The sequence below is a fragment of the Ctenocephalides felis genome, unplaced genomic scaffold (assembly GCF_003426905.1).
Source record: "Ctenocephalides felis isolate EL2017-DRISC unplaced genomic scaffold, ASM342690v1 CF-g0.4_SCAFFOLD_01886, whole genome shotgun sequence".
NCBI classification, from domain to species: Eukaryota; Metazoa; Arthropoda; class Insecta; order Siphonaptera; family Pulicidae; genus Ctenocephalides; species Ctenocephalides felis.
The window spans coordinates 131,885,706-131,997,885 of record NW_020538040.1 but is presented as its reverse complement, the minus strand read 5'-3'; the positions used below and the strand labels follow the sequence as shown (position 1 = coordinate 131,997,885).

The 112,180-nt window shown below is 29.3% G+C and overlaps 2 protein-coding genes and 1 non-coding gene across 3 annotated transcripts; 2 read left to right on the top strand and 1 right to left on the bottom strand.

Moving 5' to 3' along the window:
- The first annotated feature begins 12,072 nt into the window (after positions 1-12,072).
- Positions 12,073-76,325, top strand: LOC113375914 (leucine-rich repeats and immunoglobulin-like domains protein 1). Its single transcript, XM_026615853.1, has 7 exons — positions 12,073-12,541; positions 47,251-47,322; positions 50,308-50,451; positions 57,424-57,495; positions 57,742-57,813; positions 69,211-69,279; positions 76,184-76,325. Exons 1-7 carry the CDS (start codon positions 12,270-12,272, stop codon positions 76,323-76,325), a joined length of 843 nt encoding a protein of 280 aa, XP_026471638.1. The 5' UTR covers positions 12,073-12,269.
- A 15,616-nt stretch (positions 76,326-91,941) lies between these two features.
- Positions 91,942-105,122, top strand: LOC113376856 (lutropin-choriogonadotropic hormone receptor-like). Its single transcript, XM_026616931.1, has 12 exons — positions 91,942-92,001; positions 92,545-92,688; positions 92,754-92,825; positions 93,265-93,391; positions 93,454-93,622; positions 93,870-94,049; positions 94,163-95,404; positions 99,453-99,524; positions 100,229-100,334; positions 100,439-100,599; positions 104,852-104,946; positions 105,012-105,122. Exons 2-12 carry the CDS (start codon positions 92,597-92,599, stop codon positions 105,099-105,101), a joined length of 2,406 nt encoding a protein of 801 aa, XP_026472716.1. The 5' UTR covers positions 91,942-92,001; positions 92,545-92,596; the 3' UTR covers positions 105,102-105,122.
- LOC113378900 lies at positions 102,285-102,391 on the bottom strand. Its single transcript, XR_003367247.1, has one exon. It is a non-coding gene; the product is annotated as a U6 spliceosomal RNA (small nuclear RNA).
- Positions 105,123-112,180: the final 7,058 nt, after the last annotated feature.

Genomic DNA, 112,180 nt, shown 5'->3' with positions numbered 1-112,180 from the left:
CACAAAAAATACGAACAATATCTTTAGTCAGTTTTTATTTATTTTATTATGATTAGGCTTTCTAATATATAAGAAAAATTATTATGTTTATAAAAGTAAATATTAAATATTAATGAAAGAAACACTTGGAAGTACATTTATATATATATGTAAAAAATCACTTTTTAATTCATAATCCTATCACATATGTTATTTAATAATTTGGTATTCGGCCGAATAGTATAAAAGGTGCCAAATTTTTCAAATATGAAACCGTAGCCGTATAGTCGTTGCAAGCCTGGGCATAAAAATTGAGTATACATCAATTTATACTTATTTATCTATGGTATACATGTAGTACGTTAGCAGTATAACAACTGTGAATAGTAATTAGTAATTACTAATTACATTAATGCGAAGGAGTTTAGGCGCTAAAAATTTGCCGAATATTTGGTATTCGGTCTCTGGAGCATGCCGAATATTCGGTATTCGGCATTTTGCCGAATATACTATTTGTTGCAAGTTTAGTATTTATATATATATATATATATATATATATATATATATATATATATATATACTGAATACCAAATATTTGACAAACACTGCGTCCCAATAGGCGGATGTAGGCTGTATTTTAGCACCAAAACTTGTATATTTCTGTGGTTGTATCGCGACAGTTCAAGTAATCTTAATCCTTACTTAATTTTTGACCCCGCCTTACGAGCGACTCGAGTTTTTTGAGATACGAGCCACCAAAGAAACGGCTCGTTTTTTTCGTCGTACGAGTAAAATTCGAGATACGAACCGCCAAAGGAGCGATTCGTTGCTTCGTCATACACGCAATATTCGAGATACATGCGAGTGAGAGGAGTAACGTAAACTTATGGCGGTGCGAATGAAACATATCCATCTGAATACCAATTGTAACAAGGATTTTCTTATGTCAAATCGCATTTAATTATTAAAGAAATATTAAAAATAAATTATTTTGAAGTTAAAAAATTCAAGTGCGAAGTGGGACACAGTTGAAAAGTTTGTTGATGAAAATTACTTTGAAAAAGGTGCAGCTGGTCCAGCATCAGCGTTGTTCGATAAGACATGTCCAACTATTTTTATTTATTCTCTATTTTATTCACAACTGTCCAGTTAAGGACATTAAATAAATTTGATGAATTTACAATTATCAGCCGTAAGGGACATTGTATACTAAATGGGCATGTTGGAAAAGCAACTCAATAGTTGTTTTTCCATTCGTTTTAATATTAACAATATTTTATTGATAATGATATAATCTTAACTATTTACTTTCATATATATATTCATTTCACTAAGTTATTCCAATCTTGATCAGGAAAATTGATGACATAAATCCAGTGGCGCTTTTCTTTTCAACCTACGTCTATAGTTCTCTGTTATTAAGGTATCATTTTTGTAATGCTATAATGAGTTGCTTATTGGATAGTTTTTTTTTAAACTCAAAAACTAGTAACTCTCCTTTTATTTAGCAGTTTGCTATGTTTTTGCAGAATATGTATTTGATTTTAGCAATAAATGTTTTATTTATTTTCATCTTATATATAAAAATGGAGCTCTCGATCAAATGATCCGGTAAAACTCAAAAACGGCTAAACCGATTTGGCCAGTCTTGGTCTTGAAAAATTCGTGCTAATCAGTAGGTGGTCGGAAAAGTGAGATATTATTTCAAAATCGCGTAGAAACTTTACATTTTTAATTTGAAAAGAAACTCAAAATATCAACTTTTTTGAAATGTTAATATGAAAATGCACTTTCTGGCATTGTAGCACTCTTTTTTTGCAAGTCATATTTTTCTCAAACACGGTGCTCTGAAAAATCTCATTTGTTTAATTAAATACTCATTGGCACTTAAACATTTTCTAGGTTATATTGTTTTTTATTTATGTTATTTCAATTCAGAACCTAAATTTGGTATCGATCAAAGGAACATTTTGTCGAATAACATTTTCCCAGTTATAATTTCCCAAAATTTATCGAAAAATAGACAGTAAAATATGAAGGTCCGGGGTTAAAAACAGTGGCGTAACTAGGCCACCCGGGGCCCGTGGCAAATTTTTTTGATGGGGCCCCCCCCATCAGTAAAATCAAGTGGTTTTAATTTAATTTAAAAAAAACGAAATTTTTCAACGTGTTGATTTAAATGATATATATATATATATATATATATATATATATATATATATATATATATCCACGATTTGTAATGAATTGTATTAAAAATGAGTAAATCTACTTCGACTTATTCATATTTTATGGTTTTAAATTAAGAAATTATTTAAAATGTATGTATGCAAAATTAAAAAAAAAATGTATAAGTACAAGAAAACATAAAAATAAAAATAATTATAAGTCAAAATTAATAATTTAAAAGTACAATTACTACTTTGTTTTGAAAATCAAACATAAAATTTTTGTGTTTAAACATTGAACTATAGAAAGGATTTTTTTATGACTGAATTCAACAGAGAAAGAACATAGTACTTTGGGGTTAAAAATAATTATTACATAACCTAACATTAACAATCAATTTTTCACGTGTTTTCTCAACAATCAAATCCTTTTTAATACTTTTTGAAAACTTCGTATTCGTCATATACTCGCTGGCCCTTTTTGGTGAAGAAACTTATTTAAAATATGCATAAATTTGGAATGAAATAAAAACAACAATTTAATTTCAATAAGGTATTTATTAATTAAAATCTTTTCTTCGTGCTTTCTGTTCTGCAAAAGTGTCTATGACATCAAAATTTAATGAACAAGCCATAGTATTTTCAATAGTATTTTCAAAACTTAATAAAAAGTTAGTTTAGTCATTATTTAATTAGTCATTATTTGCATATTATAGAGCTCCATAAATAATAATAAAGAAAATATTAAAAAAAATCACAACACTCTAACACGCTCTTATACGCTCATGTTTTTTTCGAAATTAAATTTATTTAGAAGAAAATTTTCATGTTTATTCTAACTTTTGTTATTAGTGAAATAAAACCAAAATTTGTTAGATTTTACTAATATTTACGCGTATTTGGGGCCTCCGTGGCCTTAAAACTCTTTAAAATAATAATTTACGCGTACTTTTTTTACGCGTATTTGGTGCCCCCGTGGCCTGGACAAAATAAAACTCTTTAAAATAATAATCGTACATTCCTCGCGTACTTTTTTACGCGTATTTGGGGCCCCCGTGGCCTGGACAAAATAAAACTCTTTAAAATAATAATCGTACATTCTTCGCGTACTTTTTTCCGCGTATTTGTGGCCCCCGTGGCCTGGACAAAATAAAACTCTTTAAAATAATAATCTTACATCCCTCGCGTACTTTTTTCCGCGTATTTGGGGCCCCCGTGGCCTGGACAAAATAAAACTCTTTAAAATAATAATCTTACATTCCTCGCGTACTTTTTTACGCGTATTTGGAGCCCCCGTGGCCTGGACAAAATAAAACTCTTTAAAATAATAATCTTACATTCCTCGCGTACTTTTTTTACGCGTATTTGGAGCCCCCGTGGCCTGGACAAAATAAAACTCTTTAAAATAATAATCTTACATTCCTCGCGTACTTTTTTCCGCGTATTTGTGGCCCCCGTGGCCTGGACAAAATAAAACTCTTTAAAATAATAATCTTACATTCCTCGCGTACTTTTTTTACGCGTATTTGGAGCCCCCGTGGCCTGGACAAAATAAAACTCTTTAAAATAATAATCTTACATTCCTCGCGTACTTTTTTTACGCGTATTTGGAGCCCCCGTGGCCTGGACAAAATAAAACTCTTTAAAATAATAATCTTACATTCCTCGCGTACTTTTTTCCGCGTATTTGTGGCCCCCGTGGCCTGGACAAAATAATAATCTTACATTCCTCGCGTACTTTTTTCCGCGTATTTGGAGCCCCCGTGGCCTGGACAAAATAAAACTCTTTAAAATAATAATCTTACATTCCTCGCGTACTTTTTTCCGCGTATTTGGGGCCCCCGTGGCCTGGACAAAATAAAACTCTTTAAAATAATAATCTTACATTCTTCGCGTGCATTTTTAACGCGTATTTGGAGCCCCCGTGGCCTGGACAAAATAAAACTCTTTAAAATAATAATCGTACATTCCTCGCGTACTTTTTTCCGCGTATTTGGGGCCCCCGTGGCCTGGACAAAATAAAACTCTTTAAAATAATAATCTTACATTCCTCGCGTACTTCTTTAACGACATTAAATTTGATTGAACGAAGTTTTCATGATTAATTCGTTTTTCATGATTTTTTTTATATTATTAATGTTTCTTACGGACATTAGGGGCCCCCTGGTTCGGCGGCCCCGTATATTTGATACGGCTGATACGACGGTAGTTACGCCTCTGATTCTTACGAAAACATACTTTTCAAGTGAAATAAAGTATTAGAATATAATGTAAAAATATTTCTGAGCATGCGTCCTTTTGGGTCGGGGCCCCCTTGGGCCGGGGGCCCGTGGCATTTTGCCACCCACGCCACCCTATAGTTACGCCACTGGTTAAAAAGGTCCACCACCGATGTGTCAACATTAAAGAGAAACATTGTTTAACAACAATATATTTGAAATTTGGAAGATGTATAACCAGCTATAACCTTGATTCTTATGACTTTGCTATCGGGATGTGTGAACAGTAATCTTTAAAAATCCATAATAAAAGTATTTTCTTCCGTTGGTAGTTTTTTTAGCATAGTTAAAAGTGTAATTATTTTGTAAAATACCTTTAAAATTAAAATAAGATTTTAGACCAGTTTGCCACCTGGCATGTTCCAAGTTACCCCATCTATGTGATAAAAAGGTTTATATAACAAATTTGTGAAAAACATCAAAAAATCACATAATGAAGTAGCTGGCAGTTTTACTGAACATAGTCAGATAATTGTTTGTTTGAAATGTGTTATTTGTTGTGACATATTTTTTATGGTTTTCACAATATAGTTTATATTTGCTCAAAGTCAAATTGGACCTTTGTGCCTCGCCTTGCTCTACATATATACTTTTTATTAAATTTACTTTAATTCATCGAATGTTACTTGAAACTTTTCAAAAAGCAGGGCAAAGAAGAAATTCTTAATTCATTTTCCATCTCTCCTCGCAGAAATTTTAATTTTTTTTATGAGCTCAGTAGTATTATATACAATTATACACAAAATCCAGAATCCAAAAAGAATATGAAAAACTTGAAACGTAATCAATAAGTCGAAAGACCAAAAAAGACTTGGATTGGATTATACCATGTTTTCTATAGAAAGTGTATAAAACATCCGGTTTGATTGTATTGACAAAATATAGACAAACTAATGGGGTTTATTGTTTTTGTAATATCTCATTGCAGTGGTGTTGTGCTAATATTTTTTTCATAACATTATTTTCCACCGGTCTTATTGACCGACCGCGGTAGTTAGGCCTCTTAACAATTTTTTTCGAAAAATAGAAATAATAATTAAAATCAAATAGTTAAGAAAATATTATTAGGGTATTCTCAGAATTGTCATTAACGTTTAAAAACGTCTAAGATATTCATAAAATTTGAAACGGTCATTTTAGCCGGCGTTGGTAGGATTAATGTTAAGGTTACAATCAAAATCAGTTTTTTCAAATATTTTTTTTTAAATTAGAATTATTAACTTTTAGTAAGAAGTTTATTATTCTATTATACGTTACATCTTATATTTTTTTATCAATATTATGTTTTTCTCACTTTTAAACCTTGTACAAAATTCTGGCCACTTTTCTTTATAATTACTTGCCAGGCGGTCAAAGTTCATTTTCATAATTTTTGCTCATTTTCGTAAAGTTGAAAATAAAAGTTCAAAATTATCAAAATTATTAAGTTCAAAACTATCTTAACTGGCCTTTGAAATTTTGGGTTCGGCAGTTTTTTCACTCATAACGTTTTGTTTCATACAAGCATATTTGTTGTATATTTCATATTTATATATTTGATGAGAAGTTGTGAGTTTATTATCAAGTAATTGCGAAGATTCAATTTATGCCTATACTTTTTAAAACCAGGGGCAGTCAAGGACAAAGAATCCCTGGGACGCATGTACACCTTACTTAACACTAAACCTACTAAACCTATGTTTTCATCAAAAATCCTATTCGCTAATTTTATGTTTTCTCGACGTTTCAAACCATTCTGAATCGAATGAGACCAAATTTGGAAAATGTGTGTGTGTGTATGAACAGATTTTTTGCCGTAAATCAACGTTTTCTCGAAAACGGCTGGACCGATTTCAAAAATTTAAAAGCCATTCGATGTATCTCGATGAGGACTATCGTTTGTAGTTTTGTGCGACGATCGGCCAAGACGTTTCTTTATAAATACGTAAAAAAAATTTTTCGTCGTTCAAAAGTCACTCGAAAGATATTGGTTGGGAATCGTGCTGATTAGTTTTTGGTAAAGATCGGCCGGGCCGTTTTCTTGTAATAATGTGTAAAAAAAAAAATTTTCGACGATTTTTATGATTTTTTTTTGACGGTACGTAGCATAGTCTTATAGATCATACTAAAATATTACGGCCCTACGACAACTCGTTTAACTTTAAAAATTCGTCAAAGTTTGCAAAAATTAGTATCGTTTTTATGGCATTTGTCAAAATTAGACTTTTGATCGACGTTTTATCAAAAACGCCTTAACCGATTTCAAAAATTTAAAAGCCATTTGATGTATCTCGATATTTCTGAGTTTCTCAGTTTTTTGCAAGAATCTAAATTGAAAAAAAGTGTTGAACTTTTCGTCTACATTTAAACTCAAACTACCGAATCGATTTAAAAAAAAAACATAAACAGTTCGAAAGATATTAGTTGAGAATGATGCCGATTAGTTTTAGGTGAAAATCTACCGAGCCGTTTTCTTGTAATTAACTGTTGACAAAAAAAAATAAAGCCAATTTTCATGGATTTTTTTTCTTCCGATATTATGGTCTTATACAACTTATGGAAATATTACGGCCTTACGACAAGTAGTTTAATTTTAAAAATTCATTAAAGTTTAAGAAAATGTGTAGTTTTTTTGACAACAACATAAATTAAAATTAGACAATTTACTTGGTATGATACTAACATACTAAACGATTAAAATCCTACGAAAACTGGTTCAATTATAAAAATTATTGATTTTTGAAAATTTCCTTTTAAAAAATACTCCGAGTCAACGTGTTCGTTCGTTTTCAATTATGTGTAATAAATAGACTCGGAATACTTGTAATTACTCATAAATTAATTTATTTTTTATTGATTAAGTCGATTATTTACATATATCGGGAAGTTCATGTAACTTGCCTCAAGGCAAAATACCAATACCAACTAGTTTTTCTAGATATTTTATCAAATACTGCTGTAAAGGCTAATTTTGTTGTCAGTCTAATACTGCCAAAAACTGTTGTTTACAGAAATAGCATTTCCTGATAAAATAAATATTAATTTAAATATTAGTTTAACAAGCTTTAATATTGCAAGAAAAGTTGAGAACTTATCCGAGAACTTAGCAACAACGCATTTCTAAGTTTAAATCAATTAAATAAGTAAATATTATAAAGTCGCGAGGGTGAAATTGTTGTGAATTTAAAGACTTCCTGACAATTTAGAGCGTGAATATGCGATGTGTTTTTAATAGTAAAGTACGTTAGGTCAATAGTGATGCAATGCTTAAGGGGTTAGGGGTACTTGGAGGCACGGAAAATGAGAATGTTCAGTATTTTTTTTGTTATTAAACGATGTTTCTTTACAAAATTATTAATACGGCATTATTGTACAATGTTTTGACTTGAAGTAACAAAAATTTTAGAAAAAAATAATTAATATTCCCAAAGTTATAGCTGTTTTTGTTGACCTTGTTTCAAAAAACGGTCATGGCGGTGACCATCATAACTTCTTAGGGATTCATCTAAAATCAATCAAATGAAAAAAATAGTTTTATAAATAGATAATCTCGGGCTCTTAAAAATGTATTTTTTTAGTAAACATCGATTTTTTTTATAAATCTCATGTCAGCGCTGAAAAAGTTTCGGTTTTGAAAAAAAAAACGCAAATCAAATTATGATAAATTCTTTTTTTGGAAGTACATATGTGTGCGAACAATTACAGGTCCACAAAAGAAAAGTCGCTGGATAATAATTAATTCATTCAGCAAAATATATATATTTGTACCAGTACCAGAATATTGTACCAGTTTTTTAATGTTTTTCCATATTTTGTGTCTCAATTTTGACTATAGATTTATCTTCAGCGGTAAAAAGTACATTGCAAAACATATGTCACACACCCAATCCAAACAACTTTTTTTGTGGACCTGTGTTAATTTCAACCATAAAATTGATACAAAATTACCACCTATCAAAACTGAGTAAAACATATCAAAAATATTATAATAAAGAACAATTAAAAAAAAAAACAGCTGATATCGATCAGCTTATATAAAAAAAGCAGTGCCAAATTTCTTATTAACTTTCTTTTGTTTAACTATTATTTGTTTTCATTTTGTATTAATATTTATAAGAACTTATAATATACACTCGTAATTATATAAAATATATACTTTTTTCAGTTTTGTATTTGTTTGTTACAACTCAAATAACTACAACTACATACAACTCAAAATTTTCATTATTTTAAATAGTCATTTTAGTAGTCCAATCATTTTTTAAATATCTCGGTAATCGATCAATTAACTATTATTGCTTTTTATATACATTATACATTTGGACGCTATTGGGGCGCTCTAAATAGGTCAAAACAGGATTTTTTAAAATTTGACCCAATCTTTGGGTCAATGCACGGGACATCATAATTCATTTCCCATACAAATCGATCTGCCCTATATATATGTAGGGCCGGTCCTGGGTCCTCACCGCTCTTATGCAATTTTTTTTTCTAGCGCACCCCCCTCCCCCCAATAATTTTAAATGTTTTAACAGTTTATTATTGAAATTATTTAAATACTTTCGTAAATTATTTTAATTAATTTTCAATCATTTTGGATTTAGTACATAAAAAATTAAATATAATCTAAAATCTCAAATACATTGATTTTAAATTTATTTAGAAAATCGAAGCGATTCGGTAGATGATCATAATCAAATATTTTTAAATTTTTAATTTTTAGTTATTTCTCACCTATGTGTAATAATAATATTTAGGTTTTGAAACATTTTACTTATTTATTATGCGATTTATTCTATTGAGCAAATCATGCCAAGAAAACAAAAAAAACGAGTATTTCATTTTTAAACATAACACTCGTAATTCATTTTGGATTTTTTAAATTTTAATTTAATTTAATTTTTCATTATTTACAATATCCAAAACTGCATTGTAAACTTCTCCTAATTAATATCATATTGCCGAATTGTTCTATCTTCAGGTCTAGAGTATCAGATTGTTGTTTTAAAGTTAAATTTTTAACATATTTTAAAAGTATTGTATAAAGATTAGTGAAAGGTGCAAAGAAATTACATATTTCTTGAACAATATTGAAAAAAAAAACTAATAATATTTGTATCTGTATTATTTCTGCATAGTTAATAATTAAATTTAGAGTATGGGCACCACTAGGTATAAAAAAGCTCAACAATTTTTGTTCCAAAGTAAATTTGGCTTCCATTTATCACATTTGCTTTGCAGGTTTTGGGGATTGAACACTAGATCATTTTCTTTCGATTCCACGTTAACTTTAAACGAAGAAAAAGTTGAATAAGTAGTTTAACAATATGCAGAAGCAGAATTTACTAATTATGCTATTAGTTATTAGCCGGTTAATTGTTTCTACTGATATCACATAGCAAACTAAATGCTTTTCGTGTTTCTTTATCCATAGTTAAGGTAGATTGTTTATTATAACCTATTAAGTATTCTTGATTTTATATTAAAAATATATAAAATTAAAATACATATAAATTTCATTTCCGAATCTAGTGAGATTCATTTTTTACTAATCTTTGAAAATAAGTTAAAAATTTCACCTTAAAACAACAATCTGATGAGAAATCAAAGATGAATACAATTCGGTCCTTGCGATATCAACCAGGAGAAGTTAACGATACAATTTTGAATATTGTAAATAATGAAAAATTAAATTAAATTAAAATTTTAAAAATCCAACATGAAATACGAGTGTAATGTTAAAAAATGAAAGGCTTGTTTTTTTTTGCTTTCTTGGCATGATTTGCTCAATAGAATAAATAGCATAAAATCTCTAAAATAAATGAGAAAAGTGTTTCTAACCCCAAATATCAATATTGCACATACGTTAAAAATAATTGAAAATTTAAAAATATTTGATTATGATCAACCTGCGAATCGCCTCGATTTTCTAAAGTAAAATCAATGGATTTTATACACTTTTAGATATTATATCTTCCTGTAGGATAAATTATAGTAATGGGTCAAAAATCAAAATTGATTTTTTTTTGCATATCATCACCTTTCAGGGGTTTCTGAACATTTTGGCATACCTCAGAAAAAATAGATGTGTGTGTGTGTTTTGTATATCTGGGCGCACGGATCAAACAATTTGAATGTTTCAAAAATCATTCGATTCCTATTGATAGGGAGATGTGTTGATCAGTTTTTGGCAGAGGCAGGTCCAGCCGTTGCGGAGATATGGAGCAAAGAGCGCAGAAAATACCAATCGAGTTTTTGAGAGAAACGCAGTATCCGATTTGAATGATCTAAAGAACATTCAATTTGTAATGGTTGGGAGAAAAGGTGATTAGTTTTTGGCAAAGGCAGATCCAGCCATTTCGAAGATACAGAGGTAAACGTGCAAAAAAGCAGTTTTTGAGAGAACTAAGCGTTCGATTTGAATGATTCAAAAAACTTTCAGCTTGTTTTAACAAAATAATTGCTTTTGTAAAAAAAAATATTAAACATTTTTTTTTCAGATTTTTTTTTTAATTCTGACTAAAGTTCTGACTAATATACTTTAAACAAATAATTTCAACTTTGCAATTCAGTTTATATAATTCTTATAAATATTAGACAATGTTACAATATTTATAATAATCTATTTGAAAACATTCTTCGAATAATTCGTTACGATACGGGAAGTTCCTGCAATTTGCCTTAAAACCCGATGCCATTCACCACTAGTTGTGTACTAAATCTAGAATGATTAAAAATTAATTAAAAAATTTACTTTAATATAATATTTATATAATTTCAATGATAAACAGTTAAAACAGTTAAAATTATCAGGGGGGGGGGCGCTAGAACAAAAATTGTATGCGGGCGCTGAGGACCCCAGGACCGACTCTGTATATATATATATATATATATATATATATATATATATATATATATATATATATCAAAAAACTATCAAGATAAATATATATATATATATATATATATAATAACTATCGATTAAGAGATTGCCATCTATATCCTGTCAAGTTTAACCTTGAATCGACAGCCCTCTATATTGTCGAGTGTATTTTTTTTCTCCGCTCGGAGTGATGCAAATGAGTGAGAAAAATGAAATCCCTGACAGCGCTGACAGAGTGTCCAGAACGTTATGATTGATAAAGTTTTCCGCCCCCTGTTGATATATATCGCGTTCGCGAGCGCCGTAGATGCGGTTGCCGTCGTCATCGTCGACGGTCGTTGAACTCGACAGCGGCGAAAACAGTCGAATCGGGACGAAGGCAGACGACGGGAGACGACGGGAGACGACGGGAGACGACGGGAAACAGTGAACGCCGAGCGGTACACGAGCGGTACACGAGCGGTATGGCGTCCGCTGTGGCTGTGACTATGGCTATGGCTATGGCTGTGGCTGTGGCTGTGGGTACGTACTGTGGGAGCGCTGTGACGTCACGCCGACCCCCCTTCGCGGAGCGTACGACGACACATTAGCACGCAGCACACCATCTCGAATCGAACACAATGTTATGCCGAAGTAGCCGCTCGACGGCAACACGGACGGGCGTTCTCCAATGTACTCGCAGCGTCCGCACGACGCGGTCGTCTTCAGTTAGCGATGCCGATGTCGCTGTTCTTTCGAACCGCATCATTAATCGATGTGTCGTGCTCGACGATAACTGACAGTTACGCGATTCAAATCTGCCTCGTCGCGAATGCGTCCGATAGACGTTTCTAAATTTTTTTTGTTTCGTTCCATCGATTCATTCCTTAGGTCTTTCAAATAAAAACACGTGCGTTTATCCAGGTGTGTGCGACAGTGCTTACGGTCCATGTGTTGATCAAAGGTCCATGTGTGTGTCAAAGAGTGGCAATGCTATGAACGATGGAATTGTCGGCGGTTTTGACCGCGTTCGTTGTTATGACATTTGCGTCGGCGGCCGTCGCGCCGCTGGAATGGAACGTTACAAACAATTCGACTTTGCCGGCGGGAGCGGAGGCCGGCGGCGGGACAGTGTCGCTTTGTGCCTCCCCGGCTTGGGCCCTTCTGCCAAGCACCTGTCACTGCCCCAAGCGACGCGGCGACACTACGGTCATCTGTAGAGGCGCCGCACTGGAAGCGCCGCCGATTAAACCGCCACAGGGTTTAATCAAACTGTAAGTTGTTGACTTAGACGCTTTTCGCGTGACGATTATCTGTCAACTGTTAAATCTGTATACATATATATATATGCGTGGAGGGCTTCGAACAAAGAATCCAAATGTAATGATAAACCAAAAAGTTTTTTAATTGATTTTTATTTATTATCGACGTTTCGAAACTAAGTACGTTCTATTTTCATAACATTTGTTAAGAAACATGATCTTGATTAGATATAAACAAACCAAAACAATATGCTTAAGGAAAAATAATGTAATAGTTTGTTTATATCTAATCAAGTTTATTTTTTTGACAACTCTGTCGAAACGTCGGCAATAAATAAAAATCACTTAAAAAACTTTTTGGTTTTATATATATTTGGAGTATTTTGCATCCAAATCGTCGAATTAAAAAAAGGTTAAAATAGATTATATATATATATATATATATATATATTTATATATCATATATAATATTATTATTTATTATTATAATATATTCATATATTTATATATATATATATATATATATATATATATATATATATTTGTAATATTTTTGCAGCCCCACCGTCGAATTAAAAAAAGATTAAATAACAAAATTATTTATTCCATTATACGTTTCGACACTAGATGTTCATTCAGTATCTAAAAAAACATTTAACATAAATACACAGATGATAGTAAATATAAATATATAAAAAGAAGAAATTATACATACCAATACATATATAAATACATATACATATATATATATATATATATATATATATAATATACACATATGTCTTTCGAACAGGAAATCTAAATAAAAATAAAAATATTCTTTGAAAATAGATATTTATTTTCGACGTTTTGGAACTGTATTTTTTTTCTTTTTGTCAAAAAAAAATATATATACCTATATTTATTTATGTGTGTGCTTCGAACAAGGAATCAAAAGTAAAATTAAAAAACATGTTTTATCTTGAAAGTGTACATATATCATTTATTAACGACGTATCGAAACTATATACGTCCCATCCTCAGGATATCTGTCAAAAATGTTTCTAGAAAATGAGTATTCAAACTAATATTATAAAATGAATGAATATGAAAATCGAAATTCAAATTTAAATTTAAAAAGGAAAAAAATATTGAGAAATTGAAAAAAGACAACACCGTTGTTTACCTTTATAACTAATGTGAGATAACACTCACTGTATCATCAAATAATTTTGTTATACTTTTTCACATAATGTAATTTTTAGCTTTCAAACAAATTTTAAAACTAGAAATTACTATATATATATATATATATATATATATATATATATATATATATATATTTATATAGTTGTAATTTATTAGTGTATTTATTTAAATTAAGACTTCAATGTCTTATTTACAAAATTGAATATAATATATATAATAGTATTATTTGATTATGTAAACAAATATATATACAACAAGATACGTTCCAGAAAAAAAAACTGTAACTCGAAAAATTCACTTTATTATGAAAAAACCATGCTAAACGAAAATCACTATAAAACAGTCTTTTTTGTCACTTTTTAATTGATGAATAACAAACATAAATATTAATTTATTTAATATCAAACATATTTAATAAATTATAACAAAATTAATTTATCTCAATATTTTGAATATTGCAATTTTGCTATAGATAAAAATTAAAATTGATTTATACAGATATAATAACCTTTCTTATACTCTCTACTTTTTATTTTCATATTTTGCCATTGTGGAACTATAATTTTTTTCATAAATTAAAGATTTTGTGAAAATTGATTCTGTTATTTGTCTACTTTAAATAAATTTACGCTATCAATTATATATAAACACTAATTAAAACTTAGTTTAAAAACAATGATGTGCTCTTTGTTTTTATGTTTTAAACAAACTACCTTATCCACACATAAAATTTAGTTTTGATCATAAATAGGGAAATTCCCATATTAATCTACAAATTTCCATCATAGACATTGACAACTAAGAATTCATAACTGTAGCATTATACTATTGCAGATATAAGCCAATTATAGTTTAGGGTTTATAATTTCGTGTAAATGCAAAATTAATAATTTTTGTGTAAAACGGGATATAGGTGTATGTATGTATATATTATATATACATACATACACCATATTTCATGGGGCAGGTCTAGCGGTTTCGGAGATCTAACGAAAAAAGTAAAAAAATGCCATTTGGCGGTCAAAAATGATCATTAGACATATGCACATCAAATTATCAGATATTTTGTAGAGGTTTTAATAATAAGTATAAATTTTGTTTACGTTCCTATGGGTTCCGTACCAATGTTTATCCGTTAGACAGCGACGCGGCGCTTACGCGCTTTATATTTTGTCTCTAGCAGTTAAAGCAGTACGATTGCTTTGTTAAAAAGTTCAGAATTTCCAAAATATGGCAAAATAAGGAAAACATTTTTTTCAAACAAAAATTTTTTTTTCAAAAAAAAGTAATTTTTTGTCAAATTTATAGTTTCTCAAAAATCTAATTTTTTCACAAATGTTAATCGTTTATAAAAAAATAATAATTTTTGATACGGAAAGTTCCAGCAATTTGTCTTAAGGCACGATGCCATGGGCCCCACTAGTTCCATGTTAAGCTTCATTTAAAACGCGAAAAATTGTAATATCTAATAGCGGATAAACGGTTTGGCCGATTTTTGCCATTAATTAATCAGCACGATTCTCAACTTAATATCTGTTAATCGATTTTTGACAAGTCGCAATTTGTTGTTGATACGATAAATTTTTATGTAAAAATAAAACTGAAATTAAAAAGTAAAGTTTATTCTGAATTATTATTTTTTATTTCCAATTGCTGAATAACTATAAATATTTTTAATATATTTTTTGCCATGAACAAAAGCAATAATTTTTTCCACATTTTTCAAGTAACTGCATAATTTTCAAGTTCAGAAAAGTTTTTTTTTCGGTAGAAGTATAAATTTTAGTTTCAAATTCACGTTTGCGCACTAATTTTATGTATGGTTGATTTGAGGAACTTTAGCTGATAGATACATTTTTCTTCAATTTTACTGATCAATAGTTTAATTTAAAATTTTTAATGATTTTTGAATCTTCAAATAAAACAAAAAAGTTTTTTTTACATTAATGTATCTTGTAATGTTCTTCTAATTTTTTCTTCAATGTTACTGATCAAAATTTCAATTTGAAATTTTTAATGATTTTTTAATCTTCAAATAAAACAAAAAAGTTTTTTTTACATTAATGTATCTTGTAATGTATAGGAAAATAGAAATCGAGTTTTTGAGAGAACGGAGCATCCGATTTGAATGATTCAAAAAACTTTCTGCTCGTTATGGCAATATAATTGCTTCTTGAAAAAAATTTAAAATAATTTTTTTCCAATTTTTTTTTCTCAAAAAAAATTTTTTTGTATATCGAAAAGAATGCAGATTTTAATTTTAATTTTGGCTAAAGTTCTAAAGCTCACTTATATACTTTAAATAAATAATTTTAACTTTGTAATTCAGTTTATATAATTCTTATAAATATTAGACAATTCTATAGTATTTAATATTTATAATAATCTATATGAAAACATTTAATATTTCTCGGGCATATTTCGTTACGGTACGGGAAGTTCCAGCAATTTGCCTTAAGTCACGATGCCATACACCAGTAGTTTTATTTTTCTAAATTGGAAGCTTTCTTTTTAAAAATAATTACTTGTGTAAAAAAAATAATACATGCAAACGTACATATATAACTATATATATTATCAATTCTAATTATTATAAATGATTATAATTATTATAAATTATTATAATTATATAAATACTGTGATTTGTACTAATTTTGATTTCGGTTTCCATAGAACGCACTACGAATTAGCCTCGGATACGTTAAATCCGAGTTTCTTATAGCACGGGTTTAATATTACACGGTACAGACAAACCGCGTTATCGGAGGGTTGACTGTATCTGGAGAACTTCCAGCAATACGCTTATGATACAATGGCTTCATCAGTTTATGGATGTTATTATATCCTGATAAGTAGCTAATCGTACGGAACCTTCGTTCGACTCAGACTTTTCTGATTTTTTGAAACTTTACCAGGTCAGAACATTACAATTTGTTGTCTCCGTTCGTGCAACGCATAAAATCATGGGTTCGACGTCATCGTCACGAACATATAGTGTTGCTGGTATGAAGGACTTATGATGAATGACAAACGGCACAAATTATATTTGATCATATGCGCTCGAAGTTTATACGATAAATTATCAATGAGTGAATAATATTCGCATGTTCTAACGGCTCATCCGCAAATTTAGTAGTTGATGATTAACAGATTATTTTGGACCCGGGGTCCGGTCCAGAACCTACAATTATTTTTTATTACCTTCTGCTTATCTTCTCGTACGCGCGTAACAGTTCTCATGTGCCCTTATAAGAAATTTAAGGACAGATCCAATGTTGAACAAAGTGTCAAAATTATATTTGAAGTTCTCTTTGGAATTTTCCTCATTTTGGTTAAGAATGTCGTTTCACAATGGTTTTACTAATTAAAATAGTAAATTATCGATTAAAAAACATTTAGATTTGCGTTTCTAACAAGTATCTTTCAGCGTCAGAATATTTTTGTGAATGCATATTGAATTCTAACTACTATGAAACTTGGTCTGAAAACAGGCTCAGAAATTGAACTTTATTTGTTCGTTACATCGCATTCTTTATTTTTTTGTTTGTAAATATTAAATAATTGGGTGTTCTATGGTGTAATGTTAACCATTACTCTTGCAGACTTGTATGGACTTGTATGGACAATCTTTCCATTTTCAATCGAAAATCTAGATGAAAATATGTTTCCAATTGAAAATAACCTATTTCGGGCACTGCGGTGTGAAATGGCAATGAGAAATCTCTCACACTATTCTTCTCTGAATCGAGTTACCCTAGTCTAGGGCAGTACTTTCCCATTATTTTTTATATCATATATATATATATATATATATATATATATATATATATAAAGTGACATCTCAACTAATCCGTTGATTATTCCGTACATATATATATATATATATATATATATATATATATATATACGGATAATCAACGGATTAGTTGAGATGTCACTTTTTAGGAAGAAAATTTATTAGCATTTGACTTCGTGTTGATTTTACATTTTGAATTTTTATTAACTTTTCGTAGTGTAAGTTATAGTAATCGTAAAAAATCGAAAATGATAATTTGTTTATATATCTTTACGTTTTAGTGGTTTCTGAACATTTTGGCATACCTTAGAATAGTTAGCGCGCGTTGTGCGTGCGTGTGTATGTGCGAGGATATAAATTTTCGTCAACGATTCCGCGAACATGGATCAACCGATTTGAATAATTCAAAAAACATTTGATTCCTATTGATTGTAGACGTGCTGAACAGTTTTTGGCGAAGGCAGGCCTTGTCGTTTCGGAGATACGGGGCAAAAAGGAACAAAAATGGTATTTCAGTTTTGGAGATATCGGAGCGTCCGATTTAAATAATTCGAAAAACATTTTACTTGTATTGATGAAATGAAGAATTGGTGAAATTTTTGTAAAGGCAGATCCAGCCTCTCCGGAGATCCAATAAAAAAAAGTAAAAACAATGCAATTTGGCGGTCAAAAATGAACATTAGACATAAGAATTTTTAAACTCCCCCCCCTCTCTTGGTGATACGTGGTGATATATTCACAATTACCCCCACCCTTCCTTCCTTACCAAACATCACGTGTATTTTTAGTTTCAAGAAAAAATTGTAATTTTAAATTGATTTTTTTCGAAAATGTTTGATTTTTTTTTAAATAAGTAAAATATAAATACACGCTATATCTTACTATACCCTTCCCTCTCCCGCGTGATACTTCGTGATTTTTTGTCAAATCCACCCTCCTCCTAAAAACCTCACGTGATTAAAAAATGTTGCTTAAAAAGTTTTTTTCAAGTTTTTGCAGTTTTTTTTTAATAATGTAGTTTTCGGAACGGAAAATTGCAGCAATTTGCCTTCAGGTACGATGCCAAGCACCACTAGTTTTGTATTATATTGTCATCACATAGATGGCGTTTCGATGGAAACACTATCCATTATTTTATATTGTATTTTATCAAAATTATCTAATGTTACTAAATGAAATTAAAAGAAAAAACATTTTCTTACCTATTTTCAAGGTTTCGAACCAGGACATTATGCTTAGCAGTCTGCGTGTTCAAGTGTAATAGAAGTATAATGCACTTATTTTACTTCGATAATTGTAATTTGTACAAGTTAGTCGTTACCTTGGTCTCTAGGCTAACAAATATTAACAGTAATAAATTTCAAAACGATAGCTATTATTGATTAATTAAATGTACAATCGATGCATTATGAAATTATATTCTTCATTTAGTTCATATAAACATTATTAAAAAACTACAAAAGAGAATTGATGATAGTTCTATTTTTGTGGCTTAGAGATATTCTCTAGGCTTTTAAAATAATCAAAAAAAATATTCTCAAGTGAAGAATTTTATTGAGAATAATCTTTCCTATATTAATTTTTTATGCGATAAGTACTCAAATAAGTAAATTTCGATGGATTTCCATAAATATGAATGAAGTGCACTTTTTGCAAATGTATGCATAAGATAGATAAGATATACGGCTTTTCGTTTTAGTTTAGGGTTTTGATCTATAAACATTAATTAATAAATGAACATATTTAATGTTGATACTTTCTATAATGCGTTTAAATATATTTACAAGTGAAAATATGTAGTTAGTAGTTATTTTTCTTCTGCGTACTCTCAATATAATTCAACCATGTGAAAAAAGGACCGTCGTCTTTGTGGTACGATGTTTGCTTCTTAATAGACTGTTTAATTCTTAAATGGCAAACTTATTTTTATTAACTTCCCGAAGGAGAAGTTTATGTTTTCATCAAAAAAATCCGATTCGCTAATTTTATGCTTTCAACGTTTCAAGCCACTCTGAATCGAATGAGACCAAATTTGGAAAAAGTATGTGTGTGTACGTGCATGTGAACAGATTTTTTGACGTGAATCGACGTTTTCTCAAAAACGGTTGAACCGAGACCGACCGAAAGATATTGGTTGGGAATCGTGCTGATTAGTTTTTGGTAAAGATCGGCCGGGCCGTTTTCTTGTAATCAAGTTTAAAAAAATCGACGATTTTTATTATTATTTTTTGACGGTAGATACCACAGTCTTCTAGATCATACTAAAATATTACAGCCCTACGACAACTCGTTTAGCTTTAAAAATTCATCAAATTTTGCAAAAATTAGTCTACGTTTTAGTATCGTTCTTTTGGCATTTGTCAAAATTAGACCTTTGATCGACATTTTCTCAGAAACGCCTGAACCGATTTCAGAAATTTAAAAGCCATTTGATGTATCTCAATGAGGACTATCGTTTGTCAGTTATGTGAGACGATCTGCCAAACCGTTTCTTTGTAATTTGAAAAAAAAGTGTTAAACTTTTCGTTCACATTTAAGCTCAAACTACTACCGAATCGATTTTAAAAAAATCAAAAACTGTTCGAAAGATATTAGTTGGGAATGATACTGATTAGTTTTAGGTAAAAAATCTACTGAGCCGTTTTCTTGTAATTAACTGTTGAAAAAAAAATTTAAGCCGATTTTTATGGAACTTTTTTTTGGCGATGGTCATGGTCTTATAGAACTTACTGAAATTATTACGGCCTTACGACAAGTAGTATAATCTTAAAAATTTATCAAAGTTTGAGAAAATGAGTAATTTTTTGACATTCGTTAATATTACATTTAGAGGATTTACTTGGTATCACGATAGTAGTACTTGGTCTTAATGAACATATTAAACCATTAAAGTCCTGCGGAAACTGATTCAATTATATAAATCGTTGATTTTTGGAAATTTGCTTTCAGAAAATACTCCGAGTTAACGTGTTCGTTCGTTTTCAATTATGAATACTTTAATCGCTCATAAATTAATTTATTGTTTATTGATTAAGTCGATTATTTACACATATCGGGAAGTCCATGTAACTTGCCTCAAGGCAAATACCAATACCAACTAGTTATATTTTACATTTATATAAACACTAAATTACTCACAAACGACTATTTTTCACCTGATGCTTTGATATTTATAAATGGAATAAACAACTTGAAATCTTTTTGATTCAGGTTTTAGGAAATAAAAAATAATCAGCAACTTGAATTTGTTTATTAGTTTTTTTATTTACATAAATGATATATATATATATATATATAATATATGTAATATATAATATATATATATATATATATATATAATAGTAATATATATAATATATATACCTATATGTATATATATATATATATATATATATATATATATATATATATATGTATACGGTGTGATCAATTATTTAAATATCTAGTTTTTTGGCTATCTGCATAGTCTGATGGTTATGCATAAAATATGTTGTAGTTCGTTTTGATTTATATCATATATGACCTATCTGACCTTTTAGTACTTTATAAGCCGTTTAATTATTATTTTTACTAATGAATATTAGAATGCAACCCAATGGTTGTCCTTATTTTATTTTTGATACAGTTTTTGTTAGAAGGCAAACCCATGATTGTTCCATTTTAATTAAGATGATACAATTTCTTCGCAGTAATATCCGAAAGGGCTGTTTTTACTTGGAAATATTTTTTTTCTATATTTTGAAGTAAATATATTATCACTACTGCATGATACCAGGTTGCACGCAACTCGGGGTTTTAACTCTGATCTTTGAGTTTTCAAGGTTCTATCATCACTTTTCTAATAAGCATTAAGTTGGCAAAAAGTGTTCAAACATCCAAAAAGGTCTAATTTGGCTTTTGTGACTTATTGGACAAGTTCACCGTTTGTATATTAATACTTATGCTTGGTTTTCAGTAGATGCACTGACCAGCGTAATATGCTTTTTCAGAAGAGATACATAAAGCTTTTTGTTAATAAGATTCAATTTTATATTTTGTCTTAATTTAATATTGTCTAATATTTGAGAATATTTGAGTTATCAACAAAAGTTCTATATCTTTGCTCAAATCTGTGACAATTTTTTGAATTTGTTAATTACGAAGAATTTGCTTGAGCGACATTTACTTCATATATATAGTTTTTATATCAACTTCCAGAAGGAAAAATTTATATTTTTGTCAGAAAATCCGTTATGCTAATATAATTTTCTCTATGTTTCAAGTCATTCTGAATTGTTTGACACCAAATTAGGAAAAAGTGTGGGAATTGTACTTTCCACTCACAAGATCATACTAAAGATCAACTTCGTTCGTTTTTCTTCGTAATTAATTGTTTAAATTTTGTGCTTGATGAAACTACTATCATGATAGAGATCATAACCTTAACCAACAATATAATTTTATGAAATTATAAAATATTTAAACTAGGTATAAGTGGCATTTTGAGCCATGTTTTGGCTCTTGTATGTGCTAATAGCGTAGCCTTTTATTCTAAATTTTAATAAATTTTTACAATTTAACCACTTTTTGTAGGACTAAAATATTTTGGGATATTTTAGTCATTTGTTTAGATCTTGAAACTAATCGCCATATCGACCAATATGTGCAAAAAACTAATCAGTATGATACCGAATAAATGTCGTTCGAAATGTTTTTAAAGTCTGAAATCGGTTCAGATTTTTTTTGCGTAAATTTGGACATAATATCTGTAGTTTTCTGCTAAAAAAGAAGAATCGCCGGTTGTTTTCGGAAACTAATCATAACTTATAGGGGCTCATTGAAAGGCTTCTAAATTTTTGAAATCGGTTCTGCCATTTTTGAGAAAACTTTGACGAAAAGTCAAAAATCAGCTCACATACCCAAACACAAAATATACATTTTTCAAATATAACTTCAAACCAATCAGAAAAACACAAAAACATAAAAGTTGAATATTAATTTAGAACAATCGGATGAAATTTAAAAAAAAATATTGTCACAATTCGAAAAGTTGCTGATTAAGAAATTCGACAAGTCAATTATTTTTTATATCATTGAAATGAATATGTGATGTAAGGAACTATCTAAAATATTTAACTAAGATTAGAAAATAAATTGAAAATCATTATCTTAATTCTGACATTTATATTTTATTTTAACTTTAATATAAAGGTTACAAAATAAGTATAGCTTACAATCAACAGAAGTAAATCACTATAAAAACAGAAACATCTGCTAATAAATATCGATAAATTGATGACGCAATTGATAGTCGTAAATATATTTGAGCTTCGTGCTTTATATATATATACATTGGTATTCGATAATTCTGAATTTTTGTGATAGTGCGTTTGATCAGTTTTTTGCGTCAGACGAATTAAATTGCACAATCTTTGTTATTCTGGAAATGTTATATGATTAGTTTATGAAAATAGTTTTCGATCCATTTCAATTCAAAGACTGAGGTATGAAGAAAGAGATATGAACAATCCGAGACGTAAATGGTAAGGTTGCATTGTGAAAAAATGTATCAAAAATTATTTATCGATAGTCAAATTAGTGAAATATTGTTTGAAATCAAATTTAGGTCATGATCTAATTATTCCAGTTTTAATAACAATGAACATATTTTTTGTTTGTCAAAAGTTCATTTCTCTCTTTTTTTTCTGTTATATAACAGTCGATTCATTTCAAAATGGATCGATAAATGGACGTCGACACATATTACTTGGGACGGCACGACTATATCGTAATTAATTCTTACTAATCGTTCGATATATGTTAGCACATTTTTCGCTTGTCGTGGATCAGTAGTAAAAGCTTTGGACTTGCAACTTGCAACCACCAGGTTCCAGATTCGATCGCATTCACTATCAGCCTGATATTAAACAGTAGTATTATCGGTTTCACTTGAAATGTTTCCAGATGGAAAAGCCCGCCCCGGCATCAATATTAGTAAGGTGACCTACGTCCCAGTTTGCCGGACAATATTCCACTTGTGTCCCGGGTAAGACCATACGTCCCAGTTTGTCCGGTACAATCTCGGATTCCATGTCCGGCAGAAATATTTTCTACATATTTATTATCTCACGGATTAGGTCGCGATTACCTGCTTTCAAAAATATCGTAAATACAAGTACATTAAAAAATGCATCTGTTCTCAAAAAAATTTAACCCAATTTTATTATATTCATGTTCGTATTAAACTTTCAGTTGAAATTGTGTTGATTTCATTTGGAAAAGAGCAACAACAATGTTTTATCCTTATAATCTTATATCGTAAGTTGAGGATATGATTTTTTTTAACTTCCCGTAGGGTAATATAGCAATCGCAAAAAATCAAAAATGATTTTTTTATATATCTTTTCATTTCAAATTTTTCTGATCATTTTGGCATACATTAGAAAAATTGTATGTGTGAAATGTTATATGTGTGCAGATACAATTTTTCGTCGACGATTTCACGGATCAACCGATTTGAAAGGTTCAAAGCACGATTGCTCTAAAGATAAGTTTGAAAATTTTAAAAATTTCAAATTTTAATAAAAATTTGCGTTTTTCAAAAAATACATTTTTTGTAAATTTCAAATTTCTCAAAATTTTATTTTTTCAAAGTTTTTTATAACTTTTAAAGCTTTTTTTAAAATATTTCAATTTTCGGTGAGGGAAGTTTCAGAAATTTGTCTTAAGGCAGGGTGCCATGCACCACTAGTTAATTATTAAATCCCAAACTATTTAGTAGTTATCAATTCTTATTGATGTCAGATATACAATCAAATCCATTCAGTATTTATAGAACAAACTCGATTATCAATAACATTATTTTCAGCCGTGAACATGAAAATGCCAAAAATCTATTAACAATATAAAAATCAATCATGTGTGCAATGCATTTTAACTTCCCATAGGGTAGATATAGCAATCGGCCGTAAGTCGAGAATGAAAATTTTTGCATTTCTCCACGTTTTGAAGGTTTTTGAACATTTTGGCGTACCTAAAAATAAGAAAAAATAGATGTGAGTGTGTATGTATGTATGGATACAATTTTTCGTCCAGGTTTTCGGGCGCACAGATCAACCGATTTGATGGTTCAGAAAACATTACTACTGATAGAGAGATGTGCGTTTTTTGCAAAGGCAGGTCCAGCCGTTACGGATATACGGAGAAGAGTGAGAAATAAAATCGAAGTTTTTAGAAAACGGAGTATCCGATTTGAATGATCTAAAAAACATTCAATTTGTAATGATTGGGAGAGGTGATTAGTTTTTGGCAAGGCAGGTCAACTGTTTGGAAATACCGAGCTAATTGTACAAAAATGCATTTTTTGAGAGAACTAAACGTCAGAATGATAATTGCTTTGAAGGTTTTTGAACATTTTGGCGTACCTAAAATAAGAAAAAATAGATGTGAGTGTGTATGTATGTATGGATACAATTTTTCGTCCAGGTTTTCGGGCGCACAGATCAACCGATTTGAATGGTTCAGAAACATTACTACTGATAGAGAGATGTGAGTTTTTGGCAAAGGCAGGTCCAGCCGTTACGGATATACGGAGCAAAGAGTGTAGAAAATACAAATCGAAGTTTTTGAGAAAACGGAGTATCCGATTTGAATGATCTAAAAAACATTCAATTTGTAATGATTGGGAGAAGAGGTGATTAGTTTTTGGCAAAGGCAGGTCCAACTGTTTTGGAAATACCGAGCTAATTGTACAAAAAATGGCATTTTTTGAGAGAACTAAACGTCAGATTTGAATGATTCAAAGATTTTTCTGCTTGTTTCAATAAAATAATTGCTTTTGGAAAAAAAAAATTGTTTCAATTTTTTTTTTTCAAAAAAAATTTTTTTGTATATCGGAAATTGTTCAGATTTTATTTTTAATTCTGACTAAAGTTCTAATATACTTTAAACAAATAATTTCAATTTTGCAATTCAGTTTTATAATTTTTATAAATATTAGACAATGTTACAATATTTATAATAATCTATTTGAAAACATTTAATATTTCTTGAACATTTTGTTACGGTACGGGAAGTTCCAGCAAATTGTCTCAAGGGACGATGCCATACATCATAGTTTACATAGTTTTCAAAATTTCAGCATTTTCATTTTTTTTGATAATTCCAAACTGGTTATCAATTGTTTCGTCGTACACTACTAGTTTATTTCTGCATTGTTCGCTCATTGGCAAGTGCATTCAGTATTTATAAAACATAGTATCTCGAATTCTCGATTATTAATAAGATTATTCTTTTGTCGTGCGAAATGTGAAAAATGCCAAGAATTCAGCCGACAAGCGAGTCGCCCAATCCGAATGGCGCGCGATGTGTCGACGCGCATTAGGTCCGACTCGGAGCAATAAAACGAAAGTGAAAGCATCTATAAACCAAATCTGAGAGCGAGTTAATGAAACTCTGTCGTACTGAAAGCATCTGGTACAAAAAATATGTTTAATATCATATCACTTCATATTGCCCTCGCCTATAATGTATTTTTAGGTCGTGATCCGATTCTCTAATAAGACGCACATTTCGCGTATTCAAAACTATACTAAGCGCGCGATGAATTTACTTTACCTCTTGCGATGTTATTACTGCGTTGATTGACTGCGTTTATTCGATATTTCTACGATAAAGTAAATTTTTGTCTTTTTCCGTAGTGATGATCTATCATACCGAAGTATTCTGCTAAAAGTCGATATTTTTTTTTATCAAAATCGATAATTTCTTTTTTAAATATTTTTGTATTACAATGATTTTTGATCATTTTGGCTTATCTTCGATAAAAATGTATGTGTTTGTTCATAGTAAGTTTTGTACGTATTTTCTTAAAACATATTAATATCTCTACTATTTAAAAAAATCATTATTTTCATTATATTTGAGAATTTCAATTAATTGTTCAGAATTTTCAAGAAAATACAAAGTTCAAAAAACAGACAGTATTTATTGAAAATAAAATAAAATACATTAATAACTAGCGGCGTATAGCATCGTGCCTTAAGGCGAATTTCTGGAACTTCCCGTTTCTTAATGAAATATTCGAGGGATATTAAATGTTTTCAAATATATTATTATAAATAATGTAACTTTCATTATTCTTATTTTATAAAAAGTAAATAAACAAAGCTTAATCAAGCGGTTTTAAAATGAAGAACATTGTCTAATATTTCTAAGTATTGCATAAACTGAATTTCAAAGTTAAAATTATTTATTTAAAGTATGTAAATGATGTTTAGAGCTTTAGCTGAGATTAGAATTAAAATCTGGCTTATTTTTCGATATTAAAATTTTTTTTTGAAAATTAAAAAAAAAGAAATACTTTCCTCAAAAGCAATCATTTTGCTAACACAAGCAGAGAGTTTTTTTATTCATTCAAATCAGATGCTTAGTTCTCTCAAAAATTGCCTTTTTTGCACATTTAGCTTCATATCTCGGAAACGGTTGGACCTGCTTTTGCCAAAATCTAATCACCATATCTCCCCATCATTACGAATCGAATGTTTTTCGGATCATTCAAATCGGTCCGTTCTCTTAAAACCTGACATTTTCAGCAGTTTTCGCTTCATATCTCCGAAGCCGCTGGATCTGTCTTCATTAAAAACTAATCAGCAAGTCTCTCATCAATAGAAATCGAATGTTTTGTGAACCATTCAAATCGGTTAATCCGTACGCCCGAAATCGTCGACGAAAAATTTCTCCACACACACACACCTATTTTTTCTGAGGTGCGCCAAAATGTTCAGAAACCCCTGCAACGTAAAGATGTGTAAAAAAATTAATTTTCGATATTTGGCACATTACTGTAACTTACCCGACGTGAAGTTAATAAAATAAGTTAATAATAAAAATATAAAAAGCACGAAAAACAGGTACCAATTTTCTTATAAAACGGAACGATCCAGAAATTTGCTTTCGGGCACAACGACATACTTATGTAGTAAGTATAATATATTTTTTTTTTGCTTATGTAGTAAGTATAATATATATGTTTGTTTGAATATGTACTTTATTTCCCATATTTTTTTTTTTGTAAAATTTTATTCACCAATTTAAATTACCAGACATGCCCAGCGGTTCCGAATGATCCAAACTAAATTCTATTCAACACAATATTGTTAACGCCTACGTTTTATCTTTAGCTTCTACTTCATTTATTATTAGAAGATCATTTATTTATCATATTGAGGAACTTGAGTGATAGATGGATAGATAGAACTGCGGAGTCGTGTGATAATATTTTCTCTACCATTTCTACTTTGCCGGAAAAGGTTGGGATGGACAGCACTTCTTGTTATTATAGAGAGAATTCTAACAAACATGTTGCTTTTTACCTAAACATATGTGATTGAATAACATTAAGGACAAACAAGCCATTCTGGAACAGAACTGAGATTTTGTAATGATGGGGAGAAGTGGTGATTAGTGCAAAAAATGGCAGTTTTTGAGAGAACTAAGCATCCGATTTGAATGATTCAAAAAAACTTTCCTGCTTGTGTTTGCGAAACTATTGTTTTTGGGGAGAAAAAAATTTCAATTTATTTTAATTTCCAAAAAATATTTTATTGAATAACAAGAGTATTAGTTTTTTTTTATTTTATTGGCTTCCTCTAATTATACAATTCGCCATTTACAATACATCTTAACTCAAATACATATCATAATTCTATACTCAATTTTACATATACATAATTATATTTTAATTTTAGATCTAACTAAAAATTCATATATTACTTTATAGCTATTGTTATTGCTAATTAATTTTCTACATTCGAGAATTATATGTTTCAGAGTACCTTCTTCCTCTCCACATTCATATTTGAGTAATCGGATTTTAATTCTAATTCTAGTTAAAGTAGTAAAGCTCACTTACATACTAACATAATTTTAACTTTGCAAGTCAGTTTATATAATTATTATTAATATTATACAATGTCCTTCATTTGAAATTTGATTGATTAAGTTATGTTTATTTAGTTTTCTGTAAACATATATAAGTTACAGTATTTATAATAATCTATTTGAAAACATTTAATAATCCTCGAATATTTTATTACAGTACGGAAAGTTCCAGCAATTTGCTATAAGGCACGATGCCATACACTTAGTTTCATTTATATTTTGATACTAAATCTTTTGAATATTTTTTTACATAACTTTATTTTGTAATCTGTTTATACAATAGCAATAAGCAGAGGTTGCTAACAAAAATACAATATTCACAATATTGACTATAAAATGGTAGATACACCCAATGTTGTATCTTTGAATCTAAATGATCCTTGGAATTTAAATTTCCAAAGCAGGTTGCTCACACCTGCTATTTAGAGATTATAGCTGATTTTATTCGTATGGTTGCTCCTGAATAAAATATGTACAATTAGCATTCGGCAAGAAAACGGAGCTCCCCAGAAATAATTGAATCAAATTGTAAGTAAAATTGGGTCGAGATTCCCCAAAAATGTGATATCGTCGTATTTACAATGATCTTATTTATAATTTACTTGACCTAGACAAGACAAAATATGCAAGCCGTCGTTTTTCGTCACCTTTTTATAAGATTCATGTTATTTTGGTATATTCTTATGAAAAAATAATGTTTTTAGGTAAGTACATAAGTTAAATTATGAAGATCTTATTATTTTCTAATTATTAAGAAAAAAACTAAATAAATAGTTATTAGATGGGAATCTTTTGTATAGATAAAATATTATTTTACTACCGACCTTTACTTAAAATTTTCAATTTTGTTTTTTTTTTGGCGAACTTCAAGTCAATATTTTTGTTGGATGCTGATGTTACTTGTAGTTGAATACCTTACGCCGAAATTTTTGAGTTTGTAATGATCATTTTCACGCTTTTGTCTTCAATACTTTTAAACGGTTTAATATGTTTTTTTTAAATACTGAAAGTACAGATTGAATTGTGTTTGGACGTATTTTCGTTTTATTATATTGGTCATGAAGGTGACAATCTTCATGGCATTGAGCTTTCACACGGGATGGTTGCTACCTCTGGTAGAAGGGGTAGCGGAGAGTTTAATGGGACTAATTGTCCACTTGGAAACGAAATATATAAATAACGTTGCGAAACAACATATTTAAAAAATAACCAATAAATATATCATCTTCAATTAGAACTTAGAAACAAATGAATAGTGTAATTAAAACTACAACAAATACATATAAATACAAAACAAATCAGTGTTTAATACAGTCCACAGCTGCAAGGGTTAAATTTTAACCCAACAATACAACCTGAGTTATCAAAGGAGAGTTTTAATAAATTTTATAACTATGGGTTGTATATAAATTGTTTGCTCAAACTACGTGTATTAAAAGTGCAAAACTAAAATAAATGTTATAAATACAGATATATGATACCAATACGTATATTTTGGAAGAAGATTCTTGGAATAATATCTTTTGACTATAATTGTCATCTCCGTAGGAGAACACTTTTTACCGCCAATTTAAGTCAATAAGTACCAGAACATTTTCTAAACAATGAGTTCTTAACCTAAAAATGAAATATAGACCTTGAATTGAGGAATACTTAATTTTTGATAATAATAATCTATTTAAATAACAAAAGCATTTATCTCGGATTCTTAAATGTTTTAAAACACATAGTGTTGACATGAATTCTACATTTAAGTAGGTTATTTCAATATTCAACTATCTCATTGTCAGTGCAATCAAACCATCTTAAATATTTATAATTAGTACTTGAAAATTATAATACTAATCTTGGTAAAATAAAACTGGGTAAGGTTTGATACGTATTTCTATTCTGAAAAAAAGAACTGAAACATAAACATGAACGTATATATATATATATATATATATATATATATACACATATGTATACATATATATATATACACATATGTATACATATATATATATATATATATATATACATATATATATATATATATATATATATACAAATAGATGTATGATTTATGATTTTCATTTATTTATTTAAATATCTAAATTAGCATTCCTTTGAAATGATATAAATTAACGTATCTCACCTGTTCAATTAATTTAATTTCAATATTTATTGAAGATTTCGAAATCAAACAAACTCAAATATAAAAACTTAGTTCTGTTTATTTATCTAGAACACTTACTTCAAATAAATTTCGGAATATTACGTCATATTTGTTTATCTAATATTATTTAAAGATAGATTTCAATTGAGTGCCCAATGGACTTGAATTGAAATATGAAACTTATGCAATAGGAACTAATATTGCTATGACTACTGGCAGGGCCGGATTTAGAAATTTGGCGCCCCGGGGCACTGGCAAAAATGCCGCCCCATCCCTGAAATTTTACGAACTTTCGAACTTTTTTTTAAAGCAATCGCGCTGCTTCAGCTGCTTAGGGACAAAATATAGAAGCGCGTAAAAGCCTCGTCGCAGTCTAACAGATAAACAATGTTACAGAACGCATATAAATGTAAACAAAATTTATACTTATTAACATATTTTTAAAATATCTGATAATTTGATGTGCATGTGTTTTGTGATCACTTTTGTCCACCAAATGTTTCTTTTACAATTTTTTTTATTGTATTATCGAAACCGCTAAACCTGCCTCCCACAAATTTAAGCAGTTATTTATTCTGTAAATTTTTTTGAATGATATTGGACGCTTCTTTTCTCAAAAACTCATTTTTGGCATTTTGGCCCGTATCTTCAAAACAGTTGGACCTGCTTTGGCCAATAACTAATCAGCACGTATCCTTATAAATAGGAATTGAATCATTTAAATCGGTTGATCCGTGTTCCCGAAATCGACTTAAATAATTAAAAAATATTAGATTTGTATTGATGGGGAGACGTGCTGATTAGTTTTTGGCAAAGGCAATTACGAAAAATGGTAATTGAGTTTCGATATTTCTTCTTTGAAACAGCTACGCAGCGCGATTGCTTTGCAAAAAGTTGAAAAGCTTTTTATAAAATGTAATTTTTAGTACGGAATGTTTCAATAATTTGTCTTAAGGCACAATGCCATGAGTCACTAGTTTAAATTTTTTTTCGACGCTATAAGCTTGGAAGTGCACAAATTCGTCATTTTAAGAGGGCTCGAGAACTGAAGTAAATATTTTTCTTAAACTTTCAGCTTTCAGCCAAATTGCCAAATTTAATAACTTATTAACCAATTTGATAATTTATGTTCGAAGAGGGAGGCAAGGCAAAATAATAAATTTTAATAATCGGTTATTTCAAACCAAATTTTGCATTGCAACCGTATTATGTTTTGTTGATTATATTTCTTGAAATAAAAAATGTTGTTAAAAAAAGCTGATTATATTGTATAGAATTTTTTTCTCACTATCCAAATTTTGCCGCCCCCAAAAATTTGCCGCCCTGGGCAGTAGCCCCGATTGCCCCTACTGTAAATCCAGCACTGACTACTGGCATAAATTGTAGCAGAAAAAATAGAATATATAGAGCATATAAGGTAATATTTTTTTGTGAAAACCTATATCACTACTGCATGATATCAGGGTATATGGTGGTGGTATCGAACCTGGAATCTGGGGTTGCATGATCAAAGATCTTTCCACAGAGCTATGTGAAACCTTTTGTATATATATATATATATATATATATATATATATATAAGTACGGCTTTTGTTTCAGTTTATATTTTATTTAAAATTATGAGTATTTCAAACATTAATGATTTACTATAAAGTTATTGCAAATAAAGACTGCCGTGGAGGTTAAGAACGTGGTTTAGTAATCCCTAGTTACAGTTAAATTATATTAATTAAACATATATGATCATTATTATTTGTTGGATTGCAAATGAAACTAAAATAAACTCAATTATTATCCCGTTAAATTATTTTATACGTTAATTAAACATCATATAGTCTTAAAAAAACTTCACTTAAACGCTCAGTATGTACAAATAATTTATAAGAAAATATTGCAGATTTAAAATTGTTGCAATATGAATAATCTGATACTTTGAACTAGCAAATTAATACTTGGCTAGGCAAGGGTCAAAATACTAACCTCGGCCATCTCGGTATAGGGCAGTATGTTATGATATTAGTTTTCCACTTGAGGTTATAGATCTCAAATATAATCTCAAGTGAAAACCGCCTTTCGTGGGCATTGCCGCATAATATATGAAGTAAAAAAATTGTCATCTGGTTTTCTTTACCCCAGAGGTCGGGTAAAATGGGACAGCCAGGGGGCTAACAGATCCAATGTCTCATTTTTAATTTAAAGTGATTTGATGCAATGCCAAATATAAATTTAATGGACACATTTTTGACAAAGATAACACTGTATATAACCTTGATCTGGAGTTTCGTCAGAAATATTCATCAGTAGACTTAGAATAACTATTTATTGAATTTATCTCTTGTTAAATTGCTTTTTAACTTTCTGTAGGGTAAGTTATAGTAATCGTAACGAAATCGAAAATTAAAATTTTTATATATCTTTACATTGCAGGGGTTTCCGAACATTTTGACATACCTTGGTAACAATGGATGTGTGTGTGTGCGGATACAAATATTCGTCGACGATTTCGGGAACAGTTTTTGAGAGAACGGATCATCCGATCGTTGACGGTGTGCAAAAAATGCTTTTACAGAAATTTTCGTAATTTTGAAAATTTTCAAGAAAAATTTACAGTTACAAAAAATTCAACATACACATAAGTTGTTTCTAGAATACGCTCGTCACCCAATTTAATGAGCACTTATAAATTTACAGTATGTATTTATAATCTATTTGAAATTATTTAAAACAATTAATGATTATTTTCATTTCTCGAATGTACACGAACTTTCAGCAATTTGCCTGAAGCCACGATGCCATGCACCACTAGTTTTAACCTAATTTACTTTTTTATTGCTTACACCTTTGCCCTGGCTCCCGTTTACCCCACCTACATGCAAGTTTTCATAGGGGTTATGTACAAACAACCGTTGAATTAAACCCTAAAATAACAATACATTTTATAACACAATTAAATAAAGTATACTTGAATTTATATGAATGTCTTGTAAACTAAATCACGATTCTCACAACCAAGAAAACTAAGAACGAAAGAAAAAATGCATTTGTTACAAATTTTCAAACTTTGTCATTTATTTCCCGATAGCGAAATCATAAGAATCCAGGTGGCTGGTTATACATAATTTGCCCTCTATTTTCAAATATTGTTGTTAAAAATTTTTTAATTCCACTTGTTTTTGAGATATTGCTGGTGGACCTTTTTACCCTCTGGCCTTTAAGCTTTGCTCTACTTTATGTAAAACTAATTGTGCATGGCACCTTGCCTTAAGGCAAATTGCTGGAACTTTCTGTACGAAAAACTATTTTTTTTAAAAAAGCTTTAAAATCTTTTCAAAACTTTGAAAAATATGTTTTTGAGAACTTTTGAAAATATTTGATTTTTTTGAAAAATATTATATTATATATTATATATTTTGATTTTTTTTAAATTTTAAACATTTTTTAAAGCTATCGCACTGTTTAGTTGTTCTAGAGTCGAAATATCAAAGCGCGTAAGCGCCGCGTCGGAGTCTAACATGTAATCATTGGTACGGAACTCATAAATGTACACAAAAATTGTACTTATTAATATAATCTCTATAAAATATTTGAAAATATGATGTGCATATGTCTAATGACAATTTTTGACCGCCAAATGGCTTTTTTTTTACTTTCATCTCCAAAACCGCTAAGCCTGTATTCCCAAAAATTCAGCAGTTTTTCATTTCGTCAATATAAGTAAAATGTTTTTTGAATTATTCAAATCGGACGCTCCAAAAAATTTGTATCTGCAAATACACAAACACATACATTCATTTTTTCTAAGGTATGCCAAAATGTTCAGAAATCTCTAAAACGTAAAGATATATAAACATTTTCATTTTAGATTTTTTTGCGGTTACTATAAAATGTTAGCAAACCTTTCAGCCGTTTAAGTTTAAAATTCTAAAAATGTCTAATTATTCAAAGGATGGTAGTTTTTAAATATGAAATTTCTATTGTATTTGTTTATAAAACAGGGAAGTTTAAGCGTTTTGCTGTATGGCACAACTCCATACCCTATTATTTAATACTTTTGATCGATTTCAATAAAGTTAGTCGGAAAAATAATAAATTTCTTCCCAGACGCTGGTTATTTGGTTGTGTTTCGGCCATGAATTCGACTCCATGTGACCCATCCCATACGTTAATTTTTCAGCCCGTGGCACTTGGCTTTTAGCCAGTGTCTTATACATTTGCAATGACAAAAAGTATTTTTCATGAATTTTTGTGCTCCCCTACCCGAAAAGCATTTAGGGAAACTGGTATTTGTCTCCGGAATATCCGTTTCCAAGTCATTATTTGTGGGTGAGGTTACGTTGCTGCTTTTGATTACTAAGATGTAAATCGGATGAAAAATTATGCTCGTCAACAAATATTTTTCATCTATAATATTTAATGATTAATAATAATGTTTGTGTATAATTTATAAAATACTAAATAAGATTCGATTTTTGAATATACCAACATAATTAAATCTTAAATATGCTAAATGTTAAACTGCTATCAAGGTCAATGGAATCATTAGTTAATTTAACATTTTCTTCATCAGTGTTTTTGGTTCGTTTTTTGTACGTGTTCTACCTTATTAGGCAAATAATTGACAGACTGTATTTTCAAAAGCACTTCCAGCTCACCTCCATGAAAAATTTCTAACGCTTCTTGTCAGCAACAAACCTTGATCATTTTTATTATCTCTTATTATTTTATAATTGCTTCATTTCTTTTTATCTTTATTTATGTGTTTAATAAAATATATTATGTGAGGAATATTTTAGTGGACATACTTTCTTTTACTTTATTATTCATCTTAACCACACAAAGTAAGTTCAAATATAGAAACATATGCTGAACAATTAAATATGTTATTAGAGGAAATTGTAATACAAATTGTAAACTTTGTAAAGTTTGAATGTAATTTGTGTTCTCACTTCTTGAGTTACATAAAGTTTTATTTCAACTAGTTGGTATTGGTATTTTGGCTTAAGGCAAGTTACATGAACTTTCCGATATGTGTAAATAATCGACTTAATCAATAAAATATAAATTAATTTATGAGTGATTAAAAGTATTCCGAGTGGATTCATTACACATAATTGAAAACGAACGAACACGTTAACTCAGAGTATTTTTTAAAAGCAAATTTTCAAAAATGAATAATTTTTATAATTGAACCAGTTTTTGTAGGATTTTGGTTTAGTATGTTTATTAAGACCAAGTACTCTATTGTTATACCAAGTGAATCGTCTAATTTTAATTTTAACAAACGTCAAAAAAACTACTCATTTTCTCAAACTTTGATGAATTTTTAAAATTAAACTACTTGTCGTAAGGCCGTAATATTTCAGTAAGTTCTATAAGACCATGATGTATATCATCAAAAAAAAATCTATAAAAATCGGCTTAAACTTCCATAATATTTTAGTATGATCTATAAGACTATGGTGGTATCTATCTTAAGTGTGTGTTGTTTTTTAATAAAAATATATTAATAATGTAATTGGACAATTGTGGGGTTATCTTATAATAAGAAAATCTAGAATAGCTAAACCATTATAGTATTATTATAAAATGCCAAATTCTGATTGTTGTTAAAAAAAAAACTAGTTGCAAGTGGCATTCAGGCAAGTTGCATGAACTTTGATTGACTTCATCAATTCAATGCAATAACTCAGATAAAATTTAGGTAAAACGTTCCACAGTTTATTTTGAAATAAAAAAGATTTCACTTTGAATAAATACTAATACTTTTAATATCTGTAATTGTATTAATTTAATTTATTTAACTAAACATTTTTTATTTTAATTCTTGTTTCAAAAATGCATTTTATTTAAGTGTAGACGTCAACAGTGATTTGTACAAAAACAGAACAACGGAATGTACTAATTGTAAGAGCACTGCTCATTATTCCAAACTTTGATGAATTTTTATTATTAGATCACTTTTAGTGGGTGTATAATATTTTAGAATGCTGGTTTGAAGCGTAAACTTTATTATTATATAAGTTCTATCAATATCGTAAAAAAATCAACTATTAAAATTAACAGGCGGCTTGGCCGATCTTTACCAAAGCCTAATAATCACTATTCTCAATTGATATATTTCGAACGAGTTTTCAATTTTCAATGCACAATCACTTGGAACGTCGAGAAATCATAAATTCAGCAAATCGGATTTTCTGGCATAAACATAACCTTCGAGAAGTTAATAAAGAAGCACAAATATTCATTGACCAGAGATATAGATCTTGTGGTTCAACATGTGCCGTGAAATCAGTTGCGCATTTGATAAAAAATGAAATGATTAAATATTGCATCTAATAATTCCATGTGCTTAAAAAATTTGCATTAAATGTCACAATATAGCACAATTTATTCCGAGCTGGTTTATTTCAATCTAAAGTCTAGTGTCCAGTTTATGCATCATAAAGTTAATAGCTTTCTAGATTAAGAACATGTCTTGTTCGAGATATTTCCTTTTAACAATAATGCATGTGGAAGAGTGTTTGAAATTTGAATAAATCACGGACTGCATTTATTTGCGTATTTCACATGCTTGTAATGCAAGTGTTGTCATTTCTTTGCATTTTGAATTGCATTTCCGTTGACGTCGTCTGCTAATACATTGTAATCCTGTGCGTTTTATGCGTTTTTTCATCGCTTGCGATAATCAACATTTTCTTTCAACAAATAACTATTCGTTCATTTATTTTATTATTCAATTAACGGCTTTGCGAAATGTAATGTATTTCAATTATATAAAAATCTTGAACCAGTAATATGGTTTTGTTATCTTTGCTTTTGATGTCTTTACCTTTTTGGATCTGCTTGATTTTTTGGCTATTTTTTTAAAAAGAGCAATATACACCAGATATGTGTATATGTACTTATTTTTGTTGTTGTTGCTGTTTTATTTTTAACTTCCCGTAGGGTAAGTTATAGAAATCGCAAAAAAATCGAAAATGAAAATTTTTATATATCTTCACGTTTCAGAGGTTTCTGAATACCGGCCATTTGGCGGTCAAAAATGTTTATTAGACATATGCACATCAAATTATCAGATATTTTATAGAGATTTTAACAATAAGTATAAATTTTGTTTACATTCCTATGGTTTCCGTACCAATGTTTACCCGTTAGATAGCGACGCGGCGCTTACGCGCTTTATATTTTGTCTCTATGCAGTTAAAGCAGTACGATTGCTTTGAAAAAAAGTTCAGATCTTCCAAAATATGTCAAAATAAAGGAAACATTTTTTTTTCAAAAAAAAAAATTAAAAAAAAAATTTAAAAAAAAAATTAAACAAAAAAAATTTTTTTTCAATTTTTTTTTTCAAAAAAAAGTAATTTTTTGTCAAATTTATAGTTTCTCAAAAATCTTATTTTTTCGAAGTAATTTTTTTTCAAAAATGTCAATCGTTTTTAAAAAAATAATAATTTTTGGTACGGGAAGTTCCAGCAATTTGCCTTAAGGCACGATGCCCTAATTGCCTTAAGACAGAATTCCACTTACAGCTAGTTTACGTATTCTACGAGCAGTTCATGGTCCTCGTCGTCAGTCGTAAGAGTCCTTTCTAGTTGTAATTATTTTACTTTTACTTCAAATTGTAATTAAGACTTTCACACTTAATTCAAATTGTTGGGTAAGTTATTGTAATCGTCCAAAAATCGAAATTGGAATTTTTTGCATATCTTCACGTTTTGAAGGTTTCTGAACATTTTGGCATACTTCAGAAAAAATAGATGTGTGTGTATGTATGTATGTATATATGGATACAATTTTTCGTCGATGTTTTTGAGCACACGGATCAACCGATTTGAATGGTTCAAAACACATTCGATTCCTATTGATAGGGAGATATGCTGATTAGTTTTTGGCAAAAGTCGGTTCAGCCGTTATAGAGTAATGCAGCGAAAAGTGTAGAAAATAAAAATAGAGTTTTTGAGAGAACGGAGCATCCGATTCGAATGATACAAAAAACATTCAATTCGTAATGATGGAGAGAAGTATCTAACTAGACTCACATAAGAATGTTCCAGGTTCAGATTCGCGTTGAGTGCAACGTGATATCAAACGATATAGTCATATCTATTTGCGCCTAAAAATAAAATTTAAACTAGTGGTGTATGGCATCGTGCCTTGAGGCAAATTGCTGGAACTTTTCGTACCGAATTAAAACTTTAGAAATCTGAATTATTTTAGATATTAAATTTTTTTTTTCTAGAAATTAAAAAAAAATTGAAAAAGTTTTTTTCTTTCCCAAAAACAATAGTTTCGCCAACACAAGCAGAAAGTTTTTTGAGTCATTCGAATTGGAAGCTTATTTCTTCCAAAAATTGCCATTTTTTGCACATTTTGGTCGGTATTACCGAAACGGCTGGACCTGTCTTTGCCAAAAACTAATCACAACTTCTCCATCATTACGAATTTAATGTTTTTTTAATCATTCAAATCGGATACTCTGTTCTCTCAAAACTCGATCGCTATTTTCTGCACTCTTTGTTCTTTATCTCCGTAACGGCTAGACCTGTCTTTACTAAAAACTAATCATCATATCTCCCTGTCAATAGTAATCGAATATTTTTTAACCATTCAAATCGGTTGATCGGTGCGCTCGAAAACGTGGACAAACATGCGGATACACAAAACACACACACGCACACACACATACACTCATACACAAATATACATCCATTCTACTTTATGAGGTATGTCAAAATGTTCAGAAACCTTCAAAACGCGAAGACATGCAAAAATTATTATTTTCGATCTTTGGCCCATTACTATAACTTACCCTACGGGAAGTTAAAAATAATACAAAAGTAAAGAAAACAAAAATAATATAAAAAATACTAAATGATAATTCAATAAATGATCAGTGGGTAATATTGGGTTCAGTCTCGAGGACTTTGAAATCGGCGATATTTTTTAAAAAACGACGGTCTAAAAATAAAAAAGGTCTAAAATCGGCTCACATACAGACACGTCAACATATCCCTTTTCTTTTGATTATAAACTATTCGGAATTGCTTGAAACATTGAACAAACATAAAATTTGCAATTCGACGAAAACATAAAATTCTCCTTCGGATAAAGTTTTATTGGCTAGATTTTTTATCTTTTAATTTGAAATTACGTTGTATCGACTAGTCGCATAATTTATTTTCAACTTTTTTTTTCAAAAGACTTTAACATGTGGTTTATAATTTCCGTGAATCTGTGTATGTGTTTTTTCTGAATCGTGTAAATTGAGAATAGAAATCGTGGAATCTCTCCAGTACGACCCAATAAGGTATTTTTTTCATTTAAAATTATAGTTTCAGTATCAGCGACCGCTCAGGTTTATTTGCATAACCTCATGTACATAATAATTATTATTGACGCGTTCATTCCTGTGGCCTTGGCCGCGCACTTTACACACTTTTATAATTATATGTATAGCCCGATACTGCATCGGGCTCAGCTTTAGGGTTCTGTACCATTAATTTTTTATAGTCGAATTGGGTTAATTTTCATAATATAATTTAATATATAATAATATAAATGTATCAAATTTGCTGCTTTTGTTCTTCTTTTCTTATTTTTGTTGATCACATACATACAAATACATACAGGCAAATAATTTAAGATTAATTCTAGTAAGTAGTTTTTGATTTAGTTAGATATTTCTTCCTAATGCCTACAATATGGGACCGCAGGAATGGTTCCAGTTTCAAATTAATTATCACGCCAGATTTAAAAAAAACTGAATATAAACTTTCATAAAGTTTAAAAATTCAGTATATGGTACTGCTTAGTATTTTATACTAAGCAGTACTAGTATTTTATATACTAGTTCGTACTTATGTTAGTATAACCATGCTCTGACCTGTGTCGTCAAAGGGAGCATTCTAATGCATTATATGTATATATATATATATATATATATATATATATATATATATAACAATGATAAATAGTAGTCTGCCTAAAGGCAGGTCCATGGTATGAAACGCCACAACTCAATGATTTTTGTTCCCCCCCTTTCCCCTCATGTTTTTTTTACTCTACCTTATTTTCCAAATTTTTGGTCTTGTGCTTTGGCTTTCAGTTCCCTGCATTTCTTCTTCTCGCGTAAAACATTAATCATCTGCATTCTTCTTCTTCCTAATCTTTTCAGTCTTTCTATTTTACCTTTGACGACGTCATGTAGAAGGCACTCTTTTTGCAGAATGCAGAATCCAATCTTCGCCCACTCTTCTCAGGACTTCTTCATTTGTTACCTTGTCTGCGCATTTTATCTGCTTCATTCGTCTTCAGCACCACATTTCAAAACTCTCCAGATAGTTTTTGTCGGCCTTTCAAACTAGTGGTGCATGGCATCGTGTCTTAAGACAAATTGTTGGAACTTCCCGTACTAGAATTGAATATTCGAGCAAAAAATATAATAATAAATAAATATCGATCAATGATATGATATATGATATATAATGAAATATTTTCAAAAAAAAAACATATATAATTACTATATATTTATTCGTTCATATAATATACAGTGACGATCTTATTGCTTAAAACACTTGAAAATATTTACATTATTTATATTTATTTATTTATATTTATATTTATACAACACAATTATACAGTTATAGATATTAATGGTTTTTAACTTAAATTAATAGATACTATTAATTAAATTTATTAAATTAATACATACTATATTAAATGAGATATAATTTAAAAAAAACAAATGTTATTCTAATTTCACAGAATAATTTACTGAAAGTTATAACTCAAATACTCATCAATAGAGTAAAAAACTTGCTCTTTAAAAAATGTGTTGAGTAATTTATTAAGAAGAAATACCGAATGAATCCATCTGAGGATATATTTCTTACGAGTAAAATAACGCATATGAAACATATACATTTTTAAACAGAATTGTATTTTTAAAATTTATGTATTGTTATATATATATTTTTGAAAATTTTGAAAACTTGAAATTTGTTTGAATTAAAAATCTTGGTACGGAACCTAAAAAAATTGTAACAAAATTAGTCCACATGTTTAAAATCCTTATAAGATATCTCCTAATTTGATGTGCATATGTCTAATCATCATTTTTCATCGACAAATATCATTTTTTTTACTTCTTCTGTATCTCCAAAACCGCTAGACCTACCTTACCAAAAATTTTACCAATTCTTTATTTCATCAATACAAGTAAAATGTTTTTTTAATCATTCAAAATTTTAAAATTTTAGTAATTATTTATTTCATCAATACAAGTAAAATGTTTTTTGAATCATTCAAATCGGGTACTTCGTTCTCTCAAAATCTGAACCATTTTTGGCACTCTTTGCCCCGTATCTTTGAAACGGCTGGATCTGCCTCCACCAAAATCTAATCAGCTAATCAGTTTTTTAAATCATTCAAATCGGTTCATTCGTGCGCCCGAAATCGCGGACGAAAAATTGTAACCAAAAATACACAAACACGCACACATACATCCATTTTTTCTAAGATATGACAAAATGTTGAGAAACCTTTGAAACGTAAAGATATGAAAAAATCAATTTCGATTTTTTTGCGATTACTATAACTTACCCTACGGGAAGTTAATAAATATCTTAGACGTTCGAATACTAATAATGAGTTTGTGGCGCCCGTATTCTGCTGTTGTATAATAATTATAATAAAAATGAAGTTATTTGCAACAACGATATAAAAAATGATAATAGTAAAACTCATACCAACCAGAGAAAACATAGAAGAATAATGGAGACAAATAAAAAGTGAATAAACTAGATGTAACTAGCATTTTGTTTCAATAGAAATTGCATAATCTTCTCTACATATCTAAAAATAATTGGGTTGATAAACAAGAATTGAAAACCTTTTGTTTTTTAAATGTTGATCATATATAAACTGCTTGTTCAGTCTTTTATATATTTGTTACAAACTTTTACCTATGATAAGTGCAAAAATTTTATTTATATTTCAATTACTCCAGAAGAGGTGAAATAGAATTCATATCATAGGCTTTACCAACCATCTTTCCAATCCAATTGTTTATTTAAACTTCATATTTTTTTAATTATATTCGAATTTTCGGGGAAACGAGAATGAATAATTGTGTTTTAAACTATTATTCATGGAAAAGCATCTCAGTCGACACAGTATCAATTCATTTGGTGTCCAACTAATCCTTTCGTTTACAAATCGGTCAAAAATGCTGTGAGAAAATAAACAATTAAATAGCTTGACTGATCTATTGAAGAAGCAAATAAAATCAAATCGATATTTTTCGTTTTTGACTCTTCGAAATCCAGTTATGTGATGACAAAAAGCGATGAGCTAGGGAACTAGTAAGGCAATAAATTATCTATACATACTATCTGATATCATTGCAAAAATATATCAAATATGTGAACCAGGAATAAAGTCTAAACTATTTATTATATATTCAGTTTTTTATATTGAGATATGTATGTGCAATTAATTTGTAAAGCTGGAGCAATTAAACCATATAATCCACAAGCAGGATAAGCTAGAGCAAGTTTTTACTATTCAGATCGACAACAGGTTTGTTACATTGTTGTTTTAGCATAAAGAATTGTTTAAAAATAAATTATTCCGAAAATTATGAGGATCTTGTCGATTTTATCTAGTGATAATTGCGAAATGCTTTGGATATATATTTTTTAATTGAATTTCCAACATCTTAACAATATCATTTTTTACCTTCAGTCTAGCCAAAAGCAAAAGATTTTAACTTTAATTTTCAATGGACATGAATGAATTGGAACAAAACAAAACAAAAAAACTGTCCTTAACACATGCACACACATATCTTATATATTATATATAAATCTTCTGTACGTATGAAATCGCACTATTTTTTTTGCAAAAATCGGCCGAGGCGTTTCTTCGTAATTTATACATTTTTGGCGTTTCTAATGAAACTTAAAATGGCGATAGATTTCATTATCTAGAACATACTGATATATTCCAGGTCTATGAAATTGGTTATATTAGAAAAATTCAGTAAAGCTTGGAATAATAGGCCGCATGATACGAATCGAATATTTTTTTAAATTATTGTAAAATTCATTAATTAAAATTACTAATTAAAGAAGCTAAATTCATATCATAACTAGTTGGTATTAGTATCTTGTCTTGAGGCAAGTTACATGAACTTCCCGATATGTATAAATAATCGGGAATCAATAAAAAATAAATTAATTTATGAGTGATTAAAAGTATTCCGAGTGGATTTGTTCGGAGTATTTTCTAAAATCAAATTTTCAAAAATCAATCAATTTTTATAATTGAACCAGTTTCTGTAGGACTTTAATGGTTTACTATGTACATCAAGACCAAGTACTCTATCGTTATATCAAGTAAATCGTCTAATTTTAATTTCAACAAACGTCAAAAAAACTACTCATTTTCTCAAGTTTTGATGAATTTTCAAAATTAAACTACTTGTCGTGAGGCCGTAATATTCTAGTAAGTTCTATAAGACCATTATATACATCGCCAAAAAAAGTTCCATAAAAATCGGCTTATATTTTTTTTCAACAGTTAATTACAAGAAAACGGCTCGGTAGATTTTCACCTAAAACTAATCAGTATCATTCTCAACTAATATCTTTCGAACAGTTTTTGATTTTTTAAAATCGATTTGGTAGTATGAGCTTAAATGTGGACAAAAAGTTTAACACTTTTTTTCAAATTACAAAGAAACGGCTTGGCCGATCGCTGCACAAAACTGACAAATGATAGTCCTTATTGAGATACATCAAATGGATTTTAAATTTCTGAAATCGGTTCAGGCGTTTTTGAGAAAACGTCGATCAAAAGTCTAATTTTGACAAATGCTAAAAAAAACGATACTAATTTTTGCAAACTTTCAAGAATTTTTAAAATTAAACGACTCTTTGTAGGGCCGTAATATTTTAGTATGATCTAGAAGACTATAGTATCTACCGTCAAAAAAAAAACTTTAACTTTATACAAAAAAACGGCCCGGCCGATCTTTACCAAAAACTAATCAGCACGATTCCCAACCAATATCTATCGAATGGTTTTTGAATTTTTAAAATCGATTCAGAATTGCGGGCTAAATGTGGACGAAAAATATTTCACTTTTCTGCGATTTACAAAAAAACAGCTCGCTTTAAATTTTTGAAATCGTTCCAGCCGTTTTGGAGAAAACGTCGATTTACGGCAAAAAATCTGTTCCCACACACACACACATACTTTTTCTAAATTTGGTCTCATTCGATTCAGAATGGGTTGAAACGTCGAGAAAACATAAAATTAGCGAGTCGGATTTTTTGATGAAAACATTTTATTGTAGTAGATAAATATCGATTCTTTTTGACTAAGTCCGTTATTTACATGTATCGGAAAGTTTATGTAATTTTTCTTGAGACATAGTTTTAAAAAGGTTTCGACAAATTACGTTAACCGATTTAGGTATTTTTTTCTAGTTTTTGTAAAAACAGAAAAGCCGACGGCTAACATTGACTAAATGACGAAGGGGTGACTAGGTGCTGTGCCAGGAGAGGGTAATGACAATCGTTAGAGCAGCTAAACTATACTGATTTTGAGATAGGGTCTAAAAGGAGAAATATGAAGTATGATTATTCGAACAGATTTCCATTATTGCTTTCAATCATTGCTTTACATTAACATGATCTGTGGACCGCATTGCTTTTAAAGAGCCAAAAGTAAGTTTTCATGTTCAAATTCTTTTAATCATGACTATTAATTGTCAGATAGATCATTTTTTTTAGTGGCCGGAACAAATAATTGTCCGATTGTGGCAGGTCTTGAAAATGTGATGAATCCATTTAAGCTACAAAAGCTTTTGGCAATTGACCAAACTTATGCAAGGTCTTGCGTCGTCTTGATGCAGGACTATACCTTGCTTGTAGGTTAATTCTGACCCTTTCTATTGAAGTATATTATTTAGTTTATACAGATGATGATATAAGGCATCCAAATTAACCGTTATGTTATCCTGAAAAAGCTGAAAAATGAACAACTCCTTTAAAATCTTGCCAAACATACTGCATCACCTTTTTCTGGCCAATTTCAGTTTAGCACCTACTTTGAGCAGGTTCTTCTTCTTTGTTTCATGGGCAATTGCGTGTATTGTGTTCTTCACATCCCATTTGACATTCCTAGTGACAATTGGCTTCAAAACCTGATAATTTTCAGGTGTGCAACGACACACGTTTCTTTCTATGAGAACTATACATTGAGTTTCGAGGAAAATCCCAGACCTTTTGAGTGATCATGAACTGTTGAATTTGATAAATTTTAACTCAATGGGATCTTATTTATTGTTATTCGCCGGTTTGCATCAACTAATGCCTTTCTCGCGTCTTTGTCAGCTTCAACCATACTTCTTGGACTTAATGCATCTTGGGCATCAAAATACCAGGAATGAAATTTAGCAAACCAATTTTGGCCCTATCATACTACCAACACGTCATTTCCGTACACATCGGTCAATTTCATATTGACTTAAACAGTATTTTTACCTTTTCTATAGCAAAAGAGTAAAATATGTCGAAAATGCTGCATAATTCTTTCCGTATTCAAAGTGGCACCATCTAAAAACTACTGCATGAAATTGATTAGAACTTTTTACACACAATCCTTAAAATATAAGTTTTCAAATTATATAATAATTATAGGGCTTAGGTGTGATGTTAGGTTAAAAAAAATATAATTATATTCTGGTGATAAAAATACGAAGTGGCTTTCCGAAAACCTTATATATTGTTGTATTATATTTATAAACTTTGTTTAAATGTTTGTTGTTTTGTGTTACATATTATTGGTAAAAAGACAGTAACTGTAGTTATAAACCATTTTAGCGTCTTTAGCTATAGTTTTTAACCTATATTTATGTCTGTCACAACCGTGCCTCGGGTGTGGACGGTTGTGACACTCACTTTTTTTGTATGTTTTGATTTAATGATAAATCTGCAGCTTGATACCAAATTTTCACTTGAAATCATAGATTTCAAATATGATTTCAAGTGAAAATGGCCTTTCGTGGGCATAGCTGTAGTGGCAACATGCCACTTGGAAGTAAAAGTCATCACTATTACAACAATTGTAATAATAAAAATTCAGCACATAGAGATGGGACAACTGTTTGGGTTGCCATCTTTAATAATTGTAAGATAATTAATCACAACAGCTCATTGAACTCATAAGTTCTGATCGCTGTTAAAAATTTAAAAAAAAAATATATAAAAAAAAATGATAAATCCATCCATAGTATTTAAAAACCGTATTTCAGTATTTTTACGTAAGCAAATTACCATTTACCACTACCATTACTATTTAATTAACTTTTCTCACAGCTAAGTGGTAAATTACCAAAAAATTTGCTGATCAAAAAAAGTAGCACAACTGTATCCAGTATATCCTACTATAATAATTTTAGGGTTCTGTACAATTTTTTCTATTCATTTATAGAATTTACTTGGTTTTATACATGATACTTTGTGTTATTTTATATAGAATTAAATGTTGCGTTTATTTTCCTCTTTATGAAAGATTTCATGTCAATATTAACAATATTTATAATTATAATGTAAAATAAAATCTAATAGTATTTTTTTTATTATTTTTCAGGGACTTGTCTAACAACAGCATAACGGAATTGTTGCCAAGAGCTTTCGCAGAATACGAACAGCTAGAAGAATTGTAAGTATTTCTACCAGGATGGTTTTCGTTTTATCATCGAAAAAATCTTAATGCAAAATAAGGATATACTTCTACAGCTTGATGCAGAAAAATATAACACGAAATATATTATTCTTGCATAAGTAGTGGAGATAATGTCGGTTGCTATATTATCTTATATTTGCTATACGACATTCGTATTGGGCCAAGACATCCATTTGCATAATTTGTGTAATATATTCTGATAGCAATTATGCAGATACCGTTAATGGAAACTTTAATGTAGCTAAAGTTTATGGTAATGCTTTCCCCAATTACTATTATTCATTATCATACTGTTTTGTTTTCAATTGCATTTTTTGAATCTGAAATAAATGAATAAATAATTGCAATGCTTATATTATGTAAAGTTGCTTGTTATTTTAACTGCTGCTGATGATTTTGTTTTCAACTTTTATGTGGATACAATATTTGGAAATACTTTATTTGGATTTAATATTTCTGAAACAATGTTAAAAAGTTATTGAATTTGTATCAACAGTTGTAAAAGGCCCATTAAGTAATTTATAACTAGAAAAGCTGAATATGTTAAAACACAAAGGTCTAATTTGACTTTTAATAATTATACTGTGAAAACCAAATCAACAACAACACAATGCATAACATATATAAAACAAACTCTTGGTGCATGACATCGTGCCTTAAGCCAAATTGCTGGAACGTCCCGTACCAGAATTAAATTTTCGAAAAAAAAAAATCAATAAATATTAAATGATGATTAATAACAATTTTTTTTAAATATTTTCAAAAAAAAACTATAATTATTATATACTTATTTCATCGCATATTATATACAGTGACGATCTCGAAACACTTAAAAATGTTTACATTAAGAAGAGATGCCGAATGAATTCATCTGAGGATATATTTCTTACGATTACAATAACGCATATGAAATACATACATTTTTAAATTAAATTGTAAATTCAAAATTTATATTTTAAGTATAAAACTTTGTATGTTTTTGAAAATTTTGAAAAAAATTATCTGAAAATTTTGAAATTTGTTTGAATCTTATAAGTGAACTTCAAAAATTAAAAAGTTTCTGAATCATTCAAATCGGACGCTCCGTTATCTCAAAAACTGAATTACCATTTTTTCCCATATCTTCGAAACGGCTGGACCTGCCTTTGCCAAAAACTAATCAGCACGTTTTCCCATCAGTAGGAATCGAATCAGTAGGAAGTGGACGAAAAATTGTATCCAAATGTATACACACACATCCATTTTTTTGTAAGGTATGCCAAAATTTCTCAAACGTACATATATGCAACATTTTTCATTTTCGATTTTTTTAACTTCCCGTAGGGCAAGTTATAGTAATCGCAAAAAAATCGAAAATGAAAATTTTTATATATCTTTACGTTTCAGAGGTTTCTGAACATTTTGGCATACCTTAGAAAAAATGAATGTATGTGTGTGTGTGTGTATGTATGTATGTATGTACGCGTGTGTATGTATGTGCGGATACAAATTTTTGTCGACGATTTCGGGAACACGGATCAACCGATTTGAATAATTTAAAAAACATTCGATTTGTATTGATAAGGAGACGTGCTGATTAGTTTTTGGCGAAGGCAGGTCTAGCCGTTCCGAAGATACGGGGCAAAAAGTGCCAAAAACGGTACGTCCGTTTTTAAGAAAACGGAGCGTCTGATTTGAATAATTCAAAAAACATTTTACTTGTATTGATAAGATGTAAAATTGATCAAATTTTCATGAAGGCAGGTCTAGCGGTTTCGGAGATCTAATGAAAAAAGTAAAAAAAATGCCATTCGGCGGTTAAAAATGATCATTAGACATATGCACATCAAATTATCAGATATTTCATAGAGATTTTAACAATAAGTATAAATTTTTTTTACATTTTTATGGGTTCCGTACCAATGCTTATGCGTTAGACGGCGGCGCGGCACTTGCGAGCTTTGACATTTTGTCTCTATGCAGTTCAAGCAGTGCGATTGCTTTGAAAAAAAGTTCAGAATTTCCAAAATATGTCAAAATGAAGAAAACATTTTTTTCTCAAAAAATTTTTTTGTTTTCAAAAAAAAAATTTTTTTTTCAAAAAAAAATTTGTTTTTTCAAATAATTTTTTTTTTTTCAAAAAAAGTAATTTTTCGAAGTAAATTTTTTTCAAAAATGTTAATCGTTTTTAAAAAAATAATAATTTTTGGTACGGGAAGTTCCAGCAATTTGCCTTAAGGCACGATGCCCTAATTGCCTTAAGACAGAATTTCACTTACAGCTAGTTGCGATATAATTTCGAATATTTTGCGACTATAACTTATCCTACGCTTATCATATAATTATCAGTATAATTACCCATTGTAAAGAAGGTTTTGTTGTTTTTTTACACCAACCACATGTATTGTGGTTTAGAGGTTATCAAACTAAATGGGTACACATTATTAAAATCTCTATAAAATATCTGATAATTTTATGTACACATTTCGAATAAACATTTTTGACCGTCAAATGACATTTTTTAACTTATTTTTATTGAGAGTCCATAACCGCTGAACCTGCCTTCCCAAAAACTTAATCAGTTCTTCATCTTGTCAATACAAGTAAAATGGTTTGAGTTATTAAAATAGAACACTCTGTTCTCTTAAAAACTGAGTTACTTATAAATATTAGACAATGTTACAATATTTATAATAATCTATCCGAAAACATTCAATATTCCTCGAACATTTCGTTACGGTACGGGAAGTTCCAGCAATTTGCCTTAAGGCACGATGCTATACACCCCACTAGTTGTTAATTGTTATGGTAGACCTTTTTACTTGCAGGCCTTTAAGCTCCGCTTCACCTATTACTGTCATACATTGTACTGTCAAACGCAACAAATATGCTTTACGTAGAGCAACGGCAAATTACAATTTATCTAATTACAATGTTTATCAAACTTATTATAAATGAATGAAAAATATTTTGTTATTTTAGAAATTTGTCCGAAAATCGGTTGCTGACGTTAAATCGAGATGCCTTCGTCGGGTGCAAGGTTTTGAAGAAGTTACACATGCAGAAATGCGGGCTGCTTCAAGTTCCAACTGAAGCTCTACAACCACTACGAATGCTCAACACTCTGTAAGTAAAATTATGATATGCAGATATATTTATACAAATTCGAATAATAAAAGACTTATTGTTTGTGTTGTTAAATTATAAATCATCACTAGCTGGATTGCGTTTCGAAATTTTGAAAATTAATTAAAATCAATAATTAATATAACTTTTCTGACAACTCTGTATTACTCATCTGTTTATGTGGAAGAGATATATCAAGTTACAAAGGTATATTTCATATTTGGGTGGATAATTTTGTTTCAATTAGTTTCATTTTAGAAACCAGTTTTATTAATCGTAAAATTCTTATGGGCCAATCAAAATATATAAAGAACAACCGTTTTTATTAAATTTTACAAAAGTTCCAATAATCCGAACTAATATCTAATGGTATAATGGCATCAACTGTTTAAAAAAAATTAAAAATTTCAATTATTTGAGTTAATATCCAATTATAAAACGTATCGACTGTTTTTAGAAAAAATGAAATATCTTTCAATATTTGGAATTACGCTAATTTTTGTCAAGGTCGTTTTGTATATGAAATCGGGTCAAAAATAAGTATTTCATATTGCACTTATAGAATTATGATTTTTTATTAATATTTAAATATTGTGCAAACTTTTTTTAACTTACTTTTTGTATCTGTACGCATAATGAAAATTCTCCAAATATTTAAAAGGCTACTAGATTTTATAACACTGACAATGGCAATTAATTAAAATTAATTAAATGAGTGTTAATTCAAAACAAACAAAAAACTATTATATTATTTTAAACTATTATATATATATATATATATATATATATATATATATATATATATATATATACATATATATATATATATATATATATATCTGGCCCTTTTTATCCCATTAACTCTATTAAATTTTTTATTTACCATTTTTGTATTGTTCACACCTTGCCAGAGTAAAGACTCAGGTGATTTTTTTTACCCCACACACATTTAAGCTTTTATATAGGTTATATAAAATATAGTTGAATCTAACTTAAAATTAACAATACATTTCATAAAATAATAAAAAAAAATAATACTTAAAATAAATTGAGGTATCGTAAGCCTTATGAGCTCCAAACCAAAAAAATACCAACGAGAGGTACTTTTGTTATGAATATTCAACATTGCCGTTTATTCCTGATCGCGATGTCGTAAGAATTTTTGTGATTGGTTACACATCTTTTGCACTCTACTTTAGAATAGTATTGTTAAAAAAATGTATAATTAATTTGAGTTTGAGATAATGGTGGTGAGCCTTTTTACCTGCAGTCTTTAATTATATGTAATTCTAAAATAATCTGCATTTTAAAATGTGTATAATATATTCTAAATTTTACAACTTTATCTGCACATAAATTGCAACAGATAATGAGAAATATTTTTCATGCTGATTTGAATACCAAAAAGTGTTATTATACATAGTATAATACATACAAAACTTTTTATTGTTTATACACACATCCTCGGGTTTTAAACGGTAGATACGTTCCAGAAAAAATCGTGTAATCGTGTATTAAGAAAAATAATAAAGACGATATAAATAATTACCGTCCCATTTCCCTTTTCAACTCTTTCGATAAAGTAATTGAAAAAATCTTGCATACTAGATGAACGTCTTTTCTCAATAAATATAATATTTTGTTCAAGAATTAGCATGGTTTCCAGAAGAACCATTCTACTTCCCACTCAATTTATAATTTAGTTCATAACATCATTGACTCCTTCGAAGAAGCCACATATTGTACTGCAATATTTTGCGATCTGTCTAAAGCTTTTGATAGTATTTCTTATCAAAGACTTCTTGACAAATTAGAAAATTGAGGTATTCGCGGACGATCACTTAAACTATTTGAATCTTGCCTGTCTAATCGAACACGAAGCGTTTACTTAAATAATGATCACGAGCAAATAATTTCGGATAAATTGACAAGTACATTGGGTGTGCCCCAAAGATCAATTTTAGGGCCTCTCTTATTTCTCATATATATTAATGATTTACCCTATTATACAAATCTTTGTGATTTTATTCTTTTTGCGGATAACACCAGCGTTATCATCAAGGCCAAATCTCTTAATGAATTACAACATAAATTAAGTGCGGTTATGTCAGGAATAACGAAATGGTTTTGTGAAAATAATCTAGTCGTAAATTATGATAAGACCGAAATCATATTATTTTGTACAAAAAATCGTTTATCCAATAATATTACTTCTTTAACCATCAATAATTTAGCATTTAATTTTTCGCAAGTATTAAAGTTTCTCGGTATTCATATTAATAATAATTTAAAGTGGACTTATCATATCTCTATCTCACTATCACCAACTTTATCTAGAACATGTTTTATGTTGCGCACCCTAAAACCCAAACTTGGTTTAAATTTTGTTTACTTTCAATTTATTATAGCAACTTTTATTCTCACGTTTTATATGGCATCCAATTCTGGGGTTTTTTATCCGAACTAATTAAACATATTTAAGCTTCAGAAAAGAGCTATTCGAATAATTTTTTCCTTGCCCAGTAAAGTCTCCTGCAGACCCATATTTAAAGAATTAGCTTTTTATGACATTATTGAATTTTCTCAATTTGATTTCAATAACTATTTTTTGCATAATCCTTATATTTTATCTATGTAGTCTGACCATTTGATCGCCTATACAACCATGTGTTTTTTCTTGCTATTTTATTGATTTAAATTTTTACGGTCAAATAAGTATAACTTTCAACCTTGTGCAAGAATTTTGAGCTTGACTGGTAGTCAAATAGACATTAATATGATGAACTTGATGATGAACATTGTATTTAATGTTCGGATGCTTTTTTTCAGCTCTTTTTTCAGAAACGAAATTCGTGCAGCTATTATGATTATTCTAAAATTACTATCTGTTTAATATTAATTAAGAATAAGCTTGACAAGAGCCGGAAATAAAATGCATTAGTATTGATTACAGCTTGCTTAGGAATAAATAAATAAATAAATATTATATAAATAATATGATATAAATTTTATGTCCCTATCTCGTGGTGGCATACATTGCATTGCAGGATTTGCAGGACTCTCAAGCATTATTAGCATGCATTGTGGTTATCACAAATTGTAACAAAATATATTAACATTATCTGTTTTTAAAAATCCTGTCTGTTATTTGCATAATCAAAACAAAATATTATCGATAATAACGAAACCAGAAAGCGCAGATATAATACGCCTATTTAACAATGCGATCGCCGAGTAGCCGTGTCAAGGGCGCGACGTCTTGTATGATTGCTTATTAAATAATAATATTTTCAACATCTTACAATATTTTCTATGTTATCATGTGAAAATAGCGCTTTCTGGACATTGCTCCATGAAATTAAAAATATATTGTTTAGTATTAGAAATTTTTTAATAATAATAATATTAACATATCAATAAATTTAGGGTAACCATTGGGTTGCCTACTAATGAGCGACATTGTTACGGAAAAACTTACCACAACAGCTTGTGATACTGTTAAATGTTAATTGCTGTTCAAAAATAGGAAAATATATATATCATATATAATAATACATATGTATATTAAAATTAAACACTACATAACATGGATCACATCACATCGTACCATGATGCTGGAAATTTTTATTAGATTTTTTATTTAATCCATTATTAATATTTATGATTTTCCAAAATTAATTATTTTGGAATCTAGATTTTAAAAATTTAGCGTTCTTGGTTTTTGCAATTTCTAATATTACATATTTCACATTTTTCTATTTTTGAAAATTTTTGTTTCGAAGTTCAAAATTTTTTGAAATTGCCACTTTTAACATAGCGAATTAAATATTAACAATTTGAGTTCTAAAGTCAATAAATATTCCACAAATTTTGAATATATTTTTAATGATTTTTATTTATAAGAGACAAGAGCCTGAAATAATATTTATTATTATTGATTACGGCTTGCTTATGAATAAATAAATAAACTAGTGGTGTATGGCATCGTGCCTTACGGCAAATTGCTGGTACTTTCCGTACCTTAATGAAATATTCGAGTAACATTAAATATTTTCAAATACATTATTATAATTATTTGAAGTATTATATATAACTATTTTAGAACTTTAGCTAGAATTAGAATTAAAAACCGAATAATTTTTCCTTATTCAAAAAAAAAATTAAATTAAAAAAAAATAAGAAAAAAATCTTTTCTCAAAAGCAATCCTTTCATCGACACAAGCAGAAAGTTTTTTGTATCATTCAAATCGGATGCTTAGTTCTTTCAAAAACTGCTATTTTTTGCACTTTGCACAAAAACAATGAGAAAATGCTCTAGGAAACGTTGATGATGTTAAAATAATCAGGAATGTCAATTGTCTTATATCTATGATACGAATAAACATACATATTTATTTTTTTATTACAGATGACATTTTTTTAAAGATGACTTATAGCTAATATTTAAACGCAGCTATATCAGTTTTTTTTATTTCAACAGAAATCAGAACTTAAAAATTTTATGATCTGTTGTGATGATACTTCTTTACTTCGTGAATTTTGAAAACGCAAACCAACAGTTAGTCTGTTTTCATTATTATGATTTCTCTAATAATGAAGATATATTTTTAATATAATGCAAGGTAAGGGTTATTTTCACTATACTTCCAACTGAAAACCAAGGCCACTTCTGCTTGACATCAGGCTATCCGAGGTGGAAATCGAATGTCATTCCTTAAAATGAGATCTTTTACACAATCTATAGTGCCATTCAACGATTTTTAAATTTAACAGATTACTATTTGCACAAAATTATATGATTATTAATGTTTATAATATTTGACTCCTATGATGAATATAAATATAAATACTTTTTCACTTTTATTAAAATAATTATCAATATTTATTATATTGGTTACTGAATGGGACGAATAAAATCGTGAGCATTTTGTTTGTAAATTTTGATACGACTAAAATGTTTTGTAAAATAAGTGTTGGTGTTGTATAAGGTTCAAAGTGTGACTTGAATTCCTTTACTTTTGTGTGATAGCACCTACATCTAATTCAATCGAATGAAACTTATTAAATATTCATATCAGAATTACAATGTCAAGATTTGAACGAGGACGACTTTTAGCTTTCACTTTTTTCTTAGAGCCCATAAAGATATGGAGTTGTATACATATCAATTATATCATAAGGCGCTAAACATGTTTGTTGAACAATTGGCAATCGTGCATATATATATATATATATATATATATATATATATATATATATATATATATATATATATATATATACTTTAACAATATAAATATAAAAATATAAAAATAAAAGTGCAGTTTTCAATTGATATTTTTCAAAAAAACCTACTATAGGGTACAGCGGGGCTTCAATAGGGTCCGCGGGTAAAAAGGTTTACCACCGATGCATTAAAAACGAGTAAAGTTAAGAGGTCGTTAACAACAATATTTGAAAGTAGAGGGCAAAAGATGTATAACCAGCCATAACCTTGATTCTTACCACGTTGCTATTTGGAGATGAACGGCAATGTTTGAAAATCTAAACAGAAGTATTATTATTTATTTTTTGTTGTTAGTTTTTTTTAGTTGTGAGCACTGTTGTTTAGTTTTATAAAACGTATTGTTACATTTAAGTGAGATACAACTTTTTTTTATATAATTTCAATAAAAGCTCACACGTGGGTGGGGTAAAAAAGACCAATGAATCTTTATTCTGACAAAGTTAAATTAAGACATTAAGTTAAAAAAGCAATTTCACAAGAAGTAAATTAAATAAATAGTTATCCCAACTCTGCTGATGAATATTTCTGACAAAATAGCAGAGTTATAAACAGTGTTATCATGTAAAAAATGTACCTTTGAAATTTGGTTGAATAATGTAGCTCTAGCTATTATTTCGTAAAATCTCTTCAAAATTAGAAATAATACATTAGACCTGTTTGCTCCTTGGCCGTTACTTCGCTTATGAGGCAAAAAGAACAAGGTGACAAATTTTTCAAAAAGCAGCCAAAAAAACACATTTTTACAATGATGTATTTTAAATTTGGCTGGAAGTTACATTGAACATAGTCAGATTTGTTTGATATGTATTATTTGTATTGTGAAGATTATATTGTGAAGTATTGTTTCACAATATAATTTACAATATAATCAGTCAAACTTAAATTGGACCTTTGTGCCCGCCTTACCCTATCTGTAATTGTATTATTTTTTTAATATATTTAATTTCAGTCAATGTTCGACAAGTGAATTTAAGTGTGCAGTAAAGATTTATTCCAAATAGTTTAAACATTATAATGAAATAACAAATATTTAAGGATATTATAAAAAACATTTTTTTTAACATTTTTTTTTTGCTTTTGTGCTTGTATAAAATTCTGTTCAATTTTCTTCATAATTAAATTGAAAAGTTAGCACTTGTTCGTTCGTGTTCATCATTATTGTGAATTTTCACGAGATTGAAAATAAAATTTTGATGGTTAGTTGTAATTTTATTAGCAAGTAATTGAGAATATTTACTTTAAACCTACATATTTTCGACAACCCCGTGGCAAACGAGAGAAATCTGGGACAAATAATGCTTTTAAGAAAACTCGGGACTTTCCCGAGCAAATCGGGACTTATGGTCACTTTAAACTTAGTTTTCTACTTTTTCCATTTTCGGTGTCAAACGACTCAGCAAATATAAAATATAAAACTATAAAAGGAGGAAAATGTAAAATATAGCAGAAAATATAACATATGATCTAAAGCGATCAGCCCATCATAAAGCGAAAAATTCTGATCATAGATAAGGAAATGACTCTGACGACTCTGATTATCTGACAATTACATTTTCAAAGATTAAAATAAAATTTGTACTAGTTGTTTTGTAGTTTAATGTTTATAATTTAGAGTTATTGAAATTTATGTTTACTCGTATGTCATTTGATAGAGAACTAATTGTAAGTTTATATTTTTTTTACAGAAACTTGGGACACAATTCTTTAACAACTCTGGAAGAAGATGCATTTTCAGAACTGGACCATTTAGCTATTTTGTAAGTTCTCTGTATAATTTATATATATATAATATATATATATATATATATATATATATATATATATATATGTATGTACACCATCATAAAATAATCTAATTATAAAGTGATACTAGTGAAATTTATAAGATCTAACGAAAATTTATAGAAAATAGATTGAAAATTTAAATATTACAAATATTTTTTATACTATTGACATGGTTATTAAAATACTTACCTAAATACATATATTTTATAATATTGCAGATTATTAAAAAGAAACAGGATAAGCTCTATTCACGATTTGGCCCTGGCAAATTTATCAGCACTCCGTGTATTGTAAGTATACGTTGTTGTTCTGGTTATAATTATTTTTTTGCTTATTATTTTTGTTTTATATTGAATATTTTAAATATTCTTTGATTTTATATTATGTATCATCGTACTCACATTAGGGGAGATAGGGACTTGTTGTAACAGTTTTTTTTTAATTAATATATCTTGAAATCCACTGTTTATATATACGAGGTCTGTTCAAAAAGTACCCGGAATTACTAATAATTAAATTTCGCGGGTCTGGAGTGTCTGATTGTCAATTTTTTTTTTTTATTGTGTTGGTATACATGCCCCTAAAGTATGATGAAATTTTCAGCTATATTCACTGTTTACTTTGTCTGTGGTAGTCGCTAAGGTTCGACGTGTTTTTCTGAGCTCGGCGATTTTTACAATGGAAGAATTGAAAAGTCAAAGAATTTGTATTAAATTTTGCGTAAAAAATGAAATAAAGTGTTGCAAAGTGCAAAAATTCACCAGATATGGCTCCGTGTGACTTTTTCCTATTCCCAAAGTTGAAGAGACCCATGAAAGGACGGCGGTTTTCCTCGATTGAAGAAAATCGCTGAGAGTGCTCAAGGACATATCAAAAAGTGAATATCAAGGGTGCTTCGAAAATTGGAAAAAACGCTGGCATAAGTGTATTATATCTGGGGGGGACTACTTTGAAGGGGACCACATTAATGTAGACGAATAAATAAATATTTTTTTGAAAAAACGAAAATTCCGGGTACTTTTTGAACAGACCTCGTATATAAATTTCTACAAAATAAAGATGGATAGTTGCTGTAACTATTCCTCTACCGAATCAAGTAAAAATATATCCACACATGTTATTTATTATTTCACAATTAATCAATTTCTAGAAAAATGGGGTGTTACAACTTACCTCGTGTTTGGAACTAGTTGTAAAATCTACCGGAGCAAGTAGCAATGAAAGAAAGCAACAAATACGCTTCTGATAATTTATTCTCTACTTATATTCAAGAAAATTGATTTGTTTCTTAGTAATTCTTCTTATACATCAACGCAAACTATAATTAATACGAATAAAATCTAATGCTTCCTGTAATATACATGTTTTTTATGGATTAACACAAACTACAATTAATATCATAATACCAATGAAAGATATATTGTCTCCTGTAATACAATTTACATGTGCTCACATCTTATGAACTATAAATTCTATTCAATATTCTTCACTTGAATCTGTGCATAAATTTTGTACGATACAGATAGCCCTAAGGTTTTGTTTTAACGAACCCCAAGTGTGATTTTTTTATTTTAATCAAGTTAACTATTTATACAATGTAGCAATAACAAAAATTGTTACACATTATCGAAGATTGATAAAATTGAAACGAGATAAGATATATAAAATTTAAAATTAGTCGATAATAATAACGCAAACCGAAATTTTATGATAGATAGGATAGATAGACAATTTTATATTGCCTGTAAAAAATGACGGACCTGCACAGTTCAGTTTATGACAAGTTCCTGTCTACGGGACAGTAGCTACGACAATTCTATGCAGGATGATTTATATGTCCAATCGAGACAAAAAAATATTTTAATATCGTTTAAGATCCTACTGAAATACGTTTGTTACTAGTTACCCCTATTACAGGTAGCACTTAGTTCTCTATATCAATGATTACACTATTTTTTTATTATATTTGTGTTAAAAGTTGTGTTATCACATGTTCTAGGTGATCTGTAAATGATAATTTCTGAAAAAGAACTTAAATAAAAAAAATCGATTTATTGATTTTACATTTTCTCGACGTTTCAAGCCATTCGGAATCGAATTAGAACAAATGTGGGAAAAGTATGTGAACATATTTTTTACCTTAAATCATTTCACCTCAAGTTATAAAAAAAAAATTTCGCCGATTTTCATGATTTTTTTGAACGATAGATATCATGGTCTTCTAGATCATACTAAAATATTACGACAAGTCGTTTAATCTTAAAAATTCGTCAAAATTTGCAAAAATTGGTGACGTTTTTTGGCGTTTGCCATCGACGTTTGCTCAAAAACGCCTGAATCGATTTTAAAAATTTAAAAGCCATTCGATGTATCTCTACGAGGACTATCGTTTGTCAGTTTTGTGCGACGATCGGCCGAGCCGTTTCTTTGTAATTAGCGAAATAAGTGTAAGACATTTCGTCCACGTTTTGGCTCACAATCCTGAATCATTTTTAAAAAATCAAAAATTGTTCGAAATATATTGGTTGGGAATCGAAGATGTGATAAGTCAATCAAGTCAATAACAAATGGCTGCAAAACTCCTCTAATTTTATAAAAAATGTTACCATTCATTTCAATCGTTAAATAATATCTGAAATTACGTACATGATATATGTAATCGTGCCAGTATTTTCTTATAGCAGATGCTTAATATTTAACAAAATAATTTATTAGATTTAAAAAAAAATGTTTTGACGATTTTCATGAAATTTAACATGGCGATAAAGTTTATGCACTAAACTGTCCTACGAAAATTGGTTGAATTATATAAATTAATTAACTTAGAAATAAGGCTACAATTTTAGGACATACAAACGGGAATGTATCTGTGCACTGTAATTAATAAGGTTACAAATATTATAAATGTGTTTGGAAAATATCAATTGTAAATCGGTATTGAAAGCGAAAAAAATCTAAATCCCAATTTCGATTCATTAAGTCAATTATTACACCTATCGGAAAGTTTTTGCAACTTGTCGTAAGGCAAAATGCCACTTTCAACTAATTATTCTGTGTTTTAAATTTAATGATCGGAAAATATTTCATATATATTAATATATTATTCATTTCCATAGATATTAATATATTGTATGTTTTATACAATATATTATATTACATGTTTTATACAGTGTATTAAATTACATTGCATGTATAATATTCTATTATAAAAGGTAGATGCGAATCAGAATCATATTTTATGGTTTGGTACAATCCCTTTAGTATGTAACACTAAATAATATCTGCACGTGCCTAAACTTTCAATAAACAAAACTATTAGCATGTCGCTAATAAAATGTTTCCGACCACTGAATTAGGGTAAGGTGATTACATAATCTTTGAATAATAGAAGAAAATTCGCTACAGAAGAAGAAGTTAATAATACATAATTATAAAAGCATTCGTTTGTGTTACTTCCGATGTTCCATTTAGATTAATTCGATAACCCTTAAGTCATTGACATCGGGCTTCACGTTAGGGCTTCACTTTCAGAAGGTTGTTATATTCGTTTCGAATTGTAAGTGATTTCATAAATTTATTTATTTAGAGTAATAAATAATAAGGCATCGTGCCTTAAGGCAAATTGCTGGAACTTTCCGTGCCAATTTTTCTTTTTAAATAACATTTTTGAAAAAATTTTACTCTGAAATAATTAGATTTTTGAGAAACTATAAATTTTTTGACAAAAATTTACTTTTTTTTTTTTTTAAAAAAAGACTTTTTGAGGAAAAATTTATTTTGAAATATTTTGGAAATTCTGAACTTTTGTTTAAAGCAATCGTACTGCTTTAACTGCATAGAGACGAAATATCGAAGCACGTAAGCGCCGCGTCGCCGTCTAACGGATGAACATTGGTACGGAACCCATAGGAATGTTAACGAAATTTATACTTATTGTTAAAATTTTTCTAAAATATCTGATAATTTGAACGTCTAATGATCATTTTTGACCGCCAAATGGCTTTTTTTACTTTTTTGGCTAGATTTCCGAAACCGCTAGACCTGCCTTCATGAAATTTGATCAGTTCTTCATCTTGTTAATACAAGTAAAATATTTTTTGAATTATTCAAATCGGACGCTCCGTTCTTTTAAACTTTTTGCCACATATCTTCGGAACGGCTAGACCTGCCTTCGCCAAAAACTAATCAGCACGTCTCCTTATCAATACGAATCGAATTTTTTTTGAATTATTCAAATCGCTTCATTCGTGTTCCCGAAATCGTCGACGAAAATTTGTATCAGCACCCTATGTTCAGTCAAATACCGAGCTAAATTATTGCAGAAATAGACTTTTATGCTATTTTTTCTAGAATTTGTCTTTTGTCCTTATTTACCTCGCTTCTGAGTTTGCCAGGGAAAAAATTCATTTTTTTTATTTCAAAGGGCTTTCACGAACAATCGCTATATTATTTAATTGAACAACAAAATTACGAATCATAATCTTAATATATATTTCTAAACATAATTTACAAAAATCTATCAACTCTTACTACTGTTATAAATATTGCTTTTATAGGTATTTCTGTTTTATTGATCAATTAAAACAGATCAATTGTTACAAATGAGGTAAATATACCTTCTGCTTGAAATACATATGCCATGAGAATATTTTATACAAATATTACACTGCATACATCTTTCGTATGAAGCTTTGACAGTAAATAATGTAGGGTAGGGCGGGGCACAAAGGCACAATTATATACCAAAATAATTATACCATAACAAATAACACATATCAAATAAACATCTATCTGACAATTCCCAGCTAACTCACTCATCTTTCTAGAAATGTTTTTTTTTGCAATTTTTCGAAAAATTGCAACTTGGTCGTTTTTAACCCATATGCGGGGTAAATGAGGACGGCCAGGGGCAAAGAGGTCTAATGTTTTACTTTAATTTTAAAGGGTTCTACCAAAAGAATAGCTACATTATTCAACCAATTCAAAATACAAATTTAATGGGTAATTTTTATACAGAGATAACAATGCAATTAACCTTGATCTGGTATTTTGTAAGAAGTATTCATCAGTAGACTTAATTTACTTTTTTATTTGCTATTTTTTATTTTTTACACCTTTGTCAGGGTGAAGGTTTAGTTGGTGAAAGCTCACACCCCACCCGTGTGTAAGCTTTTAGAGGAGGTTATATAAAAAAACCTGTTGAATCTAACTTAAAATTTACAATATATCTTAAATATCGTACACCTAAAAATTATATTAAGATCTGGAAAACTAAGTAACAGTTCTCACAATCAAACCAAATAATGCAAGAAAATACTTTTACTAAAAAAATGAATAAAACTTATAATTATTATAGTAACTATAGTAACGAATAGTTTCTACAGAACAGTTGCTACTTAATAATTGCTTATTGTGAATCAAACCCCTTTATTCTTCGAGTCTTCAAACTCATTTATTAAACTCTTGAATATTTTTACTATTTTAGCTAGTTAGGATTCACCAAACTCAACTCATTATAATAATTTGATTTCTAATTATAATGGAAAGGAATGAATTTTAATAATTCACTCAAATGAAAAATGTGCTGTTTTATTAATCTACATCTATGTCTGCTAATTCACTAAAATAGGCTAATTCACAAAAATAACTAAACTTCAAATTACATTCAAGTGGAAGATATTTAATCTGTTTTTGATGTACATGGAACTTATCGCCGTATCAAACGCAACATTGTGCGCAAAAGGTTTTCATAGAAAATCTTTATCGTATGTACAGAATTAGATATTGGACATGCTATCGAAGTAATTTGTATATATATATAACTTAAACTTTGAATAAGGAACCCAATATGTAATGAAAACTAGTAGTGCATAGTGCTTTAAGGCAATTTACGGGAACTTACTACAATTTAAAACTTTCAAAAGTTTAAAATGTTTTGTACACATTGGAAAAAATAAATTTTGAAAATTTTGATTTTTTGAAAGGTATCGACTTATTTAAAAAAATCGGATTTTGGTTTATTTTGAAATTTTTAAAAAAATTGGATTTTTTTCCGAAGCAAATAGCTTTGAAAGCTCTTTTACAGATGAAATATCGAAGCAGCGTAATCGATAATTCAAAAAACATTTTACTTGTATTGACAAAATAAAGAACTGAAAAAATGAGTGGGAATGTAGGTCTAACGGTTTCGGAGATCCAATAAAAAAGTGCCATTTGGCGGTAAAAAATGATTATTAGACATATGCCCATTAAATAATCAGATATTTTATAGAGATTATCAAGGACAAATTTTATTTTCATTTTAAAAGTTTCCAAAAAATTCAAAAAATATTTAAGAAAAAAACAAAATTTTCAGAAAAATTCAAAATTCTCCAGATTTTTTTTTCAATTTTTTAAGTTTTTAAATTTTTAAAATCACAATACGCACCACTCATTTTTTTGACGATTTTAATGAAATTTTGTATGACGATTTTAATAAAACTTTGTCCTGGTTTTGGTGAGTACATAATATATCAAAAGGTTGAAGGGGTACGACTAGTGGTAATTATAACACCACTCAATAAGCCCATAGGATAACACATAAATGATGTATTTATGTAATCATCCATATGTTTTGTAGGAAGCAACAACTTTAAAAAGATGTGTCAGAGTTTCATGACAATCGAACGATAAGTTTACAAGTTACAGAGGTTCAAGTGACGCTATTTTTGAGTTTTTCAAAACCATGAATTCAAAGCTAATTCGTGGGTTGATTTATCATTGATTTTTGATAGATAAAAATAGTCCAGTGTTATCTGGACTGTACCAAATTGAGGTAGTCAAAAAGTCCACCGAAACGTTTTGGAAAACAGAAAAGTAAAATTACCAGAGATAGCTGACACCCTAAAGATATTAATTGTACGTGATGGACATATTGTTCACAAATATTTGAATAGGAAAAACCTCTGTGCTAAATGGGTGCCGCGCAAACTCACAATTGACCAAAAGAATAACGAGTTGATGATTCGTAAAAGTATTTGCAGCTGTTTAATCGAAATAAAACTGAGTTTTTGCATCTATATGTCATCATGGATATGACCTGGCATCATCACTACATTCCGGAGTCGAATAGACGGTCAGCTCAGTGGTCTAGACACGATGACGAGAAAAAATGCAACCAATCAGCTGGCAAGGTTATGGCGTCAGTTTTTTGGGATACGCAAGAAATGATATTCATCAACTATCTCGAAAAAGGCCAGACCATCAACAGTGACTATTGTATAACGTTATTGGAACATTTGTTGATCAAAATCGGAAAAACCGCCCCATTTGGAAAGAAAACCGTGCTGCTCTATCAGGACAACACACCAATTCACAAATCCGTGAAAACTGTGGCCAAAAAACATGAATTAGGCTCCGAATTGCTTCCTCTCTCACTATATTCTCTAGATCTGTTCCCCAGTGATAATATCCTGTTCTTAGATCTCAAAAGGATGCTCGCTCTGAAGAAATATTTTCCAAATGATGATAGCCAAATCTTGTGGCTAAGTACAAATCGTACTACAAAAATGGTTTCGAGAAGTTCGAAGTTTGCTATAATTATAATTATAGCGAAATATAATTGGTATATCATATTCGAAGAAAACTATATTTAATAAAAAAAAAATTTAGTGTGAAAGAAAAATGTGTCTTTCTTAATTATCCTACGGACTTATTGAGTGAAGTGATATAACAATTAAAATTTGGAATAATGGGCCGAATGGGTCGGTTTATACAAAAACCGACATTTCATTTAACCGGTTTTTGAAATTTATATAAAAAATCAATTTTTGCTCGAATATTCTGTAATAACAAAAAAAATATCGGCAATTTAGTGTGATTTAAAGCAGTTTTAGACTGAATTTATTTAATGTTCAGTTTTATAAAAAGTAAACAAATTTATTTTAATTTTAATTAGTAGAACAAAGAAATAATGATGTGGATTAAATGACTTTGAAAATCATTATTCATCGTTTCACATATCGATTATAAATATTTTTATGATAGTGAAATAAGAGTTTAAATAAATAAAAATAATACATTTTTAAATAAAAAACTTTTAACTTTTAATTAAATAAAAAAAATTAGATACATATTGATACATAATTGTTAATGTAAATTTTTTCAATGTAAATTTTCCGAAATAGAAAATACTCTCTTACTTGCAACCGAACTAAAGTGTGATATAATAATTCTGGAATTTTTTTTCTTTTATTTGTGGAAATTTGAGTAGAGAAATTCACTCATTCAACAAGAAGTCGCATTGATCTAAATTAATATATCCATTGATATAATAATCCAAATTAATATATACATTAGACAAAATATAACAAAGAATCTTTCTGGGATAGAACAGACTGATATGATTTCAAGTTTTATCGAACCAATATGATTCCAAGTGTCAAAAAGCTTACTTCCATCTAGTATATTTGTCATTTTCCATTTCTACAATAAGAACCGTTTTTTTTTTTCGCTAAAACACCGGTTTTCGAATTTCATAATTTTCGTCAAAAAAACGGTTTTCAAAACCGATTTTTAAAAACCGACAAACCCTAGCAATGTATTAATTTGGCTCATGTTTGTTTTTTGTTCGATAATGTGTAATATTTGAACATGCTTGGCAAATTTGCACAAAATTTAATCATTTTCAATAGTTTTTCATATTGCGATGGCCACAGTAACTCGATATTGATTTCTTATTGATCTTAATCCATTAATTACACATGTAGGGAAGTTCAGGAAACTTTGCTTTAAGACAATACGGTACTTAATTTACAATTAGTTTAAAAATGAATACACTTGTTTTTAGACTATCTTCGTTAAATAATGTTAATTATTAAAACGTTTCGAGGCTATGGTTTTATATTATGTTATATTATAAAGAATAATTTTAATAAGTATATTTATACAAGATATGCGGTAACAAACATTGTAACAAAATATTTATCAACAATGTAATTGATATTATATGCATTTGTAAATTGATTCTAAATTGATTAGCAAGGAAATGCGATTACCTGTACCTCATAACTGACAGTAATTTTTTAGCTGTTAGGAAATTATCGACTATATACTACTCGATGGTTTTTCTGTGAAATAACGGTTCCTTATAATTATTTTATAGTTATATATACCCTCATAATACTTTTCCGTGTAAAATAATCAGGTTTTTTGGTTCAGATCTAGGTGAGCGATATGGTTGCATACTTACGCTCTAATAATTATGAAAAATATATTCACTGTTAGGATACTTTTAAAAGGGAGCGAAAGTGACCTAATTATCAATAATATATGATAGTATACTTATTTTGTAGAAATATTTGAATGTAGCACTTGAGACTGTCCTATTATAATTAACTAAGTTTGACAATTATAATAGTACATATTTATAATAGTCTATGTAATTATTTTGCGTATTTAAATCATCCGATCATCATATAGGCAGATCAAATCGCGGTTTTAAGATAAATAAATAAAAAATGGCCATTGATTCACTTCAGTATTCACCACAATGTCTATATAAATCAGGTATTGGAATGCTCTATCTCATTTTCCTTTATTTATGACCATGATTTTGTTTTGTACCTATAATAACATAAAGAACAAATCAGGTATAAGTGGCAGTTTGCCTTAAAGAAAAGTTGCATGTACTTCCCGATATGTGTAACCGACAAAATGAATAAATTTGATATTTGGCTCTTTATATGAAATATTTAAATGATTATTTCTAATTAAAGTTTTTGCTTTTACTAAAAACTGATTAATGTGATTTTCAATTGATATGTTCTAAACAAACGTCGAGAAAACATAAAATCAGCAAATCGGATTTTTTGTGAAAATATTCTTCTCCGGGAATTTAAAAAAAAAACTTTTATTAACTTTCCGAAGGAGAAGTATATGTTCTCATCAAAAAATCCGATTCGCTAATTTTATGTTTTCTCGACGTTTCAAGCCATTCTGAATCGAATGAGACCAAATTTGGAAAAATGTGTGTGTGTGAGTGTGTGAGTGAACATATTTTTAGCCGTAAATCGACGTTTTCTCAAAAACGGCTGGACCGATTTCAATAATTTAAAAGCCATTCGGTGTATCTCGATGAGGACTAGCGTTTGTGCGACGATTGGCCGAACCGTTTCTTTGTAAATCGCAGAAAAGTGAAAAAAAATTCGTCCACGTTTTAGCCCGCAATTCTGAATTGATTTTCGAAACCGTTCGAAAGATATTGGTTGGGAATCGACCTGATTAGTTTTTGGTAAAGATCGGCCAGGGCGTTTTCTTGTAATAAAGGGTTAAAAAAAATTCGACGATTTTTAAGATTTTTTTTTGACGGTAGATACCATAGTCTTATAGATCATACTAAAATATTACGGTCCTACGACAAGTCGTTTAATTTTAAAAACTCGTCAAAGTTTGCAAAAATTAGTATTGTTTTTTTTCGCGTTTGTCAAAATTAGATCTTTCATCGATGTTTGCTCAAAAACGCCTTAACCGATTTCAACATTTAAAAGCCAATCGATGTATTTTGATGTGGATTATATTTTCTCAGTTTGTGCAGCGATCGGCCAAACCGTTTCTTTGGAAAATTTGGAAAAAGCGTTAAACTTTTCGTCCACATGTAAGCTCATACTACCGAATCGATTTTGAAAAATCAAAAACTGTTCGAAAGATATTGTTCGAAAATAAGTGAAAATCTACCGAGCCGTTTTCTTGTAATCAACTGTTAAAAAAAAATTAGGCCGATATTTATGGAACATAAAAATCATGCGATATATATCATAGTCTTAAAGAACTTACTGAAATATTACGGCTTTACGACAAGTAGTTTAATTTAAAAATTCATCAAAGTTTGAGAAAATGAGTAGTTTTTTTGACGTTTGTTACAATTAAAATTAGACGATTTACTTGATATAACGATAGAGTACTTAGTTTTAATGAACATACTAAACCATTAAAGTCCTACAATCCTACGGAAACTGGTACAATTATAAAAATTGTTGATTTTTGAAAGTTCGTTTTCAATTACGTGTAATAAATCCACTCGAAATCCTTTTATAACTCATAAATTAATTTATTTTTTATTGATTTAGTCGATTGTTTACACATATCGGGAAATTCATGTAACTTGCCTCAAGGCAAAATACCAATACCAACTAGTTTCTAAAGTGATTTTTAAAGCTCGTTATAATAATCATGTTCCATTCATATTGCAAAATATCTATACGCCTAATATAGAATTATATTAGGATAGAGCGGAGCTTTATGATGTGCGGGTAAAAAGGCCCACCGTCATTATATCAAAAACAAGTGAAGTGAGAATCTTAAATAATACTACTTTAAAGTATAGGAAAAATGATGTGTAATCAGTCATCGTCTTAAATCGGGCAACATTGCAATAGGGAGATAATCGGCCACATTTCAAATTCTTAACGAAAGTATTTTTTTTTCGTTGTTAGACTTTGTTTTGAGTTTAGTTGTTTAGCTAAGGGCGCCCCCATAAAAATTTTGATGCGAAACCCGCTAATCCATGCTACGTTCCTGTATAATATAAGCACCTTATAAAATTATATCTATAATTACAGCTAAAATATAAAATTATAGTACTACGATTAACAATGCTTGCAGTCATTTAACCTATTAAGTATACCTAATCTATTTTATGTTGGTTTCAGAGAACTGGATGATAATCTTCTGAGGGAGTTTCCGAGGGCTTTATCGACCGTATCTCAATTGAAGGAATTGTAAGTAAATAATCTATTTTTCATGATGATGTTTTATCAATGGCGACGTGCCTAATTGAATTTGAACGTCGTGCAGAAATAACATTCGACATCGAAAGCGTTCGCGGAGCCACTTAGGAATAACTTAATTTACCATTACACATAATTAATAAATGATTATACTTGTGATTGAGAGTATTAAAAACAACTCTCTGAAACAAACATTCTACTTTTTACTTAATCTTGGACTCTACGTCGGTATGGAAAAAATAGATATGATGACTTAACGCATTAAATTATCAAGATTTTATCAAATTGCTAATTGCATTTTTCAAATAAATTCATGTTCAATTTTCGTATATTTTTTAAATTTAATTGCTAATTTTATGTTTTCTCGACGTTTTAAGCCATTCTGAATCGAATGAGACTAAATTTGAAAAAAGTGTGTGTTCGTGAACAGATTTTTGACCTTTCGTCGAAGTTTTCTCAAAAACGGCTGGGCCGATTTAAAAAATGTAAGGGCCATTCGATATAACTCGATGAGGACTATGAGCTGTCGAGCAGTTATTCAGTAATTAAGAGAAAATTGAACATTTTTTGTCCACGTTTTAGCCAAAAATTCTGAATCGAGAAAAGCAGAAGATATAAAAAACTTATATTAAAAAAATTGAACATCTTCTGCTTTTCTCAAACATATGGTTTGTTTAAATCTTATCAAGATCATGTTTCTTGGCAGATGCCCTGAAGATGGAACGTACCTAGTTCCGAAACATCGACAGTAAATAAAGAAATGGTTTTTTAAAATACTTTTTTGTTTTTTATTAATTTTTGTATTTTTGTTTGAAGCTCTACAATATATATATATATATATATATATATATATATATGTATATATATTGTAAAATAATTTAATGTCTACATTATTAATGCCGAAAAGCAGCTGAGATGTGCCAAAAATCAAATTAATATAAGATGCAAATAATATAACATGCATGTGACAAGTGATGCAGTCTGCGCATGCGTCTGACGCGCACGGCGAATCATGTTCTCAACGTACGTAATTTTGCTTGCAATAATTTTGTCTGCGCACTTTGCGAACAGATTCGCCGTACGAATTCGTGAAAAGGAGACGAGCCATAAGTGATTGCGTTAAAAAATATTCAATTTGCAGTCGTTTTGCCTTACTATACTAAGTCACAATACAAAAAAAATTATTTAGAAGTTTCATTGTGTCAAAAATTCATATGTTTGTCATTGGGTACGGAATATTTACTCAATGGAGCGCTTTTGGTCTGAACTTTTTTTTACTATTTTCCAATTCGTTTGGAATTTTGCAACTAGGTTCATCTTACTCTTCAGAAGTGAAAACAATTTAGACTCCTTTACCACTTCTCGGGTGGATGACATTTCTTTTCAGTGGTGTAATTTTACTTTTTTTCAAAATAACGTTGGGTATCGATAAAAGAACTAATTATAAGAGAAAAATGTTTAATAATGTTTTTCAAAAAAGCAAATACTTTTCAAGTTACTGGCTACTGAAATTTTTCTTTTTTGCGATTTTCATCATTTTTTGCTAATATCTTCAAAAATATACATTTTAACGAAAATCATGTAATGAACAAACTTATATCAATTAAATCTTAATAAATCGCTATTTATAGTGTTTTAGGAACATTCTTAGACTAGTATGAAAATGGGTTTTTATAGTGCTCAAAATAAGCTTTAGAATGAGTACTTCTGCGTGTAAAATGAGTAAACTATCATGCAAATAAAAGACGCATATAATGTTTTTTCATTTAAATCAAATAGTTTTTCAGTGCCATTTCCACTAAATTTAAAAATAATCGTACTCCATCTTGAATTAACTTGGTTTAAGAGATCTTGTGGATTCTAGAAAATACCACAACTTTAGTACAAACGATTTTAAAAAAACTCATGATTTCAAGAAAAAAAAACAAAAAAAACATCAAATTTCTCATTATAATATCTCTGAAAGAATACGTATAAAAGTATATATATATTATATGATTATATATATATATATATATATATATATATATATATATATGAAAATTCGAGGTATTTTTCTGACTAATTATTGTTGTTCATTATTTTTCCATTACACAAATATTGATAGAGGTATAAATTAAAGAGTGCGCGGCTCTCCAACCAGAGGTCTTTCGAGCCCTTTAACCCTTCGCCGTTTCACAATGAGAGAAGTTACGGTAAAGTTTATGATAGAGAAAGTTGTAGCTCATTTAATCACCTTTAAAATAGTGTATTACAAGTTCTGATAAAATCGGAATTAAAAGAGTGATAATCCAATTAATGCGGTGGATGGTGACGGAGTGCAAATTGTTTTTACTTCTGAACTTAAGATAAAGATTAGCCTATTTCCAAAATATCAAGTAAATTGGAGCACAGTAAAAAAATTCACAGAGCAATAATTTTGTTGATCGTAAGTTGAAGAGCACATGTGAACAGGATTTGACAAATTAATTCACCTCAAATATAAACTTAAGCAATAATGTATATTGATTTATTGGAGAAAAAAATGTAAGTTAGATATTAAAATTACTAAAAGCCAGTTAAAATATGGTACGAAATTATAAAAATTATAGGCAGCATTATTGAAGCAATTATTTTGGGTAGAAAAATAAAAGGTGATATTGCACCTTTGAATTTGTTGTATTTTTTGAAAGATTTCAATTTTCAACACGTGTATCTTATGCTATGACCATAAATCACAAAGGCAGACGATCATTTTTAGTGTGATAAATTTGGAAAATCAATGTTTTAGTCGTGAATAAACAAAAAATCATTCATTTATACATCCACATCTACAGGTATGACTAAAATACTATATAACCCTTAAATGCAATAAAATAAATTGAGCTATTGGAAATAAATTTGTTCTATAAATCGCAGTGTATAATTTTTAATATACAATTTTATTGAACATTTTTTAATATTTGTTAAATGAATAATTAAAGTGTTAACTGTGGGAATTGAGGACAATCATTTTATTTGAAACAGTTCTACATTCAACATCACTCATATATTGGTGTAAATAGTAATTCAAAAACAGTAATTATTATTTTTAACTAAGCAGTAAATATTAGTATAAAATATTGAAAAATTGTAGACGTGGTACAGAACAACGTCTGCCGGGTCAGCTAGTATATATATATAATATATATATATATCTTATTCATAATAATATATATATCTATATATTACCACCTAAGTCTGTTTTACACGGTCTTTTTGTACACGGTTTTGATAAAAACGGTTTGAAAATTGAATATTTTTAATTTTTTTACACGATTTCATTCCATTTAGCACGATTTGATATTTTATCTACTTAAATTTTTTTGTCAAATTATTTTTGCGATGTATGTTCATATCACAAAAAAGTACTTATGAAAGAAAAAAATCTGAAATCCATCGATAGTATCGATAGTTTGCGAACACTAGCTTAAAGATTTTAAGTAAATAAATTCCCCTTTAGGGCGTACAAACAATTTTACACTGGTCAAAGCAAATGTGAATAGCACTAATTTAGAGAAATTATTATTAAAATGAACATGAATTCTTGTTTTTCACTAATTTTAATAGGTTTTAGAGAGTAGGACAAATCACCCATTTTTGTATAAGATCAATGTCTTTTTTTACACGTTTTTTTTTTACACGGCTTCTTCTGGAACCAATCTCCGTGTAAAAACAGACTTAGGTGTATATATATATATATAGCCAGAGTTTCGTAAGTGGAATACCAAAACATGCCCACTTACATTTCAATAAACTTCAATAAAGATTTTAAGCCATCAGAATGGAGCTCGGTTCATAAAATCGACTTCTTAACCTATCGAGGACCTATCTATCTTTTCTGTAGTCAATATCATTTGCATTCAATATTATGTAAGTGGCGCAAAAAGCAAAGTTTATGATACGACTTTTATTAAAAATAATTTATAGGCATTTGGATCCTTGAGAAGAGCAAATAATATGTAAGTAACTGGCCCGAGGCCAAATGACCCATAATTATATGTCGTAAATGTTAAATTCGTTGTTCATGCTGCAAAGAAGTAGCTTAATATTGCTTATATAATAATAATAAGCACGTTGTTTGAAAGCAAGATCTTAGTATTGAAGTAACATTTTTTCCTTTCTTCTGTTTCCAGAAATTTATTTCACATTTAGTCTTGTCTTAGCTTTAAAATTCGTAAACATTTCTCTCTCAAATTAATTTTTTACTCAAATTGTTGACCATGTTAATACTTGTATGCATAGGGTACGGTTGTGCCACTTTTTTTAATCTGCAGTATATTTGTTAATGTACCAGTTTGCTGGAAAAAGTAAATTAAATGGCAATTTGAACATTTGTCTATGTAAAAATCCTGAAAATTCTAATTGCTGATAAATAACTACTAATGTTCAACTTACAGCAAAATAACAAACAACGTGATCTGTCTGTCCACAATTAAGTTATTATTAAAAGACTTTGAACATGAAAACTTACTTTTGACTCTTTAAAAGCAATGCGCTCTGTAGAATGACTGAAATCAATAATGGAAACATGTTTGAAAAAACATACTTCATCTTACTCCTTTTGGTTCATATCTTAAAATCAGTATAGTTTAGTTGTTAGGACGACTGTCACTACCGTACCCTGGCACAACCGTACCCAGCCTCTCTTCTACCTTTGTATGTTCATAGCAAAGAATAGAGAGGCAACAATAAATATGTTATAATGGGTTTGGATATAGAATACGATTATTAATAATAACAATAATGATTGTTCAAAGACAGGTTTTTAAACTGGGTTGAAATCTAACTCATAGCAGGTAAATTTGAGTGGGCAATGGGCATTATAAGGAGTTATCAATTTCCATTTTACAATGTAGCTTTCGGAAAAGCATATTTTCAAATAATAAATAAAAATATTTAAACAAATAAATAGAAACAACTTATCATTCACCCAAATTCACTAGCAAACTTCTAAATTAATAACAGAGAGCTATCGACGTAGATTAAAGAGAAAAGCGCCACTTGATTTAAGTCATCAATTTTCCTGATAAGGATTGAAATAACTTAGTTATTATTTATAAGAAATTATTTATAAGTAAATAGTTAAGATTATATCATTATCATTAAAATATTGTTAATATTAAAACGAATGGAAAAACAACTATTGAGTTGTTTTTCCAACATGTCAATATAGCATACAATGTCCCTTTACGGCTGACAATTGTAAATTTCCCAAATTTACTAAATGTCCTTAACTGGACAGTTGGTATTGGTATTTTGCTTTGAGGCAAGTTACATGAACTTCCCGATATGTGTAAATAATCGACTTAATCAATAAAAAATAAATTAATTTGAGTGATTAAAGTATGAAAACGAACGAACACGTTAACTCGGAATATTTTCTAAGAGCAAATTTTCAAAAATCAACAATTTTTATAATTGAATCAGTTTCCGTAGGACTTTAATGGTTTAGTGTATTCATTAAGACCAAGTACTCTATCGTTATACCAAGTAAATCGTCTAATTTTAATTTGAACAAACGTTTTTAAAATCGGTTCGGTAGATTGAGCTTAAATGTGGACGAAAAGTTTTACATTTTTATGCAAATTACGTCGTGCAAAACTGACCAACGATAAACCCCATCGAGATACATCAAATGGTTTTTAAATTTCTGAATTCGGTTCAGGCGTTTTTGAGAAAACGTCGATTAAATGTCTAATTTTGACAAATGCCAAAAAACGAAACCAATTTTTTGCAAACTTTGACGAATTTTCAAAGTTAAAAGAGTTGTTGTAGGGCCGTAATATTTTAGTATGATCTAGAAGAGTATGGTATCCATCGCAAAAAAAAATAATAAAAATCGTCGAAAAAATTTTTTTAATACTTTATTACAAGAAAACGGCCCGGCCGATCTCTACCAAAACTCATCAGTACGATTCCCAACCCATACATTTACAATTACATCTACAATATATTTCGAAAGGTTTTTGAATTTTCATAATCGTTTTAGAATTGCGGACTAAAACGTGGACGAAAATTTTTTCACATTTCTGCTATTTACAAAGAAACGGCTTGGCCGATCCACTAGATACATCGAATGGCTTTTAAATTTTTGAAATCGGTCTAGCCGTTTTTGAGAAAACGTAGATTTACGACAAAATCTGTTCACATACACACACACACACACTTTTTCCAAATTTGGTCTCATTCGATTCAGAATGGCTTGAAACGTCGAGAAAACATAAAATTAGCGAATCGGATTTTATGATAAAAACATAAACTTTTCCTTCCTTTAATAAAATAGAGAATAAAAAACATTCATCTTTATTTCAATTGAAAATTGATATCACTGCTACATGAAACACTTGGTTTGAAACGCGGGATCGAAAACAGGACATGATAAGTCGCACCGCGGTATACTTGCCATTACCATTATAATGATTATTATTGTTTTGGTACCTTTTCCGAAAGGAGTTTTATCGATTAGAAGCACTATTTTGTACATCATTTAGCAGTATTAATTTCCATGACTTATAATTAACATTTTAACAACCTATGATTATATGCTTATGTATTCTCCACTTGGACTTTCAATTTTCAAGTCGTCAATAATCTGCTTTCTTTTTCTTCCTCGTATTTTATGTTCTTCTATTTTCCAATCTATGACGTCATGTTCAGTTTGGTTTGCTTTTTGCAATCATATCCAGAGCACATGTCTTCCACCATTTATCGCTGTACTTCTACTTCTCCAGCACCACTTCCGAAAACTGTCCGGACAGATTTTGATGACTTTTCGATTAATTTTTCCTTAAAATTGTTAACTCTGATTCTCGTTTATTACTGTTTAATTATAGTTTGAAAATATATGAATTGAAATGTTTTCATTCTGTTTCAGATCAATATCAGGAAACAGGATACAGAGAATGGACTCTGACAGTTTGCCCCGACAGCTCGTTCTGCTCGACATGAGATCGACGGCTCTGAGCGAAGTGGCGGACGACACATTCCGACACATGACCCGACTGAGGAATATGTAAGTTATTTGTTTCTCAATTGACTTGCTATAGATTCTTCATTTACTAGTGAATCAGCTGTTGCCAACGTTGTTAAATGTTCGTATAATTTACTTACGATAATTCAACTTACATACCCAGTACATAGTCTTGAGGCAGACTTTAAAACTAAACCTACTAAGGCGGATCAAATTGACCGTTTCAAAATTCGCATATAACTTAAGAATTTTTAATCGTTAAAATACTATTATCAAACTATATGACAATTCTTAGAATATACTAATAATATTTGCTTCACTCTTTAATTTTAATTATTTTTTGTATTTTCCGAAAAAAATTATTATGTGGCCTAACAACCCAGTCGGTCAATCTGACCGGTGGAAAATAATGCAATTTTGGGAGCTGTTTTCATCGAAATGTAGGTGCAGATTTATACAAAATATACCAAACTAACTGTACCCTTCACGCTTTGCAGTCATTTAGTTTAAATTAAAAAGTTGCACAAAGATGTGTATTTATTACATTTAGTTTAGCGTTACTACTATCTGTTCAACAATTTATCTATTCAATAATTTGTTCACAAATTTACCATAAACTTGTTAATCAATCTACCATTTTACCGACTTACCAGTTTACCTGTCAACCTATTTACCTATCAACCCGTTTCACATGTCTACCAATAGGTAGGTAAATCAACTTGTTTATCCGTCTTGTTAATTGTCTATCTATCAGTTTATACGTCCTGTCAACCATTTTACATATCCTTCAATTTACCTGAACACCAGCTATTCAACAAATTACCTTTTCACCAATTTTCTTGTCTACCAATTCACCTATCTATCAATTTACCTGTCTACCAATTTACCTATCGACCTGTTTATCAATACACTATTTTAGCTGCCATCTTGTTATAAATGTCTACCAAATTAACCTATTCAATAAGTTACTTGTTGAACAATTTACCTGCTTAACAATTTGTCTACTAATTTACCTATCAACCTGTTTATCAATCTACCATTTTGCCGACCTACAAATTTACCTGTCATCTCGTTCTACATGTCTACCAATTAACCTGTCAACCTGTTTATTTGTCTACATATTCGGCTAAATACCAGTTCTCCTCTCTACCATTTTACATATCCTCCAATTTACCTGATCACCAGTTTATCTTTATAAATTCTCTAATTCACCTTATTTTATTTACGCATTATAAAAAAATTAATGCTCAAATTGATTCTACTTTTTAGTTTTTTTTTTAATTTCAATAATTATTACAACTGCTAAATTTACATAAAAAGGATAAAATTTACATGAAAACAATATCCGAAATATGATTTGATATAAAATATAAGCAAATAATAATAAAAATAAAATTAATAAATAATATAAATAAAATTTCTGAATGATAAAATAATACTAGAAAAATAATAAAATATAACAAAATAACAATAATAGAAATAGTAAGATAATAATAATAATAATAATAATAATAATAATAATAGTAATAATAATAATAATAATAATAATAATAATAAAATGATAATTTACAAATTTGAGATCGTTTGGAATTTTTCGTTTTAGCCTTGTTTGTTTTAGTTAGAAAACGTTTGTATGTGAAAAAGAAAAGATCGGTTTTAGGGTTTTCCCGACGATTATTCAATTTTTTATCGCCGTAAGAACCATCCTTGGACATCAACGAACATTTTAAAAAAAGAATTTGTCAAATTGGTCCAGGCGTTGTTGAGTTATGCGCTTACCAACACATTTTGCGATCCATTTTTATATATAAGAAGAAGAGATGAACCAGACAAATTTAGAATAAAGTTCTGGATGGTGTGTGAAGTCAATTGTAAATATGTAATAAATAAATGGGTTCCTCTATTTGGGAAATGACAAGAGGAGAGATTGTTCAATTTTTCAATTGGATACTTCATTGTTTGAGACTGATAAATTTAATTACAAATTTTGAAAAAAATGTATAAATCATATTTTATTACTCTCACGGTACATAAAAATACCTGAAAAAATGCTTGTCCCAATTTTCAAACATTATCCAAATAGGAGAAAGCAGCAAAAGCGTTCCGAAAACTATTAGATTATGTATTAGCACATTGTTTGTTGAAAATGTAGCAGACCAGATGGCTAAGAAATGTTACATGAAGTCGAAAATTTGTAGGTGGCAACTTTGGAAATATTTCAACATTTTGATCCTAGCTAGATAAATGCGTAAGTCGTTCATAGAGAGACGACGAGTAAAAGCATTTCTAGGTATGTTTTCTTGTTTTAGTTATTTTTTAACTCAGCGTTGCATATTCAAAATTTCAAGTAAATCAAGTTTTTATCAATACTGTTCATAAGTTCGGCTTTGCACGGACGAAAAACTAGTCAAATAGAATTTTGCGAAAATTACAAAACAACAAATATATTTGCGTTAAGTGCATATTTCAGACCAAAATACTTGGTAAACAATGTGAGAAAGCCGAATAAAGTATATTATGTATGCATATGGAATTCTGTATAAATATTTAATTTTAATTGCGTTTTTCTTATAATTTCTTTTAGAAACGATATAAAAATAAATTTGATTAAAAAATCAATCATTATCTGAATTAAATAATAAAATAGATAACTTTTTAATTATAGGTCAATTTGACCGTCCCCGGTAGGTATAGGCCTACATAAATTGTCGGTAGGTTTAGTATTAAAAATAAAGTGGTGGATCCTTTTGCCCACTGACTTTTTACTCCATCTATGGTGTTAAATACCAATCAACCAAAAAATATCAACTGACAAATTTTTGAAACAATGATGAATTATCCGGGAATTTACTGAACATATTTAGATATTTGTTTGTTTGATACGTGTTATTTGTTGTGATGTAGCTGGTTTGGTTTCCACTGTATAATTGCTAAAAGTCAAATTGGCCTTTTTTTATTCACCCTATTCTATTACCAATAATTATAAATTATAAATATAATTGATAGTATAATTGCTGAAAGTCAAATTATTTTATTTTATCTTATTTTATCCATCCTATTCTATTACAAATGCTTAAAAGCAAAATATGAAAATCAGGTATCAAAAAGAATCATATTGGAATTTATTAACCTCGATTTCACAGCATCCCAAATATTTTTATTCTTTCAAAACTTTCTATTAAACTTTATAAATAAAGTTTACTTGTAACATCAGAGAAAAACAAATAAGGAACTTCAGTGAACGGGGCTAAGATTAGCGTGATAGAATCAGGGAAAATTATGATCATTAATTTTAATTATATTTCTTGGGTAAATCTAAAACGTGCTCAGTAACACAGAAGATTATAGTCCAGAACAAAGCAGACTCATATATATATTAAGGGTTCCGTATAAATATATGTTCAAAAAAATAATTTTTCATCGTTTATTGAATAGCGGTGATTTTTTATATGTTTCTTTACCATATATACTAAAGTATTAAAAATCGAATTGTATTAGAGCGCATTATAAAGAATATTTTCAAAAATTCGGGACAATCCTGGACAAAAAATATTAATCCGGATCATATTGCTTCTAGAAAAATCTGGACATATGATCACCTCAACCATAGATATTTACATATATTTCTCCATTCCATTTTTAATTAACTTCCCGAAGGAGAAGTTTGTTTTTATCAAAAAATTCGATTCGATAATTTTATGTTTTCTCGACGTTTCAAGCCATTCTGAATCGAATGAGACCAAATTTGGAAAAAAATGTGGTGTGTATGTGAACAGATTTTTTGCCGTAAATCGACGTTTTCTCTAAAAACGGCTGGACCAATTTCAAAATTTAAATATTATTTGTGCGACGATCGGCCGAGCCGTTTCTTTGTAATTTGAACAAAAGTTTTAAACTTTTCGTCCACATTTAAGCTCATACTACTATGGACACATAATTTTATTCTGCTTTTCTTAAACATAGAGTTTGCTTAAATCTTATCAAGATTATGTTTCTTGACAGATGTCCTGAAGATAGAATGTACCTAGTTCCAAAACGTCGACAGTTAATTAATAAAGCAATGGTTTTTAACTTTTTTGTTTTTTTTTACTCTTGGGAGAACATCGTCTGATTTAAATGTATTAAAAATATTTTACATATGGAATGAAACGTGGATTAAATTTTTATGAAGGCAAGTCTACCGGTTTTCCGAGATCCCAGATACCAAAAAGTTGCAAAAATCTCATTTGGTTACTTTTTTCCGATAACATCATTAGAAATTATTTTATCTTTCGTTAAAATAAGACTGGAATATTATACGAGAATATACGTATTAGATTTTAAAAAATTAATGTGCTCTTCGTATAACGGCGGATTGAATCTTCAGTCGCATGTAATCTCGTTAATGTCAGTTTTTGTAAGAATCTCATTAAAGGCCACGATAACTACAATGCCGGTACCCATTACCACCCTTGATGTTTTAGCTTTTCGTATTTTTGCTCACTCAGAGTCACTCTATGGACTTTTTAATCTCTGATTCAGGAATAACAAAAAATACCAGAAAGGCCTGGTTAACTTGTACAGTAAAGCGCTGTCAGATTGATTAATTTCATTTTGGACATGATTAATAAATATTTACTATAATAAGCTAGTGGTGTATGACATCGTGATTTAAGGCGAATTGCTGGAACTTCCCGTACCGTAACGAAATGTTCGAGGAATATTAAATGTTTTCAAATAGATTATTATAAATAAATACTGTAACATTATCTAATATTTATAAGAATTATATAAACTGAATTGCAAATTTCAAAATACTTGTTCAATGTATATTACGGATCAACCGATTTGAATGGTTCAAAAAACATTAGATTTCTATTGATAGGGAGATGTGCTGATTAGTTTTTGGCAAAGGCAGGTCCAGCAGTTACGGAGATAAAGAGCAAAGAGTGCAGAACATTGAAATCGAGTTTTGAGAGAACGGAGCATCCGATTTGAATGATCTAAAAAACATTCAATTAGTAATGATTGGGAGAAGTGGTTATTAGTTTTTGACAAAGGCAGGCCCAGCCATTTCAAAGATACAGAGCTAAATGTGCAAAAATTGGCAGTTTTTGAAAGAACTAAGCGTCCGATTTAAATGATTCAAAGAACTTTCTGCTTGTTTTAATAAAATAATTGATTTTGGAAAAAAAAATTGTTTCAAAATTTTTTTTTCATTTTTTTTTATATTTATTTTATATTTTTTTATTATATACAAATATCGAAAATAATTCAGATTTTATTTTTAATTCTGACTAAAATCCTAATATACTTTGCACAAATAATTTCAACTTTGCAATTCAGTTTATATAATTCTTATAAATATTAGACGATATTACAGAATTTATATTAATCTGTTTGAAAACATTTAATATTCATCGAACATTTCGTTACCGTACGGGAAGTTCCAGAAAATTGCCTTAAAGCACGATGCCATACAAAACTAGTTTAGTTTTATCTCACATATTTCTGATGAATAAATAAGCAGAAACATTTAGGTTTTTCATTTCTAGCAACAATTTCAAACATAATATATATTTTTGCAGTTGTTACACTTGAAGTGAAACTTCGAAATTTTATCGAAGAATTTAAAAAATCTACATTGTATTTTTGTATAATTTAGGGTTCTGCACTAATGTACAAAATATATAAGAAAACAGGGACATACCAGATTTAAATGTATTTTGAATTGTAACCCTTCAAGCAAAACGTTAAATTTCATTACTAATATACAATGCATATAATATTAAATGCATACAGTAATTTTATTTTGGATTAATGATATTAGTAGAATTATTAAAATTAATATTTTAATAATATTTCATATAGTTTGCCATCATTTTGTCAAACAAGCAAAGTATTTTTATTGATACTATTTTAAAGCAGAGAGAAAAATGTGCTTAACCACCCATCGCCTTAAAATAGAGCGATATCGCTATCATGAGGCCACATTGTCAAATTTTTAACGAATGTATTTTTTTGTTGTTGTTAGTTTTTTTTGGCGTTGAGCACTCTTATTTAATTTACGATACCTGAATATACTTTTTAAGATTACGTTGTTTAATCGTTATATATGATGTATTAATTAAATGATGTTTTTTAAATACATAGAATAAAGATGTTTTTTACACGACCTCTAGAATAGCTTACATGTTTGGGGTAAAAAGGACGACCTAAACCTTTACACGGGCAAGGTATAAACAATAAGAAATTAGTAAATGAAAGTAAAATTACTCAAAAAAACACAATTTCACAAAAGATAAACAAGAGATTAAATTAAATAAATAGTTATTAACTTCCCGTAGGGTAAGTTATAGTAATCGCAAAAATCAAAATTATTCAAAAAACCTGATTTCTGTTTATGGTAAGACGTGCTGCTTAGGGGGCGTCCAATAATCACGTGAGGTTTTTAGAGAGAGGGGGTTGATAAAAAATCATGAAATATTACGTGGGGGAGGGAGTTAAGATATCACGTGTATTTATTTTTTAACTGATTTTTTTTAACAATTCAAACATTTTCAAAAAAAAAAATACAGTTTTATCACGTAACTAAAAATACACGTGATGTTTGGTCTGGGAGGGGGGGGGGGTTAATTTTGAATATCACCTAAAATCCTTAAAAACTCGCTCACGTTATTAATGGACGCCTCCTTAGTTTTTGGCAAAGACATTTCTAGGCCTTTCGAAGATACGGGACAAAAAGTGCCAAAGGTAAATCAGTTTGAGAGAGAACAAGAAAAAATTGAGAATACAACTCAATTAAAAAAGAACTAATATCAAAAGATTAAAAATTCTTAAAAATTAAATTTTTTCAAAGTTTTCAATTTTGTTAAAGCTTTTAAAAATTTTAAATTACGGTACGGGAAGTTTCAGCAATTTGCCTTAAGGTCGTGCATCACCAGTTCCAACTCTGATGATGAAATTCTATGCGAATTCTTCTGAGGAAATTCTATGCGAAGGTTGAGTGTGAACTTTGTAAAAAATGTACCCATAAAATATGTCAAGCAAGATTTGTGTATAGTTTGCCATCATTTTGTCAAACAAGCAAAGTATTTTTATGATACTATTAATTAAGAGAGAGAAAATGTGTGTTAACCACCCATCGCCTTAAAATAGAGCGATATCGCTATCATGAGGCCACATTGTCAAATTTTTAACGAATGTATTTTTTGTTGTTGTTATTTTTTTTGGCGTTGAGCACTCTTATTTAATTTACGATACCTGAATATACTTTTTAAGATTACGTTGTTTAATCGTTATATATGATGTATTAATTAAATGATGTTTTTAAATACATAGAATAAAGATGTTTTTTCACGACCTCTAGAATAGCTTACAGTGTTTGGGGTAAAAAGGACGACCTAAACCTTTACACGGGCAAGGTATAAACAATAAGAAATTAGTAAATGAAAGTAAAATTACCACAAAAACACAATTTCACAAAGATAAACAAGAGATTAATTAAATAAATAGTTTATTAAATTCCCGTAGGGTAAGTTATAGTATCGCAAAAATCAAAATTATTCAAAAAACCTGATTTCTGTTTATGGTAAGAGTGCTGCTTAGGGGGCGTCCAATAATCACGTGAGGTTTTTAGAGAGAGGGGGTTGATAAAAAATCATGAAATATTACGTGGGGGAGGGAGTTAAGATATCACGTGTATTTATTTTTTAACTGATTTTTTTTAACAATTCAAACATTTTCCAAAAAAAAAAATACAGTTTTATCACGTAACTAAAAATACACGTGATGTTTGGTCTGGGAGGGGGGGGGGGTTAATTTTGAATATCACCTAAAATCCTTAAAAACTCGCTCACGTTATTAATGGACGCCTCCTTAGTTTTGGCAAAGACATTTCTAGGCCTTTCGAAGATACGGGACAAAAAGTGCCAAAGGTAAATCAGTTTTTGAGAGAACAAGAAAAAATTGAGAATACAACTCAATTAAAAAAGAACTAATATCAAAAGATTAAAATTCTTAAAAATTAAATTTTTCAAAGTTTTCAATTTTGTTAAGCTTTTAAAAATTTTAAATTACGGTACGGGAAGTTTTCAGCAATTTGCCTTAAGGTCGTGCATCACCAGTTCCAACTCTGATGATGAAATTCTATGCGAATTCTTCTGAGGAAATTCTATGCGAAGGTTGAGTGTGAACTTTGTAAAAAATGTACCCATAAAATATGTCAAGCAAGATTTGTGATAATAGTAAGAGCGGATAAAGATTTTTGTTTATTATGTTTAACAATATGTATTTAGAATATATTTTTTGTTGTTCAACCTAATAATTAAACTGCATCGCATTGATTAAATGATTTAACTATTATCCCGTAAAACTACTATAAAACTAAAACAAAAATAGTGGAATTTTACATAACGTAGTTCCATAGTTGTATGTTTATTTGTTATCCGTTATTTTATAATTACTAAAAGTCAAATTGCATTTTAATGAATTCTGTTTAGCAAATTGTCATAAAGCACTTTGGACAAATTCCTACAATTTGCCTCAAGATGCGGGGCACAAAGCCATACACAACTAGTTTATATATATATATATATATATATATATATATATATATATATATATACAGGGCCGGTCCTGCCTTGCATGCGATGCATGCAAAAAATGCGGGCGCAAGCCTTAGGGGGGCGCCAAAACGAGTTTCAAAAATTAAATTTATATATAATATTTATATTTTTTATATAAAATCTGGAATTATTTATATAGAATCTAGAATACTTAATAAATTATAATAAACAATCTAACTTAACTAGGGATACAGAAACCCAAAAAGCATATTTATTTTGCAATGTGATATCAGTAGAAACAATTAACCGATTAATAATTCTGCAATTAGTAAATAACAGCTCTGTTTATTGCTTAATCTACTTAATTTTTCCCATAAGCGCAAACCTGCAAAAGATTAAATTAATTGTTGGGCATTATTGACGAAAAATTGCGAGCTGATTTAGTTGAAACAAAACTTGTTAAAAAATATTATCAATTATAGTCGGAAAAAAGGGGAGTCAGTGCTTAGAAGATGACTTGTTTATTCCGAGAAATTGAATAGTAACTTTTGCTTTTATTGCAAATGTTTCGCATCTGTTGAACTTTGAATGTTGAAGATATGCGTGGAACAAATATTAAAAATGAAAGCAAAATTTACTTTGGAACGCAAATCTTAAGGCTTGTTTTATATCTAAGTGGTGTCCATACTCCAAATTTAATAATTATTAACTATACAGAAATAATAGATATCAAATATAATAAGTTTTTTTAATATTGTTCAAGAAATGTGTAATTTATTTGCATTTTTTACTGATTTTTGAATAATACTTCTATAATGCGTTAAAAATTTAACTTTAAAACAATAAGCTGATACTTTGAGTATGACGGCTCTTACGATATCAATAGAAGAAGTTTACGACGCAATTTTGGATAATGTAATGATGTGAAAATTAAATTAAATTAAAATTTAAAAAATCCAACATGAAATACGAGTGTTATGTTTGAAATTAAATGCTAGTTTTCTTAAATATTAATATTGCACATACGTTAAAAATAATTGAAAATTTCAAAATACTTGATTATAATCAACCCCCGAATCGACTCGATTTTCTAAATAAATTTAAAATCAATATATTTATACGCTTTTAGATTATATCTAATTTTTTGTGCACTAAATCCAGAATAATTCAAAATTAATTTATTTATTTCACTTAATATTTTTGTTAAATTGAAGTTATAGAATTTAAGAAATGCATTTCAGAAGTAGTATTTATTATTTTGATATCAAGATCTTTATATAAAATAATAAATACTATTTCTAAAATGCATTTTTAAATTCTATAACTTTAATCTAACAAAAATATTAATTCTTTTGCTATGGTAGTCGAACTTACATCCTTGACCAATTTACTACATATTGAATATTACTAAAATGTGAAATTATGACAGGGATTGTTTTATTTATTGATATCGAGAATAATAAATAAATTAAAATCAATATGTTTTATACTAATACTACTACTAGATTATATCTAATTTTTTGTGTACTAAATCCAGAATAATTAAAATAAATTTTTAAAAAAATATGTAAATATGTATTTAATTTTAAGGATAAAACTGTTAAAACGGTGAAGATTAATAGACTGTGGGGGGCGCTAGAAAAAAAGTTGCATGCGGGCGCTAAAGACCCCAGGACCGGCCCTGTATATATATAAACGTATGCCATAACTGTCAACCAAACCACAAGGGATAATATATCCTTTTCTATTCCAGAGTGCAAAGTTCAAGCGCACCGCGTATACATTTTACGAGCGAAACTCAGATAACTTTACCGATCATGATGTATGGGCATACTTCTTTTACATCATCTGTATCTAAAGACGTTGTAGACATCGATTTTATATGCTGCTGAATGGAAAATGTATCTAAATCAATATAAACTAGATATTTCTAATTCTTCTATTTGAAAAAAGAAAGAATTTTTCAAATTTATTCTTAAATATTGTTATTTATCAGTGCTTATTTAATTGTATGTGAATTTTAATTCTTTGGAAATTTTGAATTCTTGAAAAAAATTCGTGTTTATTTTAATTTTTTAATTTTAGAATGAAATCTTTTTGAAGATTTCGAAATTTTATGAAGTTTTTATTTCTTTTTTAATTCTGAAAAATTTCGAAAAAAATTTTTTTTTAATTCTTATTTTTTTTTAATTTAGAAATTTTTTGAAATAGCATTTACGCCTTGAACATTTCATTCTAATCGGATGATCAGTTTTGTTGAAAACTAGTAAGAACCCCAAAAAAATAGAAACAAAATGTATATTTTTATTAAATTTCTATAAAATATTCAATAATTTGATCTGCATATGTCCAATGATCAGTTTTTATCACCAAATGGCACTTTTTCCATTTTTTTCTGGAATTGCAAAACCGCTGGACCTTTCTTTCCAAAGATTTAGTTAATTTTCTTTCTGTCAATACAAATAAAATGTTTTTTGAATCATTCCAATCGGTTAATCCATGTTGTCGAAATCGTCGACGAAAATTTGTATCCGCACGCACATATTATTTTCTTTAATTATAAGGTATGCCAAAATGTTCAGAAACTTTTGAAACGTCAGTATATGGAAAAATTATTATTTCATTTTTGCGATTACTATAACTTACCCTACGGGAAGTTAAAAACTAGTATATGACATTGTTATTTCCTTTGATTAGTTAAACTTTGAAAATGTTAAAAAAAACGAAAACGATTTGTTTGAAATTGTAGGCCAGAACTCCCTTGAAATTGATCATTTACGCGTATGGGAAAGTTCAATGCAACTTATCACACAAAATCACACCATATTTAAACTAGTATAAACTTGAATGCCACTTACAACTAGTTCGATATTGATTTAAACTAAAACTAAGTAAGTAATGTTTAATATTTTAAGCTTCAACTTTGAATTTTACTATAAGTTAATTGAAACTGAAACTATACAAATGTATCGACGTTTGCTCAAAACGCTTTAACCGATTTAAAAAATTTTAAAAGCCAATCAATGTATTTCGATGTGGATTATCTTTTTTCAGTTTTGCGCGACAATCAGGTGAGCCGTTTGCTGGAACTTTCCGTACCAATTTTTTACTCGGAAAAAATTTACTCTAAAAATTAGATTTTTGAGAAACTATAAATTTTTGACAAAAATTTACTTTTTTTGACATTTTGAAGAAAAAAGTGTATTTTGATAATTTTGGAATTTTTTTTGGAAATTCATGAAAATTTAATCAGTTCTTCAATTGTCAATACAAGTAAAATGTTTTTTGAATTATTAAAATCGGACGTTCCGATCTCTTAAAAACTGAGTTACCTTTTGTGGCACTTTTTGCCTCGTATCTTCTAAACGGCTAGGCCTGTCCATGCCAAAAACTAATCAGCACTAATCTAATTTTTTTGTATCCGCACACACACACACATACATACATCAATTTTTTCTATGGTATACCAAAACGTTCAGAAACCTCTGAAACGTAAAGATTAGTGATGTGCCAAGTCGAATCAAGTGATTCGAATCATTCGAATCAAGCCTTTAACGACTTGATTCGAATCAGATTTTACTTGATTCGAATCAACTCGTATCAAGCCGCGAAATATTTACTGTGATAAAACATGTGTGAACACAAATTTCATAATATAAAAAAATGTTTTAATTTAATTCAATATTATAATAGTATAAATAATAATAATAATAAATATAAAAATAATAATAATAAATATAAAAATAAATCTTGAATTAAATCATGCGAGTCACCCGGCTTTAATACGCTTAAATGTATCACCCGACTCCAATTTATATGACTTTAACCGCATTCATTGTCTAACAATACCATCCGAGTTCCTATGACTCAAACCGACTTATCCCGACTTCAAGTCGTTATGAATTGATTCGAGTTCCTATGACTCAAACCAACTCATCCCGATTTCAAGTCGATATGAATTGATTCGAGTTCCTATGACTCAAACCGACTTGAAGTCGATATGAATTGATTCGAGTTCCTATGACTCAAACCGACTTATCCCGACTTCAAGTCGTTATGAATTGATTCGAGTTCCTATGACTCAAACCAACTCATCCCGATTTCAAGTCGATATGAATTGATTCGAGTTCCTATGACTCAAACCGACTTGAAGTCGATATGAATTGATTCGAGTTCCTATGACTCAAACCGACTTATCCCGACTTCAAGTCGTTATGAATTTATCCGAGTTCATATGGCTCAAACTGAATCATACCGACTTGATTCGAAACATGTGTCCGCGTTTCAGCGTATCGACTTATCGAGATGCTGTGCGTATGGGTCTTGAGTGTTTGTTTATTTTTGACTAAGCGCTGAGAGCAAATTTGTTCATGAAATATCAAAAACTCATTTAGATAATAAATACGCGATTTAAATTTTAATTATTATCAAAATAAACTACACAACGAGTTTTATACACATACAAAATTATCATATTTTAATTATGCAAGTAATGGCAAATTCACACAAATGAAAATAATATCAATCTTTACAGTAGAGTGAGTAGAGGATTGAATTTTAAATCATTCGTAAGACGTTAGATTCAGCCCCCTGTTTAATTAGATCTAAACAATCAATAATATACACATGCATTCTTTCAACGTAAGATTAAGAATATTGTTTTATATGCTTTAGTGATAGAGAAGTGTTTGGTTATATTTTACTGTAAATTCACTTGAAATATTAGTTATATTTGTAGCTAGTTTATTATTATATATATATATATATATATATATATATATATATATATATAATATAAATGTATTCATCTCTGCACTTTTTGGAACTAATTGCTTACTAAATTAATTATTTCACTTATAAAATTATTAAAATGATATTATTTCTTCTCTTAAATTATATTAGATTGTCAAATATCTCCCTTCCGCCTTTTTGTATTATAAACAAATAGCAAAAAAGCGGAAGGGAGATATTTGACAACCTAATAATTGCTCATATATGAACTTGATTCGAATTGATTCGAATCATGATTCGAATCAGGTTTTTTTCTGATTCGAATCACTCGAATCAGGAAATTTTCGAGTCGGCACATCACTAGTAAAGATATATAAAAATATTTATTTTCGAATTTTTTGCGATTACTATAACTTACTCTAAGGGAAGTTAAAAATTATACGCTTATATGCAAGGTACAAATTATATGATAAACACAATACATAAAATATTCAAGTGTAAAGTTAAAATCGTTTGGAGTAGATATTGTCAATTTATAAGGATTAATTTATGCGTTCATTGAGTGTAAATATTTTAGCTAACAATAATTTAATTATGCAAGAAATGCAAAAGCTGGAATAATGCACAATCTCAATCTATCTCCTGCAGCGGCCGCTTCCCTCAACCACCTTTGCCCGTTAGTGCAGTTTGCTCTTTGCTAATTAGAAAACAGCGGACGTGGACGTTTTTGTAAGAAATTTAGTACGAATTCAGGTCGCAGATGCAGCATTGGCAAAATGCAGAAACTACTACAGTTTTACTTTTTGTATTTGATGTTAAGTCTAAATACATATATCTTAGGGCGGGTCCGTTTAAAAGTCGCTTAAGCACATATGATTTTCGGATACTAGGGATCAAAATAAAACACTCTGCTGAAGAAACGATACCTCTAAAATTAATTCTGATGTCCCGTGTATTGACCCAAAGATAAGGGTTGAATTTTGAAAAATTCCGTTTTAACCTATTTAGAGTGCTCCAATCGCGTCCAAATGTATAATAATCCCCAACTAACTTTGAAAGGCCGATCCACCCATGCCTATGGTTCACCCCCTGGGAGCTCTCTTCTAGAGGTCTTCCATACAAAAATTGCAAAAAATCATCGTTTTTGGTATTTTACTCAGCAAAAAAGGTGTTTTAAACCACTTTTTTCAGATATTAATTTATATACACACAAAAAGCTTTTTCACAAAAATAATTATTAAAATTCTTGGTTTCAATTTTTCTAATGCATTTTGTCTGTGTGTGCGTTTCTATGCTAGCTGTTATGCGGCGATGATATTAGAGAGCCGTGCAAAATTTTTCCTACTTGAAACAAAAAAAAAACTTCGAACAATAATTTATAAGTTTTACAAAGTTTTATTCACATATGTTATGATTAAATAAATTTTATAATAAAAATTAATCGCTGATTTTAGTCATGTTCAAGTACCCAAAATGATGCAACTTTTGTATAGTAAACCTCTAAAGGGAGGTCGCAGGGGGTGAACCATAGGCATGAGTAGATCGGCTTTCCAAAGTTACTGGGAGTCGGTCATACATCTGGATACTATTGGGGCGCTCAAAATGAGCCAAAACAAGATTTTTCAAAATTTGACCCAACCTTTGGGTGAATGCATGGGACATCAGAATTCATTTTAGAGATATGGCTTCTTCGGCAAAGTATCTTATTTTGATCCCTAGCCTACGAAAATGTTATGTGCCTATGCGACTTTTTTTTACCCATACAAATTGAATCGTCCTAATATAATAATACTATAATGCCGGATAGGCGTTGTCCTGTACCCGCATCTACAATTAAAAAGTTCCAAACTTTTTAATATTCTAATTCTTTTTAAATTACTATTTACACCGAAATGTATATATGTACATCAATATGATTGATGTTAAATGTAGAACTGCTTTAAATAAAATAATGAGTCTCAATTCTCACACTTAACTCTTTTTATACTGTAAAATCAAAATCAGCCACAGAAAACCATATAACATATATCAAACAAACAAATATCGAAATATGTTCATTAAAATTTAAACTTCACTGATTTTTGAGATATCAGCGCTGGACCTTTTTACCCGCGGATCTTTAAGCCCCGTTCTACTCTTCTCAAGTATTTAAATTTAAATTCATCCACATATTTGATTTCTTGTTTTACCGATTTTTTTAAAATATCATCTCTTTCCTACATTCTCATTTGTCAATTCATCGATTCCGTTTTCTAATTCGGATTCAGTTTTCATTAACGTATTTATGTAAATGAATTGTATAAAATTAACTAAAATATTACATATTATCAAAAGTTGGTTAAATAAATATAAATTACTATTTGTTATTTTGAATTACAGGGACTTGAAATCTAATAGACTGAACTCTTTGCCTAATCTAGCTGCCTGTCAAAATTTGCGAGTTCTGTAAGTTGATTAAAATATTATTAATTATAAAATGAATTATTATTATAATCTTTATCGCAATGTCTTCTTTCTTCGGAGTTATACTTTTGGAACAGAATTTGTATTTATAAAAATTAAAATTTATTTTGAAAGAAATGAGAAACTAGATGAAGTTATTCAATTCACAACTCAAGCAATATTTACTTGTATTATAGATTTTTTTTATTATATCTATATTTCAGAGTGCATTCTTCATTTCAGGTTATCTCAGAACTTGACGTCGAGCCGAAACAGTAAAAAACTACTTTTTTAAATTGACACTTAAAAGCTCATAATTTCCAATCAACGTGAGATAATTTTTAAATATTTTTTAGGACAGTTAAGGTCAATACTATCATCCCGTCTTGGCATGACATTAAGTTCTGGGACACTCTGTATAAATTTAAATTTATTTTAGTACTGAGGGAGCATTACTCTAATAATTAACCTACAAGATAACGATGCTTTATGCTCTATATTCTAATTTTTGAAAAAAATTATTTGTATTTTGTTAAAACATTTTAGTGATCTTAGCAGCAACAAGATAAAAGATTTGGACGGCACACCCTTTAGAAACATGGGCCAATTACACGATTTACTATTAGCTCATAATGATATAAAATCCATAACTAAAGATGATTTTATTGGTTTGAACAAGCTACAAGTGCTGTAAGTAATGTTTTTACAACTTCTGCATTAAGTTTAGTCCCTAATTTTGATATTAAATTTTGCAGAAATATGGAAGGAAACAAAATAGAGTATATAGACCCAGAAGCATTTGTGAACTTTCAACAGCTAGAAGATTTGTGAGTGATTAAAATAAATTGTTTAATTATATATAAGGCTTTTTTATAAGTTGAAATGGAAAAATACATTCTTAAGTATTATTATATCTTCAAACATATTATATTGAGAAAATGTTAAGAATTGATTTCATAGGCTGATGACCGTTAAAATACTTGAGAACAAAATGAATATTTGGTTTTTCTGCCTGGAAATAAAACTAAATTTTTGTTTCCAATTATATACATGACTCGCCTTAAATTCCTTATTTTTTGAAAATGCTATAAAAAAACTAATCAATATTTCCTCAAATTTATTTTTTTATTTGAGAGTACAATAATTCTGGATAAGAGAATATAATTTAATTCAAGCTGCTGCCTTGAATAGCCATTCAGTAGCTTATACTATCGGTCCTATTTTTAAGTATGTATTAAAATATTAATAAAAAGTTTTTATTTGCAGAAATCTTGGAAATAACATGTTTGCGAAATTGCCTTCGCAGGGATTACAGAAATTACTACATTTGAAAACATTTAATAACGCCAAATTAAAAGAACTGCCAGATCCCGAACATTTTCCTCGAATACAGGTGAATTTTTCTTACCTATGAAACATGAAATGAGTATTGCTTTATTAATTTTAATTTTTTAGAGTTTAATACTTTCTTATGCCTATCATTGCTGTGCATTTTTGCCAATTGTTGCTGAAGTATCGGTTGCGAAAACAAATCTACAAGATTCCATTATATTTCCTATGCCTGACATGGAACTGGACATGAATTTATGGAACAGCAGCCAAACTGATTTGTGGCCGCAATTACGTAAGCATCTTTTAGATTTTATTGTCTCATTTTTAAATCATATATGATTCATATATTGTAATATAATTATTATCGCATCTCTACAAAATGTTAAGAAAAATTAAAAAGAGTAATAATTCAAGCTTAATATTCGAATTAATAGTATTTGAATCATAAATTATTTAACCTTTCTATAATTTATAATCTAAAATACAATATAAAACTTGAATTCACAATTTGGATTACATTCACGATATTTTCATGACAGAAAATTTATCAAACAAGTTTGGAAGTGAAATAACAGAATTGTGGGAAAATTTTGGATCAGATTTTACATATCCTGTTAATCTACCTACTTACGTAGATGAATATTTCCAAGAAGAAAATATGAAGACTGGTTCAGCAAGTGCCATTCCTCCAGGAAACATTCAATGTCTTCCTGTTCCGGGTGAGGTTTAACATTTTGTATTATTAGTTTTTAGAAGTATATAATAACAATTGATTGACATTTTATATCGCGTCAATTCTATCTCAATACTTAGTTTTATTTCATATTTCTAGGTCCATTTCTTCCTTGTGAAGATTTATTCGATTGGTGGTCACTCAGATGCGGCGTATGGGTAGTATTTTTATTATCGATTCTTGGCAACGGAACAGTGGTATTTGTCCTGATGTTTTCTAGATCCAAAATGGATGTACCACGATTTCTAGTATGTAATCTTGCTGCAGCAGACTTTTTCATGGGTATATATTTAGGTCTACTTGCTGTCGTGGATGCATCAACTCTAGGAAAATTCCGTATGTTTGCGATACCTTGGCAGATGTCGTTGGGGTGTCAACTGGCAGGATTCCTTGCCGTTTTATCATCCGAGTTGTCGGTTTATACATTGGCCGTTATAACATTGGAACGAAATTACGCTATCACACATGCAATGCATCTAAATAAAAGGCTCTCGCTGAAACATGCCGGTTATATTATGACTGTGGGTTGGATGTTCGCGCTTGCTATGGCATTGCTTCCATTATTTGGTGTATCAGATTACAGAAAATTCGCAATCTGTCTACCATTTGAAACAACGGATCGTGCAAGTTTAACATATGTTGTGTTTTTGATGTTTATCAACGGTTTGGCTTTTCTTATATTGATGGGATGTTACTTAAAGATGTACTGCGCTATTAAAGGAAGTCACGCCTGGAATTCTAATGATTCGCGCATTGCTAAACGTATGGCATTATTAGTGTTCACAGATTTTTTGTGTTGGTCACCCATAGCATTTTTTTCATTAACCGCTGTATTCGGTTTACAGTTGATTTCTTTGGAAGAAGCAAAAGTTTTTGCTGTCTTTATACTTCCTTTGAATTCATGTTGTAATCCATTCCTGTATGCAATTTTAACGAAACAATTTAAGAAAGATTGTGTTTTGATCTGCAAAACTATTGAAGAATCTCGAGTGACACGTGGTATAGGTCGTTGTCGACATAGCTCGAATTTCAGCAACCGCCATACGCCAGCCAATACAAATAGTCTTGTAGAACGCTCTTCGCGTGACGCTCCACCACTGAATGCTCACACCTGCGGCTGTGCCGTTAAATTGCTTTGTGACTCAGCACCGCAGGAACGCAAGCCACAACCTTTAGGATTGATAGACAAAGCCCGACGTTATCTATGCTCTGCACGTAACTCTGATACGGGCAGTAATCGATATGCGTATCAGATTGCCGAAATTCAACAAAAACAGCATAAAAGAACAGGTTCTTTATCTAGCGATAATTTCAGTTCATCGCGTTCAAACTCTTGGCGTCAAACAAGAACGCACAAATGTGGAATTCCATTGAGGCTGCTGGACCCGCGAAAGAGAGCGGCTTCGTGGATAGTAACACGTAAATTATCACAAGATTCAAACCTGTCGAGCTCCCGGAACGATTCCAGCGGATCGGCGACGACTGCCAGCACGTCAACATGGCGAGTGTCACGTTCCAGTACGGGCAGTGCGACACCAGCTACTGCCGCACCGGAGCCTCGTGTCAAACCGCGCCTGGTTCGCCAAGCGGCCATTCAAGACGAGCCATCAGACACGCCGCGTTTGGCATTACGTGCTTTAGCTACAATTCCGTCCGCTGCCGAAAGCAGTTTGCAAGTCGACGATGATTACAATATCGGCACTTTCCCCGAACAGAACAACGCCGGCGCTCCATTCTACGCTGTAATGTATGGGTCGGGAGCGCCCGCAGCCCTTTTAGCTAAAGATAAGCGGCCTACGGGAATAAGACAATAAGGCTAGAAGATCTATTCCACTGCTGACAAGAAACTGGCAACATACCAGATACTCTATCCAATTAAAAACATTCATTGGTCGTTGAGACTAGTGAAGGTCTATTTTACTTTATATTGACAAATATTCTAAAGTAATGATAGTAATTGTTAAACGGTTATTTGTGCCTAATAACTACTATTAAATTTATTCATTTCGAGTTACTAATTTAATTCTTATTATGGGGAAAACTAGCAATGTGCAAGTTACAGTTTGGTATTTCAAAATCCAAAAAAGAATATTTTATTGCTAAAGTTGCCAGATTTCTTACTTCTATTACTTCTTTCTGAAATAAATGCTCACTGATTTTACTGTGAGAACGTGATAATCGTGCCCGACACGCAAACCATGACAAATAATGCGATCGCATTCATATTATATAATCTCTTTATATTATATGATAAATATATGTTAGTAAAGAATAGATTCATTATATATTAGAAATATGAATTTCAAAAATATATAATATACATATATACGTTTTGTAAAATATTTATTGTAAATTATAAAAGTGTACGTGGGTGACTGGTTTGATAGAATGTGGTATGTTAAATGATATAAACTTCCAGATTAATATTTTGAAAATATCATATATATACAGATATATAAATATATTCGTTGTTTTTTATTTCACTATTAAACTGTAAATTATTGTGATTTAATAAAATCATAACATTGAAATGCCTCATACTGATATTTATTACAGGAGAGTTGGTCATAACAATCTAATAATAAAACTTATATTTTTAGTTTCTCAGAGTTTCCAACAAACATTGAGAACCAACAACCACTAAAACCTGCTGATTTTAAAAATGACTATGTATTGCTTTAACAAAACAATCCAGTGCGTGTGCGAATATCTTATTTTAAAACTTAGTGCAAAATAAGTATAGTCAAGATATAGTTATTTCGTAATGAAAGTGAAAACACATAACAATTCTATATAACAGTTAATTAGTCAGATTTGCGATATAATTTATTGTTTGCTTTTAATGAGCAAGTTAATTTGGATTTTGCACACCAGTTTCGATAAAAAATCTATAATTTCCTCGTTTTATTAATATTTTTAAGGAATAACTTCATTTTACCAAATGTATTATATACATTTAATTAATAACATAAATATATAATATTCAATATTACAGTAAAATTTATACTTTCTACATTCTATGGTTACTTAATTTTTTAACTTCCCGTGAGGTAAGTTATTGTAATCGTCCAAAAATCGAAATTGAAAATTTTTATATTTCTTCACGTTTTGAAGGTTTCTGAACATTTTGGCATAATTCAGAAAAAATGGATGTGTGTGTGTGTATGTATGTATGGATAAAAAAATTTGTCCACGTTTTCGGGTACACGGATCAACCGATGTGAATGATTAAAAAAATTCGATTCCTATTGATAGAAAAAAAGAATGCAGAAAATAGAAATCGAGTTTTTGAGAGATCGGAGCATCGGATTTAAATGATCCAAAAAACATTCAATTCATGAGAAATGGTGATTAGTTTTTGGCAAAGGCAGGTCGAGCGGTTTTGGAGATACAGAGCTATATGTGCAAAATATTGCAGTTTTTGAGAGAATTAAGCGTGCGATTTGAATGATTCAAAAAACTTTCTGCTTGTTTTAACAATATAATTGCTTTTGGAAAAAAAATTGTTTCAATTTTTTTACTTTTATTTCTTTTTCTTTTTTTCAAAAAAAATTTTTTTTGTATATCGAAAATCATTCAGATTTTAATTGTAATTCTGATTTAAGTTCTAATATACTTTAAACAAATATTTTCAACTTTGCAATTCAGTTTATATAATTCTTATAGATATTAGACGATGTTACAGTATTTATTTATAATAATCGATTTGAAAACATTTAAAATTCCTCGAACATTTCGTTACGGTACGGGAAGTTTCAGTAATTTGCCTTAAGGCACGATGCCATACACACCACTAGTTTTTTTTTTTTTAATTTAATTTAAGGTTTTAGACATGTGAAGATATAGTCTACAAATTGTCTACAACATAAAACTATAATCTATACTACTTTAATGAATGCAAAATATCCCGTTGTTTATATTAAAATATAATACATGACTTATATTCATAAATGTACGATAACTCTAGACAACATAACAATACCATTTTTACAGGAGAAGTTTAGGTTTTCATCAAAAAATCCGATTTGCTAATTTTATGTTTTCTCGATGTTTCAAACCATTCTGAATCCAATAAGACCAAATTTGAAAAAAAGTATGTGTGTGTGTGAAGAGATTTTTTACCATAAGGCGTAAGCCCTTCGATGTATCTCGATCAGGGCTATTGTATCTCGTTCATTGACTATTGTGCGACGATCGTCCAAGCCGTTTCTTTATAAATAGCAGAAAAGTGAAACAAATTTCGTCCACGTTTTAGCCCGCAATTTTGAAAATTTAAAAACCGTTAAAAAGATATTGGTTGAGAATCATGCTGATTAGTTTTTGGTTAGATCGGCCGGGCCGTTTTCTTGTAATAAAGTGTTAAAAAAAAAATCGGCGATTTTTATTATTTTTTTTTTTTTTGGCGGTAGATAGCATAATCTTATAGATTATACACGATCAGGTCCTACGACATTTGTCAAAATTAGACCTTTCGTTTACTCAAAAACGCCTGAACCGATTTCAGAAATTTAAAAGCCATTTGATGTATCTCAATGAGGACTATCGTTTCTCAGTTTTGTGCGACGATCGGCCGAGACGTTTTCTTGTAATTAACTGTTGAAAAAAATTTAAGCCGATTTTCATGGAATTTTTTTTGGCGATATATATCATTGTCTTATAGAACTTACTGAAATATTACGGCCTTACGGCAAGTAGTTTAATTTTAAAATTTCATAAAGTTAAAGAAAATGAGTAGTTTTTTTGACATTTGTAAAATTAAAATTAGACGATTTACTTGGTATAACGATAGAGTACTTGGTCTTAATAAACATACTAAACCATTAAAGTCCTATAGAAACTGGTTCAATTATAAAAAAATATTGAATTTTGAAAATTTGCGTTTAGAAAATACTCCGAGTTAACGTGTTTGTTGGTTTTCAATTATTGGTAATAAATCCACTCGGAATATTTTCAATCACTCCTAAATTAATTTATTTTTTATTGATTAAGTCGATTATTTACACATATCGGGAAATTCGTGTGCCTCAAGGCAAAATACCAATACCAACTAGTTCAGTAGTTAATTTCAGTATATATATTTGAAAAAACGCAAATGCCATTCCCTTTTTTCCCTGCTATGGCAACACCAATATACTTTCACAATTTGACAGGTTTGTGCCAATGTTTGACAGTTGCCGAGAAATATGTAATCAATTTGTAAAAAAAAAGTTAGAAATATTATTAGAAATATATGTATTATAATATAAGCTGGTGAAAAATGTCACATCATTCAGAGTTAGTATTTTTGATTCGTATTATATGAATTTTATTTATTTTATTATATTATATATATTTTATTACATATATATGCATGTGTGTATAGGATATGTGGTTTCTTTAAACTAAAATTGTTCTAGATTGAAAATATATGGAGGAGCTTTAGTTTGTGAAGACAGCCATTTAGAAGGAAAAATTACTATTGGTAAGGGAAATTAAATAAAATAATACACCGTATTCGTTAAATAATGTCTTTGTAGAAGAGACGTAATTAAATAAAATAATACATTACAGTAGAAACTCGATTAACCAGACTAATTGTTGTCGATGGGCATTCGAATAATCGAAAATCCGGATAATCGAATGTATGAAGAATAATGTTTTGTATTCGTTAAAAATAACAAATATATACATAGAAATAAAAAATATCAATGTTTATTAAGAAATTAACACTTTCTTATGTATGTACATACATAGTTTCTTAGATCGCATTATATACAAATACTAAACTGCAGCATTAATCATGCACAAATTTGAATTGTAGGTATGTACATACATATAAATTGGTCGCGGTTGGTAGTCCGGATAATCACGAATCCGTACAACTGAGGTCCGGAAAAACGAGGTTCTACTGTATATTCATTTAATTTATGTTTTAGTAGAGAAAATGTAATACTTGTAAATTATTCTAATGAATACAAATTTGTCAATACTAAATAGATTTGTTAGTTGTAAAAAATTAAATCTTAAGTAAAATTTTATCACCTTTTATGTAAATTAATTAAATTAAAATTAGTTTTTAATGTTATTTTATGATGTTTTTTAGGCAAATATAAATTTATTTTATTATATGGTAGGCTTCATGCTAATAATATAAAATTATTATTTTCAATTTAACTAATTTTGCAGGAGTTGGTTGTGTATTACACCCCAAAGCGTGCATTATAGCATCAGCGGGACCAGTGGTTCTTGGTGATAATTGTATTGTAGAAGAATATGCTTCCATAATCTATAAGTAATTTTACTAATCATTATATATTTGTACTATATATATATATATATATATATATATATTATTTCCTTTTTATAATAATCATATATCATATGAATGTTTTACAGATCAACTGATGGTAAACCAGCACCACCTTTAATAATTGGATCAAATAATGTTTTTGAAGTGGGCTGTACTGTTTATTCACATGAAATTGGTGAAAATAACATATTTGAGATTAAATGTGTTGTTGGATCAGGGATAAGGATTAAAAACAAATGTGTTATAGGTACGTAGATAAAATTTAAGTAAGCTTCGAGTACCAAAGCATGATAAGTTTCTGAGACAGAGGTTTCTGATCATTTTGGCAAGAAATGGATGTGTGTGTGTGTGTGTTTTGTATTTTTTCGCCTAGACATGCCTTTGCCAAAAACTAATCAGCACATCTCCTTGTCAATAGGAATCGAATATTTTTTTGAACAATTCAAATCGGTTGATCCGCCTGCAAAATTGTATCCATACACACACACACACACATTCATTTTTTCTAAGGTATGCCAAAATGTTCAGAAGCCTCTGAAGCATGAAGATATGCATAAAATTTTTATTTTCAATTTTTGGAGGATTATTTTGTTTTTCAATCAAAATTTTTTCTTTGAATATTGATATGAAAATAATTAGGATTTGAATTTTAATTCTAGCTAAAGTTTTAAAGCTCACCAATATATTTCAAATAAATAATTTTAACTTTGCTCTTCACTTTATATAATTTTTATAATTTTTTTTTTTTTATTTATATAGAAGTTGTGTGTGATTTATATTTCATGCCGAATATGAATCAATCTCATATTTATTATTTATTTTTTTGTATACTTTATTACTTTTTCTTACAATTTTACATACTTAATATACTTTTCTTTCTTTTTAACATACTTAATACACTTTTCTTACATTCATTTTACTTTTTCTTACGTACATTTTAACTTGTTCTTACGTATTACATACGAGGTGTGTTCAAAAAGTACCCGGAATTACTAATAATTAAATTTCGCGGGTCTGGAGTGTCTGATTGTCAAAATTTTTTTTTTATTGTGTTGGTATACATGCCCCTAAAGTATGATGAAATTTTCAGCTATATTCACTGTTTACTTTGTCTGTGGTAGTCGCTAAGGTTCGACGTGTTTTTCTGAGCTCGGCGATTTTTACAATGGAAGAATTGAAAAGTCAAAGAATTTGTATTAAATTTTGCGTAAAAAATGAAATAAAGTGTTGCAAAGTGCAAAAATTCACCAGATATGGCTCCGTGTGACTTTTTCCTATTCCCAAAGTTGAAGAGACCCATGAAAGGACGGCGGTTTTCCTCGATTGAAGAAAATCGCTGAGAGTGCTCAAGGACATATCAAGGGTGCTTCGAAAATTGGAAAAAACGCTGGCATAAGTGTATTATATCTGGGGGGGACTACTTTGAAGGGGACCACATTAATGTAGACGAATAAATAAATATTTTTTTTGAAAAAAACGAAAATTCCGGGTACTTTTTGAACAGACCTCGTACATTTTACTTTTTTCTAACATACTACATGTTTTTTACTTTTTCCTTTTTATTACATATTTTGAATTTTAACTTTGCCCGAAGGTAGAAGACCTTATTGCCTTAATCTCCAACTCAGTCATAGGTGCACCAAGCCATAGTCCTTTTTCTTTTGTAGTTCAGGGATACAATCCGAGTACCTCTTACTTGTAAGAGGCATGTTGCTACAACAGCTATTGCTCCCCGCTGCATATACGTATGCTGCAGCAATGCTCACGAAAGGCTATTTTCACTTGATATGATATTTTGAAATCTAAGATTTCAAGTGAAAATTTGGTATCAAGCTGCTTCGATACGGAACCGACCGAGGTTGGATTCGAAAACGGGACTAGGATTTGCTAGCCCACGTTCTTACCAAGGGACCACGGCCGGCCTTTTTTAAAAAAAATGTGGAACGCTTCACGGTTTTGCGTGTCATCTTTGCAAAGGGGCCATGCTAATCTTCTCTGTATCGTTCCAATTTTAGTATATGTTCTGTCGAAGTAAGAACATATTGGACAATGTCCTTTATTTTAAATCCGATCAATGCTTTGAAATCCGATTAAATTTTGTTTATTTATTTTTCTGGAAACATATATAAACTTTGTCTTATAATTCATAAACTCTGATATTTTGTCTATAAAATAAGAATAATGAAAGTTACAGTATTTATAATAATCTATTTAGAAGATTTAATTTTTCTTGAATATTTCATTACGGTACGGGAAGTTCCAACAATTTGCCTTGAGGCGAATGCCATACAGCACTAGATCAATTTAGAATTATAGAAAATTAAAATGAAGAAAATTTCCATTTGAAAATAAATGTTAGGGGACGGACAACTCTAGATAGAAACAAATATAATTTTGAAGTAAAAAGAGTTGTATGTATATATATTTTACACTTCCGCATTAAAAAAACTCAAACAAATCAAATTGACCCCAAAACTAGCTGTAAGTGGAATTCTGTCTTAAGGCAATTAGGGCATCGTGCCTTAAGGCAAATTGCTGGAACTTCCCGTACCAAAAATTATTATTTTTTTTAAAAACGATTAACATTTTTGAAAAAAATTTACTTCGAAAAAATAAGATTTTTGACAAACTATAAATTGGACAAAAAATTACTTTTTTTTTTAAATTTTTTTTTTTTTAAAAAAATTTTTTAAATTTTTTTTTTTTGAAAAAAAAAATGTTTTCTTTATTTTGACATATTTTGGAAGATCTGAACTTGTTTTTCAAAGCAATCGCACTGCTTTAACTGCATAGAGACAAAATATAAAGCGCGTATGCGCGGCGTCGCTGTCTAACGGGTAAACATTGATACGGAACCCATAGGAAAATAAACAAAATTTATACTTATTGTTAAAATCTCTATAAAATATCTAAAAATTTGATGTGCATATGTCTAATGATCATTTTTGACCGCCAAATGGCATTTTTTTTTACTTTTTTCGTTAGATCTCCGAAACCGCTAGACCTGCCTTTATGAAAATTTGATCAATTCTTTATCTTGTCAATACAAGTAAAATGTTTTTTGAATTATTAAAATCGGACGCTCCGTTCTCTTAAAAACTGAGTTACCGTTTCCGGTACTTTTTGCCCCGTATTTCCGAAACGGCTAGACCTGCCTTCGCCAAAAACTAATCAGCACGTCTCCTTATCAATACGAATCGAATGTTTTTTGAATTATTCAAATCGGTTGATCCGTGTTCCCGAAATCGTCGACGAAAATTTGTATCCGCACATACATACACACACGCACACACACACACCCACCCACACACACACACACACACACACACACACACACACACACATACATCCATTTTTTCTAAGGTATGCCAAAATGTTCAGAAACCTCTGAAACGTAAAGATATATAAAAATTTTCATTTTCGATTTTTTTGCGATTACTATAACTTACCCTACGGGAAGTTAATTAAGGTTTAGGCTTTTTCTTTAATCTCAAAAATCTGAACTAAAATCATGTCAAAAATAAATGAAATATTCGAGGAATATTAAATATTTTATAAATACTGTAAATTATATATGTTTACAGAAAAGTAAATAAACATAACTTAATCAATCGAATTTAAAATGAAGGACATTGTATGATATTAATAAGAATTATATAAACTGAATTGCAATGTTATAATCTGAATTATTTTCGATATAAAAAAAATATTTTTTGGACATTCAAAAACATTTTCCCAAAAGCAATTGTCTCGTCGACACGAGCAAAAAGTTGTTTGAATCATTCAAATCGGATGACTAGTTTCCTCAAAAATCCTTTTTTTCACTTTTAGCTCCGTATATCCGAAACGGCTGGACTTGCTCTTGCCAAAAATTAATCTGCACATCTCCTTATAAGTAGGAAACGAATGTTTTTTAAACCATTCAAATCGGTCGATCCGTGCGCCCAAAAACGTGGACGAAAAATTGTATCTATACATGCGCACACACATCAATTTTGTCTGTATGCCAAATGTTGACAAACCTTCAAAACGTGAAGAAATGCAAAAAAAATCAATTTTGATTTTTGGACGATTATAACAACTTATCCAGCGGAAAGTTAAAAATCTCTGGAGTGACCAATCTGCCTCTATCACTTGGTTTCAATCAAAATATGCGAAAACCTGTCCGCGGATATGCCTAACAGTTTTCAAAATTTTCACGGTGATCGTGTGTATGGTTCATGAACGCATTGCATAGGACACAGTCACACATACATACATCTATTTTTATATATGGATATGTCTCACAATTTTTAAATGACTTGCCTAACATAAATAAAATATTCAACAATTTATGCCTTCAAAACACCCTAAATCAATTGAATTTTCATCAAATAAATTTCTCCAAAATTTAATCAATTCATTTTGACATTAAATGTATTAAATCCAGGTAAAACTTTAATTTATCATATAGTATTATATCCTTTTCTAAATTAAGTTCATAATCACAATATTTGTAGGTCCAGGCTGTGTATTAGATGGTAAAAGAACTCTCGAAGATAACACAGTGATTTATGGAAATTGCAATCAAAGAGAAGCGATTTATAAACAACCGGTAAATAAATTTAATGAAAACATTTTGAAATCTATCACTGTATTTAATGTTTTTTATATTTACAGTCACAGAATCTTCAACTGGATTTCCTTCGAAAGGTTTTGCCAAATTATCATCATCTGAAAAAAGCTAATGTAGATGTTAAGAGGAAATGATTATTAATTAGGATTTAATGTCAGGCTAGTAATATATTAATATTTATTTGTATTGTGTCGCTTTGTTATTATTGAATAAACTTTTATATTATTTTGATATAGACTGTATATTAAGATTCAATGTACTAATTATTTTTATATAATGTATTTATATTCTAATTATTTTTAGTTAGTTTAATTAAATATTGAAATAACTGAACTTGAATTCAAAATGTCCAGATCAAGATTGTATTTATTAACTTCCTGGAGTTTCTATTTTTACCAGAAAATTCGACTTATTCATTTTATGTTTTTCTCGACGTTTCATTCAAGTCATTCTGATTTATTAACTTCCCGTAGGGCAAGTTATAGTAATCGCAAAAAAATCGAAAATGAAAATTTTTATATATGTACGTTTCAAAGTTTTCTGAATATCTTGGCATACCTTAAAAAAATGAATGAATGTGTGTGTGTGTGTATGTGTGTGTGCGGAAACAAATTTTCGTCGACGATTTCGGGAACACTGATCAACCGATTTGAATAATTCAAAAAACATTCGGTTCGTATTGATAAAGAGACGTGCTGATTAGTTTTTGGCGAAGGCAGGTCTAGCCGTTCCGAAGATACGGGGCAAAAAGTGCCAAAAACAGTAACCCAGTTTTTAAGAGAACGGAGCGGCCGATTTTAATAATTCAAAAAACATTTTACTTGTATTGACAAGATAAAGAATTGATCAAATTTTCATGACGGCAGGTCTAGCGGTTTCGGAGATCTGGCGGTCAAAAATGATCATTAGACATGTGCACAGCAAATTATAACTTACTTTAACATTCCGTCTCTATGCAGTTAAAGCAGTACGATTGCTTTGAAAAAATGTTCAGATTTTACAAAATATGTCAAAATAAAGAAAACATTTTTTTTTTTCAAAAAAAAAATATTTTTTTCAAGAAAAAATCATTTTTTGTCAAATTTATAGTTTCTCAAAAATCAAATTATTTCGAAGTAAAATTTTTCAAACATGTTAATCGATTTTAAAAAAATAATAATTATTGATACGGGAAGATCCAGCAATTTTCCTTAAGGCACGATGCCATGCGCCCCACTAGTTTTTCTGTATTTCGGCACACGAAGAACACATGCTCAGCATCTTCGATTCGCCCAAACAATATGGGCAATCCGGCGAGCTATCGCGCTTGAAGCGGTGTAGATAGGCTCGAAAACAGCCGTGCTCAGATAGCACATAGATTCTCCTCGATTTTTGAGTTTTGAGAGCATCAGCCCGTAAGGAGATACCACCATATGTAAGCACCGAAGTAACAACTGACGATAGTAATATCCTCCAACATTAGGCATCAGTCGAGCAAGTCTCGTCCTAACTATTGACGCCTTAGCACTAACGTGTTCCACCTGTTGATTGAAATTGTGTGTGTGTGTGTGCGTGTGCGTGTTTTGTGTATCCGCATGTTTTTGTCCACGTTTCTACATGAATCAACCGATTTGAATGGTTCAAAAAATATTCGATTCTATTAATAGGGAGATGTGCTGATTAGTTTTTGGCATAGGCAGGTCTAGCCGTTACGGAGATAAAGAGCAAAGAGTGCAGAAAATAGAAATTGAGTTTTTGAGAGAACGGAGCATCCGATTTGAATAATCTAAAAAACATTCAATTAGTAATGATATGGAGAAGTGGTTATTAGTTTTTGGCAAAGGCAGGCCCAGCCATTTCGAAGGTACAGAGCTAAATGTACAAAAAATGGCAATTTTTGAGATAAAATTAAGTACCCGAATCGAATGATTCAAAAAACTTTCTGCTTGTGTTGACAAAACGATTGCTTTTGGAAAAAAAATTATTTTAATCTTGTTTTCATTTTTTTGTATAACGAAAATAATTCAGATTTCCATTTTAATTCTGGCTAAAGTTTTAAAGTTCACTTATATACTTTAAATATTTTTGAATTTGTGATTCAGTTTATATAATTCTTATAAATATTATACAATGTTACAGTATTTATAATAATCTAATAATATAAAATAAATAATATAACAATATTTAATATTCCTCGAACATTTCGTTACGGTACGGGAAGTTCCAGCAATTTGCCTTAAGGCACGATGGCATACACTACTAGTTTGAGACTACAATTGTAAATAGTATATGTGTGTATAATCTTCTTGTGTGAGCCGAAAGTTTACATTTCGTTGATGGTTTCTTACTCCTTCCGCTACACCAATTTCAAAATTCCCATTTATTAGTTAGTTAAAAAATCATATAGAAATAAAAAAACGGTTTAATTATAAGAAAAAAAATTAAATAATTGAATAAGGGGCTGGGCGCTTTGACAATATAAAGTGATAAAATCAATTAGAAATTGCGTTGATTAATTTTTAATGAAAAGCGAAAACTTTATTTTCTAAATAAATATTAGAAAAATTTATCTAAATAGCCAATTTTCAATTCTTATTGATTAAGTTTGATTATTTACAATTATCGGAAAGTTCATGCAACTTGCATTAAGGCAAAATGTCTCTTACACCTAGTTATTTCTCCTATTTACTTTATGTACATATGTATGTATGTTTATATAAAATTGTATTCCATTTCGGGGTAAGCTCGATAAACGATAAAAATCTGAGAAAATTTCTTATTGAACACGAGTTTATATATAGCCAATGTTAATAATATCTTTCTCCTACAGATTTCTTGATGCTAACAAGTCTACATCATTATTGCCGAAAAGCAGCTGAGATGTGCCAGAAATTAAAATAATATAAGTTACAGTATATGTTTGGCAGATGAAATTATATAATTCAATTTGACAGATATTTTTTTTAACCAATACAGTCGTTTTTTGCCTTACTTTACTAATTCAAAAAATTATTTATAAGTTTCATTGTGTGGAAAACTAATTTGTTTGGCATTGGATACGGAATATTTATTCCAGTCAATGGAGCAATTTTTCGCTCAGGAGAGCAGAATCGACCTTTTGTAAATTTCACATTTTTTCTATGGGAATTTTCTGATAACTTCTTGCATTTTTAGGCAGTTTTTGTGCTGACCTCAATGATCTGGTCAAGGTCATTTATATGGATCCTAATGACGTGATCAAGGAGAGGCGATGATATGTATAAATAAAATTATTGATTATAATTAGTCCAAATAATGTCCAAGTTTATTATGTTTTTTAATAATTTGAACTATAATCCATGTATTTTTTTAACAATTTTAATAGATATTTTCAGATATTTTAGCATAATTTATAACTATTATTTATGTAGTACATGAATATAGCACGCTTCGAAATAGTGCATTTGCAATACTTCCGTCAGGTCTAGCGTTTGCACCATGCCTCATGATCCTATCTGAAGTAGGAGAAAGGTGAATTATAGTAAAGACTTGCAACGTCGAGAAATAAGTTTCTACTTTGGGAAGTTAAAGATATTTTCAAGGGGGTCCAGTTGGACGCTAAACGTCCAATTGCCAAGAGCAGCCGCAGCCTATTACTCATTTTTAAATCACCACTTATAAAAGGTAATCCATAGTGTTGTACATTGAAATACAAGTTTTTAAATTTAATTTAATTGTATAGATTTATTATATATATAGAATATGAAACCTTGTTTAAACTGCACCTTATTGCTGAAAGTTTACTACATATGCGACGTCGTATGCATTTTTCAATAGCACATTCTCTAAAATATAAAATGCATTTGCCTTTGCGGGCATTAAAAATTCGGTCCCCAATTTTTTTTTTCCAAAAAACAATTTCCAAATTATTTTCCCACATTTGTTTCCTCGTTTTTTTCCCCTATTTTTCCCCTTTTATGACCTAACATTTTAATGCAGAATTTTATATTTTTTAAATTAGAAATTTGTTATGATGTATTTTTTGTGTAATATCGTTTTTATTTAATTAATATACTTTTTATGCTGTAAACGCACTATGAGGTGTAAAACTATTTATTATTAAAAATTTACTATTAACGTTTTATAGGAAATTATTTATTTATTTATTTATTTATTTATTTATTTATTTAAATATATAGCCCACAGATTTCTCCAAGAGGACTCAAAAATACAATTATTTTACATAATGAATAACAATTAAAATATATACAAAATTACAATATATAGTTAGTAACATAAAATGCTTAAGATAAAATTACACATAATGCAGAATGTAACAATAATATTTATAAACAGAATAAGAAAATAATGAGATATTTGAAAGAAAATAAAAAGATTAACTTGTGCAGATGGAGATTATTTGATTAGGTGAAGTGTTGTGAATGTCTATTTCATTATTAATTAAGTTAAAGTTAGAGGACATAAGTAAAATTGGCGAATGTAAGAGAGAATTCGATTTAGGGGTAGGATAATTGAAAAATAATTGTGAACGCGAAGATAGCCTTGGAACATTAAAGGATAGTTGATTGAGAATAAGAGGACAGTCTATAGAATTATTGCAAAGCTTAAATAAGAACATAATTGTACAGATAAATCGACGTGAGACAAGGGAAGGAATACCAAATTCTTTTAGTAAAGTGTTGTGGTCAAAGCCACGTTCAGGGTAAATTTTATATGTTTTATAATAAAGGTATTTCAGAAAGGGTCTGGGCGTGTTTCCATACAGAATTGGCCCCACCCTGGTATTTAAATTATTTTGATGCCATTTTATAGGTATTTTCGAGAAAATTCGGTATACCAAATTTCAAATCCGTAGCTCATCATTTGGCCGAGATATCAGTGAAAACATGTGAAAGTGGCCCCTTTTTTCAAACTCACTTTTTGTCGGAAATATGAGAGATATCGAAAAACTGTTTACGTCGTTCTATTTGTACTGATCTTGTCTATATTATTTATAATGAATAATGTTAAAAAATTGTCATTTACTGGATGAAAAGTTGAAAATAAGTTTTATTTGAAATTTTCGACCAGTACGGTTAATTTGACTACTTTCTAAATAGCATCATTTTAAATCCTGTATATTTTACTTTTATTATCCAATATTATATTAAATCGAAGTGGAACTTTTATAAAAAGTTGAAAAAACCGAAGTAGTATACACGCGGAACCCGTAGAATAATATGTGAAGTAGCGTCTCTCAATAGCAAACCAGTGCACATTGCGCTTGGCGAGCATCGAACATATCTATAAAGGTATACTTATTTAAAAACTAAAACTAGATATATAATTTGTCTTTTATATTCATATATATGTATATAATTTGTGGGTTATTTATATTTATGTACAATGTTTTTTTGTTTTGAAATTATACCTAAAACTTTATTTGCTTTTTATATTTTATATTTTATATTGTTACTATATATTATTTTATAAAGATAGAAATACATAAATAAATAGTCACTATATTTACCATAGTAATATGGAAGTTAAGTATATCGAATTTTCTCGAAAATACCTATAAAATGGCATCAAAATAATTTAAATACCAGGGTGGGGCCAATTCTGTATGGAAACACGCCCATACCCTTTTCGCTGAACCTTCTCTATCGCATCAGAGTTGTTGATATGATGAGGATACCAAATAATCGAACCGTATTCTAATTTTGAACGTACAATAGAATAGTACATGCAGAGAAGTGCATTGGTAGACTTAAATTGTTTACATTTTCTTAGTATCAAACCTAAAGATTGATGTGCTCTATTACAAATATCAGTTACATGATCTGTGAAAACAAAACAAGAATCAAATAGAACACCTAAATCGGAAATTTTATTACATCTATCAATGCTGGTGTTAGAAATTTTATAATCAAAAAGTATTGGAACGCGCTTATGTGTAAACTAAGAATCTTGCACTTTCATATATTTAGATGTAATTTGTTATAGATACACCAAATTGGAAAAGGTCAAGTTGAGACTGTAATAATAAGCAGTCATCAATAGAATTTATTTTGAGATATAGTTTCAATTATATCTCTATACTTTAATATATATTAATATTTTGATATATTTATAAAATGTAACATCACTCACAAAACAATGTTGTTTTTATTAGTATATAATATAAAAATGTACAACATATATAACACAATATTGTAATTTGAACTTATTTAATAAAAGAAATTAAATAAAATACCAGTTTCCTGCATTCGTCTCTTACTTCGAAGTTTTTTTACCATTTTTTTTTCTAAGAATTTTTTTTCCAAGTTTTTTTTCCCAAAATTTTTACTCCAAATTTTTTTTTCCCAAAATGTTTTTCCCAAAATATTTTTTTTCCCAAAATTTTTTTCCCACATTTTTTTCCCAAAAATTTTTTTCCCTGAATTTAATAAAATTGAATTGAGTAAAAAATTTTTTTTCAAAAATTTTTTTTCAACTTCAAAATTTTTTTTCAAAAATTTTTTTCCAAAAAAATTTTTTTCATAATATTTCTTTCCTCAAAAATTTTTCACACAAATTTTTTTTTCCAAAATTTTTACACAATTTTTACAATTTTTTTTTTCAAAATTTTTACGCCAAATTTTTTTCCCCAAAAATTTCTTTCCTCAAAATTTTTTTTCCAAAATCTAATAAAATTGAATTGAGTAAAATAATTTTTTTCAGAATTAATTTTTCCCCAAAATTTCTTTCCTCAAATTTTTTTTCCCAAAATTTTTTTCCGATTTTTTTTCCAAAATTTTTTTTCCCAAAATTGAATTGAGAAATGTAGTTTTTTTACATGTTTGAACCGACTTTATACAAGTATTTACCGATAGATGGCTACATATAAGTTATAATCGTGTTTCCAACTTATAACGCACGCTGTAAATTCCCAAAAATTTTTTGACCAAAATTTTTTTTACCAAAATTGAATTGAGTGAGAAATGTAGTTTTTTTACATGTTTGAACCGACTTTATACAAGTTTTTACCGATAGATGGCTACATATAAGTTATTATCGTGTTTCCAACTTATAACGCACGCTGTAAATTCCCAAAAATTTTTTGACCAAAATTTTTTTTCCATAATTTTTTGGACTAAAATTTTTTTGACCAAAAGTTTTTTGACCAAAAGTTTTAGGGCCAAAATTTTTTTGACCAAAATTTTTTTCCCATAAAATTTTTTTGACCAAAAATTTTTTGACCAAAAATTTTTTT

Bases quoted from the DNA above. Each gene is read 5' to 3' on its own strand.
- LOC113375914 (XM_026615853.1), top strand. From the start codon at position 12,270: ATGGAATTGTCGGCGGTTTTGACCGCGTTCGTTGTTATGACATTTGCG. The intron at 12,542-47,250 runs GTAAGTTGTTGA...ATTATTTTTCAG, and splicing joins CCACAGGGTTTAATCAAACT to GGACTTGTCTAACAACAGCA. The intron at 69,280-76,183 runs GTAAGTAAATAA...ATTCTGTTTCAG, and splicing joins GTATCTCAATTGAAGGAATT to ATCAATATCAGGAAACAGGA.
- LOC113376856 (XM_026616931.1), top strand. From the start codon at position 92,597: ATGGGCCAATTACACGATTTACTATTAGCTCATAATGATATAAAATCC. The intron at 93,623-93,869 runs GTAAGCATCTTT...TTTTCATGACAG, and splicing joins TGATTTGTGGCCGCAATTAC to AAAATTTATCAAACAAGTTT. The intron at 94,050-94,162 runs GTGAGGTTTAAC...TCATATTTCTAG, and splicing joins TCAATGTCTTCCTGTTCCGG to GTCCATTTCTTCCTTGTGAA.